Genomic DNA, 144,179 nt, shown 5'->3' on the forward strand with positions numbered 1-144,179 from the left:
CATGTACTCTTATTTTCCTTACTGAACCCTCATTCATTTGTTACAGCAGAGAATAAACCAGCATCAGGTACTCTCGACATTGACAACGGCCACGCTGCTATGTCGATGTTATGTGACAAAAATTCACCTGATGAGCGCGGGCGACATTGAATCTGACCCAGGCCCGCGTGATTTGGAAAAGAGGTATGCTGCAGCCATGGAATCACAACTTTTAGTGTCATTACAACAATTCACCATTCATATTGTTTTCAATTCTTGTCGTCTTCCTGTAAACTCGGGACTCTTGACTATTAATAATTGGAGGGCCCCTGTTCAAGTCCATCCAAATTTCTACGTCTTTCAATAAGATCTTGTTGTTTGCATAGATTATGATGGACGTCTCGACTCAGGTGTAGATGGCAGCGAAATGGGAATGGTATGACAATATAAGCTGATTTTTTTTATTAGATTTGATGCCTTTTATCGTAAATAAATTTAATTGTATTATTCTTTTATTATCATGAATCTTCACGTGTGCTTCAATCGAATATGTTTTTTTCGTACTGTTAACATGTATAATAATAGTCTAATTGGAAACATGGTTTTGATTTTTTTTTTAATTTGTTTTGTGCCTATTTCAGTGTGTCATTTTTTCTCTGTGCTCCTTTCACATCGTTGTTAACTTTTATTTTTTTGTTATAATGTTGAGATTGCAATAGGACATTGTCATTTTAAGGGTTCAGTTTACTTGAACAAGTCTCTGTTAATTTTGTTAGCATTTTATTCTGTATATCAAAATGATTGGTTTTTTTTTTGTTACAGAATACATGTCAGAATCGAACTGAATAGGATTGAAGAATTTGAATTGAATTTCCCACAAGTTAGCGTTCACAAAAAAAAGAACAAACATCAATTAGCCACAATAATATTCTTTTTTTTTTGTCTTTTTGACGAAAAAGAAATCAATATATATAATAAGGGTACTAGGTCTCGCGCAGGGACGTAATGATCGCGCATAGCGTAACTGCGTATAGAAAGCATTAATACGCGTAAGACTAAGCGCAAAATTTGCCGATACGCCCATGGAATAAACATACCTGACAACCGCTAAAAATGAGAAGGAAGCAGGTAAGAAATTTAGATTTCAAACAAATTTTTCACTAAATTTCCAATTTTTTGGAACACATTTTTCACTTAATTTCCAATTGTTTACGTTATAATTTACCTACCTTAGCTTAAAATCTTTTTTAAGGATGTTGTAGCCAAGACGTGTCGTCTCGCTTGTCTCGTTCGTATGATCGTAGCCGATAGAATTCGTATTTTGTTCGATCGATCGTTTATAATATTCTACGAAAGCCGAAGCACGTTCAGCCGCAGAGAGGGGCAGACACTTTCACGCATGAAACTACATAGGGCAGCTGCGCGATCTTTACATACCCCGAGAAGGTGAACGCATTAAAAAAAAGTCCGACATACAAACGGCGACAGCGCACTACTCCGTCATCGTATCATCAGGAGATTCTGGGAGGTGATTTTTCTGCATTTTCGTGATATTCATTGAGAAATTCAGGTACGATTATGGAATAACTTCTATTATAAGAGCATTTCAAATTTTCGTGCGCGATATCTAGACCCCTCAACCATATATATATATCGAAACGTAAACTCTAATAACATTTACAAATGTAACAAATGGGGTTTATAAGTAGTAGTCATAATAACCAACATGGGGGAGCCTTAATCAAAGGCACAGTTTGTGTAAAACTTTGGTTACGAAAATTAAATCACGCCATAATGATACAATAAACAAGAGAGTAACAGAGAATATGCAAGAATGAATAAACAGAAACAACAACTAAAACTGACGCTCCGCATTATGAGAAAGGAATGGGAAGAGAGGATAAAAAATGGAGTGAATAGATCAGATAAGTTGGGATGAGAGGAAAAAAAAACCGAGATGGAAAGAGGAAAGAAGAACGAGCAGGAGGATGGACCATATCAAACAGAATATCTATGTAAAAAATCATTCCTAAATTGTCTTCTCAAATTTATCAAAGTATGTTTTTGTTTGAAACTTGTGTCCAATGAATTCCAGAGTTTATCCATGCAGAATGAAAAAAAAAAAATGTTAGACGATACAAAGGCAAATGCAGTGAGTTCGACCAGCTTGTTGGGAATTGTGATGAGGTATTAATGCGAGAGCAGTGCTGTTAAAGAAGAGGCTGTCTCAAACAGGTACAATTTTATTCGGTCACTCGCAAGCAAACGTTTTGCACTTTATTTACCTTTTTTTTTTGGTGGGGGGGGGGGGAGAGATGTCTGTCAGACAAGATTTATTTCACTGATTGAAAAGCCATGCTCTATGTTTAAAACGAATAAATCTTTGAAGGCCTAACCTTTCATACAATATTCGTCGTTTTATTTTTCTTTTCTTTTTTATACAGCATCAGATACCAGAGGCTGTTCTGTGACTTATGCAAAAAAATACCTCCCCAATTTTATTTGAAATTTGGGACCTTACTTGGTTTTACATATCCGGAGCTAACCGATGTCCGTACGCAACATCAGAATGATAACTTCGAAGCACTGATGCATATCATGTGGAAATGGAAAAATAGGCAATCTCCTGGCACGGATATTGTGGTCATCCTTGCAGAGAAACTTCGAGAATCCGAACTGGGCTCTTTGAATGAATTGATCATACCCAACGTTCGACCCTCTGGTGACGTGCTAATTTTGTTGATGTGGTGGAAATGATGCTCTATGCATTGCATGATTTCGTTTATTTGTTTGTTTGTTTGTTTTTTTTTTTTTGAATAATGCTGTTACCTATGATAATGTCCTTGCTGTATCCAAATCTGCCGGACCGGGCGAGTTATGCACTACGTAAGGTGCTGTGCTTACCCTCTCAAGTCAGCATCTACCTGATATTACCTATACTAATGCGAAGAAAAGTATATATAACTGTGTGTCATATTGAGAGTGGCAGTAGAGGGTCAAAAAAAAATATACATTTCCACAGTATGCTTTACTCAGAGTAGGTAATTAGATTACACTTATGTAGCGATTGATACTGACTTAGCGCAATAATACGGAAAATATAATACATTTGAAACACAGCATCATTCACACACAACAGCAACAAAAATAGGATAAAATAAATATATTTCAATTTATCAAGACTTTATGCATTTCTCTAATTTAAAGAGGGTTAAACTTTGTTATAGAGATATGGAGAAATGTCAGGGAAAAAATCTATCACGGGTATAGGTGCGGGAACCATGTAAGAGTTACAGAGTGCTGTTAAGGAAGAACAGAGAGAACAGGTTGAAGTTGAGGAACGGAGGGACGTCAAGTCTTCAAGATAAGATAGGGGAAAGATTATCTCATAACTTATAAGGGGAAAGATTATTTCATAACTTATAAACAATAAAGGTGTAAAGTTGTGTAAGAAATTGTATTCATATGTTCTAAAATAAGCAATCCGATTTCTATGCAGAATTTGTTGGTAATATGATAATCGAGTAAAGCAAATTGAACGATGGATGCGGCAAGATGGAGACAAAGCTTCAAGAGTGGTGGTTTCAGCACGTGATTTCACTCTTCCATAGTAAGTGGCATAAATCTCAACAAGTTCGACGTTTTTTTTTTTTAAGTATGTGATCAGAAACAGTCTAGCCTATTGGATTTCAGTGACACACTGTTGCGCCGTTATGTAACCCCGCCGCAGTGCCATACAAGCGTGCATGGCACTCTGCGCAGAACTTGATAGTGCAGTACATGCCACGTGCGTGTATGGGACCTGAAAGTGGAACCGAGTCCTCCCTCTGGGCCTTTATTTATTTGGAATCTGTCAGTAGATCTTATTCTACGCAGAATTGTTATTCAATATCCACTTTTTAAATTTATGCTTGCATGCAGCGCAGCGCTTGGTCTAGAGGCCTATTGTTACTTTATACAGAGCTGTTCATGGGATTAGATTTCGCGGTGCTGTTCGGGGATAGCCGACAACTGACACATAGTCTGGGCCTACCTGGGTTTCCGTCATACGTTTTAGACAATAATTTATACCCAGCTGTGCGATTGCTCTTGAGTCTTCTTCAGATTGGCTGCAGTTTTCTACCTAACCAAAACAGCTAGTCCCAAGACATGTCAATATCTGTTAACGCTCCTTTCTCGGCGCGCGAAATGCAATTATCCTTTCCTTGGCCTAGACCTAGTATCAGGGACTTTCCGATTGTTTGGACATGGCCGCCTTTCTCGTACAATAGCGGTTCAAAATTGTTGCAGTCCCTTCGTCACGTGCGCGTACGGTGTTATCACCCATTTCGATTTTCAGTGCATGCCGTTCCCTACGTACTACTATGACGTCATGGCTTCTTCCCCTCCAGCGCGCTGGCGATTGGTTGAGCCACGCGTGGGCGTAATTCACGTTCTGTATCGAGGTGGCAATGAAATCCTTGGCAAAAGCATTTGCGATTCTTGCGCTGGACGTGCTGGAGAACTGGATCATGCGTAGTACCTTAACATGACGTCATTACCATCACTAACATCATTATTCACAATAAACTAAACTCCAAACTCCTTTTTAATTTACTTTTTACAAACCTAAACATAAAATGTTCACACTAATATTGCCAAATAAGTTTGAATATAATAATGATAATAATAATAATAATAATAATGTATCACATTATGATAATGCCCAATGCATTGTGTGCAGCCAATCGTGACAATTTCTTCAATTTCAGTGTCTAGACCTACCCAATACATCGCATTTTTTTCCTCTGTACAGTCTGTTGAAACGTTGACACACATGATTGTCATTGTGACAACCGGAGTCTGCATGTTTGTTACAAAAGAACTCTTTTTTTTCCCGTAGGTTCCATTGACATTTTATGTAATGTTTTAAAACGAGTACACAGTAGTTGAGAATTTTCAAGTTCATGTAAAAGAAAAAAAAAAAAAAGGCTTATGCGTTTAACGGTTAAGTAGCCATTTACGACAGTTTTTTGTTTGTTTCTTTGTTTCTTTGTTTTTTGGCCGATACGGCTTCCGCACCAAGTACACCAAGTTATGATCACTAATGCTAATAATCTCAGGGCCCTGTTTTATCAAGATAAAGTTAGCGTTGATTTCGAAATCAACGCTAACTTTATCCAACTTGAAGTCCGCTATATCTTTAATTCAACTGTAAGTTTCCGTTTTACGAAGAGACTTAATAGTCGATTATAGTTATAGCTCATCATCATGACTTAATTATTGATTTAGTCAAAACAAAAAACACAGGACGAGGCTGGTTTCCGGTACTGTCTGCTTAAAAACAATGCAATACATAAAGCAAAACAAACAACAAAGTCACGCCACGGAAGTGTAGTCTGTTGGTGCGCCGCAGTATGATTAGCGCTACAGCCGCTGAATTAGCAGTATGTTTGCAACAGAACCGCAAAATATGCAGTTGTTTTGCGTTGTATTGACGAAAGTACATGGTAGGTCGATAGTTCTAGCACATCTCGAGCTCAACGAAAATCTGCGTACGCGCGTACCGTAAAGATCCCGCACACTAGCACTGTGCACTTCGTAAGATCTCAGTTGCAGTATTCATTGACATGGATATAAAAAACGTACAGACAGTAACCGACTGTCCAAGGTGAAGGTCGTGTAGGCCTATGCATTGTTAACTACACGCAGCCGCTGTCGCGAAGCGACGCGGCTGCACCTGTATTCCGTCAAAAACTCACCGAAATCTGTGGCTGAAATCAGGTCTGTAAAAGTCCTTATTGCTTCACTCCTCATCTGCGTGTTATTTGAATGGCATTCACTCTCGTATACAGTACTACAACGTACAACATAGGTAGTCGGAGAGCTAGAGGGCGCCTCTCCGACTACCTACGTTGTACGTTGTAGTATACGAGAGTGAATGCCATTCATAATAACACGCAGATGAGGAGTGAAGCAATAAGGACGTTTACAGACCTGATTTCAGCCACAGATTTCGGTGAGTTTTTGACGTAATTAAACAAAAAATCGCATACCGATTATTGAAAGATTATCATAGATTACGATAATTTCTTGTATTTTAGTTTTCCACGATTAATAAAGATATTCATGAAGGAGTCGCACAACCACACTGAAAAATGACAACGTCTGCCAAGGAATAAAGGTGCAGCCGCTGTCTCTACAGCGGCTGCGTGTAGCTAATGCATTGTTTCAAGTCTTGTGTGCATGTTTACGTGTAGGATTATGGAAACTTGTGAGAGTGTGGTGACTACAGTAGCTTGTTTTTACCTCTACGGCGCAGATCGGCGTTGTAAAGAATAGTTCGCGAGTCTACATGTCGAAATTCTAGACCTAGTAGACGCCGCTAGTCATGCAGTGTTACGGTAAGTACAAACGACTCGCTGTGTAACGTTTTTAGGCCTATTAAACGTCAGGCCTATTCACTGGTTAGATCTTAAGTCACTGTCGTACTCGGTGCTATGAAATTAAACTCTTTATTTCCTGTATAGGCCTACTGAAATCTTATCTATTGACGATGTAGCTCTACGTAGGCCTACGCATGTCAGAAATCACTGGTTTCCTCGCATATGTGGGTTCTGTGGCAAGATTTGCATTGCACACAGACGCGGTTCCATTTACTCGGTTACTTTAAATTGCCCTTGCTGGCGACGGCTTGATTGGCGGGCTGAGGCGCCAGGCGCGCATCCTGGGATTGAGACTGCTGTCTAGGGTGTTTGCGTGCAGCAGTCGCGTAAGCAATGAGTGTCGATCGTGAATTTCATGCAAGGAAAAAACCATAATTACATGAAAGAAACGCAACTAAATTTTAGAAAAAGTGAGCAGTTAGGGTGGGATTTCACGGAGCATGCGAACGATTTGCGAAGGACGCGAATAGCAAAATCTAGCATTCGTATTTTAGTCTGCAAAAGATCGCCAAACGAACGTGAGGGTTCGGAAGCGTCGTCAATTGTTCGCGAATGTCGTTTTTACTTCGGCGAGAATTTCAAAAAAGTTTGAAATTTTTTGCGAACCTTTTCCGCACACTTGTTTGTGATTTGCTCGTGAATTGTTCTCGAAAGTTTCTTTAGAGCCTCGTCATATGCGCAAGACCTTCGCAAGACACGGGCGATGTTCACAAAATGTTCGTGAAACCCCAAACAGACTCCGAAACTTTGGAGAATGTCTCGCGTTTGTTACGCGAAATCTGCGAAGTTTTTCCGATCATTTTACGACGCAATCGCAAACTGTTCGCGAACCTTTTGAGATATTCTTGCGAACGTTTAGCGCACGTTTGGGGAATGTATGACCTATACGTTTTCTACAAATAAAAATCGTAACATACATCTAAACATCAAACAATTATTAACAACTATAGTAACAAAAGGAATTAAAGACTAGCAAGGAGAAATAAATGTTTGATATACAAAAAAAAAATCGTAGAATACACTTAAAATTAATCTAAAGTATGTAAAATTTCATTTGAACTATACAGATTATGTGTTGGAGGAACTGCAAAAAAAAAAAAAATCAAAGGCTTTACTAGTGGAGATAATATGTCCTAGGAAAAAAAAATGTAGGCAAGCACACGATAGAGAAATGAGAGAAAAAGAAAGGAGAAATAGAGGAAAGAAAAAAATTCAACTCAAGACAGCTTCCACCTCTCCTTGGGTACATTTTCTCCCATGATTATTGAAATTTTTTCGTTGTTCGCATTTCCGTCGCGTGTTCTTCGTGTACGTAACATGCTGTACTTTAGCAATGGTACACGCGACATTCGCACATACGTCGTGGAAACTTCGCACAAATTGCGCAAGAATAGTTTTCGGCTTCATTGTTGGAAAACATTCGGAGAAAAACTTTTCCGAATGTTGGATTTTGTCATTCGCGTCCTTCGCAAATCGTTCGCGTGCTCCGTGAAATCCCACCCTAAACAGACAAACATTTCTGACAAGACCCCAGCTAGAATAGGAAAGTGTGACAGTCATCTTTCTTCTGTAAATTGCCTTACAATCGAGTCTACCTAACTGGTCTCTACTTAGAGTTAAAGGTCCAGTTTACCTTTGGGAGCAGTGATTTAAAAAATGTTCAAGATATCACATTTGATGCATATGTGTAGGTCTGTTGTATCATAAAACATCCTACCATATGAAATATTTGCAATAAAACCTAAAATATAAGGAGATATCAGGGTTTTTCTCAGTAAACCGTAACTGTATACGGTTTAGTCTGGAAACATTTGTATTATAACTATTGTTCACATTTTGTGTATTTAACAACACTTAACATCGATTATACGGATTCAAATTTTGACAGTGGTTGTTTCTATCCCTAACCCACATTTTAGAACTATTTTAAAGCACTAATGCTTTCATCTGCAAATGGTAAATTATGCCTTTAATATTTTATCTTTACTGTAAAGCTATCATGAATTTGGAGCGGTTGAGAAAACTTATATGTTGATCTGGGAGGAAGTTGGAGTTGATTTCAACTCTGGGTGTCTTGATAAAACGGACTTCAAGTGGATTTGGAAGTAAATCATAGATTAGTGGACTAAGAGTTGATTTGAGAGGAAAATCATAGATTATCTTGATTTAACGTGAAATTTATCTTTTGATAAAACGGGGCCCTTAACATTTTGATCACAGATGTTGTTTATTATTTAAACTCGTGCTTGTCTCTGTTACTCTTGTGGGTTCTTTAATAACCTGTTTTGAGCCATAGCTTCGACACAGCTTCAAGACAAACTGACATTTTGTTTTACAAATCATGCCAAAATCCATATCTCCTAAGACATTATACAGGCCATACCCAACAGCGAACATTTGGCTGACGCTATCAATATCGAATCTTTAGTGAACAATTGATAACGACCATCAGAACTCGGGGGCTGTAATAATCGCCGACAAGAATTGTTGATAAGTTCTAATCAATATTATGTATAATCCAATCCAACTTCTATGATGCATAATCATATCCAAATGTATGTAATTAAAATAAATATTGTTAAGATGGAAGGCCAGTGGCTTATCCAAAGGGAGCGCGTCCGGTGCGCTTTTTATCTTTTTTATATTTTTCTTGTTAAAACAAAAGAAATAAAAAGAATTGATATGGGGGTTGTTACGCCCCCCTTTGATTTTGTAAAGGCGCCTTCCCTTGAATTAAGGAATTCCTGGATTTGTCCCTAGATGCTATCAGCTGCATGGCAAAAACGTAGATTTTAATCCCTTTAATCACCCTGATCGGCCGATACAGGTGAAAAGACGAATTAGTCAAAGTAATCAGTAATTATAATAGTGGGTTAAATTAATTGAGCGCAATTATAAGTAATACATTCTCTACATAATATGAAACGACTGCAGGCTCATAAAGGACTGTTAATGCCATGTTTTTTTAAACTACCGGTACAACAACAGCTCATCTAACAACCTAACAACAAAAACAATCAAAACACCCACAACCACTCAAAGCGTGCAAGTAGTTCTGTTGGGTTTTGTTAAAAAGGTAAAAATACTGATGGCGAAAGTGGAGGTCTGTAAAAATGATTCATTTTTTCGGTAAACCAAAAACTTCTCACGTTTTTTTTTTTTTTTTTTCCGCGAAAAAAAAAGTCAGAATGTAACTGTTTCTTTTTTTTTTTCGAATGTTTTACATGAAACTGATTTGCTTCTCCAGACTTGAAACAAGTCACGAAAATTATTTCATGATATGGATTCAGATAATTATGAAACAATATTTGAATCGCTGAAAAAGGAATAATCATGAAACGATGATTCTTCAATTCTATCACTTGCGTTACTCCTACTTTGGCTAATAGTTGTGAACGCCGACATGGGGAGCCTCAGGAGCAGCAAACCCGTGATACTTCTCCATCGTACTGTCTGGGACTGGGCAGAAAGGCACCGACAGCGACCGCGAGCGCTGTGAAGTACGGTAGGATAAAGCTGAATATAAAGAATAACACAGCACATGACGGCACCGTTATTGAGGCAGTTACTTGTCATGTTGACGATGCAGTTGAACAGATGCAGAATACGAGGCACAGGTTCAATACTTCTGGTTGCACATTGTCTGCAAACATCATTATGTAGAAAAAATGTCTCATGATTAAATTTTGAGAACTCTAGGAACAATTGTGCGTTTGGTTTTTGTTTTGTTTTGTTTTTTTGTTTTTTTTTTTTGGGGGGGGGTTCTTTATTTCTTAACTTGTCACTTTTGTTGTCCATCTCACAATATGGCTGGTGAAGATGCACGTCACGAGATCGACACCCACAAGTTATACAGGCCACGTGTCATACAGCTCACGAGTCATACAGCCCATTAGTTCGACACAAAAGCCAGAAAGCCAACAAGGCCCACGAGACCGACACATTAAGCCCCGTGTTGTATCTGTTGAACTCGTGAGCTGTTTTTACCTAGTGTCGAATTCATGGGCTTCATTTGCCTAGTGTCGAACTTATGGGCTGTATGACTCGTGAGCTGTATGGCTCATGGACCTGTTTTTAATGTCGAACGTGTGGGCTGAATGATTAGTAGGTATCGGTCTAATGGGATGACCGCAAAAAGAGATGCCCCATTATTCAGCTGCACTGGTATTACTTGGGACCCAGTTATGTATAGGTCTAATTTGGGCGTACCACTCCGTCGGGTTATACATCCTGATCTCTCTAATCCACCCGCCCCCCCCCCCCCCCCCCACACACACACACACTTTAAGCTATTAAAGAAAAAATCGCCCCCAAGAATAACGGCGAAACCCATGACTCCCCAAGCAACGGGTAGGTGACTTTTCGGATGGATATTTCCCTCGGAGACCCCCACAGGAGAACCATTTGACCCTTTGTGTGTCACATTAATTTCCTGTAATAAGTTTGTGTGTGAAATTTGGGCACATTTGAATCATTGCCACACAAACGACATTAATGTTGCTGTCATTATTACTGTATAATGGTGACCGTACATCACAAAACCAACAAAAAGTCGCACCCCTTGATTTTACGTGAGGACTCAAAAAAAGGTGAAACGGGTCAACCTCGTCCGTCCTGAGTTTTTGATATGTTCCGAAGGAGCTATTCTTGTTCTACATTGTTCTTAACCCACTCTCTCCCGAATTCTGAAATGCCCATAGACTTAATACGCAGGCCGCCAGGCTCCCGTACGGAACGGGTTAAGTTTGGGATCATAAAATGAATATAATAGTGTGTGTGTAAGTGTTTTTTTTTTTATCAAGTGATGAGACCAGGTATACCTTAGTAGGCCCTAGTCCTTTTTCATTTTTTTTTTTGTATGAAATCCTTTGCACACTTAACATTTCAAAACTCATAACTTTTTGAAAAAATAACGCTACTACTTCGAAAATTGGCATTAATCATGGACAAAATATGTTAAAAGAGCATGCTCCATTTCAGCTTGATCTTCACTGCACAGCTAGCACGGATTGGTAAAGAGTAAGTTGAAAAGACCATGCACTTCACAGCCTCTTTTCTCAGTTCACATTCTTTGTTCAGGATATGTGTTTTTTTTTTTCCCAATATTTAGAAAGGTTAGGAGAGTCCGCTTGAATTGAGTTATACATCATTCTAAAGCTTAATATAGAGTCTGCCGTTTTAGAATCTGGCCTTGACTAGAAATGTATATCTGACGACTTTTTGTTGGTTTTGCGGTGCAGGGTCACAATTATCATCGAAACTATAAAAAAAAAAAATACATAAGTATTATTACCACTATCAATATTTCTGTCGTTAACCTTTTACTATCCTTATCATCATCGTTAACCCTATTCATTGTCCAGGTGTAACCATTTTCAATACAAAAAGAAATAACGGCAAAAACGAAAAAAAAAGTTTAAAGGGTAGCAAGAGAAAGAAAAACAATAAAAGCTTTGTCATACAATTTGCATCAAAGCAAAACTTTGCATTTTCTATGCACAACGTTGCTCCTACATGTCCATGGTAACAGAAATCTGTAAAAATTACACAGGTTAAAAAAAAAAAAAAACACAAAATGTTTTCTCAAGGCGTTACTGTTTCATGATATATGTGGCACAGGCGAGTTATACCATGGTACAATAAAGAGTTAGAAGAAAACTTAGAAAGAGTGAAAACGATGCACTATCAAGTTTTCTCCAAAGAAACAGACCATAATTATGTCCTGATTGAAATCGTACCACCAATTTTTCACCATGACTGGTTTCTAAATAGAAACACCGCAGAAACGTCTACAGCCCATAATGTAACAGATTAGGCATAGGACAAAGTCAAATCACCTTTGGTTTTATCATCGGTGCAAATATAGGCTGCTATTATAATAAATCAAGCAATAGTTCCTCCATTTTGGTTTTATTGTTTTGTTTTGTTTTTGTTTCGTGTTATTTCATGATGAGACTTCCGTCGTTCACGTTTCAAATCTATTAAATCAAACATCTCTGCATCATTTTTTTAGGTTAAATATCAAAGATGGCTGATATTGTTCGATAGTATCAAGCGAGCATGTAGGCCTATACACAACAGAAGAATGGTTAAAACACGTGCCAGACCCAGGTTGATGAGAGTAAAACACGAAGGAATTTACAGAAATTTGTTCCCAACGAAAGAAGATGCGCAATTAAGAAAATAATATACCAGTAGTTGCAGCTCAGAGCTCGGCAGAAATAGAATCCATGAGAACTCAAATGGAAAATCCTTTAGCAGGCTGCGTCGCACAGCTGATCTGAGTTACATGTACACCTAAATGCGTTTGTTACCGTTTTCCATTTTTGTTCCAGGTATAAACATACATGTAGTACTTGCGTGTGTTTGTGTGTGTGAGGCTGCGTAAAAGCGTTGGGATTCACCTGCTGATCTCCTGAATAACAAAGCAGATGCACTGTCGGTTATTCTGTCACTGCCGTTGAGTACTCTGCTTGTTCATAGACATGATACGCTATGGACACCCACGCGCTCATGAAGACGTGACAGATGCTATTTCCCACGGTTTATCTATTCAATGAGTTCTCTAAGATCTTTTATGTACGATTTATTTGATATTTTTTGTGTGAAAAAAGTCACCGAGAGCATGCATCAGATTCTTGAATTTTCTTGCAAAAGTGACAAATTTTCTTAGCCTTTTTTGAAATTATTCCAGGGAACCCATGATTTTTTTTTAACCGATTGTGATTTTGTGAGATTCGGATCACAAAGAGGAGTGACTGTCTTTTCATTTTCACTCAGTTTTCTTTCTTGAAATATCAAACAATCTCTTTAAGTTCAAGTTCAAATTTTAATTTCCATCAAATAAACAAAGAAATTACATAATGTATAAGCACAACATATCTGTACTCATTGCACTCATCTCTTGCTTGCAGCTCAAAGTCCACAAGGTCGACGATTTTCTTGATCGACTTTACATTTGCACTCATGACTTTGTACGTCAAAATACCGATACGTCGTTTTCTGCAGAACGAAACGATGAATTTTGAAAAACGAACTTTGATGAAATAGCGTTTCTTTTTTACCTTTGGTTTTGTGTTTTGTTTTGTTTTGCTTTTGTTGTTGTTGTTGTTGTTTTTTTGTATGGGCAACACTCCCGGCTTTCTTAACAATCCATGTGACACTGTGTAGATTGATTACGAAAGAAGGATATTACAGAAAGTTTTCTAGTATTTCCTAAAGGAATTATTTGTAGATAATGGGCAAGAGTTGATGATACGGTCTGAAGACTATGGCGAGGTAGGAAAATCTGAGCTTGATACGAATATAATTGTAATGATTATATGTAAAAAAAAAAGAAAAAAAAAAGAAAAAAAAAAACTTGATTAATAATGCCAGCCCGGTCCTCTTGATCACAAAGAATACATTAAAAAAACAGTGTTTCATGATTGCAGAGTCTCGATTCTGGAGGAAAATAAATTGAAAGTTATGTGGGAGTTGATCCCTGTGTCTGTATACTTCACGCAAATACACACATGCCCACACACACACCCACACAACCACCCACACACACACACACATGCACATACACACGCGCGCACACAAACAAACACACACACACAAACCAAACAAACCGAAACTCTCATCATAGACAACTACATCATTATCCTGAAATAGAATTAAAGTATGCAATTAACTGTTTCTCCATATGATGTGGTGAAATGATCCCGATAATTAGGTGATCCGAGTATCCTCTCGGATCACCTTCTGTATCTGTACGGATCCTTTGGGTGTTCTTCTTTTTCGTCTTCTTTATTTCTCCTCAAAAGTTGTGTATCGATTAGCTCAGAAAGTGCTCTTCCTATCAATTTCAAAATTATATCATATATGTATCATGTCCCAAAGACGACAAATTTTATAAAATCATAGTGATCAGTCGACCGTGACGTCATTATGAGGTCATTATATGAAATCACATTCTCATTCATATCTCATTAATGGAATGGAATTTTTCAATGAAATTAACGTCACATATAGTTCAAATAAAGCTGATTCTACTCATCTTTTCAAAATTCATCTATACCCGTAAAACGTGCTCCAATCGAGCTCAATTTTTTTTTGCATACGTTTCAGACCATTTGGAGCATTTTTTGAAAAATTGAACAAATCGGACGGACGCGTACGCGCGCGCATATGCAATAGAAATTTCCCGTTTTTTCACACTTATCGGATACCTGAAATGTCAAGGAATATTTTTACCAAGTTTCAAGTCAATCCGACTCAATATGACATCATACGGGCCCATCAAAGTTGAAATTCCGCGCGCGCGTCAATGGCGATATACAGTGCAACAATGCCAAAAAACCGCCAATTTTAAATCCGATTTTACTCGTCAGGATGGACGGCGACCCCCCATTTTCTTTACATATTCTGAAAGCTGATGATTTGTACATGTCGTTTCATGGGTTGGCAGTGCTGAAAAAATGATTAAAAGATATCAAATTTCTTAATAAATTTAAAAAAAAATTCAAAATGACGTCATCAAATTTCAAGTTTACTCGAGCGTATCTCACTTATCCTTTGCCGATTGTCACCCAGATTTCAGTATGTTGTAGCTTATTTAATGTTCTTTCATAAGTGTAATAACAACATTTTAATTGGATGACAGCATCACCTCGTAAAAATGGATTAAAAGTAATCTTATCAAATTTGACCAGTATACGTGTTATCTCTATGGGAGTGCGGTTTTTCTGGAAATGAAAATTGACATGACTATCTTTTTCGAGCACTAGCTCACTTATGCTTCGGTGAATTTCTCCCAGGTTAATTTTAAAATGTTGTAGCTGAGACTTTGGGCTATCGTTAATGTGCCCTTCGTTTTTTCATACGATGTCGGGATCACGTAAAAAAACTTGGTTGAAATTAGAGCTTATCATCGATGTATTGGGATATTTCTTTCTTTCTGCAACTTTTTTTTTGCAATAACTCAGGAAAAACAGCCTCTATCACCCCCATATTTTGCGCATGTTTAGTTCATGTCAACTACATCATTTCATAAAATAACAACTACTTGATCGGACACCATCTTGGGTATGTAAATTAAGGTCAAAGGTCATGAATGTTTCATCCTGTATCTTGGTAAATACATGTCTTATCTTTCCCATATTTTGCACACGCAAAGACAATGTTACAAGAATTATTTCACAAAATAACCACTTTTTGCTCAGATGCCATCTTGGGTGTGCAAAGTGGGGTCAAAGGTCATTATGTACTTCTTTCTGTATCTTCGTTATGACGTGTTATCTCTATGGGAGGGATTTTTTCTAGGTGTGAAAATTGACATGATTGTCTTTATCGAGCACTAGCTCACTTACCCTTCGGTGAATTTCTCCCAGATTTTGATATGTTGTAGCTGTGACTTTGGGCTATCGACAGTGTGCCCTTTGTTTTTTCATAGGGTGTCGGGATCACGTTAAAATACTTTTTGATGAAATTAAAGGTTATCTTCGATGTATTGAGATATTTCTTTCTTTCTGCAACTTTCTTTGCAATAACTCAAGTAAAACACCCCCTATCACCCCCATACTTTGCACATGTTTAGTTCATGTCACGTACATTATTTCATTAAAAAAAAAAAAACAACTACTTGATCGGACACCATCTTGGGTATGTAAATTAGGGTCAAAGGTCACAAATGTTTCATCGTGTATCTTGGTGAATACATGTCCTATCTTTCCCATATTTTGCACACGCAAAGACCCTGTTACAAGGACCATTTCACAAAATAACCACTTTTTGCTCAGATGCCATCTTGTCTGTGCAAAGTGGGGTCAATGGTCAAATATACTTCATTCTGTATCTTCGTTATAGTGTATACGGAATTTGGTACCAACGATGGCAGATACGACTCCCTTTTCTAAATGAGAATCCAAACATCACACGGCCAATGTCCCTTAAAGGGGAAGGCTAGTAACTGATCAGTGGGAATCAGTGGAAATGCTGGGAGATGATTGTTCCAATCCTTATGGGATTCATTCAAGAGTTCATTGTATATCTATTGTTGTGTGAAAATGATTTGCTTCAGAACGGTCTCATATTCAAGTAATGTGCAGATTAATGCTCCGTCACTGACCAGGGACGCTAACCTGGAAGCATTAAACTGCACATTACTTGAATATGAGACCATTCTGAAGCAAATCATTTTCACACAACAATAGATATACAATGAACTCTTGAATGAATCCCATAAGGATTGAAACAATCATCTCCCAGCATTTCCACTGATTCCCACTGATCAGTTACTAGCCTTCCCCTTTAACACAGATGAAACCTGTATGGTCATGCCTATATTGGGATCAGGACTCAAATCATTGATTTTCGAAGAGATCGGATCACCTAATTTGTCAACTTGATGACAAATTCCAAGTCTAGTGTCATTTGTGTCTTTGAGATGAAGAGGAAAAAAATCTCATTACCTATGTTGAAAGGGCATTCCTTCCCATGAGTGAAGAATGAATGAATCCAGAAAAACAATAAATCATAATAGTAATATATGTAATATAAAATCAAGTGTGCCATCACCGACATCCTTAAGATTTCATGACGAGTTGTGTCTCCTAAATTTGGAAAATTAGAAATGTAGAGGAGTCTCTTATAATCATGATTATCATATACACACACATATAAGCCCTTTTTACACTTGTGTTTCTTAACCCCGGACTTTCTCTGACCCAGGACTATCGTTAGTCCCGTACCACTTTTTTCAGCTTTTTACTCTGGCCAATTAGTCCCGTGGGGTCCGGGTCTAAGGAGAAAACTGACCTTTTTCCACTCGTATTTCTTAGCCGACTTTCCAATCCACATGAATATTCATGATTACGCCTTGTAGTGTACACGTACACGCACGCACCGGCAGCACTTGATTCCCTCGTTTCTGACTGGTCAGTGAGGGTCGGACTTCGTCTCCGTCGCTTAGCCCAGGATTATCTTTTCGTTCTGTTTACACTCACTTGCTTGGCACCGCAATTGCGGTACTAACCCTGCTATTTTGCAGGGCCATATAGTACCGGACCATCGGTTGGGCTAGCCCACTTTGGCAAAAACAAGTGTAAAAAGCCGTATACATACATAATATACTTTATGAAGAGTTTGTTTGCAAAAACCGATAAGTCCATATTTGTCAAATGGAGATGTTTCCGATTAAAGGTCAAGAAAAAATAAAGGGAATGATAAGAAAATGTTTGCTTCTTTTGACCATAACTTCAAAAATATACCTTTATATGTAGTGACCAATATATCATTTAAAAGGTATTATTTTGTACTTTATGACAGAGACCGTACTTCAAAATTTTCAAAAATGGACTTATCGGTTTTTGCAAACAAACTCTTCATATATATACATATATATCATAATTATATTCCTTTAACATACCTCACATTATATACATGTATATATATATATATATATATATATATATATATATATATAGGTATGCATATATATATCATATATATATATATATATATATATATATATATATTACATGTATACTAATGATGAGTACCCGGCTGACAAGAAAAGAGAAGCAGAGACAGAGAAGCTAAATGGAATTTTAGAATAACTATGTAAACTTACTTCCTGTATATAGGCGTCATACTCTGTTACTCTAATTACTACAGCTGACTGTACGTTCTCATTTATAGCTCGGCAACCCTTTAAAGAAAAGGTTAAGAAAATTGAAACGAGCAGAAAAAAAAAAACATTTTTGTATCACTCTTACTTTATTTCATTTGCTATCTAGCTGAAAACGAACCTATATACTAACACTCAGTATTGTCCGCAATCAATAGTATGGAGGAGACAAGATTCACAGATGTACAGGCTAACATTTGGTATATACACAAAAGTGACAAAATGTGGAAAGAATAATAAATTCACTATGATTCAATATGACTGCTTCTCGAGGTACGATTGTAATTAGTTCTACAAGATTTCAGTATTTAGAATAATTTCATGATAGAACGACTCCAATCCCGGTAGTCATAAACATCACTCTTTTGTCTTTGCAAACTAATGTTTGCTGGTATTCTCGGCAGGTAACTTCAAATGCTTTGGAGGTTTGAACGGCAAAAACCTTTGTGTTATGAAGAACAGACGATCCTCAGATACCCGAAACCTTCATCGATCATGACGATTGGGAAGATGTTCAGCCATAAGATCGATACCACTATAAACTCGAAAGCTTGTGGGTTGGTCGGTACAATAACTGACATCATGCCCTACTCTTCTTTGAAAACACAAGTGATAATATTTCAGATTTATACAAACCCGTAATCGTTGGTTGGGAGTTCGGCGAAAACGTGGAGTGAATGTCGCCCTTGAAATAAAACCGATTGTAGGCACAATTAACGCAAAGATTTGTACTCATATAACGGACTTTCAGGATAATACATCATTACATCATCCCATATTCTGTTTTATGAAGCAACGACACATGCACCGTAATTCAAATCATATTTCTACTACCTTGGTCGAATTAACAATTATTCGTTGAACAATGGGTTTGCATTTAGATGTTAAAACGATGCTTAATGCAAAGGCATTCAAATAATACATGTCATGTATCAATGTCCGAATTGCTAAAACTGGACTGTAGAACGCATGCGGGGCAGCTTATTTACAGTCATGTTATACAATTACTAGAGTTTTTTGAACAAGGCGTGAAAGAAGGAAGATTGGTGTGTTATCTTTCGTGAAGAACAGGATCTTTTGTTGCAGTAATTAATCACACATCAGAGTAAGAAATGATTACCTGTATATTATACCTGATTGAGAAGGCATTATCCAACTGCACATGTACAAGTACTGTTAACCCTTTCAATGACATGAGGCAAGAGATGCTTTGTTATTGCCATGTCGAACATGTCGAATGAAAGGCAACTCAGTCTCTACATTCACAATCATTATCTACAAGACGTCATAATCAATTAAAATCTCTCCGAGAGGCATGGCATTCCATGATTGTATACCAACGGAGCTGACTGTAAGTATTAAATACATTTCAAACTCTAGACGACAGAAATAAAGGAAGGAGAAAATAGCATATTTGAATATGAGGAAAAGGAAGCACAAAGAAAAAGAGACAAATCTTTACTATAGAAAAACAGAACTTTTTGTTCTTCCTCTTTTGTTACCATTGAAAAAGTGTTGCCTCACACTCCTTAATTATATCATGTCTAACCAGCTGTCAGTTGAATCCTTCAGGAGTATGACGCATCACGAGCCAAGGCAAAAGAGTAAAAATCAACAACAAGAATGATGATCCATTTTTTCGAGATTTTATGCTACCAAAGATCGTCAATGGGTAGCTCATCTCCTACCTTATATTCACTACATCTAAAATACACGAACCTTGATGACCGCCTACAACGGCTTGAATTTTGCATTGCGAGGTTTACGATGACATGAGAACACTCATATCAATCAGTCAGAAATGTTTCCAATATGACACTATTACACCATGTATAATTTTCACTGCAGTTCTCCTGAAATACACAGCTATGCATCTGATTAAACTGCAATTAAAGTAAAAGACAAACAGATTTCATTCCTATCTGACACAAGAAAATCAGTTTATTTGTATTAATCTTAGCAAATGTAAATTCATTGAAAAAAAAAACACTTCAATTGTTATTTTTTTGTGGCAATCACCGATATAGGTGGCCTTTGCATATTTAGTGATTTTTGCTTGCATTTACAGCTCTGAAATGCACACCGATTAATAAAATCGACTATTAATAAACTATCCTTTTATGTGAACTTCTTAGCAAACAGAAATGGTTTTTACGTATTCAAAATGAATATCTCTGTGTAGGAAGTGTTCCAACACAAAGCATCAAGACGAGCTAAATGTACCGGCTCGTGTCACAAACTATCGTACATCTACTTTTGAAGAATATTTCCTATATAGAAATTTTCCCAATGTTTCTTTAAAATTAAGATGACATTTTTGCTGTAAACTTGCATTGATTTGTTAAAAAGAACTACATCTTATAATCTTGAATATTAATCATGTGAACACTTCCTCTGCTATTATTTTTGTGCCACAGAGAAGCAACAGCAGGGGCTATTTGCCTATTGGGTGACACAATCATCCAATCACACGGCTCGGAAAACGATGGCGCTAAGCAAAGAGCCAATCAGCACAGTCGCACTCGCCAAGACGTGCACAGCGCCCGCTGTCGTTGTCTCCATCGTGGTGTCCTGTTCGGCACCATCTCCAGCCTGCGGCACGACGTTGCAGTTGTCCGTATCGCACACGCAGAGGGAGCCAGTCGTATCGGTGACTGTGATGCCGGTTGGCAAGCCGCCTTCCTGGACCGCTGACTGCGTTATTTGATTCGCCTTCGTGGTTACCATTTGCGGGGGGAGGCAGTTGTCTGCACCAAGCGCGCTGTCCAGGCTCGGGTCACTACAGCCTAGCTGCGTCATTGTAAGGGTACCGTCACCGTCTGTTGGGTTCGAATGGTCAGCAGGAAGCATAGAAGAGAGAGAGAGAGAGGACGACAGACAGACAGATAGAGATAAGTGAGAGAGAAAACATTGTGTTATAGGTAATTCAATCTTTTCATGCATCTTTTCAATGTCCTGTACCTTTGTCCATTTCCTTATTTCTTTTAAATTGATTAGCATACGACTATAGCAAAGTATGATCACAATGGAGGAGAAAAAAGAAACTCACCTTCTTTCAGAGACAAACAGAAAAGCACCAAGGCATTCTCTCTACATATATTTTCGGGGGGGGGGGGGAGGCAGTTGTCTTCACCAAGCATGCTGTCCATGCTCGGGTCACTAGTGTACAGCCTAGCTGCGTCATTGTAAGTTTATCATTGTATATCATTGTCTTTACACTGACGAGGGTCTGAGGAAGACCGAAAATTTTGTAATAAAAAACTTCTCGTTGGATATCCATGACAATGATTTTTTTTTTTTTCAATTCAATTCATTTATTTTCATTCTTCTTCTTTTTTCTTTTTCAACAAAAACATAACACAAGATAAATCAGGTTTTACATCATAAACATGTTTATCATTGTATATCATTGTATACACATCATAATCGTGTTTATCATTGTATATCATTGTCTTTACACTGACGAAGGTCTGAGGCAGACCGAAAATGTTGTATTTTGCTGCTTTAAATATTCAAAGCACGTTTTTTGACGAGTGCGAAAAATCATTTCTACGATGTCTCTTTTCATTGATTTTCTCAACTCCCTAAGCCCGCTTTTCACTTTCAACTCTAATTAGAGGTGGGCTATAGAGGGTGACATTTTCAGAACATGCTCATCACACCTTAGTTTGATGACTTTTTGCCTACTGACACCATTTTTTGAAAAAAAGAACGAAAAAAAAATGCAAAATCCGGGGTGCCCCGGCCGAAATCGTAAAAAATCCAAGATGGCCGCCGTTTTGGCTTTACAAAGACATTTTTGGCCATAACTTGGCTATTTTTTGGTCTATTGTGATGATTTTGGTGTCTAACCCCATGTTTTAGGGGTCAAAGAAATGGAGTATCATGATAATTTTAGTGTAAAACCTAAGCTTCTACTTGAAACTAACCTTTTACCCATATTTACCAGGGTTAAATTTCCTTCTCCTTTACCCCTACCCCAACCGCCATTTTTTTGCACTTTTTTCCGTATTTTTTTTTTCAAGTCATGTTAACTACCATACTCTTAATAACAAGTTCTAGCAATATGTTTGTTTGTTGTTTTTTTTAACTACTGACAATATAGCAAGAAATATACAAATAACTTACGGTATACATGTATGTGTCATGCCAATACTGGTCATGTGGCTGGTGCATTCAGAATGCATGATAACTGTGGAACCAGCATTATATTGTACTGTATCTGCTTTATAGTGACCATTAACATTTTGGTCCTAAGACCTTTAACGATATAAATAAATAGATATAATAATAAATATTCCTTCTCCTTTACCCCTACCCCAACTGCCATTTTTTTGCACTTTTTTCTGTATTTTTTTCAAGTCATGTTAACTACTTCCATACTCTTAATAACAAGTTCTAGCTATCAATATGGTGTTTTCTTGCAACAATACAGCAAGAAATACAAATAACTTACATTATACATGGTTTACATATGTGTCATGCACTACAGGTGTGAATACCAAATGTTTATCAGCACTACAAAGCAGATACAGTATAAGCACTGGCTTCTGTTACAATGTACCATGCATCCTGAATGCACAAGCCACACTATATACCGATATGTGCATGACACATACAAATATGTAAACCATGTATAATGTAAGCTATTTGTTATTATTTATTAATCATCTATTTATTTATATTGTTAATGGTCTTATGACCAAAATGTTAATGGACGCTATAAAGCAGATACAGTATTTAATACTGGTTCCACAGTTAGCATGCATTCTGAATGCACCAGCCACATGACCAGTATTGGCATGACACATACATGTATACCGTAAGTTTTCTGTATATTTCTTGCTGTATTGTCGGTAGAAAAAAAAAATGGATTGCTAGAACTTTTATTAAAAGTATGGTAGTTAACAGGACTTGAAAAAAATGCGGAAAAAACAGGCAAAAAATGGCGGTTCGGGTAGGGGTAAAGGAGAAGGAAATTTAACCCTAAATATGGGAAAAAGGTTAGTTTCATGTAGAAGCTTAGGTTTTCCTCTAAAATTATCATGATAATCCATTTCCTTGACCCTTAAAACATGGGGTTAGACACCAAAACCATCACAATAGACCGAAAAATAGCCGAGTTATGGCCAAAAATGTCTTTTTAAAGCCAAAACGGCGGCCATCTTGGATTTTTAACAATTTCGGCCGGGGCACCCCGGATTTTGCATTTTTTTTGTTCTTTTTTTCAAAAATGGTGTCAGTAGGCAAAAAGTCATCAAACTAAGGTGTGATGAGCATGTTCTGAAAATATGACCTAAAATTGACCCTCTATAGCCCACCTCTACTCTAATAGCTTTTGGGAGACACTGGAAAAATGGTACTGTAGTCCAGGCTAGGCTCCATAGAAAGTGCACCTAACCTTGTTTTTTGATATATACAATGTTTTTTGATGGTTTCTTGTCAATTTGAGGGTGCTGATTCCAAATCCCATTGATGCCACTCGCGTAACCTTGAGCATTTTCGGCAAAACGCAAAAATCCAAAATGGCCGCCAAATATGCTAATTTGGCCATGATATTCCCAGTTATGTCAATTTTATGACAAATTATTCCATCAAAGTTTTTTTTTTTATTTTTGTTCCTTGAGTAATTCTACTTGCACATGCAAGAAATTTTTCATTTGAAGAGGTACATTTATTATTTTAAGCTTATTTTCAATTCAAAATGGCCGCCACTCCTATACTCATGTACTACATGAATGGCAAACAATATGCATAGAAATAGAAGACGAATTTTCAGTCACATACCTACGCTTTTATCAAGTTTTGCATGTGCAATGCAAATCTGATGAGTGCCACAAGCAAAACAAGCAAACAAACAAGCAAACAAACAGAAAGTTTATTGTTTTTAGGCTTATTATTATTCTTCTTAATACACTCTGTACAAAACTTCAAAATGGATGCCACTCATATACCCCTGCACAATATGAACGGCAGAGCGTGTGAAATAAACAAATTTTCTTTTCTTTTTCCTGTCATTCAGGTATACTGTTTACCAATTTGTGTGCTGATTATAAATCAGAAGGTTGTTACTAACAAAGGCTGTTTTATTTTTTGATGCAAAAATTCCAAATTTGCTACCTCAATCTGAATTTTTTCCCTAGGTATTTGGAAAAATCCACCAAAACTTGAATTGACGCCAACATCAAGATCGTTTATCAGGAATTATTAGATATGAACATTTGATACTTACTTGCCTTGACATGTTCAACATCAAAATATTCATTCTGATTTACTGAATTAAAAGGCTGAATCCTAGATGATGACACAAATGAAATTTCCAACGAGATATGAAACTCGTCACACTGAAGACGAGTTAGGTGATACGCTTGGGGACATCAGATGTCGGTCATCCGTGATCGACAAAAAAAAAAAAAGAAAAGAATAAAATATAGCACCTTGAAGTTATAATGAGATACTTAGTTGAACTTTTTTGGGCCGACATTATTCAGATCACATTTGTTTTTCTGTCACACAAACTAAGTGGAAATTCTGTGCGTGTGCGACTAAGTCGATTTACAGACTTTTTGAGTACGTACAGTGCATAAACATAGACCCCGTTTACGGTGCGGGGCTGGGCCGAGCCGCGGCCGAGCTGCGGCCAAGGCCAACCTCAATTGCGAGGCCGAGCCCCGCAATTTAGTCCGTTTACACTGCCGGGCTCGGCCGCGCTTTTGATTCAAACCTTTCAATATTTTGTCGTAGTGGCGCTCTACTTTTAAACAAACGCATTTTGGTATTGTCTGGTTTTCAGATCCTTTGCCAACTGAATTCCGTGCATGGCGACGAAGTCGCCGTTCGGGCAAAGGCCTTTGCCGAAGGAGAAAATCCTTTGCAGGACAAAACCACCTTAAACTATACTAGTTTTCGACGTTGAAGTGGTTAATATCCTGAATAGCGAAATAGTACAGGCGAGGGTTTGGAAGCCAGACTAAAAGTGGCCGCGCGTTTAGCCCAGTTTGCGTTTACACTGAAGGCCGGGCGCGACCGCGGCTCGGCCGCGGCCGAGACCACCTCCAGAGCGTGGCCTAATGCGAGGCCAATTTTGGCCCCGCATTTGGCCTTTTGCGCGTTTATACCGAAATGAAGGTGGGCTCGGCGCGGCCGAACCGCGGCCGAGCCTCGCACTGTAAACGGGGTCCAAGTGATCCTCGGCACGTACAAATAAAACATGACAATTAAGTGTTTATAACCATCCTGGCTTTAACAGTGGCATTTTAAAACATGACCTTTGACCATTATTTACATAACCAATATGACTCCCTCTAATCTTGCTATCACAATAATCAGTTCAGAGAGCTCTAACAGCTATATACAAGCCTGTGAGATTTACCAGCAGTAAAACCAATGAAGCCTCCGATACAAAACAAGGGATATAGAGCAAGTGAGTCTGTTTACATGAGAATGTGATTTATCCTGGACGAAAGTGATACCTCAATTAAAGAGAAAAGGGCAAAAGAAAAACGGCCCAAACGTACGGCTCTAGCGAAAGAGACATCACCTTTAACCATGTAACTATAGGTCTCCTCCAACTAAGAGTACACTTTGAACGTAAGCTTATACGTGAATGATAATTTATGACGATCTCACGTGATCGACACACATTCAAATGGGACAGTTAGAAGTGGAAGGAGTGCTTAATCGTGTCATTAATTCCTAATCAATGACACCACTACTATAGGCATATCATGATACTCGGTTCTTTACTGCCCAGATGCCAACAACACCCATCACCCACGGATAGGCATAGAGAAACAGCCATGGCGAAAATAAAACTTTGCTTTCTCGTAGGCAGAATGACACAGAACCCCGTCAAACACACTTTTATTGGCAGGGATGGACATGAAAAAGTTCATTACTAATTTCAGCGTACATGCATTCCATTCATGTGGCGCGAGATACCTCTATAGCAACATAAAGCCTGTCTTCAACTCCGTTGTCGAACAATGACAACTTGAAATTTCAAAGAGATGAGCGAGACGCTGTATACACCTGGCCTAGAGTTAATTTATTCAGTTCTCATTTCTACTTCAAGTTGGGTTATGTTATTATAATCATTCCCATCTGCAGTATAACAAAACCAAAGTGAGGGAAAAGGGGAGAGAAAAACGAGAGGTGGCAAAAGGAAAACTGCATGCACAACTGCAATCCATATCATTGCGTGTGACAAGTGAAGCAAATGCATTAGTTGTTATAGCAGTGTTTTATGAACATTAACAGGCATATAGACAGAATACAATAACCATCAATTTAATGTCAGAGAATATGGTAAACAAGATGCATTGAAACTGTAACTAAATCGCTGCTCTTCTACTTGGTCACGGAACGTCCAACTTTATATTCAACAAAAAAAAAAAATGTTAGGGGAAAGAAACAAATTTAGATATAACATTCTTAAATTAAAAACAAGAAAAAGAAAATGTCCACGTCAGGATTAAAAAAAAAAACACCGCACGAACATGCATTATATTCTAGATGGGAATACGGTCTTGATGCAAAGGTCCAATGATTGTCTCATTACTTTAAAAGCAATCTATGGTTCCCTTACCATCACCAGTACCACACCACAATGACGTCTAGTCTAAAATCAATGGTAGCACATTTTATTGCATCGTGCATTAACTCCCTTTTCCTAAACTACCAGTGGAACGTGTCATATTATATTGTGTATCTCGATCAGTAGTGATTGACTTTAAAGAAGAAATATAAAAAATTGAACGCTTACCACATTGCTTATTGGGCTATTCCAGTTTGGTACTGATCTGTTATATTCTCCCAGATGCCAGCAACATATATCACCTATGGTTAACTAGTGAAACAGCCATGACGAAAATAAATGACAGAGAACCCCGTCATAATCACTACACTTGGAAAGGTGTTGCCCGAAATTCCTCATTATGAAGCAATATCAAGTCACTTCCTTCCCTGCCTGTCTTTAACTCCGTTATTTGGTCAAACAATAACAACCTGGAATTCCAAAGAGATAAGCGAGACGCCATGCACCTGGACTAGAGTTAATTAATTCAGTTCCCATTCCTATTAGTTATGTAAACGTACACGTTCCTGAATATCCTGCTACAGTAACGTTATAACAAGAACAAATGAAGAGAAAAGGAAAGAGAAAACGAATGGTGGCAAGCGGGGTACTTTTTCAAGGGGCAATTTACAACATTACGTGTGACAAAATTAATGAAGCAAATCCAACCTCCAAACTCCAATACAAAACAAGGGAAATAGAGTAGCTTTGTTCATGACATCAGAGTGAAGCTCAACTGCAGAAAAAAAGAAAAAAGAAATAAAAGGAACTAGAAATGTCGCTTTGGCGACTGGTATGCCTCCGCCATAATGCATGATTTTCCCAATAGGTCTAGATAGTACATGTGGACAATGTGTGATTACATTTTCACAAAATTGGCAAAATATTGAAATGACAAGTTTGTCACAAATGTGTTGAATGTTCACCTTCCTTGACCTAGGTTTAATTGGATGAATAGGAGAGCATGTATCTAGGGATTTAAGGACTTTAACTCGACTTTGACCCATTCATACATTTAGGCATTGAGTACTTTTCAAGGTACAGGTGTGGAGAAAAAGTGCAATTTCTGAATTGAATAGTAAATTGTTACCATTTTCATCTGGCCCTTGACCCTAAAATTCATAAGATAATCACTTTCAGGTAGAACATGCATAATATGTACTAAGTTTCAAGATAACTTGAGCCACTTCCGAGATATGGAGGAAAAAGTTAGTTCAGCACTTTCACTTGATCTTTGACCTTTTGACCTTTGAGGCAAAAAAAGAAGAAAAAAAAAACTTTCCAGAGAATTTCTATTAGGTTACACATGTATGCATACACCAAGTGTAAAAAAAAAATAACCCTGCTGGCATTGCATGATAGGAGGGAAATAGTAAAATTGTGTGGCGCTCCGACAAAATGAGTCATAAGTCGCACGGGGAGTTTTCCCGTAATGAGCCGAAAATGAAGGGGAAGCACTACTCGGGTCGAAATTTTTTTATGACGGATTTTGATTCCTTTATGTTTTATCTGTTTGTACAGAAAATTTCAGCATGTGAAAATGAGTACAAGTGTCCCAAATCACCGTTTTTCTGAGACAATTTTTTTCGGTTACATTTTTTTTCGAACGCTCGCCTTTGCGTTGCGTTTCGCACCTATTGTTCTTGCCAGATCGAGACTCCGCCTCCGTTGCTAGGGTGTATGCTAATGAGGCATTGCTCTTGACCCCTTTGAAGACAAAACAAAGCATGGTGCGCGCGGCGGCGTCGGCGGCCAAGCGGCGAGGGCTATAGAATTACGCAATAATAGTGAGCTGACCAAGGCTATTGGTTACATGACCAGCGAGTTTCGTTTGATACATGCACTCCATTTCAATGAGTGGTGATTGACATGACGCACAAATCGCACTGAAAAAAATAATTCCAACGAACGATCACGCAAAATTTATGATACTTTATCTATGAGCTAATACAATGATCACATATCGAACTCGAAACCTTTTTATGCGTGTGTGTACTTTTACAACGGTTATTAATTGGCCTCATTAATGAATTTGTTCAAATAATCATAACTTTCGTTCCCTGGTATGTGACTTGCTGTTTAAAGTTCATCTCTGGAGATATAGTAGGGCCTAAGTTGTCAATTATTCTCGTTTTTATAAAGTCGACAATTTGTGTGATAATTCGCCAAATGTATGTAATGCGTACTATTATTTCCCTGGTTAATGAAACTTATTGCCTTATTACTTATGATGGTTTGGGCCGTGACGGCATGGAGAGAAATCGGAAGACAAACATTATTAATGCCCAGATAGCTCGTGTTCCCTTTGGAGGATATTCTGACTCTAGTCATCTGTGTATTTTTTTAGAAGTAGGACCTATTTGAGAAAGGGACAGAAAGCTGTGTCGCTACTCAAAAGTGTGCTTCTTCATTTTGTTTTGTTTTTTAATCAGAATGTGTGTAATGATAGCTGTTTGCCGTGTGTTGCGTGTAGCTGACATGTGAGAGGTCAAGTCTGCAAAGAATTGGGTTGGCTAACAGCTTTGCCAAGTAGCAGCGCTAATTGCCCATTGAATTGCGTATTCTGAGGAATTTCGAATGAAAGAACTCGGACGGCAATGTTCACGCCTTGTATCCGAGTAAACCCCGCATCAACGAAGCCTTAAACAATGAAAGGTAAACTTCCTGCTTTCAAGGGGTGGATAATCACGCAACCAGTATTCTTTCTTCGCCATTGATAGCAGAATCAATGACGGAATGGAGTAACAGTGTTGGAGGATCGGCATTATGTCTGCTAATTTGTAAAGGAATTTTTCAGTCTCCTTTTGTGTTCAGAACCACAGTCAGTGACGCTAACTTACTCTATCTCCTACAAGCTATCGTTACCATCTTAAAACGTGAATTTTATGAAAGGCTAAAAGTGATCACGGAATCAGTTCTTCCGCGTGACACATGCAGGCTTTTATAATAGCATACCAAGCTTAAATAGTTTACCTGTATAAAGGGCGGGGATACACACTTATCGCAATCATCCGGATTTGAGAGTGATACACTCTACTACTTTTCTTCATCTTTCCCCCGACAAAGACCATGGTAATTCAAAACAAACAAACAAACAAACAAACAAGCAGTTGATTTATATCAGAACGTAGAGATTTTGTGTGTTTCATGTGTAGGTCATCTCTTGATGTATAGTAGGCATTTGTTGTCGTTTTTACAGCGTTTCCTAATAAATGCCTATAGCGAAAACCCAACAAAACTTCTATCAAGGAGGGAAGGGAACTTAAATTTAAATATCACATAGTTTACAGAAATCAGACATGTAAATAAGGCAATCATATACATCCGCACGGCCGATTGTAATCTCTTACTTTGATTATCAAACATGATCGCCTGCATTTACGTGCTTTTTTCTAATTTCTTGAACTTTGCCTCATTTTCTCTCTCTTTTTTTTTAAACAATTGCGCGAAACATTTAAAAATCGTAACACAGTCTGCTATCCCACAACATAATATTCCATTTGATTTGTCACTTATTGTTGGTCGGGTGACGCCAAATGTTGGAATCTCGAGCGATGATACACGGCATTTTGTTTGTTGGTTTTCGTCTCATCGCTCAAAAGAATTTTGACTACGATTACAAGACATAACTGATGGTTTACAGAAGTGATCATCAATTCAGTAAGGATTAGTCAAGTCATGAATCCACTTTACCCATCATGACTGTCTAATCGAACTACGACATTGTTTGGGTAACCGCGCCTTTTTATTCTCATAGTTCAAACTATTTCTTGACATAATCAAAACAAATAATTCTTTATTAAATTTCTCAAAATACTCAATATACGGTCTAAGTCAAAACTTTCTACAAAGATTGCCTATACGGCAATCTTTACTAGCCTAAACAAGTTTTCTAGAGCTATCAGTTCCCCCTATGACAATGACTTCGATCGCGTTTTGAACTTGTATCGAACTACTTTCAAAACAGCTATTACCTTTGTAGTTCGATTGCAGTCTTTTGAATTCATTACCAACATTCGTAATCGTAACAATACAGTAACATAGTACTGCATGTCAATAAAAGTTGGAAAATGTAAATGCTATAATAGTAGCCCAAAAAAAAATGAGTAACGATTATCTTCATACATTCTAATTCCTAGTGATGTCGCTACGAAAATGACACATGGTTTGGTTCAAGCAAATAAAAGTAAAAATGAATGGGATATACTTCTAATGATAGTACCACGCCGTACAATGCATTTCACTGTATTTTGAAGCAATTGGTTACGTTTCTGTGCGCTTTACGTACGGAAAATAAAAGGCAGATTGGTGCTATTAACATACTAACACGCAACGCATTCAAAATGTTTTTTGAAATACACCGTATACAATATAATGTTTTAGTATACGGTTTGAAACTTTGAATTTGCGAGTCCTTTATGAAATTATGAGCAGGGTTATTACATTATCAAGCAAAAATTAAAGTATTTAGGGATTCGGATTTGCGCAGGAGACTAACAGTGCTATATATGGCGATCGTTTGCAACAGAGACAATTCCCTTCAATAGATATACAATGTAATTCTGTTTTCATGAATTGAAAGAGAAACGAAAAGAAGTCAACTTTTTAACTTCATTTAGCTTTCTCACCAATTGAACTTGATTTGATCTGCCATGCATGATATCGCTGTGTGCTCTATTAACTATATTAAATCATTTAATCGGCGTGCTTGTTTTTTATGCAGAATATCACAGGTAAGTTTAATTCATTGAAGTTCATAATGTTTGTACATATGGCGTGTTCGTTGTTTTCTATTTTCATTTTTATAATATATCACGTGTCCATTATCTGATTCTGACCACGAAAATATGGCGACTGTTTAAATGCGGAGCATGTACTGGAAAACTGTAATGTCTCCTGCCAGTATAGACAAACTAATTTCTAGTCTATCCCCGCTTAAAATTGAAATGAAATTGAACAAAAAACAAAAAACAAAACGAAGTTCGACTTTCAGTAGATTTCAACCGTTTTGTATAGTGCCTGATTCATGTAATGGACACAATTCTTTAGCACATAAGCAATCACACAACTTTCGTGAATAGATGTGTCTTAATGATTGCATCTCATGGAAGAGAACTCGTCTCCTTGCCTGAATTTTAGCTTCTTCCTGTTCAAGCTCGCGTGAAAGAAATAGTTGAACATCAATCGCAATCATTAAGAGAGGCACATCCTTAGAAATAAGCACAGGAGTACTGAGACAGACTACGAAATAAAAACGGGCCTTTTATCGCTATTGACAACGCATGACATTGAAATGCTTTTTTTTTTCCTTGGGGGAGGGGGGTAATACAATTGATTATTCTGAAGGTTCGTTAATCACACAATGAAATATGGTTTGCTATTAGCTTAGGTTCGTTAACAAGAAAATTAAATGCGGTTCCTTTCCGGTAGTTCCTTTACCCGAAAGTAATCAAGCAATCATTTTTTCTTTCTGATAAGGTTTGTGAATACAAAACGAAGTGAAGAAGGCCTAAGTATTAATTTCGAATATTTTTCAGTATTATTATTTATGATCCACTTCTCAAACGCAGAAAGAAGGTAACTGCACATGTGATGTAAAAAAAAAATAATTCCGCTTAAGCTACAAGTTAATTGTTTTTTATATGCTATGCTATTAGAAAAGTGACTGAGAATCATTGTAAACCCAACGTGAAGCTGTCAAGCCTACATCAACCTTTGCTTCTGATACGTATAATATGTGCAGCATTGGCAAGCGTGATAAGCGATAATTACTGTGCACGCAACGCCTATAAAGGAAATGTGCCTTTAATATGGCGGGAATTCATAATGTTACGGCTGTATACAGCTGCAGCAGAAAAGACGCGAAAGCAGTTTTTGATGTTGTGCAACATTACGACCATGTGCGTAATTTGAGGGTTTGAAGTACACGCAAAGAACACGATCTCAAAAGACGACTATCGTTAATCAACTTCATTGACTTTTCTACCGATGCTGTCTTTTGAACCCCCACCTAGAATAGGTTCTCAGGTTCTATTTAATAGGTATTGGTACTTGCTAAACGCATCCTCTTTAGTTTCCATTGACAACAACATGGGAGGAGAATGGAAGCGATGAACGCCCTCGCTAAAAGACGCTTCTCGTAAGACGCATTGCGTGCCCGCCTACAATAGGTTCTCAGGTTCTATTTAGGTATTGGTACTTGCTAAACGCATCCTCTTTAGTTTCCATTGACAACAACATGGGAGGAGAATGGAAGCGATCAACGCCCTCGCTAGAAGACGCTTCTCGTATTAGACGCATTGCGTGCCTTCTTTTCTTTCTACTGTTTCCTATTGTTTGTGAGTTAAAAATTGCGGCAAACCACAACGCAGCCGACAAACAACGCCTACCGACTCATTCATGCGGCGGCAGCGGCACGGACACTAACGCGCCGAAGTTTACATTCGGGCTGCCGTATTGGTCAGAATCGTTAATGATAGACCTGTCCTGCGATTGGTTGATTATCTTACATACCCAAGCTATCGCCTTATACGGTAGTGCGTGCGATGGAGCGTAAACGCCGTCGCTAAGCAGGACTGTTGTATTGTTTCGTCCCGTGAAAGAAACAGGTTGTGAGCATGAACACAGCCTGAACTTTGAGAGCGATTTTCTCCGTTATTTAGAAAATCAACTGACATAACAAACGTGGTTAATATTCGTTTTTATGATCTATAGGGATGTCGAAATGAGTTGTATTACATATCAGTGTAAAGCTTAGAGTCTGTAGAATTCACTTATAGGCATAACTACGATCTCATTTTTTGCGACTTTTGACTCATTCCGACGGAGCGCCACACAATTTTGAAGTGTTGCACTTGACCTTTCACCCCTGACCTTTGACCCCATGAACCCTACATTCTCTAGATAATCACTTCCAGTCAGTATATGTATATACTATGTTCCATGAAGATACCTTGAACAATTTTCCAAGGTATGGAAAAAAAAAGTTTTAATATTTTTACTTGACCTTTTGACCTTTGACCTTTGACCTCATGACCCAAACTTTCACCAGAGAATCTTAATTGGGTAATACATGTATACACTAAGTTTCAAGAAAATATCTTCAGGCATTCAATAGATATGGTGGAAATAGTGAAATTTTATGTATTTGACCCTGACCTTTTGACCTTTGACCTTTGACCTCATGACCCAAACTTTCACCAGAGAATCTTAATTGGGTAATACATGTATACACTAAGTTTAAAGAAAATATCTTCACGCATTCAATAGATATGGTGGAAATAGTGAAATTTTATGTATTTGACCTTGACCTTTTGACCTTTGACCTTGAGCATGTGCACCCAAAAGTTGATAGGCACAACTTCACCCCATAATACACATACATGCCAAGTTTCATTAGGATACCTCAACAGGTTTTGATAGTTACCTTGTCCACAAAATTCATTACGGACGGACGGAAGGACGGACGGACGGACGGACGGACGGACGGACGGACGGAAGGACGGACGGACGGACGGACGGACGGACGGACGGACAACCCGAAAACATAATGCCTCCGGCACCACTTCGTGGCGGAGGCATAAAAAGTCCTGCGGGACTCGATTAACTTCTCTCCTTCCGGTCGGGCATTATAAACACGCAGCGTGCTAAGGGCGGACGTCCACTTGGGCGCGGACAAGCCCCGGAAGGGTTGCGGAAGCAAAATTTGTTATTTCGGCGTCCTGTCCGCGACAAACGCGGAATAACTTTGTGAATCGGCTTGTCCTGGGACATTCCTAGGACTGTCCGCGGACTGTCCGCGGACTGACTGCGGACATTCCTAGGAATCACTCCGGAAGAGCGCGAAATACCTCGGAATATGCTAATCGTAGCCGGGCAGCGCGGAAACATTTAGGATTACACCAGGAATGAACGCGGACAATCAGGATGCCTTCCGGACAACAAAAGTTAGGCATGCGGACAAACTGCGGACAATACCAGGAAAATGGAAAGGTATAAATTTGGCGCTGACTTTAACTTTTCCTCATTTGACTGCTAGCCGTCATTGATGCTCGTTGTTTTGCTTCCGCAGTAGCGGCTGATATTATATTAATATGATTGGTCAATATCATTTGATAAATGTGACCACCAAAATCGAAGAATAGGAGTGTCTGCATGTCGGCTGACTCATTTTTTTTTTTTCTCATTTGTCTCATCTGGGAGAACAATTTTTTCTCTGCCTACAGTCACATGGATGATATTCGCAAACTTTTTGAACCATATATATATATATATATAATATGCATAAAAATGTAAATTTATATATATGTATATATATATATATATATATATATATATATATATATATATATATATAATTATGTATATATAATCATGTTGATAAGGTAGTCCACGTGTGGGCAAGATAAAAAGATAAGTAACAAAACTGCAACAAAGTTCATGCTGTATTCACAAACGATTTATTTCTTCGCAAGAAATAAACCGTTGGTGAATACAGCATGAACTTTGTTGCAGTTTTGTTACTTATATTACTATCTGTTACTTATGTTACTATATATATATATATATATATATATATATATATATATATATATATATTCTTTATTCCCTTTTTTTAGATATGTGCTTTATCCATCGTGAAGTATATACATGTTTTGTCTGCTTCTGTAGAGCATGCCAAAATGATCCTAATCATTAAATTTGTTTTTCTTTCTCTGATTTTTACCCTTGTGCATCTCTAACCCTCTCTTATTTTGATCACTTTTGAACATTTTCATGCTTAGAGCTTACTAACCTATTGCCAATGAAGTGTAAAAATGGGGAAATATTTGTAACCTACTTTATTTTACTTTTTTTTGGGGGGGGGGAGGGGTTCAGTTGGGCTGTCAAATTGGACCATCGAGTTTGTTTGCAACTAAAACAAAAAGAAGAAAAAATAGGAAATAACAACTACGAAAATCATTCAGGTAAAGAATATTTCTGAAATGATTTGTGATGCTTAATGTGTACTTAAATATATACACTCAGCAAAAAACAAAGCAAAAGAAAGACAAAAATCTAACACTTTTTCGAGTTTATGATTTATTGCTTTTTCTCTCATTTCACTTGAGTTTTGAAGTGACAGAAAATTCTTCATTTTCCTCCATCATCTTTAGCTTTCATTGTTATTTTGGGCTTCAAAGATAATGCATTGTAATGAGACCACAGGCATATCTTTGCAATTGAATTCATGCTTTGTAGTGTGATGAATTTGTCTTTTGTTCTAATATGTTGTATCAGTAGAAAGCATTTACGTATGAATAACAACTTGTTGATGTTTATATAATACATTAACATTTAGCCAAAAATTCTATGCTTTTTTTTTTCTGAGTGTACTTCCACCTACTTTTGTGATTTTTTAGCTGGGCTGTCACATTGGACAACCTAGTTTGTCTGCAAATAAAATACGAAAACAACACAAAGGAAAATGTACTATAGTAAGTAATAGGAACCAGGAAAGTCACTCAGATGAAAAATAATTTCTGAAAAGATCAAAATCAAAACAAACTCACTAGGAAGTTAGGGGGCTGATTTCACTTCTTTCTGGTTGCTTTTGGCACAGTCTCTACTACCTTCTTCTTTGCCTTCTGGGACCGGAAATTCCTTAGATTTACCTGTTCTTCATCACCAGACGAAAGGTGTGCCTGTGATGGGGATATTTGCGTGGGAGCCTCGCCTCCCTTCTTGCTCATTTTGCTTTTCATTGGCATGACGCTCGCGGAAAGTGTCAACATTTTCGTGTCTGGATCACGAAATTTCCGCATCGGTTCCGGACACTTGCATATATAGATCCGCATCGGCTCCGCGCTGTCCTAAAACATTCCTGGTGTCTTCCGCTTTCATTCGGGAAGCTTCCCCACACCGCGGGATTCTTTCCGGAGCGTGTGCGGAAGGAGCGGAAGGGTTCCGGACAAGCGGGACATCCTCAGGACAACGTCAGGACAAGTCGCCGAAGGTGTCAGGAAGTTCATTTCCGCGTCCAAATTTTGGTCTCGATCAAAATTTGGACGCGGAAATTTTTCTCTCTCCCGAAGGTGCGGAAACGCCCGGACATGTTCAGGACAGTGAGCGGACACGTTCAGGAACGTGCGGACAGGTTCCCGAAAGAGTGCGGAATACCAAATTTGCATTCCGGGGCTTGTCCGCGTCTTGTCCGCGCCCTAGTGGACGCCTGGTCTAAGCGATTCTGCCACACGGAAGATCCGAAGATCTTGTGCTAAACTTAAATCTATCTATGTATGCTATATATACACAACACAAATTTACATTGATATTCAGTAGGGATATTGTGTGTGTGTGTGTGTGTGTGTGTTTGTGTGGGTGCCTGTGTGTGTGTACGTTTACATGAAAACATGATTTCTAAATGGACGAAGGTGAATACTCCATAAAAGAAAAAAAAAGCAAAAGATATAAGTATTTTGTTTCGTGTTCTTATGGCGTTCGAACCCGTACGTGTGCAACCTCACGTCTCTTGTGACGTCGCCTTCATCCTCTCGGCCATGTACGTCTTGACGAGAAAGTATGAGGAACGCAAGCTTATATGTGAAAGATGATTCAGGAATAGTTTGGTCCACATTCCATTCTCATTTTCAGTTTTTAGCTGCAAAATTATCAACCTGATGAGGAGATTTGAAAAAATAAAATGCATGATTACTGCAGCGTATTGTCTGAGCTATCACATACTTAAGTTTCAGAGGAAATGGGGCAAAATCAGATGAGATAAAGGTGCTTAAATGTTGTCAAGTCAATGCATGGTTTAAAAAAAATCACCTTCCATAGACATAACACGTCAACTTGTCTGATTTTGAGTCTTTACCTTTAATCACAATTTGAAGTATGATGGTAAGTCTTCTCGAACTAAGAGTGTGCCATTCATGTGGCACAAGATACCTCTATAGCAACATAAAACCTGTCTAAAACTCCGTTATTGGGTCAAACAATAACAACCTGGAATTTCAAAGAGATGAGCGAGACGCCATACACCTGGACTAGAGTTAATCAATTCAGCTCCCATTCCTGCAAGTTATTTAAACGTACATGTTCCTACCTATCCTGCTACAGTATAACAATAACCAATGAAGAGAAAAGGAAAGAGCAAACGAAAGGTGGCAAGCGGGACACTGTAACAAGGGGCAATTTACAACATTAAGTGTGACAAAATTAATGAAGCAAACCCAATCTCCAAACTCCAATACAAAACAAGGGAAATAGAGCAGCCGTGTTCACGGTTAGGTACACTTGATAAAATAATATGATAAATGACATCGGAGTAAAGCTGAACTGCCGGAAAAAAAAAAAAAGGAGAGAAAAAGAAAGAACGGAAAAAAAGTCCTGCGGGAGTCGAACTTCTCAGCTTCCGGTAAGGCGTTATGAACACCCAGAGCGCTAAGCGATTATGCCACACGGCTGTCCTGAAGATTGAGTGCGAAACTTAAATCTAAATACTATCGTGAATGTGTGTGGACTTGTGATGGCGCTATTCAACTTCTCACAAGTAGCAGCGTGGATTCGATCAATATACAGTTGCAAAGAAAAATTGTGAATCGTTCTGTACATATTGCATTCTCATTTTCAGTTTTAAACTACAAAATTATCAACCTGATGAGGAGATTTGAAAACATAAAATGCATGATTACTAAAGCTTATTGTCTCAGCTACAACATACGTATGTTTCAGAGGAAATGGAGCAAAATCAGATGAGGTAAAGGTGCTTAAACGTTGTCAAGTCAACGCATGGTTTAAAAAAAAATCACCTCCCATAGACATAACACGTAAACTTGTCTGATTTTGAGTCTTTACATTTAATCACAATTTCTAGTATGATGATGGCATCGTATTTCAAAACCATCACATGGACTTCAGAGGCAAATGTTCAAAGTACAACATATCTGAATTTGGGATAATATTGAGCTTAAACAACAGAGATACGAGCAAATGAATGTCAGAAACAGTACCTCAAAAAAATCAATTCCACTTTTTTTTTATTTAAAATGACGATATGATGACGTCATCGCGTTTTCCTGGCAATATTGATACTTGGAATGTTATTTACAATTCATATACTTTTGTAATATGCAATGGAAATATAGGGTCAACGGACGATTTAAAGAGCTATGACGAAATAAAGACATGTTTTTTTCACTATATTTGCAGAAAGACGCGCACGCGGAATTTCAACTTTGACGCCAGTGCATTCCTTTGTTATAGGTCGAAATCGATCGGAAATCAATGGATATTGTTACTCAAAGTATCAGGAATCCAAATCAGTCAAAAAAATTGCATTTTCATGTTGCTTACGGGCTCTGCGCGCGAAATTGCGCGGACGGACGCGCACGCGAGAAAATGTTTGAAACGCTTAAAATTGTCTCAAACTTCGAGATTTCCCATTGGGAAGTCGTTTTGAGCCTTTTAAAATTTTGACGCGCGCTTACGCGCGCATAATGATGACCTGGGTAAGTAGCGTTAAAAAGTAAGATAGAGCGTGACCTGAACTTTATGTCCAGCGAAAATGATACAGAAATGACATCTAGTTATGAAGTTATGATCGATCATGTGACAAGGTCCGAAAATCACAAAATGGCGCCTAGATGACGTCATAGATATGTTACTGTCATGAAAACCTTATTGTGGCTAGATTTTGTCATGAGACATGTTGACTGAAAATGTCATGTTATTTCGTAATGTCATTCTTGAGATATTGACGACACAAAATTGTCCAGAAAGAAAGAAGAATAAAAAAAAAAATAAAGAGAGATTTTGACAATCACAATAGGTGATACGCTGATAGCGTATCACCTAATTAACTGTCCTGTTCTACATTATCTAAAAGTTATATTATACAAACTTTTCAGTCTCCTCATCCGAGAAAGAACATGAGGCAGGGGAAGTGGAAAAAGGGACCACCTCATTTCCTGTTGTCAAATCTCTGAAATGAAAACAATGCCCCAAAGTTTTAATGTTAACCTACATGAATTGTATATGGTAGATGAATTTTACCACCGTTTTTTTTTTTTTTTTTTTTTCGGAGTGAATGTGTTTGAGCATAGGCCTATGATGTCGAGGGAGACTGAGATCTTTACAGTGCTGCCTCATTCTGAAAGCAGTGCTATAACAACTTCACACTGCTTGTCTTTAATCTTCAGCATTTGCAGATTCAGGATTGCTCTCGGTAACCAGACCAGCTGTGTTAGGACTCTGAATGATGGCCTCCTTAATGGTGGCTGTATAAACTAACTCCACTAGAGGTCTTTTTAACATATATGTGGTGACATTACATTCACTTCACGGAGGACGTTTGCAGATGATCTTGCCTTTACGTCTCATAGAAAGTCCTTGGATGACATGAGCCGAGTACTGACCCATCTCAAGACAATAGTGGAGTACTTCATGTTCTGGAGACTTTGCCCCAACCTTTATTAGATTATCATCAGACCCATGCCTTCCATGTTAGTAACCATCTTGTCAACGCTATGTTCAAGGTAGCCCTTTGTGGCAAGCCTTTCAAGCATAGGCTAAGGAAGTCCACCCTCCTTCACTGGCACTCGATCACTCTCCCTCACACTGGAACGAAAGGATGGCAAGTGTCACCAGTGCCATCAACGCATACCCTGACCTTCCAAACACGATAGCATGGGGGGCATTATTTTCATGAAGCGTTTTGTCTGACAAATTTGTCTGACAAATTTGCTCTCAGCCAATCAGATGCAAGGATTTAATAGCTTATAACAGTTTGTCAAAAAGAAAAGATCTGACAAAACACTTCATGAAATGCCCCCTTGAACAACCTGCCATCAATGTGCCTGAAATCCCACAAGCCTAGATTTCCCTATACTGTAACTTGAAAGCTTTGACCCCAAAACAGGTTGGTACAGATGCTGGTCTGATGTCATCTCTGATACCACCCAAGTTACCTACAACACTGTCTCTGGCCTGGCAACAAAGCCACAGGGCTTCAACGGGTGGTGATCAAGCAAGTCTTCATGTCTTCATCCTGTTTCTATGGCAAATCATCTCCCTCTGACCCCTGAGGAAGTGCTGAACATCACCAGATGTGGTTGCAATTAAAACAATGGCAGGACTAATATGCATCTTTAGCCTGAGAATTCTGCAAATTTGGGGCTGATGTCGCCTGCTGCTAAACATACAATTAAAGGGTTCTTTAAAGACAATGAAAATGACAGATTTAGTTTTAAGACAAGACTGAATGAGATCATGATGTCAAAGTGTATATTATCAACACCTGGGAACTGTGAGAGAACTGAAAGAGGTATCTCACATTGCTCCTTGGTTGATGTTTAATGAACAGTTTGTACGGTATTGCATTAGGACAGTTTCGTTTATGCCTTCAACAGTTTTTGTTGTTGTTTAAATTCAAGAAGAAAGTCAGGTTTGCTCGATAATATCAAGGTGGCACTTCTAAACCAAATCATATCAAAGTGATGGAGGTTATGATCCATTTCGAACTCACCTCAGGACTGCTCCCTCCCCCCCCCCCCCAACTCCTTGCTGGAAAAAAAAAAAAACTATACATAGTAAAGAAATTCTAGTTGTGTCATTAATGCTCGATGTGGTTTTGTCTGCAACCATGTATCTCTGCACTTACTGTATAGGATTATTCTGTACTTTGTTAATATGGTTTTAGGGGAATGCATAATACAAGCTTTGCTTTCTAGCTTCCCCTCCATTTTCAACATTATTTGATAAATACCATGTATTATAGGCTCCTTAATATTCCATTTTTATATTCAACCGGCGTGTACAATATGATGGTATATTGATTCCTTGCGAGACGTTTAGTGAACTTATATTGTTGAGACTTTTGTTGAGACAAATGAAATTATAAGAAATTGTGTTCAACATCGTAAGGTTTATGAATATCAAATGCTCATATATGTAGCCCCCTATATATTGTAAGTGACACCCAACATATTGCACATGCAACACGTTATGATAGCGTAGGTACGGGACTGGAAATACAGTAAATTTGTTCTATATTTCCATGCATATGTTTTGCCATTCATATAGTACATAAGCATAGGAATGGCGGCCATTTTGAATAAAAAAAATTAGCTTTAAATGCTAAATGAACCTATATGAAATGAAAATTCGCTTGCAAATGCAGATGGAGTAACTCTAGGAACAGAAATGTACAAAGTTTGGTGGAATAATTGGTCATATAATGCACATTATTGTGTTTATCACGGCCGAATTAGCATATCTGGCGGCCATTTTGGATATTTGCATTTTGCCGAAAATGCTCAAGGTTACGCGAGTGGCATCAATGGGATTTTGAATCAGCACCCTCGAATTGACAAGAAACCATAAAAAACATTGTATATATAAAAAACAAGGTTGGGTGCCTTCTAGCCTGGACTACTGATTCTAAATTTGTATCGGTCACGAATAATATGTCCCAATACGCTGTACAGTGATAGCTCAATCTGATAATCCCTTCTGTGAGTTACATTCTGTTTTGTCCTATCTATGGCACAGATAACAACACTTGGTGAGATTAAGAACTTGAATAGACCCTGAATTACAAGTGTCATTTTTCATTAAAGACTATTCTCTCGTGTGTACTTTCTTTCCACTTTTTAGACAGGTAAGGAAAGTCCATTTTTAAAGCAATGCATAATTCTATGGCTTACCGTGTCTGGTCTTTCAGAATCTAACCTTAACTATGTGTATGTGTGTGGTTATAAGAACAAGAAATTGTGATTGCCCCTTTGGGCCGCAACACCCCCCCCCCCCCCCTCGGGGGTCTGAGGACCTGTCTACGCCGCAGACGGTAAGTTACTGCCCAAGGCTCAGAAGGCGAAAGTCGTATGGTATACTTACATGTATCGCTGGTGAAGGTGAAAGTGAATTGCTGCGTCATGCACTTGTCACAGGTCATCGGAACAGGTGTCTGGCAGGACACTGACGTGGGCGCGCCAGTACCTTCGGACCCCGCACCCTCGTCTGCAGCTAATTCAGCTAGAAGAACCGCGTTTGTAGAAGACACTTCCGTACACATATTACAAGTGATGGCGCCAACTGGACAATTAGAAGAAAGTAGATGGGAAAGAGTGAGAAAGGACAATGTTATTCATTTGTACTCATTAAGCAAACATGGCGTTGCATGGTTTTGATCGGTGTTTTTTACGCCCATACGACCACACACACAAACACACACACACACACACACACACACACACACACACACATTTCTCTCCGAAGGGACAAATATTAAAAAAAAATACAAAAAATAATGTGACACTGTTACTCAGCAAAGGAAAGCAACTTTTTTATTCATTTTTTTAATACGAGACTTTGATAACCATTAAACATCTATCATACATATCAAAGGTAATGTATTTGTCTTTTAACTGGGTATGTGAACTTAGGGACAGAATTTCCTTATGGGTGAAAACAGTCATATTACTGTTCCACTGAGCAAAATAAAAGGAAAGAGAAAAAATGTTCCCTGAAATTCAAACTCATTGGAAATCAGTCTTATTGCACAATAGAGTAAATTAAAGCCTAATAAAAGTGTGCATGGTTCACGGCATCTAAAAAAAAAAAAGAATATAATCATATAAAAATAATGTTCTTTCCGTCTTCAGTGTAACCAGTTGAATAGTACTTTCTTTCCCTACAGTCTTTCATCCTTTAAAATCAATATCTTATTTAGCCACCAAAAATGTTAATCAGTGCAGTGTATCAACAACGCATGCTGAATGTCACTCTGCGTTCTCACGCCTCTTCAAGAATGGCACGAGTGGAATACCCATTTGATCCCCACAAAATGTCACTGTGTTCCCGGCAATGCAGTGTTCTTACTTGCACACGCTACAACACCACTGTCCACTATAGGAACCGTAAACTGGCATTACAATAAATCAGCCCACAATTTCAGGACACAATAATCCTTGAGACTACTCAGATCCGATATAGATTTGGACTCAATAGAGGCTTCGTTCCCAATCTTATGATTTAATTTACTTATTCTGTCTCTAATTTATTGTCTCTCATTGCGTAAGTTTGCTATTTTGTTTCGGTATTTATGAGGACGTGCACGTATTCATATGTGTGCATTATTGTCAATCTTTGGCAATTATTGATTTTGGGCTTTCAAGGAGAAAGTCCACGTTCAAAGACACGTGAATTTAGTGAATGCAACATTACTAAAAGAAAACATCAGTGAGAGTTTGAGGAAAATTGGACAACCCATTCAAAAGTTATGGATTTTTTTAAGTTTCTTCTCAGTCATTGCTGGATGAGAAGACTACTACAGCTTGTGATGTCACATTTGTACAACGATACAAAGAAATACAAACAAAAAATCAACATATTTCCACCTTTCTCGCATAATAAAAGAACGCTTGTCTTGCCTCTTTTAGAAGGCAGGGAAATGATATTACCCTTAACATACATGCAGTGACCGGTTGAGGAAGTGTTCATTGTTTGAAAAAAAAAAAATAAAATAAATTTTGTGAAATTCTCTTTATATTTCCCTTATCATCCTTATAGGCATGTAACATCATACACAGTGGTAGTCTTCTTATCCAGCAGTGACTGCAAAGATAATTTAAAAATTCGTAACTTTTGAATGGATTGTCCGATTTTCCTCAGACTTTCACTAATGCGTTTTACTAATATTGCTGCATTTACTCAATTCACACGTGTATGGAGGTGAACTTGTCCTTTAAGTCATCATTATCATCCTACCAACATGAAAGGGGTGTCTAATAATTGTTCTCAAATTAACATTTCATTTGATTCTAAGACAGTCTTGCATGAATAATTTGAACAGGAAAAAGCGCTTACTTTCTTTCTTGTTTTTTTTTTCTTTTTCATTTTTTTTTTGCTTTTGCTTTTGTTTTTACGAGTGTATTTGCGGATGACTTAAATTTCGTGATAATTGTTATCAATGAATTCCAGAACTCCCGTATTAGGTACAAAATGAACAGTAGGCCTGTTTTGTGCAATGTGTGTGCGTGTGCGTTTGTGTATGTATGTAATACTTCATGTGATACTCCATCGTATCAATTACATGACATTGCTTGCTGAAATGTGTAACGAGAAGTTATTGTTATTATCATTGTTTTCCACTAATTCCTATCTATAAGATTGTTTCCATTGTACAGCAAACTTGTCAAGAATACGCTCTGCTCTGTGAATGCGCAGTCATGAATATGATAAATAGAATGAAACTACTGATAACTAAATTCATGATTAACCGTTGAGGACGGTTTGATTATGGTACAATACACATTTCCCATTAAGACACCTGCATGCCCGAATATACTCAGGACTCGTCCTCAACGGGTTAATCACGACCGTGAGACAGGGAAGAGCACAACCTACACCTTTGCATTCACCAGAATAATTATTGTATTCAATCACAGGCTATCACTCATTCGTAACGTTCAGGAGCACGTTTTCCTTCACTGCACACTGCATCGCACAACGAAAACGACATTACATACAAGCTTTGAAGTAAGAATGGCGATGTATTGCTTTATTTGTATTTTACATCGAATGTCTCAAAGATATTAACAAAAGGTACACAAATCTAAATCCAACAAGGTTACAATACGTATTAGTACTCGGCCTGACACAGTGGAATCCAAAAGTGTATCCAACCAATTTTACGTCTATCAAAAGACAGAAGGGGCAAAAAAAATGAAAGAAAATATGATACAAAATTAAAAGAGATTTAAATGTAAAATGATGATGAGTAATGTCGTTACAAATGCTGGTATTCCTAGAAAATATTACTGATAAAAAGCTAATAAATTTGCTGGGACAGTGTATTGTAGTATCTTTAGGTTTCGCTCTTTCTTATCCACTTAATTACCACGAGTAATCAAAGAAAAATTGTATGTACACACCATGGAATAAAACGAATTAAAGCAGGGCAATTTGCTAATTAGGAGGAATCTACATAAAGCATTCCTTTTCAGGCGTATAGACTCAAAGACGATATTGTAAATTGAGTTCCTACATGAAATTCATTGTTGTATCGTCTGGCAAACTAGAATAACAATAATTCAATTCATTTTTTTTTTAAATTCAATCATAGTTTATTTCCAATCAACGAAAATCAAAAACATAGTACAATGTATGTCATTAAATGATATTGTTCAAACGCTTGCAAAAGATTCATGTAATATACGAGACAAATTATAGAACAACATATATGTACAATAATAAAGAGGAACACTGTACAAATACTACGTGGGCGAGCGGAAAATAAATTCGATCATGGAAAATAGTGATCCACTAAAAAGCAAAGCTTGTCGGACGTGGATCGCTAGATAAATAATGAGTGAATGATATACTATTCTATAACAATATACATGTAGTTATTTTGAGATACACAGGTTGGGAAAAAATATAGAATACCAATGCTATAGTGCCCGGACACTGTTCATTGAACCACGTGTACCGGGAAAATATGACAAGGACAATACATTCGTACACACATTCAATTACCCACACGCATATACACTGTTGGACGCGAGACAGTACCGAGAGGAGAGAAGACGGTAACAATACAAGTCTACGAAGAACAATAGACAGGAAAGGAAAAGGAGAGAAGAAAGAAGAGAGGTCTGCACACAGAACACGCCAAGTGCTGCGACATCAGGACGGGTGAAAGCTCAAGCATAAATTATAGCAATTTATATTATCTAAGATTATAAGTAGAAAGTAAATGTTTTCTGAGTTTATATTTAAATGTGACAAATGTGGGGGAATCTTTTAAACTATTATCTAAATTATTCCAAAGTCTAGGTCCGGTATAAAGAAATGTATTTTGGGCATGTGCGGTTCTCATTAACGGAAGATGGAATTCGTCGGATCGTCGCGTGGGATAGTTATGAACATGACTGTTTCGATGAAATAAATCGTGGAATATTTTAGGTAAAAAGGTACTGTTGTAATTAAACATAAACTGACCAAGTTGAAACACATACAAATCATTTACTTTTAATATTTTATGGTCAGAAAACAAAGCATCTGTATGTTCTCGGGTATGTAAATTAAAAACAATTCTAAGCGCTTTCTTTTGCAATAAAAGAAGTTTATCAAGTAACATCTGATATGTATTACCCCAAGCAAGAATCCCGTAGTTTAAATAAAGGAGTATCAAACTAGAATAAAGAGTTAATAATGCAGATGAAGGAAGATAATATTTTAATCTATTCATTACGCCAATGTTACGTGAAATAATTTTACATATGTTATCAATATGATTCCTCCATGAAAGCTTGTTATCAACGCAAACACCAAGAAATTTAAAAGAAGAAACTTCTTCTAAGGGAGTAGTAGCAAATGTTATATTGCCTGGGAGGCTATCTAAAGAATTACTAAACAGCATAACTTTTGTTTTTTGAATATTTAATGACAATTTGTTTGCGTATATCCATTGTATGACCTTTATCAATTCTTCATTGACGGTTCTTATTAAGATATTTGGGTCAGGGTGGGAAAAAAAAAAGATTAGAGTCGTCCGCGAATAATATGAATGATAGTTTCTCCGAGGATCTATGAAAATCATTAATATAAATAATGAATAACAATGGGCCTAATAAACTCCCTTGTGGAACACCACATGCAATTGTTCTACTTTGAGAGTCAAAGCCGTTGACATGTACAAATTGGGATCTAGTAGACTTGCTAAGGAGGTAAACGCTGCATTTTTTAGTACAAATGTCCTACTTGGCACAGATGTTCCGTAGGGCAATTGAAAATTTTTCATCTAAAGAGACAATCTGTATCTATGCAAATAAGCCTTAATTTGCATAATTTATGCAAAAATACATATAAAAATTATTTTAAAATATATGTGCATCCAGCGGAAATACCTAATTTGGTACAAAATTTCTATTCAGTAAGTGGAAACAATTCCTGCAAAAACTGATTTCATACCTATGTAAATTGATATAAAATTTGCATAATTACGCAAGTTATTGTGCAAAAATCTGCATTTTTTAGAGAATTTCTAAACTATTAAGCACTGGATCTTGTAGTACAAAGTTTGAACCTGGGATTGATGTTCCTTGGGTCAAAAGTAAATGATTCATCTGAAGAGACAAATTGTCTCAATGAAATCAACCTGTTATTTGCATAATATGCATATCAATACCTACACATCAATAGATAACCAGAACAAACAATGTCTTAAATCGCTATGAACTTAATATCCAAAAAGCTAATAGAATAAGACAATATTCTCACAACAACACTTTTCAGTTGCTTAAATTGTTTCCATATTGTTAAATTAACTTAGTTGTCTCTATGAAAACAACCCGTTATTTGCATAATATGCATATCAATACCTACACATCTACAGATAATCAGAACAAACAATGTCTTAAATCGCTTTGAACTTAATATCCAAAAAGCTATTAGAATAAGACAATATTCTCACAACAACACTTTTCAGTTGCTTAAATTGTTTCCATATTGTTAAATAAACTTAGGCATTTTAAGCATAAATTATGTAAATAAGTACACCAAACGTGAAATTTCAAAACATATTGATCTTTGAAATGATTTTTGCTCGCAACTTTCCCTCATTGCATAAATACTTTGCAGGGTGGAAAAAATAACGGTCGATAGTGACACTCTTTTAAATATGATTATACATGCAAATCTAACAGTACAGCCTACAAATGAACAGATGCAAATTGGAACAATATTGCTTACAAAAGGACTGTGTTTCCCTTGCAAACAGTACACAACTGAGGTCATGATTAGAAAATCATTACAAAAAATACTACCATAGTGAAAGTGTGAAATCTAATTTTCATTGTATTGTGTAGGCAATCAAGCGAATGAGAGGCTTTTTACATCAAACTGATTGTGCAAATTATTTGGATGCAAGGGTAGCTGCACACATTAAGAACTTACAAGCTTGAGTTAGAAACAAAGTCTGTTTCTGGAAAAAAAATGTTAACTCAGTATGCTATGAGCTACTATTGTATGGGAACTATGCTAGGAAATTTATACACAATAACATTTTGATATGGCAATAATATGCAAAACTTTTCATGTGAACAATAAAGGAGATGTTATACATGCACTTTAAGTCAAATAGTCTCAGTCTAATCAGTCAATTTCAACCATAAATCAAAGCAGAAATACTATGTTCATAGCCATAAAAGAGTTAATTCGATGGCTTTTACAATTACTAGGATGTGATTTGTCAACAGATCGTCACAGGCTACTGTTTACGTGAATCGTAAATGTCATATTCTCCTTGGTTGTGATTGTTTTCCCTTGGAAAAATGTAACTCCCTGGTGGTCCAAAGAATGTTATATTCCACCACATATCAGCTAATACCTGTATAGATCATCATTACCTACATGATCTTGAAGCTTTTTCCAAAAAATAAATATGTTAACTGGTTTAGCGTAAAGATGTCAGAGGTTAAATAAAAAAGAAATACACAGGTAAAAATGTAAAAGGTACGGTATAAAGAATGTCAGAAGTTATACATGTGTGCATCAAAATTAACTTCCATGCGACCCATACATTAAATGTAATGACGGTGATGACTATACCATGTCACTGAATTTCATGTCCTTTCCTACTTATCAAGAGGAAACAAAAACACTTGAGAGGGGAGGGCTCAACGTTTTTTCGATAATAAACAGAGGTATCACTGTCAGGTAGAACATGCACAAATATGTACTAAGTGGCATGATCTCACCTTGATTCACATTCAAGATATGAAAGACAACGTGAAATATAGAACTTTTATCAGAGCTTTGACATTTTGGGAGGAAATTTCCCAGAGAATATCCATTAGATAATACATGTATATATGAAGTTTCAAGAGAAATCCTACAAGCATTGCAAAAACATAAGGGAAATAGTGAAATTTTGAGGGCCCAATTGACCTTGATCTTTGACCCCTGACCTTTGACAAATGACCCCTAAATTCCCTAGAAAATCCCTGCCAGTACCAAGTTCCTTGAAGACACCTTGAACCATTTGCGAGATACATAGAAAAAGTGTGAAACTTAAACACTTTCACCTGAACTTTGACCTTTGACCTCTTGACCTGAAACTCTCTGGAGAATCATATTTTGGTAGTACATTGTATGCAGTCAGTAAGTTTGAAGAAAGTACCTTCAGACGTTGCATAGATATGGGGAAAACAATTAAATTTTAGCATTGGCATTGAACTTTTTGACCTTTGACCTCTTGCTGATTTTACTCAAAAACTGCTTAATCACTTGCCCAACCATGCGTCATCTTTGGACCAGGTTTGGTGAAATTTGCATAGTCTAGTCTCGAGTTATCGCGTAAACTGATACAATTTCTTAAGTTACCTTGACCATTGACTTCTGGTACATTCGGGTATTAACGTGCATAAGATGCTAATTAGGTTGTATTTGCATATAGACAAATAGTCTTTTGATATTACAAACCATCTCCTTTTGACTAAAGGAAATGCATACTACTTCCGTAGTTTCGATTATAACATGCAGTTCTTTGCTTGTATTACAGAAAACTTTAAAAATAATGTTTTTACTTTACTTTCTTTAGGAATTATGTAAATTAGCTGGTAATGATGGTTCAATAAATTCAATTTCTTTTCTCATTTTGTTTCATAAAGCGTTTTTAACGGGTTAAATCTATTTAGGATGAGATTTAAGGGGATCAAGTTTCTTTAAAGCTTCATTAAGGCTTTTTGCTTGTTCTGGTTATCTATTGATGTGTAGGTATTGATATGCATATTATGCAAATAACAGGTTGTTTGCATAGAGACAGTTTGTCTCTTCAGATGAATCATTTACTCTTGACCCAAGGAACATCCATCCCAGGTTCAAACTTTGTACTACAAGATCCAGTGCTTAATAGTTGAGAAATTCTTTGAAAAATGCAGATTTTTGCACAATAACTTGCATAATTATGCAAATTTTATGTTTATTTACATAGGTATGAAATCAATTTTTGCAGGCATTGTTTCCACATACTCTATAGAATATTTATATCAAATTAGGTATTTCCGCTGGATGCACATATATTTTTGAATATTTTTATATGTATTTTTCATAAATTATGCAAATTAAGGCTTATTTGCATAGATACAGATTATCTCTTTAGATGAAAAAATTCCAATTGTACAGAGAAACATGTGTGCCAAATAGGACATTTGTACTATAAAATGCAGCGATCACCCCTTTTTTTTTTGCCCTTAGCAAGCCTACTAATCTTTCTGATAGGTAACTCGTGAACCACTCCAAGGCCTTTCCACGTATTCCGTAATGAGACAGTTTGGCGAGTAGTATTCCGTGGTTAATCGTGTCAAAGGCTTTGGAGAAGTCCAAGGAGATACCTATTGTGTGTGAAAGTGTGTCGAGTGCGTGTGTGACTTTGTCGATGAGGGCAAGTAGTGCGTGTGTTGTGCTGTGATTTTCCCTGAATCCAAATTGAAAGTTTGAAAATATGTCGCAGGTTTTAAGAAAACGTACTGTCCTGATGTAGACTATTCTTTCAAGAATCTTAGAAATAGAAGATAATAAAGATATGGGTCTATAGTTATTGACATCATCCTTCTCCCCTTTCTTATAAATAGGAATTACTTTCGCAATTTTCATGCTATTTGGCACATGGCCAGTTGCAAGCGATGAGTTGATAATATGTACTAAGGGATCCACTATTTGAGGAATTATGTTTTTTATCAAATAGTTGTCAATTCCGTCGTGGCCAGGACTTTTGTCTTCTTTCAAATTGGCAACAATCTTTATTATTTCTTCTTTATATGTTGGGTCAAAAAATATAGTTTTGGAGTTAGGTGTATCTAAAAAATCACTAAAAGATTTACTAGAAAGAGGAATATTTTGAGAAAGATTTTTTCCAATTGAAGAAAAGAAGTCATTAAAAATTTCAGCCATGCCAGCAATAATAAAAGGTATGTAAAGCATAAAAAACGAATGCCCAATACTTATAACTACGAAATTCATTTTTGTTTCGTATGGCAAACTAGAACAACAATAATGAAAAGTATATAAGAGCAGAAAAAAAAAAAACAAATGCTCATTACTACGAAAAGAAATAGTGAAATAGTGAACTACTACTACAACTACTACTACAACTAACAACTACTACTACTACTGCTACTACTACTACTACTACTGCAACTACTACTACTACAACAACAACTACTAATACTACTGCTACTACTACTACTACTACAACAACAACTACTACTACTACTACTGCTACTACTACTACTACTACTACAACTACTACTACAACAAACAACTACTACTCCTCCTCCTCCTACTACTACTACTACTACAACTACTACTACAACAACAACAACTACTACTACTACAACTACTACTACTACTACTTCTCCTCCTCCTCCTCCTCCTACTACTACTACTTTTATGCATACAAGTCTAGAGGCAAAGATCATACCTTGCTTAGACTCTCGAAATGTGAAACGACACATTTTGTGAAGAAAGAACAAGGTTTTCATTTCGACGAAATCGAAAAAAAAAATGAATTGTTGGATAAAGTTTAGTAACGAAGAATAATTTTGTTCAATATCATACACTTTTTAAGTATACTTTTGAAGAGGGGACCTTGCAGTGAGCATTATCTTTTTGAAATGTAGGTATGATGGGAGAACTATTCTCGACTTGCAATTGTGCTAACTTTTGGTTTCTCCCTTTAGCAGCAATATCCTCTGGTTTTTTTTTTTTTCAGAACCTTTGTCCATACATCTGTCTATGCATTCTTATTCGTATTTCTTTATTAAACTGAACTAAACTACACCATAACCTGCTGTTCCTATGTAGGATAAGTATACAATTTGCATGTACAGCTGTAAATGCCTGGAATATCATTGTATTTGTTTTTTCTAAAAGTTGATATTATCATATCTTATGTATTTTCATGCTATATCAATATGCAATATGCAAATAAAATTCAAGTCAATGTACACATTTTGTCTGGTTAACAGATAACAGTCCTCTTCTCGCCTCTACAAAGTAGGGCTAATACCGATTTAATCGGGCAGAATTGCATCGTCTTTTTCGTTTAATCTTTGTGATGTGATGCGAACGATACCAGAAAATTTCACGTAACCAAAATTATTCCCTGGTTTTAGAACGGTAATTGGTGCTAAACCAGGAAAACCACCCCTTTAAGCGAGGTTGATAGCAGCCGTAACAGAAAGGGAAGTGCCAATGAACAAGAGCGCCCCGTTCATTGTGAAGTGCATAGCGCCCCGTTCATTGTGAAGTGCATAGCGCCCCCACGAGTCGTGGTCTGCATAGTTGTGCCAGCATCTCCGCCGCGGCTGCCGTCTCCTACGATTGGCGCGGCTGCGACGGTCGTTCCTGCCGCAGGTGGCGCTGTAGTGGTGCCGATGGCGTTGCAGTTGTCGCCCGTGTCGCAAACACACAGACTGCCGCTGACCCCCCTGTACGTCAGACCAAGCGGTTCGAAGATTTCCTTTAGTGTATCGGCAACGGTGGCTGCGACGAGGGAGGCAAACGTATCGCCAGAGATGCAGAAAGTTCCCTGGAGCCCGCCCTCATCACATCCCAGCTCCCTTCGAGTAAATGAGATATTGCCCACTGAGCGTAGGAAGGAGAAATGTGAAAATAAAAAAAAGAACAAGAGCGAAGCATAATGTCAGTTGGCATTCGGCAATCCTATGTACAATGACCCATCACTGAATGGATGGCTAATCTACACAAAATGAATCATAGATGTGACAGGTAACACAATCATAATATCACACAAACGGTCAAATTACATTTGAAGACAATGAATGGGATACCAAGACATTTAAGCCTGACGAGTGCAATATTCCCTAGTGCGCTATGAAATATAAAAATGGGTATTACTTTTGAATAATAATATTATTTATTGATATCATCATCAATAAAGTAATATCATTCATTAATGTATTATACAATTTGTACAATTACTATTTGGAAAAAAAAATGTATTGTGACTCTCTTTGGATATCATGAATTTGTCATCGCAATAGCACAAAAAACGAACGAAGCAGATTTCACTTATACTTTTGTAACACAAATCCCTCTTCCATAATGTATACATCCATCTTGCTAATCAATTGCCTTTATTAATCTATAATACTACCACAAGTTCAGCTACTATAACACTACACTGCATACTGTAGTAGAAACGGGTACTCACGAGTTTCATGCGTGTAGGTCTGTTCGACCACATTTGCCTTGCACGCTCTCGGCATGGAACAGTTCACTGTCAGCGGAGCATCGCACGATACGGCGTCGGGATCACTAGGCGGCATAAAGGCGGGGTTAGACGACGTCATCTGAGTACACTGCTGGCATTCTATAGAATCCTCGCCTGATTCGAAACACACAGTGAAACCCCGGATGTACGTTCATAATAACAAGCCTTTTTTTCGAAAGGCCTCACAGGCTGGCCATCATAGTGCAGAAAGATCGTAGTAGCCAAGCGCCTCAGCCGGAGAGAATAGCACCCCACCCCCTATTTTCTATGAGACATGCAAATGTGACAGCAGCTATTCATGAGCTATCAAAACGATGAATATTTTTAGACGGATTTGTTCACTCTTTATGTATAATTCAGCGTTAGTTCACCATTGTTAGCAAATACGTATGTTTGTTAGTAAGTTAATAGTTGCTTTGTCAGTTAGTTAGTTTGTTAGTTTGTGTGACTGCTTGATATTGATAGCTGCTAATCTGACTTCTTCTATTCTCTTAAACACCTCTGTTGAGTGGTTATGATTCTCTGCACTTTGCTTAACTAATTATGATATTTGGACACTTAGAAGAGCCTCGCTTGGACTTGCCTCTCGCGTGCCTCCCTCGCGCTAGAACTTTGTTTCTTTTGTAATCACTACATATCGAGATGGTCTTTGACGAAAAGAATGTAATTGTATGATTATATAGAGATAATCATTATACATGAAGATCCTCATAACAAAAACATATAAACTTCCTTTCCAAGTTTTTAATAGAAGGTTATCATGAAAAAGAGATATTTTTTCGTTTGAAAGGAATGAGTATTCAGTCTGTATTTTTTTAAACATTATCTATCTCAAATATCTGACTGCGATAAAATGGATAATCTGTTCTGCATTTTTTGCGTATTGTTTTATATATATATATATATATATATATATATATATATATATATATATATATATATATATATATAATCTCTCTATATATAATCTCTCTCTCTCTATATATATATGTATATATATATAATATATATATATATATTATTATAATATATACAATGTATATATATATATATATATATATATATATATATATATATATATGATATAATATAATAGCAGGGACGAAGTTTAGTTCATTTCAAAAATTTTAATGTTTCTTTTTTTGGCAATAGATTTCTACTCATGACTTAATTGAAAATGGACATAAAATACTAATAGAAAATTTTTCTTTGCAAAGAATAATACAAAAGCAATGGCATTTTGAGAGCACTGTGAATCGAATATTCTCAGTGGTCACACTAGTGTTCAGTTGTACCGATTCATTTCTCCAGTGGGTAGGGCGATTGAAATCCCCTTTGGTACCGAGGCCGTTCTTCTTTTTTTTTTAAATCTCAATGACGCTTTCCTTAATTTTGGACTTCCTACCGTTTATTTTTCAGTCTTAGTATCAATGTACTTTGATTGAAAAGGCATCATTTTAATATATCTTGCGAAATCTGACCGATAGCAAGAAATATTTGTTTGCAAAGTGGTGTGCGATCATATCTATCATCAATAAAACTGATTTTCTACATGTACACAAAAAATATGATATACCAAGTGAATTTTAAAGATGGTGCTCGCATACCACGCAAAATATGACGACACGAATAATACGGACTATTGAAGATGATAGCGGTAATGACACTCCTTCTGCTACTAGTAACAATAAAAAAGCCCAAATGACAAAGAAAGTACAAAGAGATTATATCGTATGTTATTAGACAATTTGTTATATCTTAATTACATGGAAAAGGGGGTTTTCATACGGAGGACCTACCGCTGGATGAGAGAGACCAGAAATGAAAAAAAAAAAAAAATCATTAATGATAAATGCTAGCAGATTAAAGGGAATGTCATGTATAAAATATATCATCTCTGCAATCTCTATTTGTAGAACATGTGACGTGGCTTCCCGCCTACTCCGAAAGAGCGCCGTCTGTTGGTGTGAGTCGCCGCTGCGGCTGCTTTCGGACACGATTCGTTTTTACCTGTTTATACACAGAACCCCTTCCCCTTAACACTTTCCTTTATAGAAACATTGTTTCCCTAACAGTGACTCACTATTCAGTCTGTTCAAGGATGGTAATGATCACAGGTAGACACTAGTATCTGATTGCGCATAATGTAAATAGTACATTACGGCAGATAATGCAAGTGTGACTTGATACGGGAAGAAAATGAATTGCATACAATGTCCATACAATTCAATAGATCGCACTGTTATTACCAGAAGGAACCTGCTAGAAATTAAATAATCTTATAATATCATAAAATGGATAAACATTTTCTGATAAATGAAAGAAACATGAGACATAAAAAAATCGAGTGAAAATTTTCACTCTAAAAAGAGTGAATACAAAAAAAGAGTCAATTTCGAGTGAAAATTCGAGTGAATTTTGAGTGAAAATGCTCATTTTCACTCATTTTGGAGTGACGTCAGGGATCACTCGAAGATTTTGGAGTGATGGAACATAGATGCCAGTACAAACACAATGACCTATAGTGCATACATGACTATAGCTTCAAAAAATCTATCAATATATTATGCTAATTTGTAGTCTTCTAATTGTTTTTTTTTTCATTCATCTATGTTAATCTGTGTGCACTGATCGTATGTACATTCTTTGCCTCTATAGCTCAGAACAACCGTCTCTTTGTCTTCTGAATAGTGTCACACGAATTTCTCACGGGATTTGATGCGCAAATATTCACGGACACACCTGAGGCAAGTCTTGTACCAAGACTATGGGGGGGGGGGAGCTAAAGTATAGTAGAGGAAAAAAAAGAAGAAAAGTATTTGCAACCTGGAGAACAGCGATGTCAAGGACAGCATCCCCCGGCGGGCGCGCCAAAACAAACAGAAGTCTGGGGACCACAGCGGGGGCGCGCCATATTGCCTCAACTGCTGCGAGTTTCAATGCAGTTAATTGCAGCCACGGACATTTCGTGCCGCCAGCTCTTTACTACATGAACTTTTTTTCATTCGATTTCATTCGATATGATGCAACACAGAGTCATGCATTGTTTTCAGTTCAGGTAGAACGAACTACAACATGAATTATAGTCGAATGAACTTTTTTCAATTAGTGTTACTGATACAACACAGCACTTTCTCAATTTATGCTGCGCGTATTAATAAAGCATCAGCAAACGTGGATATTTCTAAGGAAAGGGGAGATGATTGCAACGCATGTCGAAATAGCCTGGCATTGGCGCCAGGTTGAATCATCAGCTTACTCATTTACGATGACCGGGCGACAGGGCCGAAGGCGAGGGCTATACATCAAAGGATGAAGCAGAGCGTCCTTCATTGGTATGACCATGGAATTACTACACAGCGGTCTGTGTGTAGCTCCATGGTATGACGCACTTTCTTGGGCAGCTTTCACCCGGTGGCATAAACTCCCAAACACACACACACACACACACACACACACACATACGCACACATGCACATAAAATGCCCTCGTGCCTTCCCTCCTCTCGGATCACCCTCTCCCAGCCTCCCCATCTCTCTCCACCCCGTAGATTTTTCCAGTGTCTTCGAGGCATAATTATGCCTGCATTTGACCCACTCCCCTACACACTAAAGGGCTTTTTACACTTGTAAATTTTTGCTTAGCCCCGGACTATCGGTGGGGCTAAGGGGGGGCCTTAGCCCCACCGATAGTACGGGACTATCCTTAGCCCACTTTCTGTTTACACTCGTTTTTGCCAAAGTGGGCTAGCCCCACCGATAGTACGGTACTATCTGGCCCTGCAAAATAGCAGGGGTTAGCACCGCAATTGCGGTGCTAGCACCGCAATTGCGGTGCCAAGCAAGTGAGTGTAAACAGAACGAAAAAATAATCCTGGGCTAAGCGACGGAGACGAAGTGCGACCCTCACTGACCAATCAGAAACGAGGTAATCAAGTGCTGCCGGTGCGTGCGTGTACGTGTACAGTACACAGCGTAATTATGAATATTCATGTGGTTTGGAAAGTCCGGGGCTAGAAAGACGAGTGTAAAAAGGTCAGTTTTCTCCTTAGCCCCGGACAAGAGATAGTACGGGACTAATTGGCGAGTGTAAAAAGCTGAAAAAAATTGGTACGGGACTAACGATAGTCCTGGGTCAGAGAAAGTCCGGGGTTAAGAAACACAAGTGTAAAAAGCCCTTAAGAGTATTACTACTCATCACTACTCGCTCCTTGATTGTCTTCCCCTCCCTCCCTCTCCGCTTGTGGCCCACGTAAAAGGTGTGTGCTACGCATGTTGTAATGTGCGTATGACGTGTATTAAAAACGATTTTGTATGTGTGTTTGTATGTATGTACGTGTGTGTTTCTCACTCTGTATCTGCGTGTTATGTCTGTTTGTTTTGTTTGTTTGTTTGTTTTATCCGCCCATTTCCTTCTCGCTTGCAGTTGATTTGTTGGCCCACCAATCGATCTTCTGAAGTTCCTGAAAGGTACAGGTTTTGTTGTTTAAAATGTTTCTGTGTTACTTCATTTTCATTTTTGGTTTGTTTGTTGTTGTTGTTGTTGTTGTTTTGTGTGTGTGTGTGTTTTTTTTTTTTTTTTTTGGGGGGGGGGGATTGATTTCTGGAGCAACCAGTGTGTAAGTAACAATTATTATGCTACGTTTTCTATTTCTTTCTTTAAGCAAGTATGAATTAACTCACTTCATAGCCTGGATAGAGCTCTTTTATGAATCATGACAATCACCTGGTCCCTATAGTTACAATTACTTTCTAAAAAAAAAAAGGAATAGTTACCATTCTTCACACCATAACAGTAGTTGTTTTCGACGTCTGATCAAAAGCTCGCGATAGCAGCATTTGTCTTCAAATTTGATATCCCATGAATTAGTTATGTGTTTCACTACATGTACTAAGAATGCCATGTTGCGTAAAGAAACCTTGAGAGTTTGTCCAACTCACAATAGCCTTATGAATTGGCGTTCCTTTGACTGACTTATTTGTATTTCGTATTTTGTGATTAGGAAATATCTGCCAATATCATATCTGGCATGGAGATATCTTACATCTGCCAAAAAACAAACAAACAAACAAACAAAAAACCAAAAAAAAAAAAAAAACAGATACAAGAGGAAACTTCACGAGACTTGAATTTGATAGGATGTTACGTTGTAAAATATACGTTTTCATGGCAACAGATGCTAAGTAGCTATAATTTTCCTCACAGTTAGTAATCAGCACACAAAACTCTCTTCTTTCAGACATAAACACGAAGTGTACGTGACATATTCCGGCGAAAATGATCGTTAACTATAGCTTGCACCATTTATAATTGAAGTCGCGAAAACATAATCCGAAATGGGACCAACGATTTCCCATCGCTTCATTCAGTTGAAGGGTTCGATAACAATAGTGCGGGAGCTACGAAACAAAGACAATTATATGGAACGATGGTATACGTTTATCTTCATAACTTCCAGAAAGATTAATAATGTCTTGGAAACAAGTGAGGTATCATTCAATATTCAAACAGTTTAAACGTTTTACGATATGAATTTTTTCAAATTTTTATGTAATGATTCGTTAGTTACCAATTTGATGAGACTGCCTGCAATAAGTATATAGCCTCATTTCGAGGTTAAGTCTTTTTGTTGAGGCCTTCCAGACACAAGAGTACTCCTATTAAAACTGCGGATGGCATTTAATTACAACGCCCTCACTCTTTATTGCCAGTAACTCTTGTGTGTGTGTCTGTGTGTGCGTGTATAGGTATGTGTGTGTACAGCAAGCGAAGACAAGCGACTATTGTTGTTTTGTTTAGCAATAAAAGTAGATATGGGGATAGGGTGATTATAATGTATTAAAACAAACAATTACAAATTATGTTCCTTCAATGTAACACTAATTTATGATATCTTAGGTTACTGCCTGCAGCTGTTTTGCTATGCTGTCTATTTGTATGTGCACTTTGTGTAATTAAGCACGCCATTATTGATGAGTAAGAGCACGTTGATCAAAGAAGAACTTTAGTTGTCTTTGCAACTGATTGACAAATTGCCCTGCATCGACGTAAATAAGCACTGAATTGATCAGTGTTTTAGTAGTAGCCATGATAAAAAATCATGGGCGTACAAACTCGAGCGGGATTCGAACCACGACCTCCTGATCACCGGACAGGCGTCATATCCACTAGACCACCGACCTTTCGCCCGACAGCTGTGTTGGTTCTAATCCTTATAGCGTGCAGCGGGTACTGCGTAATTATTCAAATTCATGAAATTCTTCCGTCGAGATGCTTTCATTGCAACTGATTGACAAATTGCCTATTTGTCAATCAGTTGCAATGAAAGCATCTCGACGGAAGAATGTCATGAATTTAGTTGTCTTGTAAGACTTACTGTGTAGGCGTATGTAGAATTTTATATTACTTTTGTACTTAGTATGAATTGGCATAAATATGTCTCTTCCGATTAAGTGAAAATTATTCAGCAGCACAAGTGAGAAGTATATAGCTACCTTAAGTTTCTTTTTTATGTTCATTTCACTGCTAATATACGACGTTGATATCAAACACAATTATTTTCTAAGTAAAAAAGTTGCAAACATACATTTGTCACTTTTTTTGTGTGTGTGCGGTGGTCCGCATCAAGACCAAATACAAATAGATTCAAAAATAGTAGTTGTCATCAAGTGAGGATGTAAGGTTCTACGTATTTACGACGAACATGATAATATCTCAGCTTTCTTCCCTCAACTCATGTGAATTTCAAAGACAAAACGCGAACGTGACAAAATCAATTTAACGCACACATCTATGCTCAAAGCTCAAGGTGATTATAATATGATGATGACACATATAGTACAACATTTCCCCTATGGTCTATATTGAGACTGAAATCATCCACATTAGTTATGTCATTTTGATTATCTTTATTCATCAAAACTTATAATTTTCATAAAAGTTTTTAGATCCATCTGTGAGTAAAATCACAACGTACAATTAAAATCCACACCATTCTTTTGAAAAGAACATCGACAAACTGACATTGTCTAAATCAAATAACATTTGTCAGTGAGCTATTTAAACTCCATGCAATTATTAACCACTATAAGATTGGGTTTTCTTGTTGAACGAGAACTTTGCTATTTGTACTCTATCACCCGACTTTGGAATACATGTAGTACAACACACTATGTATGTTAAAGGGATAGTACAGTATTGGTGGAGATGAGGATTGGGCTTTTAACTTTTTGCAAGATGGCAAGAAAACACTTACGAGTACATAGCATACCATTTTTAAGAGGAATTTAAAGTTTATTCGATGAAAATCTAGTTTGGAATGACTGAAACATCAAAAAAAAAAAAGTAAAACAAAGCGATCGTAATAAAGTGTGGGTCCCACACTTTATTAGAATCGCTCTTTGTTGGATATCTCCAATTTTCATCAAATAAACGTTGAATTCCTTAAATATAGAATTACATGCTCTTTCATATTTCATAAGATGTTTCTCATAATCTCACCAAATATTGTTAGAAACCTGAAATTAGGTCTCAACCAAAATTATACGATCCCTTTAAGGCTAATAGGTCTACATAAATACACGAGCACACCCCAATACATTCACACACACATAAACACACAGTCGCACACATTAAGAAACAGCATTTTAATGCTTTCTCACACAGTTCATCTTAGCAGTGATAGTTGAAGCAATGAAAAGAAGTGCATTTACGTATGAGTAAAGACCTGAAAAAAAAAAGATGAAATTTACTTTGTGTAGTTGCCAATGAACCCTTCCGAACTATGTATATTGGACAGTGTGCCTAAACTTACGTCGATTTCCATGTCAATCATTAATCAAGCCTCACAGAGTTAATGACGAAATAATAATTTATCTGTTTGTGATATATATGTGAAACGTTCACAAGGTGTTACACTAAACTACATCAACAAGCATCATAATAACTACGAAGTTCTCAAAACTTATTCAAGTGTTTCTCTGCGTGAACCTAAATTCTGAAAGTATGTCATGGATCGTATTTGTTTTCATCAAAATAATCACACAATTGATAATCATTTCAAAACTTGTTAGCGTGTGACATGCTCTTGCCCCTAGAGAATTTCACTTTTTATTTAATTTCCCATGTTCTAGCTTTCGCAAACTTTCCAAATCCTGCCACGCCTGAAAAAAAAAATATAATAAAAAGTTGGCACTTTCCCAAGAAGCTTATTTGTTTCATAATTAAAAAGCAAAATGAGAGTAGTTTGAACACGTAATGAAAGATTTTTTTTTCATTTTTTTTTTCATGCATGGACACGCAAACTCCCTGTCACACACACGAACACACATACATACAAACATGAACGTATTATCGACATGAAGCAATTTTCAAATGAGCTCGTGCACTGTCTTGAAGGAATTTATCCTTTCATTTGCATTTCACACTCACAGACACTGATTGTTGTTGTTACATGATTAGTTATTCAGCAATTGAAAACAATAACTACACGTAAAATACATCTAATCATGATGATAATGGAACATCGGTTAAAGTAGATACTTTTGTTAATAAATGAAGAGTTTGTTTGCAAAAACCGATAAGTCAATTTTTGAAGATTTTGAGGTAAGGTTTCTGTCAAAAAGTACAAAATAATACCTTTTAATTGATATATTGCTCACAACATATTAATGTATATTTTTGAAGTTATGGTCAAAAGAAGCAAAATGTTCTTATTATTCTCTTTATTTTTCATGACCTTTAATCGCAAATATGTTCATTTGGCAAATATGGACTTATCGGTTTTTACAAACAAACTCTTCAAATGCAATAGGTAGATTATTCGATGATATCTTCTCTGCAGGATCACCCCCCCCCCTCACCATTTGTATTTTTTTTAATCAGCCGGACTTTCATTTCTGATAAAATGATAACGATCATGACGGTGATGATACTACTACGAATAATAATAATAATATAATTAAATTATAATTAAAATAGACCAATCAAAAGGAAGTGGGCATGTTCCGAAACGTCGTAAAATAAGAACACTCATTTCCCAGTAAATTGCAGGACCACTGTTAATACGAATGAAACGCACTACTAAAACAGCACTCATTCGTCCGACCCCATTTGGGCCTCCTCCTGATAAATGCTAACAAGCAGGCAGCAAGTTCCGATCTGGGATACGAATACTTCAGCCAATCGTGCTAACTTATGTTCATTAATCACACAGGTATGATTGTAGAGGCGTACAGTAGGGAGTGTAGGAAATGAAGAGAGAGAGAGAGAGAGAGAGGCAGAGAAAAAAACCCCGATATATTTATATATATGTACATACATACATTTATATATCCCTCTCTCTTTGTCACACACACATACACACACACATACACACACACACATGCACACCTTTAACAATCACGTATTTTCTTTATGGAGTGAACGCTTGCGTGACACATTAGGCACTGCTAGGAAGAGTTAATATATGGGTTACATCTCATGTACTTGACTCATTTATTCCTCAAACAGGGCAGCGAAAGTGGGGGTGGGGGTGGGAATGCTGATAAATGAAAAACCTTCTGTTTCCGGGAGGGGATACACATGCCCACACTGGACGGTGAATCTAGGCACACTGGCAACACTCAATGGAGTTCCATTATTCGTTAAGGGGTGGGGTGGGATGACTCACCGTTTGAGAGGCCGCCGCCACACAGTAGCATCACTGAAATCAGAAGGAGCATCATATTGGCGAATTCCTATACAGTGGGGAGACAAGTACAAGAATAACAACATTGAGAAACATGTTAAATAGAATAAAGGTGCGTTTCAATCAATCCGTAGCGGTATAAGATGAGCGTTGAGCATAAACATTAATAAGCCCATGAGCGTCTAGTCTGCTGGGAACAGACCGTAATGAGGGCTGTCCATAGCCAAGCCCCTGAGAGAGAGTTGTGCTTTGATACACGAAAACTTGCTATCCTGGGCAAAGATAACTATATTGATGTCATCATGATATATCTGGTGTTATCCCCTAATTCATCATAGCAGGAATGACAGCATTATACCCCGCCGCACAAAAAGTAAGCAGTTAATTGAATGAAGGATTTGAATAAAACAACAATAAATAAGCGCCAATAATGAAATTATTAAATTATGGAATAGGTAAATTTCAGTTTGGAGACATTCAACATTCAGTTACTAGGAAAATAATATACAAAATATAATAAGATGTAATAACACAAACACACAGGTAACAATGTAGGGCATACATAGTATTCAGGTGATATACATGTTTAATACTACGTTGAAACGGAAAAAGAAAATATTGAAATAATGATAACAATAATGATATTACTACTAGTAGTAACTATGATATTAATTATCATCATCATCATTGTCATCATATTATCATGATCATCATTATAAAAAAGTGTCTAGAAATATTTTTTTTTTCTTTGCAAATGTAATTGCCCTCTAAAATAGGAAATCTACTTCAGAACATTATCAATTTATGAAAGAGAGCAAAAAAAAAAAAAAAAATCCCTTCAGGACAGTGCAAATTATGTTCAAAATTAAATAATAAGGAGATGATATGCTGAAATTTCAAATGTCATATCTTCATTTATTCATTTTTTGTTTCATTCGAAAAGAGAAAATTATTTTCTCTTTGTTTGGAGAGATTCGTTTTTGGAGTTAATGCCTAAAAGGGAGAATTGAATGACCGAGTGTAGAAGGTCGTGGGGTTACATCGTTTAATAACGGAGCTGGAATGAGAACCTCATGTAAGTCAACGATGACATTATGCAAAAAAAAAAAAATACAACATATACGAATAAATGAATGAATGAATGAATGAATGAATAAATAAAAAAATACATAAATAAATAAATAAATAAATAAATATACATCATGTATTCTATAAGTGACTGTGCATCGTAAAGGCAACAAAAAGTCGCGAGCAATGATTTTGTGGGAGGACAGAAAATAAATGAAATCGGTCAGCCTAATCAATCTTGAGTTTTTCATATCTTTATAAAGAACTGAACAAATCTTCTGTTGCATTATGAGAAAGTTTGGGATCATAAAACAAACAAGAAAGTGTGTTTTTAGAAGTTTTTCTTGAATCTTTTTTGAAAGAATAGTGTTATTAGGTGTGCCTTTATAAAGAGTCCCTTTTCATTTCTCCAAAAACCCTGTACACATTCTTTACTTCCAACTTTTGTAACTGCATAAAGAAAGATGCTACTTCTCTGAAAGTTGGTATCAATCATTGACAAAAAGTCTTAGTAAAGAATGCTCAAATCTAGTTTTATCTGATAATCCCTTCATTCTTGTTGATCCAGTCTTTACATGTTGTTTTGTCCCTTTCATCACACAGCTAGGCCCTAGCACGGCTTGGTAAAGATTAAGCAAATTAGACCCTATACTTCAGAGCCTCTTTTCTCAGTTCACAGTCTTCCGATTGGCTTTTTTTCCAATATCAAGAGTTAATAGTAAGGTCAGGAAAGTACAATTATATCTAGTTGTACGTTACTCTGAAGGTTAAAAGTTTCCATTTGTGGAATCTGCTCTTGACTGAAATCAAATGTCTGGCGACTTTTTTTTTATTGGGTTTGTGATGCAGGGTCAGATATATATACATATATATCATGACAAGACAGTCACAAATTTACTTGGCCACATAACTAATGGCTGAAGCCTAGAAGTCATGACGTCATTACCATTCATTGTTTTGTCTTTGCTTAACCCTTTCTGTGTCAATGCATCGAAAATGCACGACTTTCATACACAAACCAATGGACAGGAAAAAAAAAGAGGCACACAAAGGTTCCATGTCTAAAGTGTGCCGTATTCCTCTCTTTTACAAACTCGTTCTTTGCCCCCCCCCCCCCATCTCAACCTACACATACTACACTGACTTCTTGTCCTGACAACTACAGTACGCTGGTATGTAGCACAACAATTCATATCAAGTTGCAGACGGCCTCTAAAAGGCTATGATCCCAATCGGCCGTGATAAGGCAAAGGAACGTAACTCAAAATTTGGGCATTTTGAGTTATGAGCATATGGCTCCTAAATAAAATGCGCTCTTTTAAATGGTGAAAGTCTCAATTCTCAAATGTTTACCATTTCAGAGATAAAAAGCGTATCTTACACACCTTTTTCACAACTTTGCCGTTTCCAGCTAGGCAAAACAACGTAACCTGAGATACGTATAGAAATGACAAAGAAAGCATTTTCGCTGTTACGGCAAATGAACGTATGTTTACATACACTGTTTTTTCATGGTGGTTTCTCAAGAAAAAAGAAGGAAATTGCGACGCCAAAAGAACGTATGTCATCATACAGCGCTTTGCTGTGTAAAATCAGGGCCATGCGCGCTACAGTCAGCACGGCAAAACAACGTATCAACATCGTGGCCATCACAACACACGCTGCACTGCATAACTCTATGTGTTAGACCTACGGCTACGTGCTGCAGGTCCATTTCAGCCGCGGCAGTGAGTGTATTGTAGTGCCGCCGCTGCTGCCGCACCGCTTTCTTGCTTGCGACAACAGCTTAAGCAGAGTTACACCGACTGGTTGACTGGCAGGCAAGCTTTGCTGCAGTGTGAACCATGAAGTCATGCCCATTGTTCTGTTTTGCAGTCATGGAATGGATATTCTCCTGAACAGCTAATGCTACCACAAAGAAAATCAGCGGTAACACCGGTAAGTTTTATGGGTTTTTGTCAGGTCTAAGTTTGATCTAGCCCGACCAGACGCCGTGCGAAGTACGGCGATTGGGCTGTACAGACTGGACGACAGTACGCTTTGCTAGTAGGGTCCAGTACCTTCGATAATAGTTTTCACTAAGATTTAAGAACTCGATGAGTAAAAAAAAAAATAAACAAAAAACACAGCAAGCTATGAAAATAAAGAGCAAACTTAGAGCTATGAGTATGACAGCCTTTCCTTTCGGTGGGCTTGCCAAAACGTGGCTCATTGGTGTGATTGTGGTTGTGGTTCTACTAATGTACGCGTTATGTAAATGTAGGATACTTGTAGTAGTACTACTACTAGTGGTCTAGTAGAAGTAGTGACTCTCAAAAGAAATTTACCTATGCGCAAATACATTGAGTGGACCCTAATATACTGTTATGATCATCGACTAGACGTCTTCTACCTCAAATTCAGTTTTCGTCTAAAAATCTAAAAAAGTTACAGCTTTATAGTAAGCAGTGATAGTTTCGACTTCAAGCTAATGACAATAAAGCTTGATACTGATGAATTCCATTTAGTCTTCAGTGGCAACATGAACTGATGGAAGACGATATGTTCTAATAATGACATTAACATCATTACTTTAGTAAGAAAAGTAAGGACAACAAAATTTGTTGTCAGTACTTGTGTTTAGGCAAAGATGTAGCCAAACATTATTTAATAATGTTTGGGCTACATCTTTGGTTAAACACAAGTACTGAAGTAGTCTTAGATCTTGTTTGTTATTTCTTGAAAGAATGAAGAATGTGATTGTGGTGTTTTCATACATACAGGAATTTATCCACTTAAAATAAGCCTAAAAAAATAAAGTCATATTAAATGGTACTCTGTACCTGCTAACTATGGAAGCCTGATTTATCTTTTTTCTTTTTTCTTTTGTATTCTTGGTGCAATTTTAGTCAGCTGTACATATTCTTTAAAACATTTATTTTTTTTTTCATTTCGATTAAAAAAAAATGCATTGTAGCCATGGTAGATCCTATACATGTTATACGTTCCACCCCTCCCCATAACAATGTTGAGGGCAAAAGCTCATGGAATTCAAATATCTATTCTTAAGTTACGTGGTTTTAAATACTATGGAAAGTTCAAATATTCAGACCCAATCGTCTACTTTAGATGATATTAACATTCGTGTTGAAATACATATTTGCATGTCTCTCTTTGCAGTGTCCACACCAACCGCCAGCCTAGACCAGCACAGAAAAGGAATGCAGTGTATCAAGTACAATAAAAGGTACAAGTTGAATAATCACATATTAATTCATACAACAAAAGTAGAAGAAGGGGGAAGAAATGAATCCCACCTTTGTCATTATCACTGGCGACACAAGCCGGCATTTGGAAAAATCAGAAAAGAAAAAAAAATAAAAGACGCCAAAATCCATGATGATGACTCTCTGATAATTTGAGAATACCACATTTCACAGTTCATTCCTTAGCAATGAAAAAAAAAAGTAATATGAAATGAAAACTGACGAAATAGTCACCATTCTCTCTCAAAAATAAACACACAGCCTTGTATATCCTCAAGGGGTATTTGTATGATGTTGAATAATATATATTGTGAGTGTATTTCGATATTAAATACTCATTCTCATTTCCTTTGCTTTTTTTTTTGGAGGGGAAGGGGGTCTGTGAGAGAGGATTTGTTACACACAATCATGTCTAATGAAGAATTTAATCACATGATATAACTAAAGCAGAGTTGAAATTCACTGTCTTTTACGGAAAGAGTGCCTTATTTTGTGTTAATTATTCTCTTCCATTTCTTTTACATTTTCCTGCAGTGGTCTACCGAGCAGTTCGAAAGCAGAGAAAAGAGCAACTATACAGATTTCAGAACAGCTGTGCACGCCCGTCAGAATCTCATGAAAGATGGAGTGGATTGTGCACTAGATCAGTCAACTCTAGAAGAAAAATAATAACACTCGGATTGTTTATATAGGATCAGGTAAATCTTTCACAGTTAGATTAAGAACTCGCAAAACTCAACTGTGAAGTGTTATTGACTATTCTCACGTTATGAAGGCACAAGAAAGATTTTTTTTTAATATATTGATATGAAATTAAAGGTTCTATTTCGAAAAAAAATATATATATAATGAGGGCTTATTGCCCTTTGAAATGATGACTATCAACTTTAGGTAAAACTATCACTTGTTCATATCAAATATTGTTGTAAATGCTTGCCCTCAAAATCAATATCATGTCGATTGAAACATGTCAACTTATTTCAGAAAACCAGGGAAATAGTAACCTTATTTCCTGCAAAATTTTCATATCTTATTTTGAGCCTAATCCCTCCGGGAGCTCTCAGACAACGCAGATGTAAATTGCAGCACAGCAAATCGCTGTTGTGATGAGACGTTTATTGAAATGTGTTTAAAGTGAATACTGTTGCAAATTTTCCCTTCGTTTAAGCTGCCTAATAATTGTTCTTTACCCAAGTATTTACTTCTTACTACACTTGATCTTCAACAACAGTAAGGATTAAAAATGTTATGTGTGCTATTTACAATTTGTAATTTGTAGATGTTCTGATCTTCCAAGGTAAAAATTGATGCGAAGGTCTGATATGGTAATAGTATAACTAATCTCCAGAAAAAAACAACAACAACAATTATGTTCTGTTGAAAATTTTGTTCCCAGGGTTTTGTTCAACTGTGGTACGTATGTAAGCTAATAACTTTACTCGGGAAGTAAATGACATTTTTTTTTTCTATTTCTAATTAACCATCATGATAATGTTTAGTTACTGCTGATTTGCTTTCAATGTGATAAAAGCATAATGGCATACCAAACTCTCTCTTAAATTTTAAGAAGAAAGCGAAGATATCTATGTCATATTTTTAGAACTTGCAAATAATCGAATGATTTTTGTAATGCTGTTATCTTTGAGAAACAGATGTACACACATTTTTCCCTATAAACCTTTCAGAAGATGTAAATCAGTCTCTGCATCTACATTTCTGTCATGTCTTTCTCAAAGTTATTCTACTGAGAGAATGTTTGCAACTCTGACAAGTCTGAGGTGTGTGTGTGTGTGTGTGTTTTGTGTGTTTTTGTACTTGCTTGGTTGTGTGTGTGCGTGTGTGTGTGGTCAAGTTACACCTAAAAACATTAAAACCTGGATTCATGCATTGTTATTATTGTTGTTATTCAAAGAATTGAGGCATATTATCATTAGAAGTTTTAACCTTACGGATACAATTCATGCTATCAACCAAACATTAACAACTTATAACGATAAACAAAGTACACAATATCATTCTTTCTGTTCAAATCCTTTCATCTCAATGGAACGTGTATAAATAAATAAATCAAAGAAAAGATAGAAATTAAAATAGGAGTCTCAATATCAACACATTAAATGCGTGTATGTCTCTTTGAAACGAAGTGTATGTACAGATGTCTATACAATTTTTTTAATACCCATTTTATTTTATTTTTTTGCCAGTTCTTAAACAGTCCATTTTACAGACTTTACCCAAACTCGTACTTTAGTTGTCGATATTAATCCAAATCCATGTTTTTGTTAAAACAACATGAATGATAAACCAAATATAATATGTTCCCAATGAAAAATCTTACATCAAGGGATAAAAAACATACACTTAAAGATAATAAAAAAGAATGGACATCTCAATAAACTATAAACTGTAAATGCAAATAAAGCAAAAAAAAAAAATGAAAGGTAATTGGTAGATAACAACTAATTACATTTTAGCACATACTCGGTAAGTTTTCAGAAAAAAAAACATGAATGTTCTCTTGCATCGATAATTTTGCAAGCTACTGTGTTTTACTATTCTTAACATATATTTAAACACATATAACGGGACTTTTATTATCCAGTTAACAAAATTGTCAAATAAACAAATGATAGAGATTGTTGCATTGAGTCGGTATACGTCATTCTGCCTAATTACATTGATGAAAGGGTTAAGGCGCAGATATTTGTAAGTCGAGATACGTTCTTTTGGCATACTAAAGTGGCTTCGCGGGAGAATGCTTACGCGCCGTAAGTCAGGATACGTTCTTTTGCCTAATTGATATGTTGCCGCGTGAGGATTCTCGCACAACGTAAGTAAGGATACGCTCTTTTGGCAAACTAGAATTACTCATAAGCACAGTGCTGTGATTCGCTAAAATGCTGTATCTATTGTAAACATGGCAATTACTCTAAAACGGGAAGTCCTATTTTACTGAAATTTTATCGAGATATTCTTTATTAATGCCTAAGAAACTTCGCTGCTTCAAAAGTGTTTTACTCTTATGACGGAAAAATGGGAACCAATTGAATTTTCAAACTCGTTTTTCTCAGAACATGATATTCTGAGTTACGTTGTTTTGCCTTATTACGGCCGCAATGACCCTGCGAGGACAGAAACCGGAGCGGGGAAAAAAAATGCCGAGAGGTCGCGTTCCCGATCTGCGTGCAGGTCGCGCAAACTTGACCTCCTTGCTCGCCTCTTGTTGTTGTTGCTTATTTTTCCCCTGCTACTTGGAATTTCAGCAGTAGCCTTGCTCCCTGTATACTATCACTATGTTGGTACTTTGCGAGTATGGGGCGCCAAGTGTCACATGGTTCCTTTCGTCACCAAAATCTAATCAGTCATTTTCTAGAAGAAATGTTCATTTCGTTACGAAATGAACACTTCGTAAGGAAAAGTGTCATTTCGTCGACGAAATGATTAATTCCGTAACGAAACGGACAATGCGACACTTCGCGCACCATATGTGAGCACCTTGGACCCGCAGATACCAACCCAGCACCTGTAATCCGAGTCGTACGTCTGCGTGTCACGCATCAGTGTTTATCTTGGAATCAAACCAGAGCTCAGTATGACGCTGTCAACTCACCCCCTTTAAACCTAGCAAGCTCTAAATGCCAGAGATGCGGAATATAGACGGGTTATGGGTATTACTAATCAAAGAGCGTTGTGAAAATGTTAACGCTATGAAGCCATCACCAATATGATAATTGCTCGCGGAGCGAACCGTTCCATTGGAATAAGAGTCGAAATACAGGACATTATATAAGGTAATATCCCTCTCAAGGGAATACACCCTCTTTACGCTTTGTAGATCACTGATCCTAATGACCTAATGACGAATGATATTCTAGGCTGATGCAAATCATGAGATATTAATATGTGTGAAGTGTTGTCCAGTGGTGCTTCGAATTCAGTTTTCATCTTGAGCGAGAACTGGTGGTTCACTATGAGCTGTTCCCTGCAGCAAACGACCTGAGATGATTTGCATCCATTTTTTATGAGGCAGTTTGCCTCTCCGCCTCTATCTCATTAGGTTAATTCGACGAGAACATCAGTCAAATTTGAAGGTACAACGATTGTCGCACTGAAATTAAACACAATATTAAAGTGTTCCCGAGTGCTTTACTGTGAAGTTATCAAAGACATTTTTTTTTTTTTCATTTGCTGATGAAAGGAAAATCCAGCTCTAGCGCTTCAAACCAGGTGTAAAATGTGACTTAGGGATAGATAGCAACAACCAACGTAAGAGTTTTGTGTTTCACTATTTGGCAAATGTGTACTGTATTTCACGTTTCTACCCATGCCTTGGCGACCTTTCCTGAAAACCAAATTGTAGACCACTTGCTTTCGTTTCTCTTCATTTCGTTTTTTATCTGTAGTTTGTTATCCTTCCTGTTCCGTTCCTCCTTTCGTCCTTGTCCTTGTCATAGTCCTTTCTTTCTGTTTGTTTCGCCCGACGTCATAATATCATTTTGTTCTCATACTTGACGTCCTTGACGAACCTTGAGATGCCCTCATCTTCTAGAGTAATTCATAAAATTTACAGGCTGAGCTTCTCCAGTAAATTGCTCTTTTTATAACGGTTATAAAATAAAGTTTTATTGCTTACTTATTTATTTACCTACAGACAAAGTTAACATTATAATTGTATCCATGATTTGTTGAAACTTATGTGATTCAAAGATCCTTGAAATATTATGTGATCCTTATTTCTTTTCTATTTCTTTATGAGGAAAAAATCACTTGAATTGAATTGAATATGAATAATAAATTATGTAAATAAGTTTAATCAATGTTAAATATTAATAGATACAGAAAATGCGAACAATAGTTATAATAAGATTGTTTCTAGAATAAAACATTTAAAGGTTTTTGTTGTTATTTTTTGTTTTTTGTGTGTTTTTGTGTGTTTTTTTTTTTTTTTTTTGCATTGAGAGAAAATAGTGAAATTCCTAACATTTTACCCTTTGTCGCAAAATTTTTATATGGTAGGATGTTTGTGATACAACAGACCTAAACGTATGCCTTCAATGTGATTACCCGATTTTTTTTTTTGCTCACTGTTCCCAAGGGCACAGTTTTCCTGTAAATTTGTTTACCTAAATTAAAAACAAATCTTTCTATTTTGTAAGTGTTTAAAAGTGATATCAATAAGTGAGGCATTTCGAATTTTTTTTCCTTCATATACTAATGTAAAATTTATGGTAGTTGCGAGGCAACGAAATCGTCCCCTCGTTATAATTACAACGATGCTTTAAAGTGCTTTGAATATTTCATAGCTTCCCGATATTTGTTTCTTTACTGAGGTGAAGCGTAGACTAGTTTGCTGCAAGTTTTCGCAGTATCCATTTCCTTAAAAGGGAAATTAATCCAAATATACAGGTTTGAGCAAAATGCAGCACTACAATAAGTAGAATCCATTAGTAATGTTTGAGTAAAACCGGTTTCAATCGTTCAAACGTTAAGACCTGTTAAGCTTTACGTGCCACAATCTGGTTGAGAAGATAACGAAAGTTCTTTACTTCACTGCAGGACAACAATAAGAAGAAATTATTGACTATAACGATATTCTATGAAACTCCATCTTTATATTCATTACACACGCTTTGATACAATTGAAGACCTGAATATAAGAACGACCCAAGTCCAATTTTTGGCCAAATTCAGTTTGACATGGGAAATTGTAGCTTATGCATGGACTCATCTTGAAGTATAAATGATAAATCATAAATACCCCCGGAAGTGCCTCAAATGAATGAGTTAAATCTTATATTAATGTAAGAATGAAGGGCTTGGGTCATTCTTACATTCATATAATAGCGCCCTCTCTCATCCTTCTCTCATCTCTATAGCAGAATATCATGTATATGAATCAAAGAACGACCCAAGTCCATATGAATCAAAGAACGACCCAAGTCCACCACACAAAATGGCCTCTCCACAATTAATGTAAATATAAATTGTCATATTAATATATGTTCTAATTTGTATATTCAATGTTGCCTTCCCATCACAGTTAAATAGAATATTATTGGACAAATAAAAAAGATAATAAAATGACGTTTTTTTAAGTTTACTCGAAATGGTCGTCCTTGGACTTGGGTCGTTCTTATATTCATATACTCAATTGTTACTGAAAGACTATTTCTCCTGCATGGTTTCTACGGAAAGAGAGGTAAGTCAAGTGCTCTTTCATTTTGCAAGAGAAATGAGAAAAAACAATCTTTAAATCGTTGTGTCTATTTCCCTTTTAATGTTATTCTGCAGTGAGGTGAGAGCTGTTTTTTTTTTATAATTTCCTCAAACTGAAGTAATGCGTTTTACCTACATTGCTGCAATCACTAAATCCACGTATATTTGGGTTTAGACGTATCTTCTTGGTCCTAAATTCTTATTTGGTGAGATAATGAGAAACCTTTTATGAAACAAGAAATAACATGTAATAAAAAAGAGGAATTTTCGTTATCTTAATGAAAATTGATTTTGAAATGACTGAGAATGCAGAAAAAGAGAGTCTTTTATGCTAATGATAGTGTGGCCCACCTTTTATTAGGATTAGTTTGTGCTACTCTGTCGATAGATATGTCAGCAATTGCAAAACCGATTTTCATTAAATAAAGTTTAATTCATCTCAGAATTGTATACTCTGCACTATTTCATGAGTGGTTTCTTGGTATCTCGCAAAAGAAAACAGTTAAAAGCCAAATCCTCATGTCCACCAATACTGCACCATCCCTTTAAACTGAAAGCCACTTGGGGTTGCGCCTCTCTTTACGCAGTCTACCGTAAACAGTCATGTGCGCCGCTAAATGGGATCAAGAGCGAAGTCTCGATGGCGCCTCGCTGGTATGTTGTGAGAAGATGTCTTGAGGTATGTCGAAAATATCTTCTTACATTGCACGAGTAGCACCAAGTAGCACGCCCTGAGTCCTCTACAATTGATACAAAACAACCCCTAAAACAATAACAGTTTGTCATCTTTTCAAAGGTTAGCTTTTTGAAGGTTACTTTTATTATAAAAGTACGTTAATTCGAAATTGGAAAAAAAAATAAAGAATCGTCAAAAAGTTCGTTGTTCCGAATATGAAATAAGGTTCGTTATTTTGAAGACCATTAATCTGAAAACGGAAATGGGTTTGCAAATCCGGCGGAAGTTTGCAACTACGCACCCTCAAATCATTTTCTGATGAAGGGATTGTATTTCATTTTTCTGATCAAGGACCCTTTGAAATAAAGATAATCAACCCAAAAATTGAAACAGCCAAATCATGTATTATGAAGAATCTTATTAAGGGAATGTGCCCATTATGTGAATGGATTTAGATAAGGAAACATTGGTACAACAAACCAGTGAAGTTCTGGACAATCCGTTCAAAAGTTATGATTTTTTTTTTTTTTTTTTTTACGTTTTGGTTGAATCCATCTGCCGTCAGCGCTAAAATAAATATAGGCCTATAAAGATCGAAGACTGTAAAGTAATTGATGTCTAAGAAGATCAACAGTATGATATAGATAAATATTTATTGAATTATACACATTCTTTTTTCTTGGGGGGGGCACAATGTAAAAGCATTTGACTTATCTCCTTCAGAATACGGAGGGCATAATGCGACACATAGTTATGTCAGTCAAAGATATATGATTCCATAAAAAAAACCAGATACGTTTGTGAAAATTAATTATTAAATGCGGTGAAAAAAGTAACACTTGGTTCATACCCTCATGTGAAGTAATCGAAATTTTGAAATTGTACATTTCTCCATGGTATTTGGTTCAACCTCTCATGATTTAGTGTAAAGCATGCCCCAAACAATATAAAAATCGAATAGTTTGCAATCTAACATCTGGGAGCAAGACTAGATGATATGTCTAAAATCTTTCGCCACGGGATGACGACGGGCAAGCAGGGAGGAGTGTAGCCTTTTGTCAAGGCCCTCTCGCTGTAATGGGCGAGCGAAGCGAGCCCAGGTTAGCCCTTTGAATTACCGACTTTTGCTCCCCGATTTTGGGAGCAAAAGTCGGGGTCCAATCAGCGTGTTTGTCTGCTCGAACCCGATTTGAATAGAGCGAATGCACGCCGCTGCCACAGACCTCACAGAACTCTACACACAGAGTGTGTAGAGTTCCGTGGCAGACCTCCTCGGGTGGTCAGTGATGCATGCGAACAGGCATGACCACCAAGGCTGAGGATGCGGGGAGCGCGCCATTCCATTGGTTGACCGGAAGCCATTAAAATGAGTATTCAGAAGGGTTCACGTGTCATGAATAATAATGTGTGAAGCAGATCTCAAAAGGCCCTCGCGCTGGCGCGCTCGGCTGGGCTCTCTTCACCATACAGCGAGAGGGCCTTGACAAAAGGCTAGTCGTGCCGTTGCCTCAGGCAAGAAATTCCTGTTCGTCTAATATTTTCCTTCGTGAGTACATTCTTATGAGGCAAAGCCCTATATGTACTCATATTCACAGTTCACATAGCATATTATCACGTTTGCTAAACGGGAGCTGGAGTTAAGCCAGCTGCACAGAGGTCACGAAACTGCGCGCGCAAAATTATCACGGTGCATGTTGTACTGATGGGCTGGGCTGGCCAGGTATTCTGTCGGAATGTCTACATTGCGACTAACATACCCACCAGCGACTTTTGCGTTCACAGCTTTTACTACATAATCATAGGAAAATAGCATTGGCTTTTCTTTCAGGAAACAATGGAAACTACACGGGTACGCCACAGCATGCACGTGACGGTATCTGCGTAGTCTGAGACGTCCAGGCTGGACAATCAAATAGAATTGATATCATGGATTTTAATCATGTGGGCCTACTCTGTGTAGCACAAATCTTCTATCCAGAACGCCCTAGATCTATAATATCTATCTATAATATTTTTGCGATAAAATTCTTCATAATGTTATTATAAAGAATTTTATCGCAAAAACGATCTCACTCCATTCTTGTTGAGTTGGGATATTCGCGATTAAAGTTGCTAAAATCAAAGAAAACAATAAGAAAATACCGGATATTTTTCAATCATTACTTCTAGTTTATTCCTTGTTACGTCACAAGGCATTTCTGGAATGTTCAATTTCCCTCTATCTGATGATGGACTTGAATACTTTAAAATGTTTAAAAATGGCGCTTACTTCATTTTGCAATAAAGCTCTACATTTTTCGTTATTGTTGCCATAAAGGGGCATCATGAACCATTCAAGTATTCTATTCCAGCGATGACAGGTACAAGGATTAAACCAACATTTTGAAAAATCATACCTTTGAGCATTTTTTTTTTTTTTTTTTGTTCTCTAAAACGTCAGTGATTATGATAATGCAATACTAATAGACCTGTTGTGTATTCTTTATACCCCCCTCACCCCCGATGCCTTTCTCACGGATCTCTCTTACGGGCCTCTCTCTCTCCCTCCCTCATAGTTTGTACTCTACTCACCTCAGTTTTTGGAGTCAAAAGGGGCCTGAGCTTTCGATCCTAACAGAATCTTCGTCAGAGGCAAAATGACAAACAGGCAGGGAGAGCAATCACATATAAGGACTTCACACAACAAGAACAGTCAGGGACAGGCTGGGGACACAGAACAAAGGGCAGTTTTTGATCCAAATTTCATTCATATACTGGCTGTCCTTGACAATACGTAAATTGCATCTGGATAAAGGCTGTGTGGTCTTCCTCCCCCCCCCCCCACTCCCCCCTCCCCCCTCCCCCCCCCCTCTCTCTCTGTCCCTCTCTCTCTCTCTCTCTCCCTCTGTCTCAACCTACAGGATACAGCCTCCCTAGAGCCTCATGAACTCAGTCTACCATTACAGTGATCACAAAGAACGACGAGCTGAACTAACCTTGACTATAACCACAGCACACCACATTAACGCAAATTAGATCGGAATATTAATGTAATTAGCACGATACGTCTCTGAAATGCATTTGCTGCATCCCCGCCAAGCATTAGTCTTGCTACCAGACCGTCGGCTCGCACTAATTTCCATACCAGAATATTAACGCCATCTAACGACAAAACTTGAGAAGTAGCAGGTTCAGGTGGATAGTTTGCCTTCGGCAAAGGCAAAGGCATCGACTTCGTCGCTGCGGAGAGGGCATTTTGTAAAACGAGTACATTTGGTAAAGGGTCTGGAAACCAGACTTCGCAAGCACAGACATCTAAAACATTGCAGATCACTACGTAGATGGACGCACTCACATCTAACGCTACGAGGATATTGATAGACTCTTTTTGGTTCAGCGCACATTTCCCACCGTTCGCCCCTAGGCTTGGCTCCTGATGAAGCGCGTGCCGTAATGCGCGCATGAATACACAGCCAATCATCACGTGTTCCTTTTCCGTGTTCCTCCACTTTCATGTCCACGTTCAATATGATACAAAACACTGGAGACTCGAGCACAGCGTATAGGTTTACATTGTCAAGAGAGCAGGCACAATGATATATTATTACAACAAAACTGAATCGACGAGTCCTAATAGCAGCAATACGTATATTATACGTATATCATTGTACCGTCGCTATCGACGTTATCTATTGTAAGTACTTAAAGGGGGAGTATAGCTACATTGCAATAGAGGTAAAGAGTCCTTGTAAAATTCCGTTTTATATTGCATCATTGTCGTGCTCTACTTTGGAGGGGCAGGAGTTCCATCTCAATAGCTCTTTGCAAAGTACAAGGTGTGGCTTTAATCTAAGGGCTGTCGATTGGATACTGCAATAGCAGCTAAAACAACAACAGCAACAATAGAGAAAAACAACCTCACATTGCGGGACATGTTGAGTCAATGGGAAGCAATAGCTGAACACTGGGGATCCTGTGACGAATAGGTCACAGATTGGACGGTGGTCACTAAGTTCGTAGCTCCAACAACAACCTCGTGGGGTGCTGATTCGGCTTGCTCCCAACACGCATCTATACGTATAAATGAATATTCTGGTAGGATGCTTCAAATAGAAATGCGAGTACAGCAAATACATGGAACTGGATGAATAGAACTAAGGATGTTAGACAATCTGTTCGGATTTTAAGGAAACATTTCAATATCATGAGGTCAGATAAACCGACAAATGAAGAGCAAAATCTTAATCTTCCAGTTTTGTGAAGTGTCAACATTCATTGAGCCTTTAAAGGCATTGTTGACCGTTGGGAGCAGTGATTAAAAAAAAGAAAATGTCCGAGTTATCACATTTGATGCATATGTGGAGGTAAATTGTATAACAAAACATAATACGAGCCAAAGAAATTAACAATAAAACATACAATATACGGAGATATTACTATTGTTTATCAGTATACCATAAATGTACACTGTTTATCATAGAAAATAATTTATTATGACTATTGTTCACTTTTTGTATATCTAACAATATTAATTTTACTGAATAGCATTTTTACATTAGTTGCTCTTATTCCTAACTCACATTTTGGAATTATTCTAAAGCACTTAAGCTGAATTTTTGTTTCATCTGCAAACGGTAAATAATGCATTTAACTGAAATAAAATTTTAATAATTCTCTGTTCCTTCATGAAGAGCGGGTCAAGTGATGTTAACTCGCGTTTTATCTCGATACAAGCCATTCAAGACAACTTTAACACTGTAATGCCTACTCTAAAATCTCCCAGAATAAGAGGACGCTCTTTTGGTTACATGGATAGATAAACATCTAAATCATATCAGTTATATATCAGTTATAATTATCACAATGTAGTAGTGACAGCTATCGTATCATTATTCATACTGGAATAAATAGAGCGGAAGATGGCCGGAAGGTCCCACTTGTCTTAACACAGGGCAGAGTGTGAAGATCGGCCGTCACGGACACAGAGACACACAGACAGACACACACACACACATACACACGCACTCATACACACAGCTTTCGTGCGGTATATGCGGTGTGTCTGGTGTGCCTTACGGCTATCTTCCTATTTTTGAGTGTGTGTGTGTGTGTGTGTGTGTGTAAGTGTGTGTGAGGGTGTTGATGTGTCACGGAGAGTAAAAGAGTGCGCCTCAAAAAAGAAACAGACAAATGAAAAGAAACAGATCGAGATATTTCAATTAATATAACATGAAACGAAATCACCATTTTCCTAGTCTTCGGAGGATTTGCCAACATCGATATCACCTATTGTGCATGTACTTCTTATACGATTATGTTGTTGTTGTTTTGTTAAAACAGTTTATGTAAGGGAGAAATACATGGAGAATCCGAATGGGAACTTACCGCACAAATGTCGTTCCAAAATGCACCAAAGAAATAGTTTTCTTGCAGCTAGAAGCGCGCTTGAAGCCGGGATGGGTGCGGCGGAGGTCTGTGGCTGGCGAGCAGGCGATATACAGCAGCGGGCTACGAGACTGACTCTGCTTTCCCTTCGCTTTCGCTCACAGTATTTATCTAACCAGCACTCAGTCGACCACACCCTGCAGTCCTGTGAGATCATCTTGCAGTTTGTCAGACATGTCAGAGGAAGACACACTGTTTGGCGTGCGCACGCACACGCAAGGACGCTTTGATAGGCTGGTAGCGGTATTAACGCCAACAACTTCAGATTGTAACTGTTGAAAGACAACGCAAGATGGGATTACTTCACTTCGCATTGCAAGATATATTGAAGATATGTTTGTTTGTTTGTTTATTTGTTTGTTTGTTTGTTTGTTTGTTTGTTTGCTTGTTTGTTTTTCTCACAGAACCAAAACAAGATTCAGGCTGTCGGAAACTTCAGGAAATTATTCGCTGTTCCCCGCTACCTTTGCAAAAATACAAAATCCAGTGCGTGATCCTAGCATAGTTGAGCAAGTGAACAGAATATCATTATGGCCATTTTATTCACCATCAGACATTCCTACCATTACTAAACTTATATCGACGTTGAATTTGAGAAGTCTGTACATTGTCGATTCCTCATCAAGTAGACATATCGGTTTAGTTACTCTTGTAGGCCTACACCACAAGGTAAGATTTCATTTCCATACCATGCCCTTAACCTTTTCCGTGCCGTACAAATGTGCACACATTTCACAAGACGCACAGATGGTAATTGATAATCACAGAGCAAGATTTGACAGACGGATTACTAGACGTTTAATGAAAATCAGACTTAGAGTTTAAAATCTTACATGAATTTGAAACATCCAAACTTTCCAAACTCAGGGTCACTGTATAGTGATGTTAGAGCTGAAACCCCAAATCGATATTGATTCTTTTAAAAACGTTACTATCTCTTTTACCTGAAAGCAGTAGGAATATGAAGTACTGACATTTCTTACATTATGTTTGCATGTACTCACACATTGATAACATAAAACCCTTTTATTAACAGTTACATTTTAATTTAAGGTATATTCGAGGGTTTTAAAGGGGACAACTTTGAAACACTATTGATGCAAGAGGCAGGACAGGTTTTTAACAAGTAACAATAAAAGATATGTTGTGTTGGTGGTTTTTTTTTTCATTCAACGCCAAATCTATTGTAGCTTCAATGTGATATATCATTAGAACTACACAAGAATGATAATGATAACAAACGCAATTCTATTAAAAATAATTTGCCTAGTAGAGAGCAATTGATTACAACTTTACAGCGGTGATAAACCTGTACCAAGATAGGCCTATACCTGCAACAAGCCATTTCAATCTGGCCGTTTTAAAACACAGCAAAGATTTCTGAACTCCTGTCATATTACTAGAGAAACCTTAAATTTAAGTAGCTTCAAATATCCTAAATAGTTCAAGTGTTGTTAATCAATGTGTTATCATGCAAAAGTCTCAAAGAGATTTCAAACCTAAAATGCATAGAGTAGATAAACAAAATACAAAAATGAAATAATATAAAGAAGTTCTAAGCTTATCATTAGAATTCACGTTATGAATTGTCTTTAATTGCTTTGAATATCAGGTGGCGACGGCGGCGTCCAGCCTAAACCCTGGCCCTTATCAGATGTTCATACCGAGGCCAGCTTCGCCGCTCTCTTGTGTGTGTGTGTGTACGTGTGTGCGTGTGTGTGTGTGTGTGTGTGTGTGTGTGTGTGTGTGAGTGTGTGTGTGTTTGTGTTATTGTGCTTTAATGTTTTTAATTTTTTTACATTGCTTTGTTTGTGTTCATCTTTTGTGCGTTTTTTTTTCAATTCAATTTTAAATGAAGTAGGGCAACTGTGCTATAAAAGAGTCAATGTTTTCTGAAAAAAGGAAATAATCACGCTTTCAAAATGACAGTGTGAAGGAATGATAATTATATTCTGTGTAAGGTAAAAGTAGTCTATTTGTTAAGATAACTTTCCTTCAAAGTGTCGTCAAAAGTAAGTTGGAATCAGATTGCTCATTATACCACACATTATAGCTTTGTTTTTCCAGTTCGAAATGAAACCCCATGTCATTCTTTATTGTTTAAACAACTGTCTAGGAATATGTTGCAGACCCCACTTTTTTTCTTTTATTTTTTTCAGTCTGATTTCTTTTTTTCTTTTCTTTTTTTTTTACTTTTGAGGGTTTTCTATTTCAATTGAAATATGTCATTTGAGTGTGATAATAAGTATTGATGCTCCTTTCTATGTTATTCCGATTCCTTGCAGAAAAAACAGGTTTGCGGAAGCAAATGGTAGTGATTACCTATAACATAAACTGAAAATGAAACCGTATTTGGGCCATTCTCCGAAAAGTGGCGCCAAAGGGCATTTTTGTGTCTCCACCCTTCTCTAGGCCATAAAGCACAATTTTTTCATCAGGAAACCATTTTTTTTACTTTTATTTATACTAGAGAATATAATGAGTAAAATTAAAATCAATTCAGGTCACAGCACCTCATGAAAAAATTATATTCGACAGCATGACATATGTATATGTTGATTTTACCCATGTCTCCAGCGAACTCTGTGATTATATTTCACGCTCCCGCTCTTTACTGTAATATCAGAACTTTATGTTTTGCTCACTAATTTATAGTGCCTTCAGTGCCTAAATAAAAAAGCATAATGCTTAGCGAAAAAAGATTGGTATATTTTTTTCTGCGATCTTAGCGAAGGTGTCTCCAAATCTCCGTAAGATACGTTACTTTTTGTATGACGCCCTAAAAAATATGAAGACAATAAAGCAGTGGTATGTATTTCGGTGTAGTGAATGAAGTCCATTTCAAGATTATATAAATACAAACAGTGTATTCTGAAACTCTATAATAATAAATATATTCAGACACAAAGTTTGCAATCGTGTATGTTACGATAAGCGAAAATAAGATACGTTACTGAAACTTTGCTCTATTACAGAAAAAATACTTTGTTGACAAAGTTATAATGCATTTTTCTTTAAAGCACCATACATTGCTTGTATTCATACACGGGAGTTATGAAAGAAAAGGTTGTTATTTTGTGAAAACATAAGGTTGACCATTAAGGCCGTCAAATACGTTACCGTCAAATACGTTACCGTCATATACGTTACCGCATCAAGTCACAGATATGTATGTATAAATATATCTGTGCAAAGTGCATCAACTAGGCGCAACGCTCTTTGCGCTCATTCTTTAATTTTGTAAATGGTTCTCCGCTCTTCAAAGCATGGCGGCCACTTTGAGCGTGATGTTGCATTACATTTAGTACGGAGAGTCTGAGGGAGATGTATATAATATAAGGCTTCTCGTCGTTTGTTATTCGTCCCAGCTACGTGGTTGGTAAGAATTTTCATTTTTGAATATTTATCTATATGACTACTCACAATGACACATTTACGAGTTATTTAATGTTGATGGAACAGTTATACATATTGCGTATGCATGATATTGTTTCATGTGTTGTGATAGCTCGCATGTACGTTAGAATATTACCCAGCATTGGCACGGTAACGTATCTTACCCGACTCGTAACGAATCTTATTGGATGATGTCCTGTTCTTACGTACACGACGGCTATATGATATAATATATATATATATATATATATATATATATATATATATATATATATATATATAATTATTAAACAATGTACATTGATTATAAAACTCCCATGCTGATATTTTCCCTCTCTGTCTGTCTCTCGTGTATTTTAGAAAGAAAAAGGCATGGGTAAAACGCTTGCTGAGGTATACAGAAGGCCTACAGAGAGAGAAAGAAAAAGATTGACCCCACGTTTCTAGCAAAGGAGCGGAAAAGACAAATCCAATATCGCGTTCCTGTTTCTGATCACATGTCGACTCAGGAAAAAGGAAAATAATGACGTGTTTGAATTTCATTTTTTTTTTTCGGAAAACATTTCTTTTTTGAAATGAACAAATTAATGACGTAATCTCCTCACATTTTTCTACACATTTTATTTTCAGACATCCTCAAAATGTCATATATCAGATATCATACAGGATAAAGCTTTCCTTCTATTAATTCAGAATGTATGACATATCTTGATATAAGCGTATGGTTTTTGCCTGTATTCTGCAAAAAAAGTAAGAATTTCCAAAATATCATGTATAACATATAATGACAAATTATGAGCGGATGACATCAACGACTTGCTCATTAGAATATTCATAAAGACTGGTCAAGAAATGTTTTCTGAAAATGTGAAATTTAGAAATATAATATATTATCTTCTCTACTTGTTACTCGGTATGTATTTTTTGTTCCTCTTCGTTCTTTAATCATATTAATTTCTGACCCGGATTTTTCCTTGGATACTTGCCACATTATTGTACAGGGACAACGTAATGTTAATTGTCAACTGATGTACGTGGAAGGAGAATATTTACGATTCCTTAATCTAGTTGTTTTGTCTTGGCTCTCTATGAATGTACAAAAATATGAAAATTTGGAATACGTCAATATAGTGTAAGCTTTGATAAATATACCAAAATATTTGAGTGGATGATAAATCAGATGTGTTAATGCAAAGAAGTTTTACTTGAGAGTTGTGTCGTTACTACCATTACCTAAAGTATTACTCCGTGGCTTCTTTTTAAAACAAATTTCATGACAGGACATGTGGAAATACATTAATACATTATACAAAGCTTCTGACACCTATATGCAACATGACTACTTGCTGGGAATGAAATCTTTTATACTATTCTTTTTGGGTCTTTTTGTTAGGAGCAGAGCCGAAACACAAGTGGCCCAAGTGAAATAACATTGTATTCATAAGATTAAACTGTCAGCAGTCAAATACGTTACCTTTATACGTTGGAAGTTATATATTTGTCTGTACACTCGGAGCTAATCAATTTCATCATGTTGTTCCAAAATGAATGATGTTGCATATCTAATTATGAGTTAACAGAGGGACAGAGCTACATAATAGGCTGTACATTGTCTATTAGAAATCAAAAGTTTCGGTCATTATATTTGAAACAGAATTATAATACGTTTCGAGATAACTTTGTTTGTTATCAATTAATAATTTTACTAACAGAACTATGTCAAATAGATTATCTGGGGTTATATGTTCTAGGTGGCTATAACATTTTGATGTAAGACAATATGCAAGGGTGAGTTTATCATCATGTTACTTTATAAGTCACAGTAACAAAATTTTGTATGGTATAGATGTCTGTCAGATACGTTACCATATCGACATTACCGTATATATCTTCTTTGCACTCGTATAGGTATGCATGAATTTGATGATATTGTTCCCCCTTAATAATGTCAGATATCTAATCAATGAGTTAATAGAAGGGAATGGACTATTATACATTTTAAATCAAATTTCAGTCATACATTTCAAACAGAACATGATTATGTTATTGCGTTGATTTTGTTTGATGCATGCACATAATGCTATTGATGAATATATGACTTTGTATTACTGAGCAGTGTTAAGACTATATTAACTAGGGTTATAAATATGAATGTTCAAGGTTGAAAATTCATTTGGGTGTAAGATATAATGCGAGATTGAGTGTATCGTCATCTTGAGATAGAAATCACGTAACGAAATTTTGTGGAATCGAAGTATGTCAGATACGTTACCATTTTTCTCTTTCCTTGTGATTCAAAATGTATAAAATCTGCTGTAAAGTTTGCTTGCAATTAGCTTTTTTTTTTGATAATTTCAGTACTTATGTATGATTTTTATTACTGTTTCAAAGCAATATAAGATCAAAGTGTATTATAGATATTGATTGCAATTTATGGTTGTGTATTTTCTACGAAAAAATATATATATTTTTGAGCCGATTTTGACTTACAGGCTTCAAACGTCAATCGTTTTTAACATCTGGACCGATCAAAGTTCAAGAATTACTTTTTAATCATGTGCGCATATTAGTTACGTTTACATTGAAATAGATATTTACATTAATGGTCCACAGATGATACTTCCACAGCCATTTTCTTGTCTAAAGCCTAATGGTAACGTATCTGACGGGTGGTAAAAACTATGAAAAAATGTGTTCAAGTTCAATGCTATTTCTTGAAAAATGTGTTGGTGTCAAAAATCACCCGTTGGTTGTTATGTGTTCTCAAAGTATTAAAGTTTCTGAATTCAAATGAGTTTCACGACTTTTTTAATGTCGAAATTTTATAGTTTGTCCAACCCTGTTGGTGCCCTTTTGTGGAGAACGGCCCATTTGTGTCTGATTTCTTCATATTAGATTTTAGCCATAGAGTAGAATTTTACGTTTAATCAAAAGCTGCTGAGGACTATTCCCGAGAATAGTGCGACAGGTGTCTATGGGAAATGCGTGCTGTATTGAAAATCACTGATCGTCAACGAGTTAAGTCCGTTTTTTTTTTTTTTTTTATTCGTGATGGGAGAGAGGCAACTGAAGTGCAATGGGGAGGACATGCTTAACGAAGCAGTGTAACCTTGGTGACAGTTTGTGACCTTGGCAACATGCAAAGGCTGACAGGCACATACATACATACACGCGCATACACAAGCACACGCATATACATTACACACACACCACATATACACGCATTCAAGGCTCCTCTTGCTTCATCGATCTAATGATTTAAAGTGTACTTTCAAACACAAATTAACGTGTCTCATAATCTGTATATGAAGAGCTTGCTTCAAAAAGGCGCTAAATTCATTGGAAAATGATGGATTTAGGACCATTTGGAAGCAAACTCTTCGCATGTCCTTCAACCCTTGAGTATCACAACAGGATGGCAACTTTGAAACGACTTTGGTTTTTCAAATTCATGAATTTCTTCCGTCGAGATGTTTTCATTGCAACTGATTGACAAATTGCCCTACATCGACGTAAATAAGCACTGAATTGATCAGTGTTTTAGTAGTAGCCATGATAAAAAATCATGGGCGTACATACTCGAGCAGGATTCGAACCTACGACCTCCTGATCACCGGACAGGAGATGACGCCTAGTGGAGATGACGCCTGTCCGGTGATCAGGAGGTCGTTGGTTCGAATCCTGCTCGAGTAGGTACGCCCATGATTTTTTATCATGGCTACTACTAAAACACTGATCAATTCAGTGCTTATTGACGTCGATGTAGGGCAATATGTCAATCAGTTGCAACGACTTTGGTTTTATTGGCAGAGAGACAAAATTCGTTGTCTCGTTATAAAACAGCTTTTAAAATGTAAATGTCTTATATTTTTTTTTAAATTTACCTAAAGTAAAGTGATTGTGTGTACTTGTTCTATCCGTGTGTACACGTCCAAGTATGAGCGTGTAATTATGTGTGTGTAGGTCTGCTTTTTTCTCTATGCGTGTGAATACGCGTTTGTGCATTTCTGAGGGGATGCTAAACATTACAGAGATGGATATGATGCACATTCACATCTATCAGCAAAATCAAATGGGAATAAAGAGAATGAATTCAGTTTATTTTTCACTACCATGCAAGGTTACTTCTCATCAAAGTAAATGAACATCAAGCAACGAACAGTGATGCAAGTGGAATCGATCAACTGTTTTGTCTCCTAGCAAGGGAGTGCAATTGATATGGAAATATAACTCCGGTGTGTTTAAAACGGAACACAAGCAATATTGTATGCGCCGGAAATGGGTGAGATACGATAAGGATCATTATATCTCGACACTTTAGCCTTCTTATCGCACTGAAGCAGGAAGTAAGGGTGAAAAATATATATTACTCTTTTGCATTAATAAAGTATCGCTAATTGCTTCCTTTCTCTCTCTTTTTTTTTTTTTTTTTTTTTGGGGGGGGGGGGGGGGGTAGGGGGCTGGAGGGGAATACAAGGCCGTATTCACTAGACCTGCGCATATCATACTTGTATCTTCACACATTATGTATATGTACCTAAAAAAAACAACAAATAAACAAACCAATGTGTTCAATCTGAAATCCGCCTGACTACCAATTGAGGAAATAGTATAAGCCGTGAGCAAAACGAACGCGAAAATCTTTAAGCAAATTGAAAACTTCATCATCATCACCATCATCAACAACAACAACAAACAACTACAACTGAACGTATAGGAAAGTAGGCTCTTATTGAACTGGAGCAATATTAATGCCCAACTGAATCAGCACTAAATCATGTAGATGAATAATATTGATCTCTTTGTCTTCAATCACGTTTACATGGATGAGGGGAAATCTGGTAAAGTCTATAGCACCAAGATCCATGTAATCGCCATGATTTTGGCCTGCTGTTCTCCATTACATGAGTCTATTCCGTCCTCCTCAAAGGCAGTGGCGGAGCTGTTCTGGAGCACACCGAAGTTCGTGAGCTCGCAGGAGCTTATGAACACGATAACGAGAAGACGCCGCGGATCATCCCGCCACACAATGCCTCTTGGAGTACGTAGCCGACGACGATCTCAACAACCTGCTTGGGGGATTTACCATCGCTCAAATTGATGTGCTGCCCAAAACTGAGCCTTTACTTTTGCCGAAGAAGAATGCAAGCACCTGTTATCTTCGTAATCATATCATATCTCACTATGTCGATGAAAGCAGGTGAAAGAAAGTATTACGCAAACCTTTCTGTGAGTCTATGATTGGTTTCCACCTCCAATATTTCCTCTCTCTTTCCCTCTCCGCCTCATTCTATCTCACTCTTTCATTCGCACCAACCCTCACTTGTAATGAATGATATCTTGTCAAAGTGAAACCACGATAACACAAGAAACAGGATACATGGTGAGTCATAACGCTTTCTGTAAAAGATTTGAGAAAGGGTGAGCAATGAGAGTACAGCTGATTTGTTTAAATATATTTTATTTTAGTAAAGCAGGGCACATATGACCCTGCATCACAAAAGAACAACAACAACAACAACACCAACAAAAAGGTCCCCAGACCACTGGCGTAGCCATGGGGGGGGGGGGGGGGGCGATGGGAAGATATGTTTGTTTGTTTGTTTATTTGTTTGTTTGTTTGTTTGTTTTTCTCACAGAACCAAAACAAGATTCAGGCTGTCGGAAACTTCAGGAAATTATTCGCTGTTCCCCGCTACCTTTGCAAAAATACAAAATCCAGTGCGTGATCCTAGCATAGTTGAGCAAGTGAACAGAATATTATTATGGCCATTTTATTCACCATCAGACATTCCTACCATTACTAAACTTATATCGACGTTGAATTTGAGAAGTCTGTACATTGTCGATTCCTCATCAAGCAGACATATCGGTTTAGTTACTCTTGTAGGCCTACACCACAAGGTAAGATTTCATTTCCATACCATGCCCTTAACCTTTTCCGTGCCGTACAAATGTGCACACATTTCACAAGACGCACAGATGGTAATTGATAATCACAGAGCAAGATTTGACAGACGGATTACTAGACGTTTAATGAAAATCAGACTTAGAGTTTAAAATCTTACATGAATTTGAAACATCCAAACTTTCCAAACTCAGGGTCACTGTATAGTGATGTTAGAGCTGAAACCCCAAATCGATATTGATTTTTTTAAAAACGTTACTATCTCTTTTACCTGAAAGCAGTAGGAATATGAAGTACGGACATTTCTTACATTATGTTTGCATGTACTCACACATTGATAACATAAAACCCTTTTATTAACAGTTACATTTTAATTTAAGGTATATTCGAGGGTTTTAAAGGGGACAACTTTGAAACACTATTGATGCAAGAGGCAGTACAGGTTTTTAACAAGTAACAATAAAAGATATGTTGTGTTGGTGGTTTTTTTTTTTTTCATTCAACGCCAAATCTATTGTAGCTTCAATGTGATATACCATTAGAACTACACAAGAATGATAATGATAACAAACGCAATTCTATTAAAAATAATTTGCCTAGTAGAGAGCAATTGATTACAACTTTACAGCGGTGATAAACCTGTACCAAGATAGGCCTATACCTGCAACAAGTCATTTCAATCTGGCCGTTTTAAAACACAGCAAAGATTTCTGAACTCCTGTCATATTACTAGAGAAACCTTAAATTTAAGTAGCTTCAAATATCCTAAATAGTTCAAGTGTTGTTAATCAATGTGTTATCATGCAAAAGTCTCAAAGAGATTTCAAACCTAAAATGCATAGAGTAGATAAACAAAATACAAAAATGAAATAACATAAAGAAGTTCTAAGCTTATCATTAGAATTCACGTTATGAATTGTCTTTAATTGCTTTGAATATCAGGTGGCGAAGGCGGCGTCCAGCCTAAACCCTGGCCCTTATCAGATGTTCATACCGAGGCCAGCTTCGCCGCTCTCTTGTGTGTGTGTGTGTACGTGTGTGCGTGTGTGTGTGTGTGAGTGTGTGTGTGTGTTTGTGTTATTGTGCTTTAATGTTTTTAATTTTTTTAATATTTCTTTGTTTGTGTTCATCTTTTGTGCGTTTTTTTTCAATTCAATTTTAAATGAAGTGGGGCAACTGTGCTATAAAAGAGTCAATGTTTTCTGAAAAAAGGAAATAATCACGCTTTCAAAATGACAGTGTGAAGGAATGATAATTATATTCTGTGTAAGGTAAAAGTAGTCTATTTGTTAAGATAACTTTCCTTCAAAGTGTCGTCAAAAGTAAGTTGGAATCAGATTGCTCATTATAGCACACATTATAGCTTTGTTTTTCCAGTTCGAAATGAAACCCCATGTCATTCTTTATTGTTTAAACAACTGTCTAGGAATATGTTGCAGACCCCACTTTTTAGGTGATACGCTATCAGCGTATCACCTATTGTGATTGTCAAAATCTCTCTTTATTTCTTTTTATTAGGTGATACGCTTTTAGCGTATCACCTATTGTGATTGTCAAAATCTGTCTTTTTTCTTATTCTTCTTTCTTTCTGGCCTATTTTGTGTCGTCAATATCTCAAGAATGACATTACGGAGTAACATGACATTTTCAGTCAACATGTCTCATGACAATATCTAGCCACAATAAGGTTTTCATGACAGTAACGTATCTATGACGTCATCTAGGCGCCATTTTGTGATTTTCGGACCATGTTACATGATCGATCATAACTTCATAACTAAAGGTCCTTTCTGTATCAGTTTTTGTGGACATAAAGTTCAGGTCACGCTCTATCTTTCTTTCTCTGATGCTAATTACCTAGGACGTCATCTAGGACGCGTAAGCGCGCGTCAAACATTTAAAAGGCTCAAAACAACTTTCCAATGGGAAATCTCGAAGTTTCAGACAATTTTAAGCGTTTCAAACAATTTTGCGCGTGCGCGTCCGTCCGCGCATTTTCGCGCGCACAGCGCGTCAGTAACATGAAAATGCACATTTTTTGACTGATCTGGATTCCTGATACTTTGAGTAACAATATCCATTGATTTCTGATCGATTTTGACAAATAACAAAGCAATGCACTGGCGTCAAAGTTGAAATTTCGCGTGCGCATCTATGTGCAAATATAGTGAAAAAACATGTCTTTGTTTATTTCGCCATAGCTCTTTAAAACGTCAGGTGACCCTATGTTTTTATTGCATATTACAAAAGCATATGAATTGAAAATAACGTTTCAAGTATCATTATTTCCATAATTACAATATGACGTCATCATATCGTCATCTGAAATCAAAAAAGTGGAATTAATTTTTTTAAGGTACTGTTTCTGACATTCATTTGCTCGTATCTCTGTTGTTTAAGCTCAATATTATCCCAAATTCAGATATGTTTTACTTTGAACATTTGCCTTTTAAGTCCATGTCATGCTTTTGATATTTGATGACGTCATCATACCTTAAATTGTGATTAAAGGTAAACACGCAAAATCGGACAAGTTTACGTGTATTGTCTATGGGAGGTGATTTTTTTTAAAAGCATCAATTGACTTAACAACGTTTAAGCACCTTTATCTGAGCTGATTTTGCTTCATTTCCTCTGAAACTTTAATATGTTGTAGCTGAGACAATAAGCTGCAGTAATCATGCATTTTATTCTTTGAAATCTCCTCATCAGATTGACAATTTTGCAGTTTAAAACTGAAAATGAAAATGGAATGTGGACAAAACGATTCCCCATGTATCTTTCACATACATAAGTTTACGTTCCCCATATTTTCTCGTCGAGACGTATGGCCGAGTGGTTAAAGGCGCCGTCTCAGAGACGTGACATTGCGGGTTCAAACCCCACAAGATCACGAAACATTTTTTTTTTATTTCACTTTTTTTTTCTTCAATTTTGTATTACATATTCGTCCATGTAGAAATCACGTTCGTATATAAACGCACCTATACACACACACAGACACACACACACGCCATATCCCTCTTTTTTGTGTGTTGGAGACCACATTGCTTCGACTGCAGCAACATTTTGCAGGTTGACTTTGTCAAACCGATCATAGTATGTAATGACGACGACTGAGGTGTACTTTGAACAATTGTCTTTCAAGACGATGTCATTGTTTTGTAATTTGATGACGTCATTACACTGAAAATTGTGATTAAAGGCAAGGTATCAAAACCAGCCGATTATAGGTTTTATGTCTGCGGGACGTATTTTTCCCAAGTTGCCAGAAATGGCATAGTGACCTCAGTCGTTACAGGGCCGCTTCTCCGTCTAGCAATGCAATAGATGTTCACCAGGCCACGTTAGTTGAGTGGGCATTGACTTTCCCCCTGTTATATCTATACATTGTTTTTTTTTTTGTCTTACCATTTCCGTGGATGACCCGTGGCCGAGTGGTTACAGAAACGGTTTCGCATGCACGCTCAATATAAGTTCAAGGTGCCTATATCACATTCTTTTCTTTGTCGATCACAGATGACCGTCATCTGATGACCACAAGCGTATCACCTAACTCGTCCTCAATGTGACGAGTTTTCATGTCTCGTTCTTCTTTCTTTCTGGACAATTTTGTGTCATCAATATCTCAAGAGTGACATTACAGAATGACATGACATTTTCAGGGAACATGTCTCATGACAATATCTAGCCACAATAAGGTTTTCATGACAGTAACATGTCTATGACGTCATCTAGGCGCCATTTTGTGATTTTCGGACCATGTTACATGATCGATCATAACTTCATAAATAAAGGTAATTTCTGTATCATTTTCGGTGGACATTAAGTTCAGGTCACGCTCTATCTTACATTTTAATGCTAATTACCTAGGACATTATTACGCGCGCGTACGCGCGCGTCAAACTTTTAAAAGGCTCAAAACAACTTACCAATGGGAAATCTCGAAGTTTCAGACAATTTTACGCGTTTCGCGCGTTCGCGTCCGTCCGCACATTTTCGCGCGTAGTGCGCGTAAGCAACATGAAAATGCACATTTTTTGACAGATTTGGATTCCTGATACATTAAGCAACAATATCCATTGATTTCCGATCAATTTTGACCTATAACAAAGGAATGCGTTGGCGGCAAAGTTGAAATTTCGTGTGCGCGTCTATGTGCAAATATAGCGAAAAACATGTCTTTGTTTATTTCGCCATAGCTCTTTAAAACGTCAGGTTACCCTATGTTTTTATTGCATATTACAAAAACATATGAATTGGAAATAACGTTTCAAGCATCAATATCTCCATGAATACATTATGACGTCATCATATCATCATCTGAAATAAAAAAAGTGGAATTAAATTTTTTAAGGTACTGTTTCTGACATTCATTTGCTCGTATCTCTGTTGTATAAGCTCAATATTATCCCAAATTCAGTTATGTTGTACTTTGAACATTTGCCTTTCAAGTCCATGTCATAGTTTTGAAATTTGATGACGTCATCATGCTTTAAATTGTGTTTAAAGGTAAAGACGCAAAATCGGACAAGTTTACGTGTTATGTCTATGGGAGGTGATTTTTTTAGAAACCATGCATTGACTTGACAACGTTTAAGCACCTTTATCTCAGCTGATTTTGCTTCATTTCCTCTGAAACTTAAGTATGTTGTAGCTGTGACAATAATCTGCAGTAATCATGCATTTTATTCTTTGAAATATCCTCATGAGGTTGACAATTTTGCAATTTAAAACTGAAAATGAGAATGGAATGCGGACGAAACGATTCCTGATTCATCTTTCACGTACATAACTTTACGTTCCTCTAATTTTTTCGTCGAGACGAATGGCCGAGCGGTTAGAGGCGTCGTCTCAGAAATCATGAGGTTGCACACGTACGGGTTCGATCCTCACAAGAGCACGAAAGAAAATAATTATTTTTTTTTAACTTTTTTTTTTCTTCAATGGAGTACTACACCTTCGTCCATGTAGAAAACACGTTTGCATGTAAACACACCTATACGCACACACTCACACAGTATACCTTTGTTTTGCGTTGGAGACTGCATTACTTCGACTGCTGCAAAATTTTGCAGGCTGGGCTTTTTAAACTGATATAATATATTGTAACAAAATGAAATTTGTTCATATCAATTCAGTAACACAATGTAGTCGTGGTTACTTTGTGCTGATTTACACATGTAACAAGCTATACATTGTAAAAAAGGTATTTGCATTGTTCCTTTAAGTCAGTCTTCTGTATTGATGATTATTTGTCAATTAGTGGTTTTTGTGGAGTTTCAGATGGTGATAAAAAGTATGAATGATAAGTGCAGCGATAATTCCTACAGTAAGTTCAAAGTTGTGTTACAGATGTTTGATACATACATTTAGCATTGTGTGTGTGTGTGTGTATACGTGTGTATACAGGTTGGCCATATGACACATTCTAGACAATTAATCCTAATTAATTAGCAAACGTGATCAGCTATGGAACTGAATATGGTACTAATGTATGATGTTAATGATTCTAATTAAACTGTGACGAGTTTAAAGGGATAGCATAACTGTGTGTAAAAATAAGGCAATTATAAGGAAATTTTAGGGGAATTTGATAACCATGCCTATAATAATTTCATACAGCTTATAATACCTGCCTCATATCCATGTAATAGATCGTCATGTCAATAGCAAACTGACAACGTACGATGAATGTGTTATATATTGAACAACTGTCTTTCAAGTCCATATGTTCCCCATATTTTCTTGTCGAGACGTATGGCCGAGTGGTTAAAGGCGACGTCTCAGAGACGTGAGGTTGCGGGTTCGAACCCCACAAGATCACGAAACAAAATACTTAGCTATTTACTGTTTTTTTCCTCAACTTTGTATTACATATTCGTCCATGTAGAAATCACGTTCGTATATAAACGCACCTATACACACACACAGACACACACACACGCCATATCCCTCTTCTTTGTGTGTTGGAGACCACATTGCTTCGACTGCAGCAAACTTTTGCAGGTTGACTTTGTCAAACCGATCATAGTATGTAATGACGACGACTGAGGTGTTGTACTTTGAACAATTGTCTTTCAAGACGATGTCATTGTTTTTTAATTTGATGACGTCATTACACTTAAAATTATGATTAAAGGCAAGGTATCAAAACCAGCCGATTATAGGTTTTATGTCTGCGGGACGTATTTTTTCCAAGTTGCCAGAAATGGCATAGCGACCTCAGTCGTTACAAGGCCGCTTTTCCGTCTAGCAATGTAATAGATGTTCACACGGCCACGTTAGTTGAGTGGGCATTGACTTTCCCCCTGTTATATCTATACATTGGTTTTTTTTTTTTTTTTGTCTTACCATTTCCGTGGATGACCCGTGGCCGAGTGGTTACAAAAAAGGTTTCGCAAGCACGCTCAATATAACTTTAAGGTGCCTATATCACATTCTTTTCTTTGTCGATCACAGATGACTGTCATCTGATGACCACAAGCGTATCACCTAACTCGTCCTCAATGTGACGAGTTTTCATGTCTCGTTCTTCTTTCTTTCTGGACAATTTTGTGTCATCAATATCTCAAGAATGACATTACGGAATAACATGACATTTTCAGGGAACATGTCTCATGACAATATCTAGCCACAATAAGGTTTTCATGACAGTAACATATCTATGACGTCATCTAGGCGCCATTTTGTGATTTTCGGACCATGTTACATGATCGATCATAACTTCATAACTAAAGGTTATTTCTGTATCATTTTCGGTGGACATTAAGTTCAGGTCACGCTCTATCTTACATTTTAATGCTAATTACCTAGGACATTATTACGCGCGCGTACGCGCGCGTCAAACTTTTAAAAGGCTCAAAACAACTTACCAATGGGAAATCTCGAAGTTTCAGACAATTTTAAGCGTTTCGCGCGTTCGCGTCCGTCCGCACATTTTCGCGCGTAGTGCGCGTAAGCAACATGAAAATGCACATTTTTTGACAGATTTGGATTCCTGATACATTAAGCAACAATATCCATTGATTTTCGATCAATTTTGACCTATAACAAAGGAATGCATTGGCGTCAAAGTTGAAATTTCGTGTGCGCGTCTATGTGCAAATATAGCGAAAAACATGTCTTTGTTTATTTCGCCATAGCTCTTTAAAACGTCTGGTTACCCTATGTTTTTATTGCATAGTACAAAAACATATGAATTGGAAATAACGTTTCAAGTATCAATATCTCCATGAATACATTATGACGTCATCATATCATCATCTGAAATCAAAAAAGTGGAATTAAATTTTTTAAGGTACTGTTTCTGACATTCATTTGCTCGTATCTCTGTTGTTTAAGCTCAATATTATCCCAAATTCAGATATGTTGTACTTTGAACATTTGCCTTTTAAGTCCATGTCATAGTTTTGAAATTTGATGACGTCATCATGCTTTAAATTGTGTTTAAATGTAAAGACGCAAAATCGGACAAGTTTACGTGTTATGTCTATGGGAGGTGATTTTTTTAGAAACCATGCATTGACTTGACAACGTTTAAGCACCTTTATCTCAGCTGATTTTGCTTCATTTCCTCTGAAACTTAAGTATGTTGTAGCTGTGACAATAAGCTGCAGTAATCATGCATTTTATTCTTTGAAATCTCCTCATGAGGTTGACAATTTTGCAATTTAAAACTGAAAATGAGAATGGAATGCGGACGAAACGATTCCTGATTCATCTTTCACGTACATAAGTTTACGTTCCTCCAATTTTCTCGTCGAGACGTATGGCCGAGTGGTTAGAGGCGTCGCGTCAGAAACGTGAGGTTGCACACGTACGGGTTCGATCCTCACAAGAGCACGAAAGAAACAATTATTTTTTTTTCTTTTTTTTCTTCAATGGAGTACTAAACCTTCGTCAATGTAGAAATTACGTTTCCATGTAAACACACCTATACGCACACACTCCCACAGCATACCTTTGTTTTGCGTTGGAGACTGCATTACTTCGACTGCTGCAAAATTTTGCAGGCTGGGCTTTTCAAACTGATATAGTATATTGTTACAAAATGAAATTTGTTCATATCAATTCAGTAACACAATGTAGTCGTGGTTACTTTGTGCTGATTTATACATGTAACAAGCTATACATTGTAAAAAAGGTATTTTCATTGTTCCTTTAAGTCAGTCTTCTGTATTGATGATTATTTGTCAATTAGTGGTTTTTGTGGAGTTTCAGATAGTGATAAAAAGTATGGATGATAAGTGCAGCGATAATTCCTACAGTTAGTTCAAAGTTGTGTTACAGATGTTTGATACATACATTTAGCATTGTGTGTGTATATACGTATGTATACAGGTTGGCCATATGACACATTCTAGACAATTAATCTTAATTAATTAGCAAACATGATCAGCTATGGAACTGAATATGGTACTAATGTATGATGTTAATGATTCTAATTAAACTGTGACGAGTTTAAAGGGATAGCATAACTGTGTGTAAAAATAAGGCAATTATAAGGAAATTTTAGGGGAATTTGATAACCATGCCTATAATAATTTCATACAGGTACTAATACCTGCCTCATATTCAGGTGATATATCGTCATGTCAATAGCAAACTGACAACGTACGATGAATGTGTTATATATGGAACAACTGTCTTTCAAGTCCATAACGTTTCCCATATTTTCTCGTCGAGACGTATGGCCGAGTGGTTAAAGGCGACGTCTCAGAGACGTGAGGTTGCGGGTTCGAACCCCACAAGATCACGAAACAAAATACTTAGCTATTTTACTTTTTTTCTTCAATTTTGTATTACATACTCGTCCATGTAGAAATCGCGTTCGTATATAAACGCACCTATACACACACAGACACACAGACACACACCATATCTCTCTTTTTTGTGTTGGAGACCACATTGCTTCGACTGCTGCAAAATTTTGCAGGCTGACTTTGTCAAACTGATCATAGTATGTAATGACGACGACGGAGGTGTTGTACTTTGAACAATTGTCTTTCAAGACCATGTCATTGTTTTGTACTTAGATGAGAGACGTCATCACACTGAAAATTGTGATTAAAGGCAAGGTATCAAAACCAGCCGATTATAGGCTTTATGTCTACGGCGCGTATTTTTCCCAAGTTGCCAGAAATGGCATAGCGACATCAGTCGTTACAAGCCCGCATTTCCGTCTAGCAATGCAATACATGTTCACGCGGCCACGATTGTTGAGTCCATGGGCATTGACTTTTTCCCCCTGTAATATCCATACATTTCTTTTTGGCCTTACCATTTCCGGGGATGTCCCGTGGCCGAGTGGTTAGAGAAACGGTTTTGCATGCACGCTCAATATAACTTCAAGGTGCCTATATCACATTCTTTTCTTTGTCGATCACAGATGACCGACACCTGATGACCCCAAGCGTATCACCTAACTCGTCAGCGTGACGAGTTTCATATCTCGTTTCTTTTATTTTTTTCAGTCTGATTTCTTTTTTTCTTTTCTTTTTCTTACTTTTGAGGGTTTTCTATTTCAATTGAAATATGTCATTTGAGTATGATAATAAGTATTGATGCTCCTTTCTATGTTATTCGATTCCTTGCAGAAAAAACAGGTTTGCGGAAGCAAATGGTTGTGATTACCTATAACATAAACTGAAAATGAAACCGTATTTGTGTCTGATTTCTTCATATTAGATTTTAGCCATAGAGTAGAATTTTACGTTTAATCAAAAGCTGCTGAGGACTATTCCCGAGAATAGTGCGACAGGTGTCTATGGGAAATGCGTGCTGTATTGAAAATCACTGATCCTCAAAGAGTTAAGTCCGTTTTTTTTTTATTCGTGATGGGAGAGAGGGAACTGAAGTACAATGGGGAGGACATGCTTCACGAAGCAGTGTAACCTTGGTGACAGTTCGTGACCTTGGCAACATGCAAAGGCTGACAGGCACATACATACATACACGCGCATACACAAGCACACGCATATACATTTATACACACACACCACATATACACGCATTCAAGGCTCCTCTTGCTTCATCGATCTAATGATTTAAAGTGTACTTTCAAACACAAATTAACGTGTCTCATAATCTGTATATGAAGAGCTTGCTTCAAAAAGGCGCTAAATTCATTGGAAAATGATGGATTTAGGACCATTTGGAAGCAAACTCTTCGCATGTCCTTCAACCCTTGAGTATCACAACAGGATGGCAACTTTGAAACGACTTTGGTTTTTCAAATTCATGAATTTCTTCCGTCGAGATGTTTTCATTGCAACTGATTGACAAATTGCCCTACATCGACGTAAATAAGCACTGAATTGATCAGTGTTTTAGTAGTAGCCATGATAAAAAATCATGGGCGTACATACTCGAGCAGGATTCGAACCTACGACCTCCTGATCACCGGACAGGAGATGACGCCTAGTGGAGATGACGCCTGTCCGGTGATCAGGAGGTCGTAGGTTCGAATCCTGCTCGAGTAGGTACGCCCGTGATTTTTTATCATGGCTACTACTAAAACACTGATCAATTCAGTGCTTATTGACGTCGATGTAGGGCAATATGTCAATCAGTTGCAACGACTTTGGTTTTATTGGCAGAGAGACAAAATTCGTTGTCTCGTTATAAAACAGCTTTTAAAATGTAAATGTCTTATATTTTTGTTAAATTTACCTAAAGTAAAGTGATTGTGTGTACTTGTTCTACCCGTGTGTACACGTCCAAGTATGAGCGTGTAATTATGTGTGTGTAGGTCTGCTTTTTTCTCTATGCGTGTGACTACGCGTTTGTGCATTTCTGAGGGGATGCTAAACATTACAGAGATGGATATGATGCACATTCACATCTATCAGCAAAATTAAATGGGAATAAAGAGAATGAATTCAGTTTATTTTTCACTACCATGCAAGGTTACTTCTCATCAAAGTAAATGAACATCAAGCAACGAACAGTGATGCAAGTGGAATCGATCAACTGTTTTGTCTCCTAGCAAGGGAGTGCAATTGATATGGAAATATAACTCCGGTGTGTTTAAAACGGAACACAAGCAATACTGTATGCGCCGGAAATGGATGAGATACGATAAGGATCATTATATCTCGACACTTTAGCCTTCTTATCGCACTGAAGCAGGAAGTAAGGGTGAAAAATATATATTACTCTTTTGCATTAATAAAGTATCGCTAATTGCTTCATTTCTCTCTCTTTTTTTTGGGGGGGGGGTGGGGGCTGGAGGGGAATACAAGGCCGTATTCACTAGACCTGCACATATCATACTTGTATCTTCACACATTATGTAAATGTACCTAAAAAAACAACAAATAAACAAACCAATGTGTTCAATCTGAAATCCGCCTGACTACCAATTGAGGAAATAGTATAAGCCGTGAGCAAAGCGAACGCGAAAATCTTTAAGCAAATTGAAAACTTCATCATCATCACCATCATCAACAACATCAACAAACAACTACAACTGAACGTATAGGAAAGTAGGCTGTTATTGAACTGGAGCAATATAATGCCCAACTGAATCAGCACTAAATCATGTAGATGAATAATATTGATCTCTTTGTCTTCAATCACGTTTACATGGATGAGGGGAAATCTGGTAAAGTCTATAGCACCAAGATCCATGTAATCTCCATGATTTTGGCCTGCTGTTCTCCATTACATGAGTCTATTCCGTCCTCCTCAAAGGCAGTGGCGGAGCTGTTCTGGAGCACACCGAAGTTCGTGAGCTCGCAGGAGCTTATGAACACGATAACGAGAAGACGCCGCGGATCATCCCGCCACACAATGCCTCTTGGAGTACGTAGCCGACGACGATCTCAACAACCTGCTTGGGGGATTTACCATCGCTCAAATTGATGTGCTGCCCAAAACTGAGCCTTTACTTTTGCCGAAGAAGAATGCAAGCACCTGTTATCTTCGTAATCATATCATATCTCACTATGTCGATGAAAGCAGGTGAAAGAAAGTATTACGCAAACCTTTCTGTGAGTCTATGATTGGTTTCCACCTCCAATATTTCCTCTCTCTTTCCCTCTCCGCCTCATTCTATCTCACTCTTTCATTCGCACCAACCCTCACTTGTAATGAATGATATCTTGTCAAAGTGAAACCACGATAACACAAGAAACAGGATACATGGTGAGTCATAACGCTTTCTGTAAAAGATTGGAGAAAGGGTGAGCAATGAGAGTACAGCTGATTTGTTTAAATATATTTTATTTTAGTAAAGTAGGGCACATATGACCCTGCATCACAAAACAACAACAACAACAACAACACCAACAAAAAGGTCCCCAGACCACTGTCGTAGCCATGGGGGGGGGGGGGGGGGGGCGATAAGAAGATATGTTTGTTTGTTTGTTTATTTGTTTATTTGTTTGTTTGTTTGTTTGTTTGTTTGTTTGTTTGTTTGTTTGTTTGTTTGTTTTTCTCACAGAACCAAAACAAGATTCAGGCTGTCGGAAACGTCAGGAAATTATTCGCTGTTCCCCGCTACCTTTGCAAAAATACAAAATCCAGTGCGTGATCCTAGCATAGTTGAGCAAGTGAACAGAATATTATTATGGCCATTTTATTCACCATCAGACATTCCTACCATTACTAAACTTATATCGACGTTGAATTTGAGAAGTCTGTACATTGTCGATTCCTCATCAAGCAGACATATCGGTTTAGTTACTCTTGTAGGCCTACACCACAAGGTAAGATTTCATTTCCATACCATGCCCTTAACCTTTTCCGTGCCGTACAAATGTGCACACATTTCACAAGACGCACAGATGGTAATTGATAATCACAGAGCAAGATTTGACAGACGGATTACTAGACGTTTAATGAAAATCAGACTTAGAGTTTAAAATCTTACATGAATTTGAAACATCCAAACTTTCCAAACTCAGGGTCACTGTATAGTGATGTTAGAGCTGAAACCCCAAATCGATATTGATTCTTTTAAAAACGTTACTATCTCTTTTACCTGAAAGCAGTAGGAATATGAAGTACGGACATTTCTTACATTATGTTTGCATGTACTCACACATTGATAACATAAAACCCTTTTATTAACAGTTACATTTTAATTTAAGGTATATTCGAGGGTTTTAAAGGGGACAACTTTGAAACACTATTGATGCAAGAGGCAGGACAGGTTTTTAACAAGTAACAATAAAAGATATGTTGTGTTGGTGTTTTTTTTTTTTCATTCAACGCCAAATCTATTGTAGCTTCAATGTGATATATCATTAGAACTACACAAGAATGATAATGATAACAAACGCAATTCTATTAAAAATAATTTGCCTAGTAGAGAGCAATTGATTACAACTTTACAGCGGTGATAAACCTGTACCAAGATAGGCCTATACCTGCAACAAGTCATTTCAATCTGGCCGTTTTAAAACACAGCAAAGATTTCTGAACTCCTGTCATATTACTAGAGAAACCTTAAATTTAAGTAGCTTCAAATATCCTAAATAGTTCAAGTGTTGTTAATCAATGTGTTATCATCCAAAAGTCTCAAAGAGATTTCAAACCTAAAATGCATAGAGTAGATAAACAAAATACAAAAATGAAATAACATAAAGAAGTTCTAAGCTTATCATTAGAATTCACGTTATGAATTGTCTTTAATTGCTTTGAATATCAGGTGGCGACGGCGGCGTCCAGCCTAAACCCTGGCCCTTATCAGATGTTCATACCGAGGCCAGCTTCGCCGCTCTCTTGTGTGTGTGTGTGTACGTGTGTGCGTGTGTGTGTGTGTGTGTGTGTGTGTGTGAGTGTGTGTGTGTGTTTGTGTTATTGTGCTTTAATGTTTTTAATTTTTTTTTTACATTTCTTTGTTTGTGTTCATCTTTTGTGCGTTTTTTTTCAATTCAATTTTAAATGAAGTAGGGCAACTGTGCTATAAAAGAGTCAATGTTTTCTGAAAAAAGGAAATAATCACGCTTTCAAAATGACAGTGTGAAGGAATGATAATTATATTCTGTGTAAGGTAAAAGTAGTCTATTTGTTAAGATAACTTTCCTTCAAAGTGTCGTCAAAAGTAAGTTGGAATCAGATTGCTCATTATAGCACACATTATAGCTTTGTTTTTCCAGTTCGAAATGAAACCCCATGTCATTCTTTATTGTTTAAACAACTGTCTAGGAATATGTTGCAGACCCCACTTTTTTCTTTTATTTTTTTCAGTCTGATTTCTTTTTTTCTTTTCTTTTTCTTACTTTTGAGGGTTTTCTATTTCAATTGAAATATGTCATTTGAGTATGATAATAAGTATTGATGCTCCTTTCTATGTTATTCGATTCCTTGCAGAAAAAACAGGTTTGCGGAAGCAAATGGTTGTGATTACCTATAACATAAACTGAAAATGAAACCGTATTTGTGTCTGATTTCTTCATATTAGATTTTAGCCATAGAGTAGAATTTTACGTTTAATCAAAAGCTGCTGAGGACTATTCCCGAGAATAGTGCGACAGGTGTCTATGGGAAATGGGTGCTGTATTGAAAATCACTGATCCTCAACGAGTTAAGTCCGTTTTTTTTTTTATTCGTGATGGGAGAGAGGGAACTGAAGTACAATGGGGAGGACATGCTTCACGAAGCAGTGTAACCTTGGTGACAGTTCGTGACCTTGGCAACATGCAAAGGCTGACAGGCACATACATACATACACGCGCATACACAAGCACACGCATATACATTTATACACACACACCACATATACACGCATTCAAGGCTCCTCTTGCTTCATCGATCTAATGATTTAAAGTGTACTTTCAAACACAAATTAACGTGTCTCATAATCTGTATATGAAGAGCTTGCTTCAAAAAGGCGCTAAATTCATTGGAAAATGATGGATTTAGGACCATTTGGAAGCAAACTCTTCGCATGTCCTTCAACCCTTGAGTATCACAACAGGATGGCAACTTTGAAACGACTTTGGTTTTTCAAATTCATGAATTTCTTCCGTCGAGATGTTTTCATTGCAACTGATTGACAAATTGCCCTACATCGACGTAAATAAGCACTGAATTGATCAGTGTTTTAGTAGTAGCCATGATAAAAAATCATGGGCGTACATACTCGAGCAGGATTCGAACCTACGACCTCCTGATCACCGGACAGGAGATGACGCCTAGTGGAGATGACGCCTGTCCGGTGATCAGGAGGTCGTAGGTTCGAATCCTGCTCGAGTAGGTACGCCCATGATTTTTTATCATGGCTTCTACTAAAACACTGATCAATTCAGTGCTTATTGACGTCGATGTAGGGCAATATGTCAATCAGTTGCAACGACTTTGGTTTTATTGGCAGAGAGACAAAATTCGTTGTCTCGTTATAAAACAGCTTTTAAAATGTAAATGTCTTATATTTTTGTTAAATTTACCTAAAGTAAAGTGATTGTGTGTACTTGTTCTACCCGTGTGTACACGTCCAAGTATGAGCGTGTAATTATGTGTGTGTAGGTCTGCCTTTTTCTCTATGCGTGTGAATACGCGTTTGTGCATTTCTGAGGGGATGCTAAACACTACAGAGATGGATATGATGCACATTCACATCTATCAGCAAAATTAAATGGGAATAAAGAGAATGAATTCAGTTTATTTTTCACTACCATGCAAGGTTACTTCTCATCAAAGTAAATGAACATCAAGCAACGAACAGTGATGCAAGTGGAATCGATCAACTGTTTTGTCTCCTAGCAAGGGAGTGCAATTGATATGGAAATATAACTCCGGTGTGTTTAAAACGGAACACAAGCAATATTGTATGCGCCGGAAATGGATGAGATACGATAAGGATCATTATATCTCGACACTTTAGCCTTCTTATCGCACTGAAGCAGGAAGTAAGGGTGAAAAATATATATTACTCTTTTGCATTAATAAAGTATCGCTAATTGCTTCATTTCTCTCTCTTTTTTTTTGGGGGGGGGGGTGGGGGCTGGAGGGGAATACAAGGCCGTATTCACTAGACCTGCACATATCATACTTGTATCTTCACACATTATGTAAATGTACCTAAAAAAACAACAAATAAACAAACCAATGTGTTCAATCTGAAATCCGCCTGACTACCAATTGAGGAAATAGTATAAGCCGTGAGCAAAGCGAACGCGAAAATCTTTAAGCAAATTGAAAACTTCATCATCATCACCATCATCAACAACATCAACAAACAACTACAACTGAACGTATAGGAAAGTAGGCTGTTATTGAACTGGAGCAATATAATGCCCAACTGAATCAGCACTAAATCATGTAGATGAATAATATTGATCTCTTTGTCTTCAATCACGTTTACATGGATGAGGGGAAATCTGGTAAAGTCTATAGCACCAAGATCCATGTAATCTCCATGATTTTGGCCTGCTGTTCTCCATTACATGAGTCTATTCCGTCCTCCTCAAAGGCAGTGGCGGAGCTGTTCTGGAGCACACCGAAGTTCGTGAGCTCGCAGGAGCTTATGAACACGATAACGAGAAGACGCCGCGGATCATCCCGCCACACAATGCCTCTTGGAGTACGTAGCCGACGACGATCTCAACAACCTGCTTGGGGGATTTACCATCGCTCAAATTGATGTGCTGCCCAAAACTGAGCCTTTACTTTTGCCGAAGAAGAATGCAAGCACCTGTTATCTTCGTAATCATATCATATCTCACTATGTCGATGAAAGCAGGTGAAAGAAAGTATTACGCAAACCTTTCTGTGAGTCTATGATTGGTTTCCACCTCCAATATTTTCTCTCTCTTTCCCTCTCCGCCTCATTCTATCTCACTCTTTCATTCGCACCAACCCTCACTTGTAATGAATGATATCTTGTCAAAGTGAAACCACGATAACACAAGAAACAGGATACATGGTGAGTCATAACGCTTTCTGTAAAAGATTTGAGAAAGGGTGAGCAATGAGAGTACAGCTGATTTGTTTAAATATATTTTATTTTAGTAAAGTAGGGCACATATGACCCTGCATCACAAAACAACAACAACAACAACACCAACAAAAAGGTCCCCAGACCCCTGGCGTAGCCAGGGGGTGGGGGGCGATGGGGGCGGTCGCCCCCCCCCCCCCCCCTAAGATTTGGACCGGGGATTTGGGAGACGGAAAAAAAATGTGTGTATACTGTATGCATGCACATGAAGCGGGTCTCCTTTGCAACCTTTCATCAAATAAGATATTTTTTTCCAAATATTTCACTCAAAGTGTGCACCAGATCGTTGAATTTCAATTCAAAATATGCAAAATCTCTCGTGCTTGGGAGGGGGTATCCCCCTCCCAAACCCTCCCCCTCTGTGCCTCTTTCCCCAGCCAAGTACACTTTTTAGATTTACAAAAAAATTCTGAATAATTCTCAGTGCACAAGACTTATCACATATATTCCGCAAACTGAAGGTTTCCTCATGTATCTTAAGGGGAATTTCCCCTTTTAATCGAACCTTTCCTCCCTCAGCCCCCCCCCCAATAAAAAATAGTTTTTTTTTGTGATTTCTCAAATGTTGATTCCATGAAATATGCGTATACGAGATATCTCAATTTCAACCTTAAAAAGATAAAAGCTCCTCGGAAGGGAAGGGTGGAGATAACACTCGCCCACGCCTTCTTATAAAATATGAAAGAGCATAATAATTATTAGAATTCTAAGAGGAACTCAAAGTTGACTGAGATACCCAATCAGATTGATCTTCATAAAGAGTTGGGACTTACTCTTTTTCTTTAGATATCTCATCCATTTAAAAACCCATTCCTTTAAAAAAATATATATTTTCATTTCCTATAAGAATTGTATGTAGTTTTTCCATTTCATAAAGTGTTTTCTAAGTATCTCACAAAAAGTCAAAAGCTGAATCCCCATCTCAACCAGTATTATACTATCCCTTAAATATTGGTGAAATTAAATAAAAGATTGTATACGCTACTATTTTCTATGCGTGTGAGAGGATAGCTATAATAGCGCTGTTCATTACGCTTTGTACCCCTTGCATCCTACTCAAACAACAGTTGGTTTGAAGAGGGTGAAGTCGTGCAGTTTGTGGAGCCGTGCTACAGTATTCCATCGCACGACTGCTGCACCGTGGTGATCTGTTCAGTACTTCAGTTCATGTGAAATCGAGCCTTTCCATTGTGAAAAATTGGTGTCTCCGGAGATGGTTAGACACACAATCATTATTTTGAATGTACACATTCAAGCTTCCTAATTTCCCACGACGCATTCAACAATACTAAAAAAAAAGTCCACGGATATTAACATAATTATCCATGCATATGTGACCCTGCACCATAAAACAAACATGAATTTTTAGTTTAAGGGCAGATTCTGAACGAACAGACTCTAAGCTTTAGAATGATGTATAACTCAATTCAAATGGACGCCCCTAAGCTATCTAAATACTAAAAAGAAAGCACACACTTTGGAAAAGTGTGAGCTGAGAAAAGAGGCTCTGAAGTACAGGGTCTATTCAAGCTCTTAATCTTTACCAAGCTGTGCTAACTGTGCAATGAAAGGGACAAAGCACAGAATGTAAACCACTGGGACAACAACAATGAAGGGATTATAAGATTACGCTGAAATTAAATACGATTTATTAACACATTCTGTCCATGATTAATGCCAAGTTTCAAAGCAGCAGAGTTATTCTTCAAAAAGTTATTAGACTTGAAAGTAAAGAGTGTGTATAAAGGATTTCAAGAAAGGAAAAGGTGATTCTAAGGACATACCTGATCATTCTATATCCCCCCAGAAAGGATTATAGAAAAACTGCTGCAAACACACATTCCCATTCATGTCACATTTTGTATGCTCGGTATTTTTCTATTTTATCTTTATTTTTTGCGTGTGTATGTGTATTACCAAATATGTTGTTTGTTGTTTTGATACCTCATGTGAAGTGTGGAAATATACTCAATTCAAAACAATTCAATTCAATATAATTTAATTCAATCCAATCCAATTCAATTCAAAGCTTCTCCTGGTCTACAAAGTAGTCAACAATAGAGCCCTAAAGAGTGTGTTAGGCAGTGTCTGGTAACGGCGCTTTCACTCTATGCGCACACGTCTTTTATCATCCCTTACCTTCACTAAACCGCGATCGAACAAACTAGCTGGCGATGCAGTTTTCTCCTCTGCTGCTCCCAGGCTGTTGAATAACCTCCCTCCTCTTCTGAAAGCATTACCAACTACGCTGGATCACTTCAAACAAAATTCAAACCAAATTTGAAGACCTACTTGTTTTTGAACATCATGTTGACAAGTCTATGACGTGTGACGGTGCATGGGCACAAGATCTATTCCATGGTTTTCACGAAAAACATTGGAGCACTATTTCCGAACAACCATAGTTTTGCAGACTATTGTCAGCAACAGTTACATCTGAGTTAACAGAAAAGTATCAATTTGTAAGCTCTGAAAATGCATTTCATATGTAAAGTGAAAATATCTTAATCATAACAGTACAAACATCGCTATGGCGACTGGTATGCCTCCGCCATAATGCATTGTTCCCCCATATATATGGTACGTCTTGACAATGTAAGATGACAGCTTCATATAACTGACAAAATAACAAAATGACATATGTTAGTCATCACACTAATGTGTTGAATAATCACTTTCCCTGAACTAGGTTACATTAGATGAATGACTTTAATTGTATTGTCTAAGAGAGCATGTATTTCGTGATTTGAGGATTCTTACTCGACTTTTGACCCTTTTATAAGTTTATGCATTGAGCAATTTTGACTGTATGGAGAAAAGTGTAATTTCAGCAATAGTAGGTATTTTTTGCATTTACCCTACTTTTTTACCCTTGACCTTTGGCCCCATGACCCTAAAAATTCCTAAGAAAATCACTCTCAGGCAGAACATGGTAATATGTACTACGTGTCATAAAGATACATGTACCTTGACGGCCGTTTCCGAGATATATATATAGAGAGAAAAAAGAACACGTTCACTTGACCTTTTACCTTTGACCTCAAGGCCCAAAACTCTCTCTATATAATCTTTATTTTGTAATACATGTTAACACTAAGCTTCAAGAAAATACGTTATCAGGCATTTCATAGATATGGGGAAAATAGTACAATTTTGAGCATTTGACCTTGACTTTTGACCTCTAAGCTTGTGCTTGTGCACCCACTAGTCCTACATACACATGACAAGTTTCATCAGGATAACTCAAACGGCTTTTTTTATAATTACGATTTCCACTTATTTCTTTTTTTGCACGGACGGAAGGACGGACGGACAACCCGAAAACAAAATGCCTCCGGCGACACATCGTGGCGGAGGCATAAATGTCTTCATGCAAAAAAGAAAGAAAAAATGAAATTGGTGATGTTTTGCGTACAGACAGAATGGAGAGCTGTTCGGCATTATGTTACACAGAGTTGCATATTTGTCTTGCTCTCCAAGCAGTTCACAACTTTTTGAGTGTTTCTTTTCATTTTCTGCTTTTCTGATGTTTCTGTTTCTCTACAAAAGCAACATTATGATATCGGAATGAAATTCCCTTTTCAGACTGTTCCATATGTGTTACCCCTATGTCCGCTGTGTTTGCTTGTTTGTTGAAATCACCTATTTTCCGTACACCCACCCACCCAAATCATATAATTCGTACTCAACATCTGCAGCTATTCAATTTCATGCCAAACTGCATGAATGATTTTTAATTATTTCTTTTCATTCATTTTGGTATATATTCTACGAAAAGTTGGTGTTCCACATAATGTGCATATCTTGCAAAAAAAAAAAAAAAATACGTCTGCTGGCTCTACGTGGGGCGTAACATTCTTTTATACAAGATTTTCGCCCGCTATTTACTAATAAAGATCGTAGCCCGATTTTGTCCTGAGTCGCAATGAACTAAGATGTAGCCACATGTTGATATGTATGTATGTTTTGAGTTTCTGTCCATCCCTTGTCAATGCGAACCGAAATTACATTTTAGACGAACCTCCGAGAAAAAAGAACGTATGTGATGATTAGAAGGTTTTAGAATGGGGCACCATCTTACTTTGATGACGCAGGTATACTTTACCTCTGGCTCTCTAGCCGAGGAGCTGCATGCCATGTTTAGAGCGGACTGGGCGGCCGTGATAAGGCAAAGGAACGTAACTCAAAATTTGGGCATTTTGAGTTATGAGCATATGGCTCCTAAATAAAATGCGCTCTTTTTAATGATAAATGTCTCAATTCTCAAATGTTTACCATTTCAGAGATAAAAAGCGTATCTTACACACCTTTTTCACAACTTTGCCGTTTCCAGCTAGGCAAAACAACGTAACCTGAGATACGTATAGAAATGACAAAGAAAGCATTTTCGCTGTTACGGCAAATGAACGTATCTTTACATACACTGTTTTTTTTCATGGTGGTTTCTCAAGAAAAAAGAAGGAAATTGCGACGCCAAATGAACGTATGTCATCATACAGCGCTTTGCTGTATAAAATCAGGGCCATGCGCGCTACAGTCAGCACGGCAAAACAACGTATCAACATCGTGGCCATCACAACACACGCTACACTGCATAACTCTATGTGTATTAGACCTACGGCTACGTGCTGCAGATCCATTTCAGCCGCAGCAGTGAGTGTATGTAGTGCCGTCGCTGCTGCCGCGTCGCTTGCGACAACAGCTTTTGAAAAAACAGAGTTACACCGACTGGTTGACTGGCAGGCAAGCTTTGCTGCAGTTTGAACCATGAAGTCATGCCCATTGTTCTGTTTTGCAGTCATGGAATGGATATTCTCCTGACCAGTTAATGCTACCACAAAGAAAATCAGCGGTAACACCGGTAAGTTTTACGTTTTATTTATTTATTTATTTTTTTTTTTTTTTTTGTCAGGTCTAAGTTTGATCTAGCCCGACCAGAAGCCGTGCGAAGTACCTGTACGTCGATTGGGCTGTACAGACTGGACGACAGTACGCTTTGCTAGAAGGGTCCAGTAGCAGTACTTTCGGTAATAGTTTTCACTTAGATTTAAGAAATCGATGAGTAAAAAAAAATAAACAAAAAACTCAGCAAGCTATGAAAATAAAGTGCAAGCTTACAGCTATGAGTATGACAGCTTTTCCTTTCGGTGAGCTTGGCAAAACGTGGCTCATTGGTACGGTTGTGGTTGTGGTTCTACTAATGTAATAAGGACTATGTAAATGTAGGATACTTGTACTACTACTAGTGGTCTAGTAGATCAAGCAGTGACTCTCAAAAGAAATTTACCTATGCGCAAATAAATTAAGTGGCCCCAATATACTGTAATGATCATCGACTTGACGTCTTCTACCTCAAATTCAGTTTTGGTCTAAAAGTCTAAAAAAGTAACAGCTTTATAGTAAACAGTAGACTCGACTTCAAGCTAATGACAATAGAGCTTGATACTGATGAATTCCATTTAGTCTTCAGTGGCAACATGAACTGATGGAAGACGATATGTTCTAATAATGACATTAACATCATTACTTTGGCAAGAAAAGCAAGGACAACAAATAATGTTTGGTCTACATCTTTGGTTAAACACAAGTATTCTTAGATCTTGTTTGTTATTTCTTGAAAGGATGAGGAATATGATTGTGGTGTTTTCATACATACAGGAATACTATCCACTTAAAATTAGCCTACAAAAATAAAGTCATATTTGATGGTACTCTGTACCTGCTAACTATGGAAGCCTGATTTATCTTTTTATTTTTTTTTTTTTGGGGGGGGGTATTCTTTGTGCACTTTTAGGCAGCTGTACATATTCTTTAAAACATTTTTTTTTCATTTCGATACAAAAAAAAAAAAATGCATTGTAGCCATGGTAGATCCTATACATGTTATACCTTCCACCCCTCCCCATAAAAAATGTTGAGGGCAAAAGCTCATAGAATTCAAATATCTATTCTTAAGTTAGGTGGTTTTAAATACTATGGAAAGTTCAAATATTCAGACCCAATCGTGTACTTTAGATGATATTAACATTCGTGTTGAAATACATATTTCCATGTCTCTCTTTTCAGTGTCCACACCAACCGCCAGCCTAGACCAGCACAGAAAAGAAATGCAGTGTATCAAGTACAATAAAAGGTACAAGTTGAATAATCACCTATTAATTCATACAACAAAAGTAGAAGAAGGGAGAAGAAATGAATCCCACCTTTGTCATTATCACTGGCGACACAAGCCGGCATTTGGAAGAATTATAAAAGAAAAAATAAAAGAAGGCAGAACTCATGATGATGACTCTTTGATAATTTGAGAATACCACATTTCACAGTTCATTTCTTAGCGATAAAAAATAATATTAAATGAAAACTGACGAAATAGTCACCATTCTCTCTCAAAAACAAACACACAGCCTTGTATATCCTCAAGGGGTATTTGTATGATGTTGAATAATAGATATTGTGAGTGTATTTCGATATTAAATACTCATTCTCATTTCCTTTGCTTTTTTATTTGGCAGTGGGAGGGGGTCTGTGAGAGAGGATTTGCTACACACAACCATGTCTAATGAAGAATTTAATCACATAATATAACTAAAGCAGAGTTGAAATTCACTAGCTGTCTTTTATGGAAAATACAGAGTGCCTTATTTTGTGTTAAATATTCTTTTCCGTTTCTTTTACATTTCCTGCAGTGGTCTACCGAGCAGTTCGAAAGCAGAGAAAAGAGCAACTATACAAATTTCAGAACAGCTGTGCACGCCCGTCAGAATCTCATGAAAGATGCAGTGGATTGTGCACTGGATCAGTCAACTCTAGAAGAAAAATAATAACACTCGGATTGTTTATATAGGATCAGGTAAATCTTTCACAGCTAAATTAAGAACTTGCAAAACTCAACTGTGAAGTGTTAATGACTATTCTCACGTTATGAAGGCACAAGAAAGATTTTGTTTTTACATTAATATGAAACTAAAGGTTCAATTTCGAAAAAAAAAATATGATGAGGGCTTATTGCCCTTTGAAATGATGACTATCAACTTTAGGTAAAACTATCACTTGTTCATATCAAATATTGTTGTAAATGCTTGCCCTCAAAATCAATATCATGTCGATTGAAACATGTCAACATATTTCAGAAAACCAGGGAAATGGTAACCGTATTTCTTGCAAAATTTTCATATTTTATTTTGAGCCAAATCCCTCCGGGAGCTCTCAGACAACGCAGATGTATTGCAGCACAGCAAATCGCTGTTGTGATAAGACGTTTATTGAAATGTGTTTAAAGTGAATACTGTTTCAAATTTTCCCTTCGTTTAAGCTGTCTAATAATTGTTCTTTACCCAAGTATTTACTTCTTACTACACTTGATCTTCAACAACAGTAAGGATTAAAAATGTTATGTGTGCTATTTATAATTTTTAATTTGTAGATGTTCTGATCTTCCAAGGTAAAAATTGATGCGAAGGTCTGATATGGTAATAGTATAACTAATCTCCAAAAAAAAAAAAATTATGTTCTGTCGAAAATTTTGTTCCCACGGTTTTGTTCAACTGTGGTACGTATGTAAGCTACTTTACTCGGGAAGTAAATTACATGTTTTTTTTTTCTTATTAACCATCATGATAACGTTTAGTTACTGCTGATTTGTTTTCAATGTGATAAAAGCATAATGGCATGTCAAACTCTCTCTTAAATTTTAATAAGAAAGCATAGATATCTATGTCATACTTTTAAGACTAGCAAATAATCGAATGATTTTTGTAATGCTGTTGTCTTTGAGAAACAGATGTACACACATTTTTCCCTATAAACCTTTTAGAAGATGTAAATCAGTCTCTCCATCTACATTTCTGTCATGTCTTTCTCAAAGTTATTCTACAGAGAGAATGTTTGCAACTCTGACAAGTCTGAGGTGTGTATGTGTGTGTGTGTGTGTTTTGTGTGTTTTTGTACTTGCTTGGTTGTGTGTGTGTGTGTGTATGTGTGAGTGGTCAAGTTACACCTAAAAACATTAAAACCTGGATTCATGATTACCTGATAAATCATTGTTATTATTGTTGCTGCTCAAAGAATTGAGGCATATTATCATTAGAAGTTTTAACCTTACGAATACAATTCATGCAATCAACCAAATATTAACAACTTATAACGATAAACAGATTACAAAATATCATTCTTTCTGTTCAAATCCTTTCATCTCAGTGGAAATCGTTAAATAAATCAAAGAAAAGATAGAATTTAAAATAGGAGTCTCAATAGCAACACATTAAATTGCGTGTATGTGTCTTTGAAACGAAGCGTATGTGCAGATGTCTATACAATTTTTTTCAATACCCATTTGATTTTATTTTTTTTTTTGCCAGTTCTCATAGAGTCATAATATTTGCCACTCATGCATTGTTATACTAAAAATTATACATATTTCAAGTTCATCTTGTCAATATCAATCCAAATCCAGGTTTTTGTTAAAACAATTATCATGAATGATAAACCAAATACAATGTATAATTATGTTCCCAGTGAAAAATCTTACATGAAGGGATAAAAAGCGTACACTTAAAGATAATAAAAAAAGAATGGACATCTCAATAAACTATAAACTGTATATGCAAATAAAGAAAAACAAATATTTACGGTGATTGGTAGATAACAACTAATTACATTTTAGCACATACTCGGTAAGTTTTCTGAAAAAAAGAAATGAAAGTGTTCACTTGCATCGATAATTTTGCAAGCTACTGTGTTTTACTATTCTTAATATATATTTAAAAACATATATTATCCAGTTAAGAAAATTGTCAAATAAATAAATGATAGAGGTTGTTGCCATTGAGTCGGGATACGTCATTCTGCCTAAGTACATTGATGAAAGGGTTAAGGCGCAGTATTTGTAAGTCAAGATACGTTCTTTTGGCATACTGAAGTGGCTTCGCGGTAGAATGCTTACGCGCCGTAAGTCGGGATACGTTCTTTTGCCTAATTGATATGTTGCCGCGTGAGGATTCTCGCACAACGTAAGTAAGGATACGCTCTTTTGGCAAACTAGAATTACTCATCAGCACAGTGCTGTGATTTGGTAAAATGCTGTATCTATTCTAAACATGGCAATTAATCTAAAACGGGAAGTCGTATTTTACTGAAATTTTATCGAGATATTCCTTATTAATGCCTTAGAAACTTCGCTGCTTCAAGAGTGTTTTACTCCTAAGACGGAAAAATGGGAACCAATTGAATTTTCAAACTCGTTTTTCTCAGAACATGATATTCTGAGTTACGTTGTTTTGCCTTATTACGGCCGTGGGTTCGTCGGCAGTTTGTGGACCACACGATTCACCGAAAACGAAGCAAATAGTGATGTTTTCTTTTCTCTCTGAATAATAATAATAATAATAATAATAATAATAATAATAATAATAATAATAATTGTGGCTACTTGTATAGCGCACAGGTCCACTTTTCAGTGCTCATGGCGCTTCAGATCCACCGCCTACTCCCTTAAATCCTACCTTAAATCCACCTCCTACTCCCTCTCTACTCAATTGAAAATCCCTTTGACAATTTTGAAAGAGTTAAGAAGGCTACGTACTCTCTATCAATTAGTTTTCCGTCCTGGAACATGACCCTAGTGGCAAAATGAACGTTCGCGACAATTTCAGCGAACGTCCGTAACGCAATCAATCCGACTAGTAGGAATAACTTGTCTCGAAAGTGTCCTTTATTCTTTAAAACTTTCAGCTCAAATAACGAAAAGTAAAGTTGTACAAAGTAAACAATAAGCTTAGAGTAGTAGTTTCAGAATTTGTAAGGCGGTATGTGACCATGATGAAGAAATAGCTCAAAATTTACTTGCAATGTATGCTCGTATTCCCTCTACTTATACAAATGAAGAGTTTGTTTGCAAAAACCGATAAGTCCATATTTGCCAAATGGAGATATTTACAATTAAAGGTCAGGAAAAATAAAGAGAATAATGAGAAAATGTTTGCCTCTTTTGACTATAACTTCAAAAATGTACCTTTATATGTAGTGACCAATATATCATCTTAAAAGGTATTATTAAACTTTATGACAGAGACCGTACATCAACATCTTGAAAAATAGACTGCTAAACACTGAAAACCAAGTTACGGGAAACTGGAATTTTGCGTAATCTGTAATTTCTGAGCATTTAAGCTTCTTTTTGATGAGGTTTTAGACACAATTTTCACTGTTATAGGTTCTGAAAGTTTCGCTCACGGACGAGTAAGGAAATTTCTAATAATTACAAATATAGCACTATTTATTTATTTATTTTATTTATTTATTTATTCATGGTTTAAAAGATAACTACCATGGCAGCCTAACAAGGCCGAATTGAGGTAGTTTACACAGTGATACAACATATCAAAACAATATCACATACATATTACTTATAAAAAAAACACAACTTACATTACACAACATATATAGTCATATAATAACATAACATTGCTTATTCATTTCATAACTCAATTTCCAAAGCTCAGATATAACATTAAAAAACCGTCAGACATTAAAACATTCATGTACTACAAATAAAAACAAATACAATTACACTTTTGAACACACTCGACAAGTTTACACCTCACATAGACCGTACATCTCCCTTTGGCAAAAACTTTGGCACATGCATCACATATTTTCATACTCCCACAGAAGCATACACATCTATATACTCCGCTTTGCATATCGCAACCCAAATATATTGCGTTTGGGTATTATGTAATCGATTCGTAAACGAATACCGGCGTTATGGATACACTTGCTTCTACACCCAAGCTGACAATGCATGTTTGCACTTTCCCCTTTTTAGCTCATTTAGAGTGTGTTTATAATCACATGATGTGGACTAGTGCACATGGTATGCATTCACAGGGTTGTACCTTTAAAGATGAACAAACACATTCAAGTAAGCGGCCATAAACCTGGCCAGTATAATGAGAGGAAGAAAAAAAAATAGTAAACTTGAAGAGAGAGAGAAGAAAAAAAAAGGTGACATTGACATCTTACATTACTGAACAGGTATAGTGATATGATAACATTGTACTATTGCTTTGATAAGTTAATTGTACTATTTGATAAGTTAATGTTACTTGAAAATATTGCTAAGTCACTGAGTCTCTCACACCCAAAAATGGATAAAGTTTAGTATTCAGTTTACCTGTAATAACAAGAGGAAAACGTTGTGCTAATGGATGTTCGTTGGTAAAATGAGTCCATGATTTTACACAGTAGGAAATAGAGGAACAGTGCCACTTTTTAGAGACAGATGCTCCCCGTGTATATCTTTCGTGTAAAGGTAACTGCCATCTCAAACAGAACACATCCATTTTGGGTGTCTATCGCGGACGGCGCTGTAATTGTTCTACATTCTATGCCTATATGCATTCTTAGTTTTCTTTTCACATCGATTTTTCTCTCATTCCTTAAGTAGCCTGTACATTCTGCGACCAAAAAGAAAACAAAAACAAAATCAAAAAGTACTATGCAGTCACATTCGAAATTCATTGAAACGAGAACTATGAAACGAAAACGATGAAATGACGGAAGATGTCTGTAATGGGCATGTGGCAAGAAGAAACGTACAAGTTTCAAAAGAGCGTGGAAGCAGTTGAATGAAAATGAGAAGAAACGGAGAAGAGATCGAGTTCTAACAGACAGAGGAAAGTATTGCCAGTGCACTCCCATTTTACCGAATTCCTCTGGAGGGGCTGTTTTTGTTTATTCTTTATTCATCAAAATTTCGTCATGAGCGAACAAAAAAATAATGCAGCGTACAAATCTTGTCCGATGAAAACACGCAAATCCTCCGTTTATCATGACATTATGTTCTTTACACTCATCAATGAAAAGCAATGTTAATTTGCAATTCTGTCTCATATTTTTTTTTATTTTTACATTTAAGAGACAGGGAGACTGTCAAGTTGTTTGTGCTTTTGTGCTTACTTTGAAATCACATGTTAAAAAAGTGATAACTTAGTAAAAGTTTTGAGGTCGCACTTTGTTTTTTCGTTCGCTCTTCCAAAGATTCGTTACTTCGAATGTCCGTTATTCCCTGGATTCGATATTCCAAAGATTTGGTATTCCAAAAATGAGAAAAAAAGAAAGGTTGGCTATTATTCAGTAGGTTCCTTATTAAAATTTTTCTTATTTCGAAAGTTTCTTAATCTGAAAATTCATTTGTAGGGTTCACGATATTTCACGATATTAGGGCCCGATATTTGTTTAGATGAAAACGACAGTGTGATGTTTCTAAATCTGGAGGATTTGGTTGTTAATTTCTATTTCACATTTGGATTAACGAACCTTACTTCATGTTCCAATTAACACACAAACCGTTCGATTAACCTTCGGAGATCCCTATCATTTACAGAATTAAAAAAAAACTTCATGATTCTACGAACCTTAATCACTTTTCGGATTGACCAACCGTATGAATAACGAGCCTCCGAAATAACTCGCTTCAAAATGTTCGTTATAACAAACCATATTGCATGATATCAAAGTCACAAACATCCATCTAAGTTATGTGGATTTAGTGTGTTTTTTTATGACGAAACTTCGGAGGAGCCAACCTTACATCATTTCTGAATGATAAAATAACACAAATTCTCCTTGGTACCAGTGTGTAACACAAGGAGCAAACGCAGAGAGATTTCTTCTTATACACACTAAAACAGGAAGCGTTTGCCCTCCGCAGCTGAACTTCGTATTTCGATAACGGAACATTTTTTTCTTTGTTAATTCTTTGTCATATTCAGCTGTAACCGTGTTCGTTATATTAAAGCAAATTTGCATTATAGGCATTAAATTAAAAAGAAAAATACGACCTGAATCTTTATTTCGTGATAACGAAATTTGGGTAAACATATTCGTTCGTTCTTTCGTATTTTATTTTGCTTCTCAATCAAATCAAATTAAAAAGAATGAATAACATTAATGTGACAAATTCAAACCAAACATAGCCAAATGACAAAAGAGCAATACAATGTACACAACAAAAGTGCAGTAGATAAAACATACATAACAGAAATCTTTGCAAAACATTGATTGTTGCATATAATACAAATACGGCGGTACATTTGATTATATAGGGAAGCAGGAGACCGTCAGCATAAGTATAGCTTGATTAGGCTGATGGCCTCATTGGGAAATATAACTGTGGTTTGCCTCTCACAGAAAGTACAGTTTTGTTGTTGTTGTTGATGTTGTTGTTGTTCTACGTTACAATAGTATGTTTTATAGGGAAAAAGATGTGAGTGAGTGCACCCTGTGCGAGTGCAATACATGACTTGAACTGTTGAATGATTATATTAGGGCCATGTATAGTATATATCATTCGTCAGTACATCAATACAATAGTATTAACAATTTCAAACCTAAACATAAACAAAATCATATGAAATTATCATACATCATAATACTAAATAGTAAGGTATATATATTTATTTAAGCTAGCTTTAAAACGAAAACTAAGATGTTTGTGTCTTTTAGGGGAGTCGGGCAAAGCATTTCATGTACCAGGTCCGTAATCTGCCGAAATTTCTAAGCGAAATAATTAAAGGAAAGGCAAGAAATCATCGTTTTTATGCGTCATGATTTTCCGTTTTTCAATGTAAGAGAAACGTGTCCGAAGATTTGGATTTAGCGCCGCATCTAGACCCCGCCTTTAGCAACGGAGGAGTGATCTTATTGGTCAGTGCGTGGCATCCTGATTTACCGATTGGTCGTGCATGGACCGCTGGTGCTAAGCTTGAATGAACATGGCGGAGGTCGCTAGGAGCGTGCCTTCTATTGTCAAGCGGTGAAAACTGTCTCGCCTCCTCTTGACCATGATAGCGTCGGAAGGACAACTTTGAAGGCGTTTTTCTCGAAACTCTGATTTCCTCAACTACTTGACATGCGCTGATAAAATCATCGATATCTCCGCAACTGAGTACTTTTATGAGTTGTGCTATGTATGAAATTAAAGTAGGAGAGCATGGAAATAATGTCATGCCATTTTCAGAAAATTGTCCTCCCCCGACTTTCGGATCCTTTTGTCGTAGCAGGTCACATATATAAAACAGACATAGAGCAATCTCTAAAATGCCAAAAATTACATGCGCCTTGATATAAGTGTAGTCTTCTGGCTTAATCGACTGCTTTCGATTGGGTAGTTCGATTTTTTTTTCTTTTTTGTACGATCAGTGTGCTACGATACTCTCAAAACACGCAAAATCACGCAAATGTCCACATACCAGCTAAGTTGGTGCTACCGCGCCGCGCTGTGCCACTGACCAGGCAGCTGCGGCAACATTTACTCATGCGGATGCATATGGCTCGATGAGGCGATCCCGATAGACAGTATTTGAAACAGGGTTTTTGCGACACGGGTTGTCGCCCCTACACGGATTGTCGCCTCCTGCTCGGGGCGACAATCCGTGACGGGCGCTGGCGGCACGGATTGTCGCCCCCGTCACGGATTGTCGCCTGGCGACAATCCGTGACGCTTGTGCAGTTCCCAGTTTTTGACCTCGAAGGCGACAATCCGTGTTGGCAAAAAATTTGTTGCGACACGGACTGTCGCCCCGTCACGGATTGTCGCCCCGGGCTCGGGGTGGTTCCTCCGGTGTTAAGCTTTTGTGGGATGGGTATGACTGGTAAGTTCAATGATTATGTCCAGAACGATATTACCCAGCAAAATGTGCTTCGAGGGCGGGCGACAATCCGTGCTGCCAACGCCCGTCACGGATTGTCGCCCCGAGCAGGAGGCGACAATCCGTGTAGGGGCGACAATCCGTGTCGCACAAGGGTCAGTTTCCGAAAAAGTGTGCAATAACACTTGTACAAACGATAAAAATTCAACATCAAAGATTCCAGTCATGTTTTTATCAGTTTCGAAGCTTTGATCCCTTAGGAATACAAAACAATCAATGGGTGATTTTTGAAAGCTCATATTTCCTTTTTCTACAAACATTTCCAAACGCAGAATCCGTTTTACATGTTAATACCACATAATTATAAGCTACGTTACTTAGAAAATCGTTGATTGTCTGCTTATTTCTCGCTTTAAAATTGCAATGCTCATGTAAAGCTACAATCTTAAGCATAAATAGACATCATGGCAACATGTTGGAGGCAGCCGTGATCTAATCTGTAAGAAAAATGATTCTGATTTACAAAGTAAATGCCAAATAAAAGCAAGAATTATTATATATATATATATATATATATGGGTGAGAATTTTAAACGATGTACAATTGCCAATTTTCGCACCTATGACATTCTTTCCCACAGAGCACGCCAGGATTATCTAAGAAACCAGATTTTTTCTTGTCATCTCAAAGATTGGTAAATTTCCGTTCAGGAAATGTATGGTTTGGTTGATTTTTGCCTGATAATTTTCATTTGACAATGACTTAAAGCGTAAAAATACGGTAAAAACGCCATTTTCACAATAATGTTTGTTTTTCAAACTAATGATGTGCCTTTTTCATGGTACGTGGCATCTAATATCTCACCATGTTTTGGATCTGACATATCATGGGTATGTACCACAAAATTAAAAGAACTTTATGAGCACTATGAAATTACAGAGAACAATTGAAATATAAAAGCCCTAAACATTTATTAAAGTGCAATCAGGTCTTCAAATCATACATCCGGTTGTACAATATAATAGTCTTCTGAGCTCAGAGCTTAAACATATCTCGCAGATTAAATGACTATTATCCCATATATCAAATACTAACAACCTTCTAACTCCAAAACTAATAACTCTCAATGTTAATCTTCAGACTTATAAACTGAGTAACCAAGTACTACAACACTTCTCACAATATTGACTTATGAGACGGCGTGGGCATGTGGCTTGCCACAACAAATCATATCCCTGACCATAATGTCGGTCAGCGTTCGGAGTTCAGTTCAGTGCAAACTTGTGGTTCCGGTTTATCAGTTAATGGGGAATGTTATTATACTGGCTTTGCTTCGCGAATCGGCGTTCTCCATATATATGACGCCATCTGTGTGTCCTTGGAGACGGCGAACGCGGAGCGCTAGGAGAGTATGTCGGGGCGACAACGACGTCCTTCGACCGGCCGACCGCGGTTCAGCGAAGGCGACGGATCCAGCCCCGTGTAACCGGCGTTACTGTGGAGGGGGTGCGTCTCGAACTCGGCAAGGGAAATCCGGGCAACGGGCCAGGCAGCGGCTGAACAGGAGACACCTATGGAGTCTCGACCCGGTGATTGTGTGAGCTTATCTGGACGAAGCTCCACTATACCCTTAACAGCCGTCTGGAAAAATATTACAAACAACATCTTACGAGACAACTGTCTTACAATAACTATTCACTTCTATAATACCTTTACCTTGTTGCCGTCTTCGACTCGCAAACATAATGAGGGCATTATATATACATTCAAACAGCCTATTTTAGCCCTTTATATAAGGAATACAGAAATATCACAAGGGCCTCTCAAATGTACCCTAATCTCAAGATATACAACAGACAATTAAATCTACAGCATCATCATCATTACAATTCACTACGCGGGGACATAATTCCACGTATTACACTGTATACTTCAAACTTCAGTTATCAAAATTACTCCTTTTCCTTACAATTATCTTCAGTCCTCCTATCATACTCGAATACAAACAAAAACCCTATATCAGCTTTCTTGAGTTAACTTAAACTGTATTCATATTACAACTTCAGTCAATAAGGAGGGGCTTCTAAACTGTCCGGGTATCAATAATTATAGAATACGGCTTACCGCCAGAAATATAACTATACAGGAACAATTACTATCTGAGCAAACTCAAACCATTATCCATAGTACAGAATTATAAATAAAACAAACTGAAACTTACAGTTGGGCCTTGGACACCCCAGTTGTGGCATCACTGCTAGACAAGGCTCTGCAGCGTCTGGTCTGTCTAGTGGCAAGACAGGGTGTGGCAGCTTCACTTCTTGTGAGCCAGCCTATACTACGCTGGCTGCTGCAACTTAACTATGCCGGGAAACAATAGCTGTCAAACACCTGCATGTGGGATGCCTCCAACCCGACTAAATTCATATGCAAATTCACTTCCTCCCAGACTGGAGGGTATTTAAATTAGATTTAAATCAACTCCTTACAATACCACAAATAATCTCACTGCAACATAGATAACTCGATTATAGACCAACCCTACTAATAATTTCTTCACGAGAAAGTTTTGACATGTATAGGGCCCTACCAAACCTATATTTCTTGAATATATTGGTTTGGATCATGTAACACCTTCTTACTTAAAGGACAAGTTCACCTTCATAAACATAAGGATTGAGAGAATGTAGCAATATTAGTAGAACACATCATTGAAAGTTTGAGGAAAATCAGACAATCCGTTCAAAAGTTATGAATTTTTGCAGTTTTTGTGCAGTACCCGCTGGATGAGAAGACTACTGCAGTGTATGAATAACTTAGATGTCACATGCGTACAACAATATAAGGAAAATATAAAGAGAATTTCACAAAATTCCATCTTTTGAAAAAAGTACACATTCCCCTGACTCGTTACCGACACATGTTATGGGTAATATTATTCCCCCTGCCTTTAGAAAGAGGCAAGTCAAGTGCTCTTTTATTATGCGAAAAAAGTGAAAACACGTTGAATTTTCTTTAACATTTTCTTTATACTGTTGTACGCATATGACTCACAAGCTGTAGTAATCTCCTCATCCAGCGGTTCCAACACAAAAATTTTAAAAATTCATAACTTTTGCATCGATTGTCCAATTTTCCTCAAACTTTCACTGATGTGTTCTACTAATATTGTTGCATTTTCTCAATCCTTATGTTTATGAAGGTGAACTTGTCCTTTAAAAGGGCATATACATAAAAAACACACAAATATTACACAAATCTAGAATGAAATCAGTCATAAAAAAACCCCATCGCCCCCTCCCCTCCCAAACCGAAACAAATCTAGGGCCTACATCTATCCTAAATATTAAATCCTACCAACATCCGTCATACCATTTATAACTATCCTTCTTCAAATCCAATCCCCAACCCACCAACCCCTGATTAAACAAAACCTAAATCATCCCACACCCACATTCACCGACCCAAATACATACATACATACACACACACAAACACACACACACACACACACACACACACACACACGAAGGTTCGTTATTCCGAAGTTTCGTTTTTTCCGAGGCTTCATTTATCCGAAACACACAATTTCCTATACCTAGTGGTTCATTGATCCAAAAATGCAATTCGGAATAACGAACCTTCGGAATAATGACCCTTCGGACGAATGAGCCTTCGGACGAATGAGCCTTCAGAATAACAAACTTTTGCAATAACGAAATGTAACCCCCTTCCCACATACCGACGCACACCCGAACCGATACCACATCCTTCCTGATGAAACGATTTCCCAATGTTGATAAATAAGACATAATGGACCGTATGCAGAAAAGCAGCATCCGCCCGCACGCAAGCTCCACTCCGAATTCATATACAAATCTGCCAAACAAACTCATCAAATTCAAAGCTGCTGATAAAATCAATATCAATGTTTATGCCAGCAACAGCTTACTAGGTATCCCTCCCCACGCGCAGCTAAAAAAACACATACGCAAAAAACTGACATAATAAACACATTCTTCCATCACACACACACACACACACACACACACACACGCACACGCACAGACGGACACTAAATTATCATGTGCACGCGCACATACACACTTCCTTGAAACCTCACCATGACTTTTTACATGGCATGTTTGCATGGATGTAGCCATGTAAGTTATGTGTTAGTATTTCAATGATTATGTCCAGAACGATATTACCCAGCAAAATGTGCTTCGAGGGCGGGCGACAATCCGTGCCGCCAACGCCCATCACGGATTGTCGCCCCGAGCAGGAGGCGACAATCCGTGTAGGGGCGACAATCCGTGTCGCAACAAACGTATATCTGAAGGCATTTTTGTAAATTCCATAATTCTAAGGAATGATATTTCTGATTTAGATGAGAATTCAGTTTCCTTTTGCAAGATAATCGAAATCCACTTATTAGAAATATTTAAGAAAAGTTTTTGGCATTTCAACAGAAAACGGTTTAAAAAAATCATGGCTAAGATATCCATAATAAAATGAAATGAAGATATAAAAAAGGTAGATCGGCCATCACATTTTGTTATTCAACTGAATAAAAGGAAATCAAAAAGGAATGACATAACCTTCAATTGAATACAAAAATAATCAAAATGAACCGTGAGAGCAGAGCAGTGACCAACTTCGCTTTAATTTGAACGGCTAGCACTCGAATGCAAATCTGATGAAATTGTGCGGGAATACTTATATTAACAATTAATGAATACGGGGAATTACTATCAGATGATAACCATGTCTCAGTTAACAGTCCAAGCAAATACCCTGTGAAGGATAACGCCAAAATACCCTATAGAGGATAAAACGGGAGGACCGAGCGAGCTCGCCGAACCTGGCTCAGTGCCAAGCGAATCGCCTGCACGCGTAAAGTCTATGGGAACCGACAAAACCGCTTCGACATGCATGTGTTTAAGCACACACACGGTGTATTTTGCTCACCGCGGTTTGCGCTCGTTTTAGCTCAGAGTGAAGATTATTAGTCTTTCCTTTCATAGACTCATTTGCAGGATAATCCGCGGTGAGCAAAATTAACTGAAAGTACAGTTGTAGTTTCAGTTGAGGAGATGTGTGATACCATCGTCTTTACAGTTCGGCAAGTGTACCGGCCACGGGCAGGTAGGAGAACGAAATCCATTCAGTTGCCAAAACTAGGTTATGAAATTGTGTTTGATCGTCTAGAAGATGTTCTTAGTCTTATATTATAGATGCGTTTAATATGTTTACACTGCAGATGGCTGTTTTCTCAGTCACAGAGTGATACGGTTTGATACTAGACGTGACTATTAAATACAGATTCAATAATTGATACATCATGAACATGATTTCAAAAGAAAAAAAAAATGGTTATACGTTCTTCTCAAGATACAAGTCACAACTGTATCTTGATAACAAGATACTCGAATTCAACACTTTCTGAATTATGCCAGTTTTCGTTTTGTTTTTGCTTTGGATTATGTTGACAACCTTGTTGTTTTTTCTGTGGGTTCTTGTGCTTGTGTGCGTACTGAGTGTGGGGGGGGGGCTGTATACATGTATTTTGTTTATTTTTTGTGTTATCATCCTGCAACGACTATGTGCACTTAGGGTAGTTTGAATTAGTTTCGATTTGTGCAAATTTATTGCTTAAACCATCTTAGCGCAGGTTACTACAATACTTGGTGGATGTGAAGACTGTGTGTGGTATCTCCCCGGCTGGTATGTGACGTTGCGACTTGTCAGGCCTGCATGGGTATGGAAGCAGGAGCCCGTCAAAAACATGGATATACGTCGCGTAGCAATTCGAATTACTACGCGACGTAAATAAATACGTCGCATCGTAATTCGAATTACTACGCGACGTAATTATTTACGTCGCGTAGTGATTCGAATTGCTACGCGACGTAATTCCGAATTACTACTCAACGACTTAACGTCACGACATAAAATGAATTAGTGTCATGTTGTAATTCCCAGTGCTACACAACGTAAATAATTACGTCGCGTAGTAATTCAAATTACGACGCGACGCAAATAATTACGCTGTGTTGTAAATAATTACAACACGACGTAATTCCGAATTACTGCTCAACGACTAAAGCAGCGAATTAACGTAGCGACGTTAAATCAACCAATGGGATCGTTCGTAATAGCGTGTGAAAAACAGGTAGTGAAGCGCATGCAATCCGCTCACTGCGTGCTGGTGAAAACCGGAGCTGACTATACAGCAGGGTAGTGGAAGTTCCTTTCCACCTCCCTGCTCTACAGCGAGCCATATGCCATTTCGTTGACAGTACAATCCTATGAAATGTTTATAACCTAAATTATCTGGCCTACATTGCATCAGAAATATATGTATTCAAGATATACCAGCTAACCAAGTACTCTGTACTGACAAACATGCTGTAGGAAATGAGTGTCTAGCCCTTTGGCACGTGCACCGTGATGCATCACTGAGCAAATAACGAACGATTTCATTGGTTGATTTAACGTCGCTACGTTAATTCGCTGCGTTAGTCGTTGAGCAGTAATTCGGAATTACGTCGCGTTGTAATTATTTACAACACTACGTAATTATTTGCGTCGCGTCGTAATTGGAATTACTACGCGACGTAATTATTTACGTTGCGTAGCATTAGGAATTACAACATGACACTAATTCATTTAATGTCGTGACGTTAAATCGTTGAGCAGTAATTCGGAATTACGTCGCGTAGCAATTCGAATTACTACGCGACGTAAATAATTACGTCGCGTAGTAATTCGAATTACGACGCGTAGTAATTCGAATAACGACACAACGTAATTATTTGCGTCGCGTCGTAATTGGAATTACTACGCGACGTAATTATTTACGTTGCGTAGCATTAGGAATTACAACATGACACTAATTCATTTAATGTCGTGACGTTAAATCGTTGAGCAGTAATTCGGAATTACGTCGCGTAGCAATTCGAATTACTACGCGACGTAAATAATTACGTCGCGTAGTAATTCGAATTACGACGCGTAGTAATTCGAGTAACGACACAACGTAATTATTTACGTCGCGTAGTAATTCGAATTGCTACGCGACGTATATCCATGTTTTTGACGGGCTCCTGCTTCCATACATGGGGGTGTACAAGGCCTCCCAGCTCATGGCGAGCGGGCAGCGCTCGCACGAGCCAGCAAAATCCGCAGAATTTCTAGTCATAAATCGGAACGACCGACAATGAGAATAGAGATAACGATCGCAACGCTTCGTTGAGCTGCTGAATAGCCGTGAGAGGGTATTTCAGGTCCATCCCTCACAGGGTACTTGCTTGGACTGGGTAAACCTATAACTGGAGTTCATTGTTTATTTTGATTATCTAATGATATTTGTAATTAATCTGTAATTGGAAGACAATAGCGCTAGGCAAACAGCCAATCAGCACCATTGCGCTCGGCATGACGCGCACAGCGCCCGCTGTCGTTGTCTCCATTGTAGTCTCTTGCTCGATACCACTGTCACCCTGCGGTTCGGCGGAGCTACCCGTAATGTGATGAGTCGCAGAGCTTGGGTTACTGGCAGCTACAGACAGCACTACGTTGCAGTTGTCCGTTGGGCAAAGGCAAATCGAGCCATCGGCATCGGTGACTGAGAGGCCCGGTGGCAGGCTGATCTCGGCCTGGTGTGTTGACTCTCCAATCGCCTTCACTATCTGCTCCACCGTATGCGGGGGGAGGCAGTAGCTGCCAGGAAACGAAAGCAAGCCGCGTGGAGTCGTCTCGGCACAACCAAGCTGTCTCACTGTTAGCGCACCGTCACCGTCTGTATCCGTTGGAATGATAAACATGAAGACAACAAACAAACAGAGAATGAGAGTGGGGAGACACAGACAAACAAACAGACAGACACAGCGGGAGAAGATGAGTAAGCTAAATGACAATGTCTTTTCTTTAGAAATAAAAGGAAAATTCAAATGGCGTTAGAAAGGAGTGCGTTTCAAAAAACAAATGAATAAACAAACAAACTCAATTCAATTCAATTCAATTCAATTCAATTCATTTCAATTCAACTCAATTCAATTTCAATTATATTTCCGTTATCAAGAAAGAACCGAAACAAGATTCAAAGCGGTACAAGTTTTCGATTTATACACTCCCTGTGTTAGTGGAGCGGCATAGCCGAACAATTGTGCATTTTGTGATAAAAGCACCAAATTTCGTCCTCAGTTTGACAATCACGTTCAGATTAGTTTCAGATATTGGGCCAATTGCCCAAAGTAAATAGCACCCACAACGTCCATGGTAGCCATTTTTAAAAATGGCTGCCATAAATGCCATGTTTTCGTAAAATTTGCTAAGTTTAGGAGAGAAAAGTCAATTAGATTTTGGTAACAAATGGGAGAATTCAATGAAAATAAATGTAGATGTCGGGCCATCAGAAATAGCGCCCTCAACGGCCATGGCAGCCATATTTCAAAATGGCCGCCATAGATGTCTTTTTTTTTTCAAAATATTTGTTAACTTCAGAAGGGAAAGCCAGTAAGACTTTGCAAACAAGTAGGAAATTACATTTAAAATGAATTTAAATATTTTGCCATTGTTAATGGCGCCCTCAACGTCCATGACAGGCATTTTTCAAAATGGCTGTCTTATGTGCCACTTTTTCGATGGTTTTGCAGATTTCAAAGGGGCAAAGTTAATAAGATTTTGCTGATGAATGTTAATTACATTCAAAATAAATCTAGATATTGGGCCATCGGAAATTGCGCCCTCAACGGCCATGGTAGCCATTCCTTCAAAATGGCCGCCATAAATGCCTTTTTATGTTAAAGAATGCAAATTTCAGAAGGGTAAGCCATTTTTTTTTTGTCTTTTTTTTTGCAAACAAGCGGGAGATTGCATCCAATTTAAATCCAGATATTAGGCAATTGAAAAATTGCGCTCTCAGACCCCGTTTACAGTGACGTGCCGGCCCACTTTAGGATCCTCGGACTCGCATTTTCTTGCGTTTACATTGCCTTGTTGAGCAGCGGCCTCGGAGAGAAATCCCCTCCCGCGTCTTTACTTTTCGTCGTTTGTAGAGCGCTAATGGACTGGGACTATTATAAACGAAAGAGTTACTGTATTCTGTTAACAGACAAAATTACTCCAACGTTTGATAACAGAATTTCAATCGGAAAAATAAGGGTAAACAAATTAGATGTACATAATTAATATAGAGATCTATACCTGTCAAGAAGGATATAATTTAAAAAAATATATATATTTAGACAGCAGCCGGTTTTCTATACGCAGGTCAACGGTCCCAGCTGCACAAAATGACACAACGGCAGTGAACGCAAAATGAAACCAAAGATCGTACTTTATAGTGCACGATCTTTGATGAAACCAAACCGGTGCGAGGCGTCAGCGTGATTTCTACTGCTAGCTGAGAGGGCAGGTCCCGCAATAGGGTCCGCTTGCGTTTATACCAACAAAAGGCCGGCCCGAGACCGGCCCGAGCAGCCATTTTTTTTTTTTTTTGAATTGGCACCATAAGTACCACTTTTACATTAAAAAAAGAAGATAATTTCAAAAGGAAAAGTCAATGAATTGTTTTTTGGTTATAAATGGAAGACATTTAAAATAAATCTCTGTATTGGGCCATCGGAAACTGCGCCCTCAACGGTCATGACAGTCATTTTTTTTTTCAAAATGGCCGCCATTAATGCTATATTTTTTGAAAAGATTTACTAAAATCAGAAGGAAAAGCCAACGAGATTTTGCAAACAGGTGGGAAATTACAAGTAAACTTATTGGGACATTGCAAATTTCCCCCTCAATGGCCATTCCATCCATTTTTCAAAATGGCCACCATGAATGTCTTCTTTCGTAAAATGTTGCAAACGTCAATCAGAGTTTCCACAAAGGTAGAAAATAACATTCAAATTGAATTTTAGAATAAGCCATCCAAAAGTGCACCCTTAACAGCCATAACAGCCAAGTTTCAAAACAGCTGCCATGGATGCCCCCCCTTTTTTTTTTGGCAAAAATTTGCTGATGTCAGAAGGAAAAGTCAATAAGACCTTGCAAACAAGTCGAAAATTATGCTCAAAAATATATTTAAGTACATGGTCTTCTTAGAAGGCGCCCTCAAGGGCCATGCTGACCGCCATGGATGTCTGCTTCTTTTTTTTTTTTTTGAAAGATTTGCTAATTTCAGAGAGATAATCAATGAAATTTGTACAAATGCTGAAAACCATATTCAAAAGAAAATGATGTGTGAGGTCATTACAAATGGCACCATAACAACCATGGCAGCCATTTTCCAAATGGCCACTATAAATGCTATTTATTTCTTGAAAATGTGATAATGCCAGAATAAGACAAAACAATGTCTTCTGCAAATTGACAAAAGACATTCAAATAAATTAAAGTTTGAATTTGAATTTGAGTCTGAAATGAAAATATTGAGCCACAAACATCTTCCCCAACGGCTACGGCAGCTCTTTGTCAAAATGGCTTCCACATACTCCTTGCTTTTTCCAGTAGAAAGCAATAGCATACTGCTAAACAGCCATTATTCCTAATGCAATCTGGTGTTCAAAGAAATTTATATTAAAAGAAAAAAGGTTTCATTGATGGGTTAGTTCTAAATTCATTTTTTTTTTCAGTTTAATTCTAATTCCAGTATTTCGCGTGTGACGGCTAACAGTATGAATATCAAAGGTGTGTGTTTTTATGGAAGTACAGCAAGTAAATTAACTTATTTCGTATAATGAAAGGCTATTTTTTTTTCGTATCTGTCTTAAGAATATTTAGAGAGTTACATTTTGGAATAGATGCACGTCATATTTCAAATTCTTTAATGTCTCTGTGAGTATTCTACCGTCTTCTCCTTCTGAAGTTAAGCAAGTTTTCAAGACAAAAAAAAAGAAGAGTGTATTGTAGCTAATTCGACAAATAGCTGAAATAACCATTGAGAACACAGCTTATGATGGCTCAATGTCTAAACTTCTTTGTATGTAATTGTCAACTTGCACCAAAAAAAATCTTCTTTCGGCATTAGGACATCTTCATGAAAGAAAAAATGGCATCTATGACAGCCATTTTGGAAAATTACCGTTATTCGCTTTTTTTTTCTTGAAAATTTGCGAAGGGACAATTTTTAGAGTTATCGCAATCTACAGTGTAGATTTATTGTTTGATTGAATTGTTTCAATGTATGTACACATTAAATTTTGTTGACTTTTCTTTCTGAAATTACCATTTTTTTAAACAAAATGATTATGACAATGACAGCCATTTTGAAATATGGCTACCATGGCATTTTTCATTTCATTTCATTTCACACATGCATGTTCACATGCATGTTTTTTTTATTTTCATTTCCAATCAAACACAGGTAATACACTTTGACATGATTACATATATTGGAACATAATAATACATATTGGTTCTTAAAAGAACTTCATGGAAATGGAAATTGAGGGGCTGCTAAAAAGCGAACTTGTAGATTGCAGTCCCTTCACTTACGTTACATTACTACAATAAATTAATTATATATGACTTTATAACACAATACAACGATACATGTACCGTACAAGCTAATCATTGAAAGTATACAGTTTTCATTCAATCAAATCGGATGGTTACACGAAGTACAGTGTATACGCTTCACATGTATACACATACACATAGACATAGACATACACATACTGTACACATACACATGCACACACACATACACATACACATACACACAAGCACACGCACGTCGTACCCACATACACATATGCACACAGACGCACGTACACACACATGTATGCATCCACATACATTGTGCACACACAGAAGAGAGTAGGGAAAGAGAGGGCGGGAGGGGGAGAGGGGGAGTAGAGAGAGCGAAGGGCAGGTCAACATTCTCGATACAGGGTGAAGAAAAAAGAACAACAATTCCAAACAGTCAAACTAATCATGGGGTACATATGAGCTAATCAAATATTTCTTTAACTTACTAGAGAATGATTTCAAACTAATGGAATCTTTTATATTTTTCTCAAGGGAATTCCAAAATTTTGGGCCACTGTAGATAAACGTGGATTTTGTAAATAGAGTTCGGGTAAGGGGCAAATGATATTCATCTGTTTGACGAGTGGGGAATTTATGAATATTTTATTCTTATTAAACATATTTTCAAAAACTGAAGGAAGTGACTTATTATACAAACTGTACATAAATTGATCAAGGTAATAATAATACAAATCCCTTACTTTTAAAACCTTATTCTCCACAAATAATCCGTCAGTATGGGGATATTTGGAGGTATTACATATTACTCGAAGTCCTTCTTTTTTTGTAACAAAAATAATCTATCCAAATAAGTTGAATGTGTATTTCCCCGTATTATAATTCCATACGTTAAATAAGGTAAAATTAACGTTGAATATAACATTAGCAACTTTTTAACAGAAAAACAAAACTTTCCTTTATTAATTACACCTATGTTACTGGAAATAGTGCGGCATATACAATCTATATGCTGTTTCCAAGAGAACTTACTGTCTACAGTTACACCAAGAAATCTGACAGAATAAACCTGTTTTATCACTTCATTTTCAAAAATTATATCATGTGGCAATTTATCACGGGTATTACTAAACAAAATCACATTTGTTTTCTGCAAATTAAGCGATAATCTATTTCCTCTTAGCCATTCCATTATCTTGTTCAATTCTATATTCATGACATCAACTAATGTATGAGGATTTGAATGAGAAAAGAAAAGATTAGAATCATCTGCAAATAATAATAAGATTTTGGAAAATCATTGATGTAGATAATAAAAAGTAACGGCCCTAGTATACTTCCTTGTGGAACTCCACAATCAACTGAGCGCAAAGAAGATTTTTCATTGTTTATACAAACAAATTGTTTTCTGTCTTTCAAATAGCTTCTGAACCACTCCAAGGCCTTCCCACGTATACCATAATGATTAAGTTTATAAAGAAGAATGTCGTGGTTAATCGTGTCGAAGTCCTTGGAGAGGTCCAGGAAGATTCCTGCAGTATGTTGAAACTTATCAATTGCTCGAGATACTTTTTCAGTGAAAGATAATATTGCATGTGCTGTGCTATGTTTGTTGCGAAATCCAAATTGATATTTTGACAAAATGCCATTTCTGTTTAAACAAATCTATAAATCGAGAATATATTATCTTTTCTAATATTTTAGATATATTAGGCAAAAGAGAAATAGGTCTGTAATTATTCAATTCTTCCCTATTACCCTTTTTAAAAATTGGAACTATTGTTGATATTTTCATAACATCTGGTACCTGCCCTTGTGATATTGATAGATTAAAGGCAGTATTGAGGGCAGTATTATAATAATCTTGTACAAATATGTATTTCAAACACAATTTTCACATTGTATGCAAATTCTTATTGACTTTGCCTTTTGTGAAATCAGGAAATAAAAAAATAATGGAATCCATGGTGGCCATCTTGAAAAATGCCTGCAATGGTCATTGAGGGCGCTATTTACAATAATGTAATACTAAGTAAATGAGTTCAGTTGAGTTGAGTTTATCAACAACATACATGTGAATATGATAACATGACAACATGAAATTCCACAGTGTAAGATACGATAACATGCCATTTTTATGAGAATACATTGATTTTGTACAAGGTTCTTACAACTTTGCAAGCATGTATTTTACATACTTATATCTACCTTACATAAGACAGAGGTTCTGAAAAAAATAATAGAAAAACAGAAGATAATGTTGTTAAAGGGGGAACCAAAAGTCGAAAATGGTTCTCCATTATAGCTATATGCATATTTAAGCTGCTTATTGCAAAGTCTACTCTTTTAACTGCAATTGGTTGTCTTGGTCCTTTAAAGGTAGGGGATACCTTTTACAGACCTCCAAAAATGCAGCAAAACATTAAAGGGTGTGTACAGTTCTGGTTGAGGTGAGGATTTAGCTTTTAACATTTTGCGAGATATTCAGAAACCACTCTATGATATGTCAAAGAGCATGCAATTCTAAGGGGTATCAAAAGTTTATTTGATGAAAATCGGTTTTGAAATGGCTGAGATATCCAAAAACAAGGTGAAACAAAGAAATCCTAATAAAAGCGTGGCCTGTCGCCTTTTATTGTTATCACTTTTTTGGATATCTCAGCCAACTGAAAACCAATTTTCATCGAATGAACATTGAATCCTTCTTAAAATTGTATGCTCTGTCATATTTCATATGAGGTTTCTCATTATCTCACTAAGGAATGTTCAAAACCTGAATCCCCACCTCAACCAGTACTGTACAGTCCCTTTAAATATGAACCTCAGGGGACTTGCTTAGGCCACTGCTTTGAAATTTGGAAGTCAACAGTTATCTAAAATTTGAATAATGCACAAAACTCAACTACTCAGTAGTTCTGTGTGCCAGCCACACTTAAGGCTTTTTGTTGCATTCTGCTGTATTTGTGATCTATAAACACAAATCTAAAAGTACAAGAGCTGATGTAATAACAGAGTGTGTGGTAAGAATGTATATAGAAATGTTTGTAAGTGTTGATGAACTTTCTTCACAAAATATACATGATGGACACACATGCAGTACATGGGTCTGCAAAGGTAGCCTAGTAATGTACTGGAATTTACGGTGAGCCCCGAAAACAATTCATTTCAAAATCTAACCGTCAAAAAAATGTACTAAAAAAAAAAGTACCTTCCACTTTCAATACTTTATGGGAGTTTCTAAAATGATATTCTCTTCAACATACCACTGTATTTACACAACTCTTCATTTAAGGCATGCAAATGGGATTCCCTACCTTTAACAATTATTTGTTTTCTTCAAGTTACTAGTTAATTTATTCACAATACACCATTTCTGTACCTCATTCAATTTTCCATTTACATCATTTATATCAATTTCTTTTGTACCTTTGGGAAATGTATGAAAAAAAACTGAATCGTCAGCGAATAGTCTGAACTTAAAATAGTTACATGAGCTAGGTAAGTCATTGATGTATAATAGAAACAGTGTGGGTCCTAGCACTGATCCTTGTGGTACTCCACATGTGATGGTTTTACTACTGGATATTTCATTCTTGTAGCACAATACCTGCGATCGGTTTGAGAGGTAATTTTGGAACCACTGCAACACAATGTCTCATATACCATAATATTCTAATTTCGCTGAAAGGATGCGATGATTGATTGTGTCAAACGCCTTTTTGAAATCTATAAATATACCAAGTGTTATTTCACCTTTATAATTTGAATGTATTAATGTATAAACCAAATTGATTAATGATATTATTGTACTGTATTTCTTACGAAATCAATACTGGTGTGTGTAAAATTCTATAAACTCTATAATTTCTATAAATTATTCCTATCACAGTTTTATCAAAACAATTCTGATTTATCCTCAACCAAAGACTTTCCGTGTGTTTAACATAATAATTGAGTGTAACATAGTTAAGCATCTTATGAATATAAGTTCCTACTCCTCCACCCCTCTCCTTTAACTGGCGGCAATTGACCTCTAAAACACAATCCTGTAGTGGTAATGTGTTAACATTAAATGTACTAACGTTCCAAAGTTCAGAAAGTGCAATAATATCAAACTTTAATTTAAGGCTGTGAATGATTGCAGTCCACTTATATTTCTTTTTAAAGACCTAACATTGACTTAAGTGATACCAAGAGAGTTTACATTTATTTTATTTATTTCTTATCAAAATCACTGGGACATAATTTGTATTCATGAACTTCCAAAATATTGACCTCATTTTCTATCATTTCTTAGTGGGTTGGAGTTTATCTTAAATTGGGATTAACAAGGTCACAGGCTATACTATAAAGTGAAGTTTGAAATCACCATAGGCGCAAGTTTTATTTCAAACGACATTTTTAATTGAGTGCAAGTACGAAAAATGGCATTTATGGCGGCCATTTTGAAAAAAAAAAATGGCTGCTATGGCCGTTGAGGGCGCTATTCACGATGACCCAATATCTGATATACATTTTGAATATCATTTCCCACTCGTTTGCAAAATCGTACTGATTTTCCTTTCTGAATTTTTTTTTATTTTTTGCGAAAATGGCATTTAATGGCGGCCATTTTGAAAAATAGCTGCCATGGTCGTTGAAGGCACAATTTTCTGTTGCCCAATATTTAAATTTATTTTGAATGTTACTGCCCACACGTTTGCTAAATCTTATTGATTTTCCCTGCTGAAATTTGTACATTTTTACGAAAAATGGCATTTATGGCGGCCATTTTGAAAAATGGTTGCCATGGCCGCTGAGGCGCTATTTACGATGACCCAATATCTGAATTTATTTCAAATGTCATAGTCAACATGTGAGCGAAATTCGGTGCTTTCATCGTAAAATGCACAATTCCTCTAATTTTTCAAGCTATGCCGCTCAACTATCTGAAGAAAAAACACTGATGAATATGCAACAGTTCCGAAGAAACAAGACCAGGTTTACACCTCTGCAAAGGAGAAAGCACCGCTTCTCAGCCAAAACCTTTGGCGAGGAGTGTCGTCTTAAGGCCGTGTCACACCTTTCCGGGGAAGCTACGCCGGCTTGTTTCGAGTAGGATTTTTCCAGCACGTAGGAGAATTTTCTGCGGGCGGACAAGAATGCCTGCGAGTTTCGCACGTGTGTCTTACTTGCTAGACGCGTGCTATTTGCCTTCTACTTGCGTGCATTCCGTGTGATCTGCGTGAGAGCTTTGAAACCGATACATTCTCTGTTACGAGTGATTTACGGGCACTTAGAATTACCTGCGTTGGAGTTGCCTGCGAGGTGCTGCCGGTATCGATTCTCCTATTGGTGTTTTCAATTTCAATTTCAATTCAATTCCAATTCAAAGTTTTGCGTGTACCTCTGCGGGCAAACCCCCGCCAGTCACTTAGAACAAGTTTTGAGCATTCCTATCGCCCCCCCCCCCCCCCTTGGATTTTCCGGCACGACGGAGAATTTCCTGCGGGCGGACAAAAATTTCGCACTTGTGTTTTACCTACTAGACGCGTGCTATTTAGCTCCCACTTGCGTGTATTCCGTGTGACCTGCGTGAGAGCTTTGAAACCGATCCAACTTCTGTCATGAGCTTTTTACGGGTACTACGAAGTACATGTGTTGGAGTTGCCTGCGAGGTGCTGCCGGTAAAAGCCGTGTCACACCAGCCTTGCGTGCGACTTCCGAAGAACATTTTTGCTATCCGGAGGTCCCCGCAGGTGACCCGCACATGACAGTACCTAGCATGTATCTCAAAAGTAGTTACCCGGAGGTGCGCACGCTGGCTCTATTTACCCGCTGCCAAAAAAGGCCCTGTCACACCAGCTAAGCGGGCTTATTGCGTATGGGGATTTTTTCAGCACGCAGAATAATTTCTGCGGCCGGACAAGGTTGAGGGCGAGTTTGGCGTGGGTATTACATGATAAACGCGTGATACCTAAGTCCTTCTTGCGTGTATTCCGTTGAACTGCATGTTAGGCGCATGGGTGTCACGTGATAGCTTCGTGATAGCTTCTTTTATGTCAGTTACGGGCGACATACGGGCTCTGCGAAGTACCTGCGTACTAGTCGCCTGCGAGGTGAGTGCTAGCCTGAACAATAGGCTGGTTCGAGTGGATGGGCAAACAATCATTATTGTCAACTAGCTTTCAAGAAGTGAAGATGCCCCGTAGACGGAAAGTGCACAAGGGCAGAGAACGTCCAGTGGATGGACAGCCACAAAGCCCGGAAGATTCACAGCAAATGCATCAAATTGCTGCTGAAGTCCATTCGGCGGATGAAGTCCTGTCCGAAAGGGACCAGGTAGTCCTCGACGCCACAGAGGACAGAGGACAAAGAAGAGAATGAGCCCACAAATGGCACGCACTCTCTCCACATAGGCATAGATCAGCGGGCAACTTACCTACTTCAAGTGGGTCAAATGCCTGTGAATTGCGGCGGCTACGGCCCTCCTACGGGTGTTCTGCGTGGAACTCTTCGGGCTATCCTCGCGACTCATCCGGAAATAGTTTTAGTCATGCTCAAAGCTTTGCTGCGGGAAAATTGGACTAGCGTGCGCACCTTCGGGCAACTAAGGACGAGATAAGTGCTAGGTACTGTCAAGTTCGCGTCAACTGCGGAGAGCTCCGGGTAGGAAATTTGTTTCCCCGCAAGTCAAGCCGCAAAACTTCCCCAGATACGGTATGACAAGGCCTTGAGCATGCTCAAAACTTGTTCCGGAAGAGTCACAGGAGTTGCCCGTAGAGGTACGCGCAGAACACAAGTAGGAAACCCTTACCGGTAGCAGCTCACAGGCAACTCCAAAGCAGGTACTTCGCAATCCCCGTAAGTCGCTCGTAACAGAAAATGGATCGGTTTCAAAGCTCTCATGCGAGTCACACGGAACGCACGCAAGTAGAAGCTAAGTAGCACGCGTCTAGTAAGTAAGAAACAAGTGCGAACATTGCAAACATTCTTGTCCGCCCACGGAAAATCTTCTACGTGCTTTAAACTACCTCCTTGCCACAAACCCGCGTAGCTTGCCCGGACAGGTGTGACACCGCCTTTAGGGTCTCCTTAAGGTGTTCTGCGTGTAGCCTACCTCTGCAGGCAAACCCCCGTGAGTCACTAAGAGCAAGTTTTGAGCATGCCCATCAACCCCCCCCCCCCCGTTTGCTACATCGGTACCAGTTATAGATAGATTGATACAGCTTTGTTTTGTGTAGCCAATTACCCATAACTAAAGCAATCAATTGAGTATCTGAATATAAGAACTACCAAAGTCCATGGAAGGCCATTTCGAGTAAACGTTAAAAAAACTTCATATCTGTTTATTTATCCAATAATATTCGATTTAACTCTCATGGGAAAGCCACATTATGTATACAAATGAGTACATAATAGTATTATGACAATTAACATTTACATTAATTGTGGATAGGCCATTTTATGTGATGGACTTGGGTCATTCTTTGATTCATATGGTCTTGGGTTGTTCTTTGAATCATATACAGGATAGGCTGCTATAATATTATGAGATGAGAGAAGCGATGACGGAGGGACCTATAATATGAATGTAAAAATGATCCAAGTCCTGGATTTGGGTCATTCTTACATTCATATAAGATTTCACACATCAATGTCAGGCACTTCCGGGGGGTAATTGAAGGGGTCGGTGCATTATAGTGTTAACCCACACTTTGGTGAAAAATGAGTTACATGCATTTACACCATCCTGAATCACTGCTCTATAATCCCTAAAAATGTCATCTTGAAATTTAAGCAATAAATGGGTTTTTAATGCAGGCATCTTTTTGCCCCGAAAATTAATCACATCTTATAGGCAGGAATATAATGCTAAGCCACACTTTTCAAGATGGCGACCTCCATGGTAGCAGACAGAAGGGTGTCATAAAAATATCTAAGTCTGAACAGTGAGGAAACTTTTTCATCTACAAAAACAAGTGATTCTGATTCATAACATAACTTGTACTCTTCTGCCAGTTATGAAAATGGAGATGAGATAAACATTAATGAAATTTTAAGCATTTAATGAGTATTTTTTGTTAATTTTTGTACCGTTGGGGTTAGCACTATTTTCATGCTAATTCTACTGATCATGACATTTTTTGCCAGTTTTTTGTTTTTGTTGAACTTATCAGGAAAATACCACAATCACTGGTTTTAGGAGTATTTTAGCATTGTGCATTATGACCTATAAGAAAATTAATCAACATTCATGGTCTGTCCCAGCACCTTAAAGTTTCATTTATTCATGCTGACATTTCGCTTCAAAAGGAAAGCTTCCTCAAAATTAATCAGTCGTTAAATAACTGATGAAATATATTAAAAATATAAATCTTTATTTGTTATGTGTGTTTTTTCATCGAAATGACTTATTGTAATAAGTGTATTGTCTCTAAATTTATGATTTTTTCCCGATGCAAGTGTGATCTGAAAACGTGTGATCTGAAAACGTTCATATGGGTACAAAAAAAAAAAAAAATGTACGGATAGCTGGATGTTTGGACATGTGCCTTATCTGTTTGTAATTCTTACAGAGTTAGATCACTAGTGAAACAACATTTGAAATTGTCATTGATTAATTTGTAACTTCTTTTGAATAAAATGCAATTTTGCTATGCTTTCACAGCCATATTTAGGGGGATTAGCCATAGACAGTAGAAAATAGATGAAAACAAAATGCATTCTTAATATCGATTAATTTACCTCAAATTTTCAAAAAAAAAAAAAAATCCAGCCGCTGTCAATACAGTTGTGCTTCCCTGTAATTTCTTACATAACCGAGACACGATACTTACATGTTTAACATCCTTTGAAAGGATGTTACATTTATGATATAACTGCAAACATTATTTTTCAAATCTAACGCTGACGTATAAAATTCATAGTTCCATGTTGTTGATACCTCTATACGGTTTCTCAATTTAAATCAATAATAGGTGAAAGCAATCAAAGCGGACTTTAAAGCATCAATGCTGATAGTATAGTGTTTTTTTTTTACGTAATTTAATTTTGTTAGTCAATAGCTCCCTTTTTTCCACTACTGAATTTACCCTTTAAACTCGGTATTTATCATGCATTTTTATGAAGAAGTCTCCATGTTGGAAAGAAAATGTATTTGCTGTATCCTGTTACAAATTTCAGAGTTTTTTTTTTTTTCACAGGGTTGTTTTCAAGATTAATTTACAAAAAAGAAAGTTTCCTTCAAATTAATTTGGAGATTTGTGATCGATAAAACTATTGAAAGCATATAGATTTTTCACTTTTTCGTGTATGTTTTTGTCACCGTAACAGCTTTGACATGAGAACATTTTTTTCTTGTTCCTAGTGAAATGATCTTCATGATCCAAATGTCTGAAAACGTGCATATGGGGTAATGATGTATGTGCATAAACACACCAACTTGGTATAATGCGTAGACTATTTTGGTCTTATTCGGCACATTGTATTTCAGCATGTATGGTCTGTGCGAATATACGAAATCTAGAAGTGTTCAGACTTCCAAAGAGATTTTTCCCAATTTTTAAAAATGTTCTTTTCATGGATTTTGGGCCATTAAGAGTTAGTCATTCATTTTGTATTAAGAACTTTCCTGCATAATTTCAAACAGCCTGCATTTACCAACGAACATGGAGGAGGAGGATTCATTGAGGCATGTACAGTCATAATTCTCATGCAACACTATTTTTTGGTAAATTCGTTGTCATACAAAGAAGGATTTTAGAGTACATTGGTGATTTTGATACCCTAAACAAGAAAACCAATCTAGCTAAACAAGGTCTTAATGTCTACTTTATGGTATTTTATTCCCTTTAACAAAAGACATGATAATCTCTGGAATAATGTTGATATGTATCATTTTACTTTATTTTCTCTGATCTATACTCTAAAAATGCGTTATATGCATAATGCTGAAGAAGGGACTCTTTCCCTCTTTTAAGTACATGGAAGATGTAAAATCCTCAATGAGATATAACCCCTCCCCCCAACCAAATCATATTATTATTTTGTATGAAACTGAATGCTTTGTCTTTTAAAACTTGAATTGTTGAAATTGTTTAATATCCACATTCAAGATGTCTTTATGCGTATATGATTATGTGCGCGTGTGTGCGTCTGAAATATATGCAAAGTTTGTCTTAATAATTCACACAGATTATACAATACAGACAGTTAAAAACAATTATATCTTATTTTAATTTCACGTCACAAAGGAGGGAAACTCAAATATTACATTAATTTTCCATTATTAGCGAAGAGATATTGATATTTTGTGAGTTTTCAAAAAATAAAGAGTATTTGTATACACGACGGATTTGGCTGCAATAAAGTGCTAAGCCACAAATTCAAAATGTGACTTGAAAAATCCTCTTGAATCCACCAAAATATCAGTGTAGTAAATTTCCCCAAGACACTATTCAATCTTGAGTATGTAAAGGTTCATATACGAAAAAATTGGCCTTCTCGAGTCACTGACCTGATTTATGGATTTTTTCAAACTTTCAAAAGCGATTATCTCAAAATGAACATTGTGTGGGTTAGCACTATAATGCACCGACCCCTTCAATTATTAGATATCATTTTTGTACAGACCTAAATAAGAATAGTTCCTCCGCTTGATACAAAGAGAAGAACAACTTGCAATAGTCTCTAAACACCGAGTAATACTCTCGAAGAACCCAAATCCAGAACAAAGGAGGAGTTTCTTTTACACACCGCACTCAGTGCACATTCTTGAACATGTTACAAAAAGACACGATCAAAACTGAGGGTCTACCCCTTTCAGTAACTCTCTTGGCTCGGACCAGGAGTGGACCAGGAGCGGACCAAGTCGAAAATTTTGAGTTTATGAATGGGTGGGGGCCAAAGTGGCCCACGCCAGGTGCGGACTATTTAAGCGCTGCTGCAGCTAGTACCAGGTGCGGACCAGGCGCGGGCCTTCCGCTGATCGAAGAGTTTATGAACGATAGCAGCGCCAGGCGCGCGCCAAATTTCCTTTCACGGTCAAAGGTCACAGCTTCCGCTCCTCAGCTCATAAGCGCGTGGCACGCACATTAATTATCGAGCAAAAATACACTTCCGCTCTGTCCATGACGAGTTCAGTTACCATGGCAGTTATCCCTTACGTTACCGAGTTTATGAACGGGTCATCGTAAAAGTAGCGCGGCTTTGCTACAGTTACTAAAAGCCATTTTTACTCCTTGGCGCGGGCTAATTTAGCTCGGATCAGGAGCGGGCCAAAAAATGCATAAGTTACTGAAAGCAGGATTATAATACCTCTTTTACACCCCTCTTGGCTCTGACCAGGAATGGACCAGGAGCGGACCAAGTCGAAAATTTTGAGTTTATGAATGGGTGGGGGCCAAAGTGGCCCTCGCCAGGTGCTGACTATTTTGGCGCTGCTGTATCTAGCACCAGGTGCGGACCAGGCGCGGGCCTGGCGCTGATAGAAGAGTTTATGAACGATAGCAGCGCCAGGCGCGGGCCAAAATTCTTTTCACGGTCAAAGGTCTCAGCT

At 37.3% G+C, this 144,179-nt stretch overlaps 2 protein-coding genes across 2 annotated transcripts; both read right to left on the reverse strand.

Moving 5' to 3' along the window:
- Positions 1 to 18,194: 18,194 nt before the first annotated feature.
- On the reverse strand, positions 18,195 to 80,315 carry LOC140229882 (uncharacterized). Its single transcript, XM_072310088.1, has 4 exons — positions 80,188 to 80,315; positions 63,601 to 63,667; positions 42,527 to 42,724; positions 18,195 to 20,894 (listed from the first exon to the last, which is right to left on the reverse strand). The coding sequence occupies exons 2-4, from the start codon at positions 63,653 to 63,655 to the stop codon at positions 20,542 to 20,544; spliced, it is 606 nt and encodes a 201-aa protein (XP_072166189.1). The 5' UTR covers positions 63,656 to 63,667; positions 80,188 to 80,315; the 3' UTR covers positions 18,195 to 20,541.
- Positions 52,908 to 54,009, reverse strand: LOC140229883 (uncharacterized). Its single transcript, XM_072310089.1, has 2 exons — positions 53,871 to 54,009; positions 52,908 to 53,281 (listed from the first exon to the last, which is right to left on the reverse strand). Exons 1-2 carry the CDS (start codon positions 54,007 to 54,009, stop codon positions 52,908 to 52,910), a joined length of 513 nt encoding a protein of 170 aa, XP_072166190.1.
- Positions 80,316 to 144,179: the final 63,864 nt, after the last annotated feature.

The sequence above is a fragment of the Diadema setosum genome, chromosome 6 (assembly GCF_964275005.1).
Source record: "Diadema setosum chromosome 6, eeDiaSeto1, whole genome shotgun sequence".
Lineage (NCBI taxonomy): Eukaryota > Metazoa > Echinodermata > Echinoidea > Diadematoida > Diadematidae > Diadema > Diadema setosum.

Excerpts from the sequence above, each read along its gene's own strand:
- LOC140229883 (XM_072310089.1), bottom strand. The coding sequence starts at position 54,009 with ATGACGTCGTCTAACCCCGCCTTTATGCCGCCTAGTGATCCCGACGCC. Across the intron at positions 53,282-53,870 it reads GACCTACACGCATGAAACTC|TGGGCAATATCTCATTTACT; the intron begins GTGAGTACCCGT and ends TCCTACGCTCAG.
- LOC140229882 (XM_072310088.1), bottom strand. The coding sequence starts at position 63,655 with ATGATGCTCCTTCTGATTTCAGTGATGCTACTGTGTGGCGGCGGCCTC. Across the intron at positions 42,725-63,600 it reads TGGCGGCGGCCTCTCAAACG|TTGGCGCCATCACTTGTAAT; the intron begins GTGAGTCATCCC and ends CTAATTGTCCAG. Across the intron at positions 20,895-42,526 it reads CACCTTCACCAGCGATACAT|ACGGTGACGGTACCCTTACA; the intron begins GTAAGTATACCA and ends CGAACCCAACAG.